Source organism: Anomaloglossus baeobatrachus, chromosome 6 (assembly GCF_048569485.1).
Source record: "Anomaloglossus baeobatrachus isolate aAnoBae1 chromosome 6, aAnoBae1.hap1, whole genome shotgun sequence".
NCBI lineage: Eukaryota > Metazoa > Chordata > Amphibia > Anura > Aromobatidae > Anomaloglossus > Anomaloglossus baeobatrachus.
The window spans coordinates 244,246,331-244,380,168 of NC_134358.1; the positions used below are offsets into that span (position 1 = coordinate 244,246,331).

The window sequence follows — 133,838 nt, forward strand, 5'->3', positions numbered from 1 at the left end:
AATCAAAGTGCAGTGCTTTTCTGCAACTTTGATTAAATATATTGCAGCAAGCAAGCATCCCATCTTAAATCCAATTACAGACCCCAGAACTGACGGTGGGTGGGGAAGCAGTGAATATGCATGAGGGTAATGAGCGGCCCCGAAAGTAGTGTTACGGCCATGCGAAGACTCGGTAAGTATAACGCTCCTGCTTATCTCTATTTTCTTTGTTTTTCCTTTATTTTTTTAATTATTCGGATGGTTGAATCTTGATAGTTACACAAAGTTCCCTGAGAACTCTGAAACAGGGACGGTGCACGGATACTAGGTATCCTGCACGGATACCGGATTTTACAGTCCGGGTTTGCCCATCACTAATTAGTGCCGGTTACTTTTCCAGTTTTTTGTTAGCCATGTCCCAACTTTTTTTCAAATGAAAAGGAAAAAAGTCTTTCAAATTGTGATGTGTTCTATATTCCGTTTTAAATAAAATATAGCTTTCCAAATAATTTCTTTTTTTTTTTTTTTTTTTACATTTTAGAGTGTCCCAAATTTTTTGGAAATGGGGCTGTAAATGGACTTTGTAATTTTGATATAATCATAGTTTCATAGCTTTTTTAGGTTGAAGGTAGACATAAGTCCACTGAGGTCAACTTATAGCCTAACAAGTTGATCCAGGGAAAGGCAAAACCCCCATGGGCAATGGGGCATACATTAAGCTCCATATTAGGGAAAATTTAATTTCCGACGCCACAAATGGCAAATCAGACTAGTTCCCTGGATCAATGTCCCATCACAAAATCTAGTGCTCATAACCTTTAATAATATATTTTTCAAGAAAGGCATCCAGGCCCTTCTTGAACTTTTATGTCATGTCACTGTGCCAGAAATCGTGCCCTGCAAGCACACATGTACGGGGTGGGAGTGCTTTACATATCCCGGAGATGACAACGCTCGCTGTCTTTCATCCCCATCTACAAGTAGCCTCTCAGCTCTGTCGTCTGCAGTCCATCGCAACCCCACCATCAAGCAGCTTCTTGGTCCCTCAGGTCTTGCCTCAGCCACGCCTCTACAGCATATGTTTATGTGGTTTAAAAATATATTTTGATTATTTTTGCTTTCCTTGGCAATGAGACTTTCTGTCTCAAGCTCTGCAGCCCTGATTTGTTTTTTTACATAATATTTTTTTTTCTCCATAATTCTTTCATGCCTCATCACTTGCTTTAATTTGATAATTGCTTTCTGTTTGTAATTTATTTCACCCCTTATAGCTCTATTTAGCCATATTGGTGTCCTCCTATTTACAGATTGTTTATTCCCAGAGGATATACAGTACAGACCAAACGTGTGGACACACCTTCTCATTCAAAGAGTTTTCTTTATTTTCAAGACTCTGAAAATTGTAGATTCACATTGAAGGCATCAAAACTATGGATTAAAACATGTGGAATGAAATACTTAAAAAAGTGTGAAACAACTGAAAATATGTCTTGTATTCTAGGTTCTTCAAAGTAGCTACCTTTTGCTTTCATTATTACTTTGCACACTCTTGGCATTTTCTTGATGAGCTTCAAGAGGTAGTCACCGGAAATGGTTTTCCAACAGTCTTAAAGGAGTTCCCAAAGATGCTTAGCATTTGTTGGTACTTTTGCCTTCACTCTGCGGTCCAGCTCACCCCAAACCATCTCGATTGAGTTCAGGTCTGGTGACTATGGAAGTCAGGTCATCTGGCGTAGCACCCCATCACTCTCCTTCTCAGTCAAATAGCCCTTACACAGCCTGGAGGTGTGTTTGGGGTCATTGTCCTGTTGAAAAATAAATGACGGTCCAACTAAACGCAAACCGATGGAATAGCATGCCGCTGCAAGATGCTGTGGTAGGCATGCTGGTTCTGTATGCCTTCAATTTTGAATAAATCCCCAACAGTGTCATCAGCAAAGCACCCCCACACCATCACACCTCCTCCTCCATGCTTCACGGTGGGAACCAGGCATGTCATGTAGAGTACATCTGTTTACATTTTCTACAAAGACACGGTGGTTGGATCCAAAGATCTCAAATTTGGACTCATCAGACCAAGGCACAGATTTCCACTGGTCTAATGTCCATTCCTTGTGTTCTTTAGCCCAAACAAGTCTTTTCTGCTTGTTGCCTGTCCTTAACATTGGTTTCCTAGCAGCTATTTTACCATGAAGGCCTAGTCTCCTCTTAATAGTTGTTCTAGAGATGAGAAGGTGTGTCCAAACTTTTGGTCTGTACTGTATATTGTGCACAGGTCCTATTCAAGTTGCTAGTAAAAGTCTCACATTTACTTTGTGTACTTCTATTTTCAAGGACAGCCCCAGACTATGGCGTTAAAATCATATTTTATAGTTGCTGGAATAGACAAAAAGGCACAAATAGGGTTTTATCCTGGGGATACCAGAATAAACTGATTTCAGGGAATCACTCACCTGGGGTAGTTGTGTAAGTCACAACTACTGTAGGGGCATAAATCAAACCACAATGGTTGCTACAGACCCCGTTGATAGATCGATGTGTGGAAAGAAGAAGAAAAGCGATTATCCCGCTCTGCCATGTGGGACAAGAAGATGATCAATTGAAGATAAAAGTGTGATTTATTGTTCTACGCATTTTGGAGTATTAAAACTCCTTCTTCAGGAACCAAAATCACTGATGGACATGAAGAAGGAGTTTTAATACTCCGAAACGAGTAGAGCAATCAATCACACTTTTATCTTCAATTGATTGTCCTCTTGTCCCACACAGCAGCGCTGGATAACTCCTTTCCTTCTTCCATCCACACTTCAAAACAATCATCTTTTAGCAGTTGGAAATATGCCTTCCTTAAGTCTCGTTTCCTTATAGCCCCTATAGTATCTTACTAAAGAATTTGTGAAAAGGTATTAATTGAAATACTATGTCCCAAGAATGACAAAAGTATTTTAGGAGTGATACCTTTATAGGCTAACCAGAAAAATCATATTAGCAAGCTTTCAGAGCACACAGGCTCCTTCTTCAGGCATATTACAAAAATGTAAAAAGGTATTAAAATGTGATCACTGTAACTCAAATGACCCCCCCAACCAGTACATTTGATATTCTTGTTGAGGAGGACCTTTACATCAAATACTTAATTGACCTTTTGATAAGGGATTGTGGGAAATATATCGATTTGCCTTACATAATTCAGGTTTCAGATCATATGCATGACACAGATATAGGGATGGCCACCATTTCCTGTTGTCCACACCTTGCTTGGAATGCAAGGAATGTCCAGATGAAAGAAGACCTCCATATAAGGGAAGACCCCTGGTCAAGCTACAAGACATCACAGACCAAACCATCAGCATGGATGCACCAGATGACGTCCCTCCCATCGTCATGGTTTCATCCACTGGAGTCAAACCTGCCCATCAACAGCAACACGGATCTCCCCATTCGCTAGCCCATGAACTGTCCCACTAAATGGGCATATCTGAACTTGTGTACGCCCCTAGCCTATATCAAGAGGACGCATGAGTCTCCTCAGTCTGTTTGGTGCCTTTTCTACTGTGACCAAGAAAAGATTACATATCCGACTGTGTCTGGTGTGAATTCTTTTATGCATGCACTTGGCCCATATCAATTCGGCCAGGCAGTAGGCAACTAGTGATCTCTGATTAAGAGTTCACCTTAACATTCTGTCTAGCTTATTAGTTACAATTAGGTCTAGATGTGCCTTCTCTCTTGTTTAGTCCTAAACTAGTTGTGGTAATTGTCTTTCATTGTTGTCAAAAATCTGTTTACTTTACTGAACTTGCAGGTTTCTGTGTCCCAATTTCTACCAGGCTAGTTGATGTTCCCCATAATAACTTCTCCATGATTTGCTGCCTCATCCATTTGCTTTCTGAGGATATTTTCTGCTGCTTCCATTATACTTGAAGACTGATACCAAACCTCTATCAGTATTTATTATCATTTCTCCCTCTCCTTTTCTCCATCCACAGGGGCTCGACATTTTCTTTGGCTTCATATATATTATCATGTAGGATGGGTGTTAGGGACGATTTCACATATAAACAACTGCTCTCGCTTATTTGTATGGTCATTCCTGAACAGAATGTTGTCCTGGAAAGTAACAGCTGTCATCCAATCTTGTTTCCGTTATCCCAACAGTATCATAATTTTCTTCTAACAATATTCTAATTCCTCAATCTTATTGGTGATGCTTTTAGCATTAGTGTACATGCAGTTTATGTATTTCTCTGTCTCTGTACCTCTATTCCTTATTAGAGCATTTACTGTTCTAAACCCGTCTTCAATGCCACCCCCACTTTCATTACTTGGGCCCAGTTCACTATCTATACTTTCTTCCCCTGTTGTACAGTTATTGCTCCCTCCCTAGTCCCTTCCCTGCATTCCTCCAACCTTCTAGCTATTATTTCCCCCAGCTGCAACCTCCATATTGAGGCGCAGCCCATTCCTAGCATAGAGTCTGTAAGCAACAGATCAGTCAACCCATTTCTCGAGAAACCCAAAGCCCTCCTTCCTACACCAATTCCTGACCTACTTATTCACCTATCTAATCTCCCACTGCCTCTCTGGTTTGAAACGTGGTACAGTCAGTATTCAGAAAAATACTACCTTTGAGGCTTTTCCTTTAAAAATTACAGCCTAATTCCCTGCAATCTTCTTAACACCTTAACACCCATCGATATGACTTTCTTGTCAGCCGTTAAGGGGCTTTATTCCTCAGTGCTGTTTTTTCATGGCGTGTAAGTGGTTAAAGGGAACCTGTCAGGTGCAATATGCACCCAGAACCACATGCAGTTCTGGGTGCATATTGCTAATTCCTGCCTAACAATCCCTGTATACACTAGCATAGATAAAGAGATCTTTAGAAAAAGTATTTCTATAAATCTTTTATCAGATGCTAATGAGCACGGGGACTTGTCCCAAGGGCGTTGCTTCCCTTGCTAGTCAGCCCAATGTGGGTGTGCTAACATGCTAATGAATGCGCAGCATCACTCACCTCTCTGCTGCCATCACCGCCCGACACTGGATTTCGGCTTAGTGCGCATGACCCTGGAGTTCTGGTCATGCGCACTATGAAAAAGGGTGCACGGCGTCCCGGGTTCAAACTAAAGTAGTGCACATGACTGAAAGTCTGGGATCATGCGCACTGAGCTGAAATTCAGCGTCGGGGGGCGATGGCAGCGGAGAGGGGAGTGAGTTCATCCTCTGACACTGCACATTCATTAGCATGTTAGCACACCCACAGGGGCGTGGTAGCATGCTAATGGGGCCAACTAGCAAGGGAAGCAATGCCCTTGGGACTAGTCCCCGCGCTAATTAGCATACGATAAAACATCTTTAGAAATACTTTTTCTAAAGATCTCTTTAGCTATGCTACTACATACAGGGATGGTTAGGCAGGGATTAGCAATATGCATCCAGAACTGCTCGTGGTTCTGGGTGCATATTGCACCTGACAGGTTCCTTTCAAAAAGTGGAAAGTACTCAAGAATCAACACTATTGGCACTCCGTGGATGTCGATAATTGCTATGGCACTTGTTAGATACTCCTTTAAGCAGGTATGACACCCTGGCCTATTAGGTCATCACAAGGGTGGCATGCAATCTGCCCTTCTGCATGGTACCTGCTCGTCCTTGGTTACAGTTCCTGTCAATTTGGTGTTGCTACCAACAGGTGTACATAAATCCTGAGGAACACTCTGTACCACATCCACCAACCACCAATTGGGCAGCCTGAGGGGAATAGGGCCACCCAGATGGGGGGATGGAAGAGGGAGGGCAGAGATGTCAGTAGTTGAGTTGAGTAGAGTTGAGCAGAGAGACAGCGGTGACAGTGCAGGTCACGCTGTGGAGCTGGGCTCCTGTACCCATCCCAGGTCCCACGTTGGCTTGGCCAGAAGGAGCTGGAACCCCGGTCGCAGGGGTTAGTGACAGGGGGTACGGTGCTGCTACAGAGAGCAGGCCGGCTGCCTTGTGCTACAACCGGGCAGGGGCCAGGGCACGACAGGGTACGCGGACCCTAGGCTGGGAAGTAGCTTCACACAGCCCAGTAATTCACCCGACGGGAACGGAGTCTTCAGGAACCGTTCCCCTGCCGCTCCAGAATTGGGATAGTAGCGCAACGAGGGGGATAGGACTTCCCAAAATCATCCAGAAAATCCCAAGCGTGAACCCTGAGAGCAGGCTCACCTTGCTTGCCACGCAGGTGAGCGGGACCCGAGTAGTCTTAGGCAAAAGAGATCCAGCAAGTTACATACAGTGCCAAGGGACAAGGCTTCAGACCAACCAGCAACACCAAATGGGCACGGACCCAGCGTGCTCAACCAAGAGAAACAGAGCATTCAAGAGTTTGGTTTACCTGGTGTCAGCGTCAGTGACTTTGGACTGTGTGAGTACCCGATATCCCTTCACCCCCGACGGGTTCCCCACTCCATCCATCACCGGGCCCCGGACACCGAGCCCCTACCAAAGGAGGGGTTAAACATCCTGCTGCTTCAACATCGTCACTGAGCTCCCCAACAGCAGCGGTGGTCTCTCACATTACCATGCACCGTGGGTGGCGTCACGAACATTATCCCATTCACCACCCAAAACACATTTCCCCCTTTTTATTTCCGAGGTAGCCGCGCGACCCCGCCTTGGATCCGGAGACCCCTCGAGTCACTGCGGATCCAGCTCCGAGCAGCCCGTCGGCTGTCATGGGGGCGGCACACAGGGTTTATAGGCTGTGTCATTGCAGAACTGACAGATCTCATCCACTATAGTACACAAGCACTGCAGTGTATGAAACCAGTGATCAAAGTAAAAAATATATTAATGTCCCACAGTTGGACTAAGTGAAACAGTTAAGTAAAATGAATAAAATGAAAATTTAACACCCCCCCATAAAAAAAGCACAAAAATCACAAAAGCTGTTTCGTGACTAAAAACACAGCTCTTGTGTAAAAGCAAAAACAAAGTAAACATAATTGGTATTGCTGCATCTGTCTAGAAAACTGTCATGTTATTTTTTTCACACAGTGAACAACAGAAAAAAAAATAAAAATAAAACACTCCAAAAATGTAGCTTTTTCATCATACTGATACACAAATTCAATAAATAGCAATACACAAATTACAGTAAGTGTTGAAGAAAAACGGTATAAATGAAAAAGCCAAATTATACTGCAAAAAAATAAATAAACCTAATAAGGCTTTGGCAAAAAAAAAAAAATGGTACAGCTCTTAGAACACAGTAATGCAAAAACAAATACATTTTTTTAAAATATTGTTTTTAGTGTGTAAAAGCAGTGAAACAAAACAAAAATATAAATGGGGCTTTGCAAATGTGGCATGGCATTTGTGCCACCCCAGCAGCGTATCGAACCGCTCGGATCCGGGGGTGGTGTCCGTTCGTGACTTAGGGGCCACACTCTAAAGTGAAAGGAGGGTGATGAAGTGGAGCAGCAAGGTGTCGTTGCCCTCCACAGGTAGGACAGGCCCCAGGACTCTGGATGATGCTACGGGGTGCCGTGAAGTTGGAGGTCACTCACTCAGCAAATAAGCAGACGCTGACAACCGGGTAAACCAAGTCTCTGGGTGCTGCTGCCTCTCAAAGGGGAGCTCGTCTGGGTCCCATCCCCTGCAGTGCTGCCTGGTGATCCGTGACCTGCCTCCTAGCACAAAGTTTAGATTCTCCGTAGTGGCCCGGTAGCTTGAAACTTGCCGGGCCCCGCTCCCCACTGTGGCTAAGTGAGGGAGCCTGCTCTCAGGGCTCATGCTTGGGATTTCAGTGGGCTGCTTATTTGGAAGGCCCTATCCCCCTCGTTGCGCTAGTGCCCCGATTTTGGAGCTAGTGGAAACAGCCCATAAAGGCTCTGTTCTCCGCAGGTTAATTGCCGGGTTGCCTGAAGCTTCTCCCCGACCTAGGGTCCGTGTACCATGCCGTGCCTTTGGTCCCGAACCGGTGATGGGACCAGGCTGCTAACCTTCCTCTTTGACAGGTCCCAGGCACCTAGCCTCAATCCCCTGCGACCCGAGGTCTGACTCCTCTAGGACCATACCACCGTCTGCAACCTAGTCAGATTCCCCTGGGAGCCAGTACTCCCAGCTTCCTCTGAGCTCCTCTCTGCTCGAGGGCTACCACATTTCTCTCTTCCCACTTCTCTTCTACACTCCTCACCTCCCCTACCTGACCCCTAGGTGGGCGACCCTATTCCACTTAAGCCGTCCACTGGTGTGCCTGGTGGGTGTGGTGCAGGGTGTATCTAGGATTTGATTTGCTGTTGGAGTTAATACTGCAAGATGGGGACCCAAAACCATGAGGAATTTGAATACTGCACGGGAAGGGCAGTTTGTGCCGTACCCTGTGACGACTCGAATAGTCCAGGGGCGTCACACATTCATAATCTATACCAGCCAAATTCACGCTCCAAAAATCAAATACCACTTTTTCCTTTCCCTGCCATGTGCCAACACAACAATTTTTGACCACATATGAGGTATCATCACGTTTGGGATAAATTGCATAACAAATTGTGGGGTCCATTTTCTCTTATTTGTCACACGGTGTTCAGCTCTAAACTCACCAGGTGTCATGACTAGAGATGAGCGATGTTCGATTCGAACCGTTCGCCAATTTCAAATTCGAGTGATTTTGGGCGGTGTTCGAGTCGTTCGACGAACTCGAACGATTTGCTTCAAGTTCGGCAGTTCGAGTTACCATTCGAGAACGGTTCGATCACCAAAAGCGTGGCTTTTCACAGTAAGGCTATGTGCGCACGTTGCGTATCTGCATGCGTCCTGCGTACCCAGCACAATACCTCTCTCTTTCCTACTCACCAATCATGGGCGCGGCGCTGCACGGCTGTCACAAAGCTACGGTGGCTTTTCCTCTTTTGTAAATGGCTGCCGCTCAATATTCAATCTGGTATTCCCTGCTTTTCCCGCTCACCGGCGCCCATGATTGGTTGCAGTCAGACACGCCCCCACGACGAGTGATAGCTGTCTCTTTGCAACCAATCACAGCCGCCGGTGGGCGTGTCTATATCGTGCAGAAAAATAAATAAATAAATAATTAAAAAAAAAACAAACCTGTGGTTCCCCCTAATTTTGATACCAGCCAAGATAAAGCCACACGGCTTAAGGCTGGTATTGCCAGGATGGGGAGCGCCACGTTATGGGGAGCCCACCACCCTAACAATATCAGCCAGCAGCCACCCGGAATTGCCGCATCCATTAGATTCGACAGTCCCGGGACTCTACCCAGCTCATCCCGAATTGCCCTGGTTCGGTGGCAATCGGGGTAATAAGGGGTTAATCATGGCAGGCGTCTCCCCGAGATACCTTCCATGATTAACGTATAAGTGAAAGTAAATAAACACACACAACGAAAAATCCTTTATTTGGAATAAAAGACAAAAAAAACCCCTCATTTACCTCTTTATTAATCCCCAAACAACAATCCAGGTCCGAAGTAATCCACACAACACTTTCAGCTCTGCTACATGAAGCTGACAGGAAGCACCGTACAACACGAGCACTCTGTGTCAGTGTCGCGGGCGGAGGAGGGGACGCCGCGCTCTCCCACTGCTGCTCGGGTCCGGCTGCCGCGGCTGCTGCGGACAGCCGCTGCTCGGTGGCTCGAGCGATGGGCCGGATCCCGGGGACTCGAGCGGCGCTCCTCGCCCGTGAGTGAAAGGGGTTTGGGTGTGGGGATTGTTTATTGTCTGTGACGCCACCCACGGTTGTGGTGATTTGTTGACACCACCGCTGCTCTGTATGGGGATCCCGGGAGTGATGGTATGGAGCAGCTAGATGTTAGTCCTCCCCTCCGTGGGTAGGGGGTTGGTTGTCCCGGGGCCCAGTGATGAAGTGGGTGATGCAGGCCTCGGTGGGGTGCAGGGGCGCGGGGGCAGCTCTGTGCCTTGCGGCACTGTGGTACTCACTCAGCCTGAGACGATGACACAGTTCTCGGTAAAACACACGGCTGGAAAGACGGTTCCCACGGACGGCTGCACTTGCTTTCCCCAGTAGGTGACGGTGACGTTCCCTTTTTCCTGCACCTAAGATGATGATGGTTGCGATGGGTTCCCACCGGTAACCCGCTCCCCGGCTTGGATATGGGCCGGAGGAGCCCTACTCTGCCCGCAGGCGCTGGCCCTGAGAAACTGGTGCCCTGGCGGTGGCGGTGTCTCTCCGTTACGGTTGGACTGTTGCCTTCAATCGGGACTTGGTTGTTAGGAGACCGACGTCCCCTTCACTGACGGATTTGGCAAATTATGGTGACTCCTAGCCTTGCCGGGATCCGAAAGGCCCCTGCCCTGGTGCTGACTGTTCTTCGTATACTGCTCCAGACCGCCGGGTCACCACCCGTCCACGGTCCTTCCAGCAACCTCCGAGCAGTCCCCCTGCAGACTATCACCGCCGTCTGCTGACCTTGCTGTCTCAGTCCGGGGCACACACCCGGACCAACTTCAGGCTTGCTTAAATGTTACTTTCTGTCGCCACTCTTACTGTCCTCCTTTACCACTTCCTTACTCAAGCTCTGCCTGAGCTAAACTTCACCTCCTTCTACTTCCTCCTCCTAAACTCATCTCCTTCCTCTCACTTTCACTTCCCTCACTTGACTGCCTGGTTTTCCCGCCTCCAGGGCTGTGAACTCCTCGGTGGGCGGAGCCAACCGCCTGGCCCACCCCTTGGTGTGGACACCAGCCCCTGGAGGAAGGCAACAAGGATTTTAGGTTAGCCTTGATGTTCCTAACTGGGGTGTAGGGTGTGGTGGTGTTGTGACCTGTGACCCCTGGCTTGCCCAGGGCGTCACATTCCCCCTTAGCAAAATGTAGACCGTCCGCGGGCTGCCCGTCCAACACCGGTTTTATTTTCTGTAAATATATAAAAGGTAAAACGGTAAACATAATATAAATTATAACATCATCCCACATCGGGAGGTTCGGTACTTAAACGTTGCTAACGGTTTACGGTTACGGTCTCCGCTCTCTCCCACCCAAGCAACTTGGCCCTGATGCTGCCCCTAAAGCCCAGGCAGCACCCCTTGACCCAGCCCAGCACAAGTTACCCGAGCGGGATCTGTCCTTCCCCTCCAGAGGGTAGCCACCGGTTCCTGTGGTGGCTGGGCCCCAGCCTGCTCTGCTGAGGGCCCTCCCTCCAACCTGCCTCTCCGGAGGCAGCAACTGCGGAAACGGTAACGGTAAAACAACTTATTTACAAGCCACTAGCGTCTGTGGTTGCCCTGCAAGTTCACGGGCTTGTCCATAAGGAGTTCCTTATGCAACATTTTTGAACGGTCCCCACGGGGACAACGGTGCCGGCAACGGCCGGTTTTCTCAATCACGGTTAATCAGATGAAGCTTCGGTTCCATTTTTGCTTATCATTCTGTAAAACTTTCAAAACAAACACAGTGGTGGTCCCAACGGGGACTGGACAACGGTGCTCCGCTGCCCTACTCCAAGTCGTCAGCTTCATCTGAGGGAGGGGGCGCGGCGCTCACACGGGACTCCTGGCTGCCCCTTAGCTTAGCGTCCAGCGCGAACCACCCCCTCTCCCCACAGTGCCGGGTATACTGCACGATGTCGCCCGGCATCAGGTTACGGCCGGGATGCTCCTCAGGCAGGTGGGCATTCACATCCCGCCGGGCTATAAACACTTCGGCCTCCAGGCCCGCTTCATAGATAAACCCATAGCCCCGGTGGACATCAAACCGCCTCACCTGCACTTCGTACAGCGGTCCCCGGACATGGAACGTTGCTTGACGGAGACTCTCTTTCTCCCGGATTGCACGGGCCACCAGCTCCGCTTTCTTCCTCTCCCTCTCACCGATCTCCAGGCCCAACGGTACCGGCTCCCTGTCCCAGTACGGCGCTGCTGCGAGCTCCGGCGCACGGGTCGGGCCCCGCAAGACCTGTTGGATATTGCCCACTGCTGGTACTCTGGGCGACAGGTCCCGCGGTGACGTGGCCTTAGACGCTGCCTTGCATCGGCAACCCGGCGCAACCTCAGCCGAGGTGTGGGGGATGGGCACAGGGGCTTTCCGCAGTTGGGCCTTCGGCACGGAGTGGGTCATCGGCTCCGGCTCGGGGACTTTCTCGGAAGACGCCTCCGGTTCGATTTTCGGAGCCTTCCAGGGCAGCACCTCCGGTCGACTACGGGCTCCGGCTACAGGTCGGCCCACCTGGGCGGGGATGCTGGGTATTGCTACCGGTTGCGGTGGTAGCAGGCCTAGTGGCGGGGTCACAGCTTTCGAGACGGGTGGCGAGGGAGGCAGCGGGGGGAGAGGGCTTGGACCGGGTCCCGCAGCCGCGATGACCGGCCCTTCAAGGGCATCGGGGCGTAGGTCACTCACCCTCCCTTCCTCCGCCTCCTCCTCGCGTCTCCGCACGGTTGCTATAACATCCGCCATGTCGGTCTCCCACTCCTCCATGAGGAGCTGCATCTTAACCTGCAGCCGTTGGTAGAGCTGCGCGGTCCGGATCTCCACCCACGCCGCGGTTCCAGGCGCGGGGGCTACGGTGTTGCGGGATGGCATCCACATGCTGCTGGCGGCTTCTCCCAGGAACAAGATGTCCGCAGAGTCCTGGCGTCCCTGCTTTTATAGCTGCGTTCACATGCAGCTAGCCGCCATTGCGTCCCCCTTAGCTTCTTTCCGGCCCCTCCTCTACTGGGGCGGAGTTTTGGCCTTCGCGCCTCTGCTACTCGAGAAGATGCTCGAGCGGGAACTTTTCGCGCCAAAGATGGCGACTTCTGAAATTTTTCAGCCGGATACCTCCGGCGGTCACAAGGCGCACCTCTACCCAACGGCAGAGCGGTAAGATCCTGTTCGTGACGCCAAGTTGTCGCGGGCGGAGGAGCGGACGCCGCACTCTCCCACTGCTGCTCGGGTCCGGCTGCCGCGGCTGCTGCGGCCAGCCGCTGCTCGGTGGCACGAGCGATGGGCCGGATCCCGGGGACTCGAGCGGCGCTCCTCGCCCGTGAGTGAAAGGGGTTTGGGTGTGGGGATTGTTTATTGTCCATGACGCCACCCACGGTTGTGGTGATTTGTTGACACCACCGCTGCTCTGTATGGGGATCCCGGGAGTGATGGTATGGAGCAGCTAGATGTTAGTCCTCCCCTCCGTGGGTAGGGGGTTGGTTGTCCCGGGGCCCAGTGATGAAGTGGGTGATGCAGGGCTCGGTGGGGTGCAGGGGCGCGGGGGCAGCTCTGTGCCTTGCGGCACTGTGGTACTCACTCAGCCTGAGACGATGACACAGTTCTCGGTAAAACACACGGCTGGAAAGACGGTTCCCACGGACGGCTGCACTTGCTTTCCCCAGTAGGTGACGGTGAGGGTCCCTTTTTCCTGCACCTAAGATGATGATGCTTGCGATGGGTTCCCACCGGTAAACCGCTCCCCGGCTTGGATATGGGCCGGAGGAGCCCTACTCTGCCCGCAGGCGCTGGCCCTGAGAAACTGGTGCCCTGGCGGTGGCGGTGTCTCTCCGTTACGGTTGGACTGTTGCCTTCAATCGGGACTTGGTTGTTAGGAGACCGACGTCCCCTTCACTGACAGATTTGGCAAATTATGGCGACTCCTAGCCTTGCCGGGATCCGAAAGGCCCCTGCCCTGGTGCTGACTGTTCTTCGTATACTGCTCCAGACCGCCGGATCACCACCCGTCCGCGGTCCTTCCAGCAACCTCCGAGCAGTCCCCCTGCAGACTGTCACCGCCGTCTGCTGACCTTGCTGTCTCAGTCCGGGGCACACACCCGGACCAACTTCAGGCTTGCTTAAATGTTACTTTCTGTCGCCACTCTTACTGTCCTCCTTTACCACTTCCTTACTCAAGCTCTGCCTGAGCTAAACTTCACCTCCTTCTACTTCCTCCTCCTAAACTCATCTCCTTCCTCTCACTTTCACTTCCCTCACTTGACTGCCTGGTTTTCCCGCCTCCAGGGCTGTGCACTCCTCGGTGGGCGGAGCCAACCGCCTGGCCCACCCCCTGGTGTGGACACCAGCCCCTGGAGGAAGGCAACAAGGATTTTAGGTTAGCCTTGATGTTCCTAACTGGGGTGTAGGGTGTGGTGGTGTTGTGACCTGTGACCCTTGGCTTGCCCAGGGCGTCACATCAGCTCCACGCAGCAACTGACGTGAGCCATGCTGTCACTGGAGACTTCACCCAGGTAATGCCTGCGTGTGATATCTCTCTACTGCAATGCAGAGGTCAAGATTACCAAATCTTCCTATGCTTTTTATTAGAGGCAGTGGCTCAATGGGTAGAGCTACTGCCTAAGCAGAATTAGTTCACGAGTTTGAGTCCCGGCCGTTCCGGTAAAGAATTTAGTTTAATTTATTTTTAATTATAATTATTATTTATTTATAATTATAATTTAATTTAATTATGCACTGAGGGGAGGAGCCGGACATCAGCTGTGAGCCGCGGGACACACCTCTAAAATCGGAGCAGTTCACGGAATGAGGCTGCATTGCTTTCTCCTCTCTCTCCTCTCTCTCTTCTCTCTCTCTTCTCTCTCTCTTTTCTCCTCTTCTCTCTTCTCTCTCTTCTCTCCCTCTCCTCTCTCCTCTCTCTCGTCTCTCTCTCTCCTCTCTTCTCTCTCTCCTGTCTTCTCTTTTCTCTCTCTCTTTTCTCTCTTTCTTTTCTGGCGATGACCAGCTGATGCGGTCACCTGACGGAATGAGCTGACACTATAAGTCGAGCGGCGAGGCCGGCTTTTTACCGCCCGGCCAGCTAAACTATCAGCTGCTGCTGTCAGCCAGGAGTCTGCACAGAAGTGTGTATTTTTTCTTTTTGCACTGATGCATCAGCTGATTGTATAAAAGCCGTTTATACAATCAGCTGCTGTGTCATGTGATTCAGGCTCTTGAACCTGACACATCATCTGATCGCTTTGCCTTCCAGCAAACCGATCTGATGATATTGGATCCGGATTAGACGGCACGGGACCCTTGACCCAGGATTACTGCGGAGGGGGGTTCTTTATTTCAATAAAGATGGAGTCACTAATTGTGTTGTGTTTTATTTCTAATAAAAATATTTTTCTGTGTGTTGTGTTTTTTTTTATCTGTAATAGAAATTCATGGTGGCCATGTCTAATATTGGCGTGACACCATGAATTTCGGGCTTAGGGCCAGTTGACAATATACAGCTAGCCCTAACCCCATTATTACCCAGCGAGCCACCCGTCACCAGGGCAACTGGAAGAGTTGGATACAGTGCCAGAAGATGACGCTTCTATGAAAGCGACATTTTCTGGGGCGGCTGCGGACTGCAATTTGCAGCAGGGGTGCCCAGAAAGCTTGGGCACCCTGAGCTGCGGATTCAATTCCCCAGTTGCCTAGTTGTACCTGGCTGGACACAAAAATTGGGCGAAGCCCACATCATTTTTTTTTTTTTTAATTATTTCATGAAATTCATGAAATAATTTAAAAAAAAGGGCTTCCCTATATTTTTAGTTAACAGCCGGGTACAAATAGGCAGCTGGGGGTTGGGGGCAGCCCGTAGCTGCCTGCTTTACCTGGCTAGCATACAAAAACATGGCGAAGCCCACGTAATTTTTTGGGGGGCAAAAAACTCCTGCATACAGTCCTGGATGGAGTATGCTGAGCCTTGTAGTTTTGCAGCTGCTGTCTGCTGTCTGTCTGTATGGAGGAGAGCAGACAGCAGCTGCAGAACTACAAGGCTCAGCATCCTCCATCCAGGACAGCTGGAGGGAGAGGCAGGGTGAGCAGAACTGCAAGGCTCAGCATACTTCATCCACTAGTGTAAGCAGGAGAGCAGACAGCAGCTGCAGAACTACAAGGCTCAGCATTCTGCATCCAGAACTGTATGCTGGAGGGAGAGACAGGGGGAGCAGAACTACAAGGCTCAGTATGCTCTATTCACTGGTGTATGCAGAATAGCAGACAGCAGCTGCAAAACTACAAGGCTCAGCATGCTTCATTCACTAGTGTATGCAGGAGAGCAGACAGCAGCTGCAGAACTACAAGGCTCAGCATACTCCATCCAGGACTGTATACAGGAGTTTTTTGCCCACCAAAAAAATGACGTGGGCTTCGCGATATTTTTGTATGCTAGCCGGGTACAGCAGGCAGGTACAGCTGCCCCCAACCCCAAGCTGTCTATTTGTACCCGGCTGGGAACTTAAAATATAGGGAAGCCCTTTTTTTAATTATTTCATGAATTTCATGAAATAATAAAAAAAAAACGACATGGGCTTCGCCCCATTTTTGTGTCCAGCCAGGTACAACTAGGCAGCTGGGGATTGGAATCCGCAGCACAGGTTGACCCGAGCTTTCTGGGCCCCTCTGCTGCGAATTGCAGTCCGCAGCCACCCCAGAAAATGGCGCTTTCATAGAAGCGCCATCATCTGACGCTGTATCCAACTCTTCCAGCTGCCCTGGTGACGGGTGGCTCGCTGGGTAATGGGTTAATACTAGCTTTGTTTTGCTAGCTAGTATTAAGCCAGATATTCTTAATGTCAGGCAAGTTTGACCCGGCCATTAAAAATCTCCAATAAAGGGTTAAAAAAAAGACACCACACAGAGAAAAAATACTTTAATCGAAATAAATACACAGACACACTTAGAGACTCCATGTTTATTACTCCCTCTCACCCCTCCACGATCTTGGTCTTCTGTCTTCTTTCTCCTTCAACCCATGCAGCTCTGCTACATCAGACAGCACTGCATGGGAGGAAGACGCTGCTATTCCCGTGCAGTCTAATCACTCAGTGAGTGAGCAGAGGCTTCAGGTTGTAAGCGGTGACATCACTGATGCCACCGTTGAAATAGTAATCTGACAGGCGGGTTACTATAGCAATGGTGATCTCCATTATTCACCGGCTGTGGCATCCAGTCCTTGCATGTGGGCTGACTCTGTAAAGAGCGCCCACATGCAGGAACGGGGAGCCAAGCATGTGCCCAAGCATCTCGCCGGTACACGGAGATGCTCAAACGAGCAACGCGTACCGGAGAGATGCACTGACAGGACCTAGCATGACGTCTAGCCATGTGACCAGTCTGTAGCCAATGAGATAATACACACATGACTGGTCACATGCTGTGACGACGTCACGGAAGGTCCTATCATCAGTGCTGGTTACCGGGAGGGCACAGCGATGATCGGAAGGAAAAGCGGCGGGTGACAGAGTGCAGGACGTGTCGCAGGGACCTGTAAGTGTAATGGCAATGTTTATTAACTGTATGTGTACATGTATAATGTGTTTGTATGTGTTTGTGTTTGACTGCCATTGTTTTCAATGGGGTTCGAAGCCGCCGTTCGACGAACCGAACTGAACTCGAACACTAGGGGGGTGGCTCAACACTAGTCATGACGACTTCTCGCCCTGTTCACAAAGCAGAGGCTGACATGCCAACTGGTGCTTTTTAGTTGCAGTCAGACTCGGGTTCACCAGTTGTGTGCTTCCAAGTGATCAGTCAGTCTATCAGGAGTTAATTTCTGCTTGCCTGTGGATTACTGCTAGGGTAACAGGCAGGGGTGGGATTGGGATTCAAATTTTTGACTACAGGTTCTGTGTTTGTGTGTAGGGAAGCCCTACCCATTGTTAAAACCACACCCATTTTAAGCCACACCCATTTCAAGACACACCTATTCATCAAACATATATGAATAAGGGTGCAGTCTGACGGCTGTTAAAAATTGGAGCGACATTGGAATGTTCTGGCTGGCGACTCTCCTGACCCGTGTGTGAAAGCTGCATGTATTTTCACTGTAAAGCTGCTGTTTAAGAAGTTAGCGCTGGTGGGTGTCACTGTCACAGCGCGTCCCTGCTGCAGCCAATAGCTCCTCCCAAAATTCAAATTACCACCCGTGCTGCTCCTCACTGATCTCTGCCATCACAACCGCGCTGTTTGCAGGGATGAGTGAGTGAAGAGCGTAGACGCCGCAGAGCAGACTTTGCGTGGGCCGCGGCCAGGGGCTGGATGGCACATTTTAGCCTGGGGGGCAATCATAAGGCAGTGGCCCTCAAGTTGCAGCGGCCCACTTTTGGTCTGTTTATCTCTTGCCTCTACATTAAAGCAGAAGTGGTAACAGGCTTTATGAACAGACTGGTACATATATAATTTGGAACAGAACCGCGCTTACTACTTACATAAATCTTGCTACAAAACCAGGATGACTACATAGATATGGGAACTGAAAGGAACTTACTATAGAGGTATGGGAGCAGAACCAAGCTTACTGCAGAGATATGGGAGCAGAACCAAGCATACTGCAGAGATATGGGAGCAGAACTGAGCTTACTGCAGAGATATGGGAGCAGAACTGAGCTTACTACAGCGATATAGGAGCAGAACTGAGCTTACTACAGAGATACGAGATCAGAACCGAGCTTACTACAGACATATGGGAGCAGAACTGAGCTTACTACAGAGATATGGGAGCAGAACTGAGCTTACTACAGAAATATGGGAGCAGAACTGAGCTTACTACAGAGATACGAGATCAGAACCGAGCTTACTACAGAGATATGGGAGCAGAACTGAGCTTACTACAGAGGTATGGGAGCAGAACCGAGCTTACTATAGAGATATGGGAGCAGAACCGAGCTTACTACAGAGATATGGGAGCAGAACCGAGCTTACTACAGAGAAATTTGAGCAGAACTGAGCTTACTACAGAGTTACAAGAGCAGAATCAAGCTTGCTATATAGCTACGGGAACAGAACCGAGCTTACTGTATCCATACAGGTACAAAATCATACTTACTCAGTCTCCTACATAGAAACAGCAACAGAACCAAGCCTCCTACATAGTTACGGGAACAGAACAAGCTTACTTTATACTCATAGTACTGGTACTGCATAGTACCAGAAGTAAGCTTACTGCTTAAATATGGTACCACACCTGAGCTTACTATGTAGCTATAGGAGCAAAACCATACTTACTACATAGATACAGTACCATAGTCCAGCTAACTACATGTACAACAATTACAAAGCTTCTCCTATATTTTCATTGTTAAAATCGTACGGAACACGGATGGCACACGGGCTGTACACTGATGCCATCTGTGTGCTGTACGTGTTTTTCATGGCCCCAAAGACTTCTATTGGCCCTTGTCATCTGTGCTGCTGGAAAAAAAACAGATGTCTCCATAAGAATCACACACGGACTGTGTAAACACACGGACATGCGAGTAGCACCATAGCTTATAATGGGTACATGTGGTAACAGGGAAAAAAACATACATCACGTACCAGATACAAAGACACGTGAAGGAGGAGATAAGGTGATGACATAGCTACATCACAGTGCAGGGGTTAATTTCACTTCTTTTCATAAACATGGAAAGACAAATTAAATTGTGTACCCACAATCAGTGTCAGAAACGTTTTGGACAGTGTTTTCATTGTGACCAAAATGCTGCGTTGTACAGTACAGGCACAGTGGATGGGATTTATAAAAATCTCCGGCCCCTTTGACTTCTTTTAGACGCTCCATAAACTGACCTGTGGCGCTGCTTTCCTATCCTCAGCATGTCAATTTATTCTAACAGCGATGCTAGTGCTGTGAGCCGGAGAATACAGCGAAAATCCGCTGAAAGTCACCCTGATGGCGTGCACCGACAGCGCGATCTCCCGCTCAGGAGACTAGCGTCTCCACCAGAGAAAGTATGCTGCATCCAGATGTGAAGACGCCTGATGATGGGCACTCACCCGTATAGATTTAGTGTTGTGCCCTAAAGATACAAATGTGTTACACATACACCACGATACACTATAAGGCAACGTGCCCACGGTCTGGACATGCCGTGTGTTATGATTCAGTGACCAAGGAGGATCAGAAAAAAGTCCAAAACTAGGAAACCCAGAATGTACCAAAGTTGTTGGAATCTCAGCAAACTGCAGACTTACCACTAACACACAACTAGAAGTAGCCGTCGGACATGCCTACGATGACCTGGTCGCCTCGAAACAGACGGAGCACTAATTATTCCTACAGAGAGAAATACAGGAAAGGCTAATCTGCCTCGGGGCAGTCCCCAAAGATATAGATAGCCCCCCACATATAAAGATTACGGTGATGTAGGAAAACACAATACACAGGTAGAAAACAGATTCAGCAAAGATGAGGCCCAAACTATCTAAATAGGAAAGGACAGAAAAGAGAACTGTCTGCAGCTGTGCAATACCCTAGAAAAAGAACCAACACGCTTGATATGGAAAAATACTGAGCCCACATGGACTCTCCCCCACTATATCAGTACTCTGGTGTTACTGGCATCCAAACAAAAGACTAATATAGTGGAGAGACTGAAATTAGTACCAAGCATGACACAACAAAATACATAGCAGAATATGGAGCAAGGTACACAGACATTCCCAGCAGGGAATGATCGAACTCCACCCAGAACTCCAGACAGGCAAAATAGGAATAAGCCTTAGTGTACCAAGCATGACAAAACAAAATACATAGCAGAATATGGAGCAAGGTACACAGACAATTCCCAGCAGGGAATGATCCAACTCCACCCAGAACTCCACACAGGTAAAACAGGAATATGCCTTAGTACCTAAACAGAAAAACAACAAAAAGGTGGAAGCCACCAGCGGAGGTACAAGGACCAACTTATCTGAAAGGAGTTCTGGTAGACACAGAAGGAAGGGCTAGCTTCAGAATGTTCTTAGCACACAGGAGACAACATTGAGCACTGGCCAGGAACAAGAGAACACTACTCAGTTATATAGGCCCAGTCAGAAGAACCTGATTGCCAATCATCTCCAGCGGTCTGGTTTCTATTGAGCAATCAAACTTCACTACCAGCACTGACCACAAGAGGGAGCCCCAACCTGAAACCTAGTCCAAATGTATTCACAACAGCCGTGGCCTGGACACAGCATATCCTCTCCTGCGGGGCCGCGAGTGCTCTCCGCAGGGACCACAACAGCCTGTGCCCACAGTCAGGTTTCGGGCCGCTGTGGTCTGTCTCTTCTGTTCTCTCTGTGGAGACACTTGTGGCTACATAGCAGTAAATTGACATGCCAGGGCTACTCAAGCTGCACCACGGGTCAGTTTTCACTGTGAGCCGCACACGCACTGTGGGCATAAGATTTCTAGAAATTCCATCCACTATACTATGCAGCGAAAACACTCTGAATCAAAAACGCTGTTAACACTGATGGTGGGCACGCAGCCTTACATACCGGCATCTTACAAACATACACAGCCCCAGAAGACGGACTGTAGACATACAGTACAGAGATGTGAACACATATACACACATGTACTCCCACACGGCATAGACGTGCACACACAGTATACAGACATATACACACACACATATACACAGACACCTATACACAGCGTACAGCCATGTACACATTCATATACATATAGACACCTACACGCAGCGTACAGCCGTATACACAAACACCTACACACAGCGTACAGCCGTATACACATATATATACACACAGACACCTACACACAGCATACAGCCGTATAGACACCTGCACACAGCATACAGCTGTATACACATACATATGCACACAGACACCTACACACAGCCTACAGCCATATACACATACATATACACAGACACCTACATGCAGCGTACAGCCGTATACACATACATATACACTCAGACACCTATACACAGCATACAGCCATACACATACAGTGCCTACAAGTAGTATTCAACCCCCTGCAGATTTAGCAGGTTTGATAAGATGCAAATAAGTTAGAGCCTGCAATCTTCAAACAAGAGCAGGATTTATTAACAGATGCATAAATCTTACAAACCAACAAGTTATGTTGCTCAGTTAAATTTTATTAAATTTTCAACATAAAAGTGTGGGTCAATTATTATTCAACCCCTAGGTTTAATATTTTGTGGAATAACACTTGTTTGCAATTACAGCTAATAATCGTCTTTTATAAGACCCGATCAGGCCAGCACAGGTCTCTGGAGTTATCTTGGCCCACTCCTCCATGCAGATCTTCTCCAAGTTATCTAGGTTCTTTGGGTGTCTCATGTGGACTTTAATCTTGAGCTCCTTCCACAAGTTTTCAATTGGGTTAAGGTCAGGAGACTGACTAGGCCACTGCAACACCTTGATTTTTTTCCCTCTTGAATCAGGCCTTGGTTTTCTTGGCTGTGTGCTTTGGGTCGTTGTCTTGTTGGAAGATGAAATGACGACCCATCTTAAGATCCTTGATGGAGGAGCGGAGGTTCTTGGCCAAAATCTCCAGGTAGGCTGTGCTATCCATCTTCCCATGGATGCAGACCGGATGGCCAGGCCCCTTGGCTGAGAAACAGCCCCACAGCATGATGCTGCCACCACCATGCTTGACTGTAGGTAGGTATGCAGACCGGCTTCTGTGAGTCTGAGAGTCAGTGAGTGGGCATTGTATTGTTTTTGCTTCCTGGGCATCCACAGGCTTGGGCATTTTGTTTGCTGAGAAATCCCCGGTTATCTACAATGAGCAGCAATAAGTATAATAAATGTTGAACCACATAAAGGAGCTAAACTGTATTATTCAAATAAGTGTCATATACAGTGCCTACAAGTAGTCTTCAACCCCCTGCAGATTTAGCAGGTTTGATAAGATGCAAATAAGTTAGAGCCTGCAAACTTCAAACAAGAGCAGGATTTATTAACAGATGCATAAATCTTACAAACCAACAAGTTATGTTGCTCAGTTAAATTTTAATAAATTTTCAACATAAAAGTGTGGGTCAATTATTATTCAACCCCTAGGTTTAATATTTTGTGGAATAACTCTTGTTTGCAATTACAGCTAATAATCGTCTTTTATAAGACCTGATCAGGCCGGCACATGTCTCTGGAGTTATCTTGGCCCACTCCTCCATGCAGATCTTCTCCAAGTTATCTAGGTTCTTTGGGTGTCTCATGTGGACTTTAATCTTGAGCTCCTTCCACAAGTTTTCAATTGGGTTAAGGTCAGGAGACTGACTAGGCCACTGCAACACCTTGATTTTTTCCCTCTTGAACCAGGCCTTGGTTTTCTTGGCTGTGTGCTTTGGGTCGTTGTCTTGTTGGAAGATGAAATGACGACCCATCTTAAGATCCTTGATGGAGGAGCGCAGGTTCTTGGCCAAAATCTCCAGGTAGGCTGTGCTATCCATCTTCCCATGGATGCGGACCAGATGGCCAGGCCCCTTGGCTGAGAAACAGCCCCACAGCATGATGCTGCCACCACCATGCTTGACTGTAGGGATGGTATTCTTGGGGTCGTATGCAGTGCCATCCAGTCTCCAAACGTCACGTGTGTGGTTGGCACCAAAGATCTCGATCTTGGTCTCATCAGACCAGAAACCCTTGAACCAGTCTGTCTCAGAGTCCTCCAAGTGATCATGAGCAAACTGTAGATGAGCCTTGACATGATGCTTTGAAAGTAAAGGTACCTTACGGGCTCCTCTGGAACGGAGACCATTGCGGTGGAGTACGTTACTTATGGTATTGACTGAAACCAATGTCCCCACTGCCAAGAGATCTTCCCGGAGCTCCTTCCTTGTTGTCCTTGGGTTAGCCTTGACTCTTCGGACAAGCCTGGCCTCGGCACGGGAGGAAACTTTCAAAGGCTGTCCAGGCCGTGGAAGGCTAACAGTAGTTCCATAAGCCTTCCACTTCCAGATGATGCTCCTAACAGTGGAGATAGGTAGGCCCAACTCCTTGGGAAGGGTTTTGTACCCCTTGCCAGCCTTGTGACCCTCCACGATCTTGTCTCTGATGGCCTTGGAATGCTCCTTTGTCTTTCCCATGTTGACCATGTATGAGTGCTGTTCACAAGTTTGGGGAGGGTCTTAATTAGTCAGAAAAGGCTGGAAAAAGAGATAATTAATCCAAACATGTGAAGCTCATTGTTCTTTGTGCCTGAAATACTTCTTAATACTTTAGGGGAACCAAACAGAATTCTTATGGTTTGAGGGGTTGAATAATAAATGACCCTCTGAATAAACTTTTCTCAATTTAAAAAATAAAAATAAAAAAGAAATAACATTCTTTTTTGCTGCAGTGCATTTCACACTTCCAGGCTGATCTACAGTCCAAATGTCACAATGCCAAGTTAATTCCGAATGTGTAAACCTGCTAAATCTGCAGGGGGTTGAATACTACTTGTAGGCACTGTATATAGACACCTACATACAGCGTACAGCTGTATACACATATATATATACACACCTACACACAGCGTACAGCTCTATACACATACATATAAACACCTACACACAGAGTACAGCCGTATACACAAACATATACACACAGACACCTTCACACAGCGTACAGCTGTATACATATACACACACAGACATCTGCACACAGCGTACAGCCGTATACATATACACAGATATATTCACATAGAAGCGTATACCTATTTGAAAACATTCACATACATATAATCATACACATAGACAGACACAATCCTATATACATACGGACATACTGGGGGGCTTTTACTGTTGATGATTCGGGGACACTTCTTCTCTTGTCTCCTGTGCGGCCCACAGACTTGTTTGATGGTAAATCCCACAAGCTAAAGGACCTGTGCTGATGTCATTCCCATGTGATCAGAAGGGGCGGAGCCTCAGCCAACACATTTGATGCCGGAAAGAAACTTCACGTGGTCCTGGAGTTGTTTATAATAGAAGTGGGGGTCTGAGGTAAGACCCCCAAATGAATGGGTGCAGGGAAGGCGCAGGGGGAGAGGGGGGTTGAAACCTGCATGAATATAGTGGACGGGAGGAACTATGGCCACACCCACTAATAAAGCCAGTCACGTCCACTACCCAGGCAAGTCCTTCTAGTCACTGGGATGTAGCTGCAACGTTTGTTTGATGCTCTTCGGCTGAATGAAGGCAGCGCGTGCTGCAGGAAGCCATTATAACACACATGGCTGCGCACTGTGAATTGCGCGTGGCCGTGTCTCCTGTACTATGCGGTCGATCAGCGCTGTCTGTGCCTGTAATGTGTCAGTGTGCCCGGCCACATCACAGTACAGGAGACGCAGCCGCGCACAATTCATTGTGCTAATCCATGTGTGTTATAATGATATTATGCAGCAGGTGGCCAGCCCAATACAGCAGCTGGGAGAGCAGCCCAGGGGGCAATTGCCTGCCTGTTTCCCGGCAAAAGAACTGCTGCTATTTTAACAATCGGTTCCACCGAACCGGGGAGAACCGGCTGAATCCAAGCCCTAGTCACAGGTTACTGGAAGCCTATCACTGCTTCTTCTGCACTTTGGAAGATGGTGGAGCCTGTTCCTCCATGGCAATTACAGCTCCACTTGCGAATACCAGTCCTTGTGCTGTGGTGATCTAGTTCTGGTGATCTCATGTGTGTTATTTGGAGTGTTGTGGAAATATCCTCATTGTTTGTTATTTCTTCCCTGATTCTTCCTTTCCTCCTGAGCACGTATTGTCTTGTTGTGTGTGTGCAGTGAGTTTGAGTTTTGTTCTTTCCCTGTCTGTCTATTTGTGTGGGATTAACCACTCCTGTCCCGACCCTCCGCGGGGGTGGGAGAGAGGGGGTATAGACCAGGGCTACTCAGGAGCTAGGGTTAAGCAGGTGGCCCAAACTTCACCATTAGACGTATCTTTTGGAACAAGGAAAGCTGGGGCCCCCCTAGCCCTAGGGCCAATGTAGGTGGGGGCAGGTTTTTAAGCTCTGCTTCTTTGCTAAAACTAAAATCTTTGTGTCAAAACGGCTGCACCCATTAATCTAAGTGATACATTGTTCGATTCAGGATCTTTTTGCCTAAATCATGCTGCTCTAAGATGAGGTAGCAAAAACCTGATGACAGGCTATGTCCGCACGCTGCGTTCTGGTTTGACAACAAAAATGCACCCTCTGGCAGACTCTTGACAAATGTAAACACTGTGTTTAAAAAAAAAACAAAACGCGGTAAAAACGCATGCGTTTTCGATACGTTTTCACTGCATTTTCCCTGTGTTTGGGCTGCGTTTTGGACAGTGCGTTTTTAAAGGAGAAATAAAATATGATAGGATAGGATTTGATAGATAGCTAGAATACATAGATAGATAAAGGGATAGATAGAAAAAAATAGACAGAAAGAATAGATAGCCTGCTGACAGCAGACAGAGCCATGCGAAGAAAATGAACTCGGGTGAACCTCTAATGTCAGTACCGCGGCACAGGCAGTAGTGTGGGGCCAACAGCTGTGACTTCAGAGTTTCACCTGAGTTCATTGTCATTGCATGGTTCTGTCTCTGTGTGCGGTCATGAACTCGGGTGAACCTCTGACGTCAGTGCTGCGACACAGGCAGTAGTCTCTGTGTCGTGGCCTGATTTGTGGTCACAAGTGGAAGACTCACTTGTGACCGCAAATCACCTGAGTGATGTGCCACTGATCGCGTGGCTCACTTCAATCACTTGGGTGATTTGCTGTCACAGGTGGAGGTCTCCAGCTGTGGCCGCAGGTAACCTGAGTGAAGTCCCCACTGATAGCATGACTCACTTCAGTTGCTGTATGGAGCTCACAGAGAGCGGTCGTACTCTATGTCCGCTCGCTGTGAGCTTCCGATGTAGCAGAGCTGAAAGCGTTGTGGGACCTCGTGTGGATTACGTCGGACCTGGAAGGATGTTTGGGGGTTAATAAAGTGGTGAAAGGATTTTTTTGTCTTTTATTCCAAATAAAGGATTTTTTGGGTGTATGTGTTTATTTACTTTCACTTACAAATTAATCATAATGGGTACCTCACAGATACCTGCCATGATTAACCTAGGGCTTAGTGGCAGCTATGGGCTGCCATTAACTCCTTATTACCCCGATTGCCACCGCACCAGGGTAATAGGGTTGAGCTGGGTAAGATCCCGGGATTGTCGCATCTAATGGATGTGGCAATTTTGGGCGGCTGCTGGCTGATATTTTTAGGCTGGGGGGCAACCTAAAAACAATAGGCCTCCCTAGCCTGAGAATACCAACCCTCAGCTGTGTGGCTTTATCTTGGCTGGGTATCAATTGTCAATTGGGAGGGGGTTAACCGCATGTCGTTTTTTTAAAATTATTTATTTATTTATTGTGCTGCATGATATAGACTCGCCCACTGGCAGCTGTGATTGGTTGCAGTCTGACAACTGTCACGCAGTGTGGGTATGTGTCTGACTGCAATCAATCATAGGCGCTGGTGGACGGGGGAAGCATTGAATATGAGATGAGCCTAATGAGCAGGTGAAGTGAATACGAGATGAGCCTAATGAGCAGCAGGCACTTCCAGAAGCAGGATTGCCTGCGGGAGCAATGTGACAGCCGCGCCGTGTCGGTGATCGGTGAGTATGAAGGAGAGAGGGGGAGAGGGAGAGACCGACTGAGTGAGAGAGACCGAGACCGACAGAGAGAGAGAGAGAGACCGGGAGACCTGCATTTTTGTTGACAAGAATGGATCCAAAATGCAACCAAAATGCAGTGCAAACGCACAGCTAAACCATTTTGGTTGTATTTTGACACACCTTATTCATTTCAATGGGTAAATGCAACCAAAACGCAATGAAGAAGTGACATGCTGCTTTTTTTTACGCAACGATTTTGACAAATATTTGTCAAACAAAACGCTGCCTAAAAAAAAAGCAACGTGCGGATGGAAATTTTGACTTCTTGGGGAAGCAAAACGCATGCATTTTGTCATTGAGACGGTGCAGTTTAAAACGCAACCAAAACGCAAGAAAAAAACGAAACTTGCGCAGATAGCCTAAGCCAGATCACGCTTAAAAACAAATATCATTCCCAATCTCTTTCACTTGCAATGCCGGATGCTTTAAATACAGTTGAACGCCAGTGCCGTGGATCAACAGAGTGGACTGGCATAAGACAATGCTTCAGAAGCCCTTGTTTAAACTAATTACATTATGCAGGGACTACAGACAATAGTGCTACCTGTGGAGATGTATTGTCCCTGAGCCACTCAGGGCACTACAGGGAACTGCATCCTCACAGGGATGCACAATCTACCCCCTGGGACCTGGAACACCAGTGCCAGAAACACCCACACACACACTAAAACCCTAGTTACCACTCCACACAAGGGGGCACTGCCTAGTCAGACAAGGTTGAGGGCAACCTAGAGGGTGGAGTCTGACCAGGGAACTAGACAGCCTGATGGGAGGGGACTGCAGGAAGACAATAGTAGTGAGTGAAAGTGGCCAGACGTGCTTGAGAGCTGGGTCGTGTAATGGTGACCCGGGGGCACAGGAGAGTGGTCGCTAGAGCAGGTACACCCGAGTACCGCTGGGACCAGAGCGTGCACGGGGCACAGGGGCCTAGGTCAGGCATCAGTTTCACATGGCCTGGCAAATACCTGCACAGTGAGGGGACTTTCACGGACCTCACTGACCCACAAATCCGGGGGCATCAGCAGTAAAGCAAGGATCAGGGTTCAGACACATACCTCCCTACAGGGTCCACACTGCCCGCTGTACGGAGGAGACTGCCACCGGAAAGGGACAGTCGGGCCCCAAACGCTCCATGCTACGGGGACCCAACCACACTGAGAGAACAACCGAGTCATCAACTGGCACTGGCAATACAGGGACCTGAACTAGCCATCCAAGGGTCCGGAGTGAGTAGAGACTGTTAATTACAACCCATGTTGTGGCCTCCCTTTTTACTCCATCACACATATCCCAGGCTCAGCCCTACCTGCGGAGGGCCTACCATTACAGCTGGCATTACCACCAGTCCTGGGGATAATCAACCCAGCAACGGAGGTTCCACAATCCTAACCGCAACCCGCACGTGGCGTCACACAAATGACTTTAGTCTCCCCTGTAAATACTCCCCATTAAAAAGCACCCAGGGCATGGGCCTGGGCAACGGCCACCAATGTGACATTCCCCAGTGATACATTGGCCGGAACCGAGTACCCCATTCCCTGGGCGACACAGAGACCCAAGGAGTTAACTTCTAGTAACATCAGTGCTTTTTTTGCGGTGGTACGCGCCGGTACGGCGTACCGGAAAATCTGAAGAGTGCTGTGGATAAGCACCTCTGGCTCTGTCCACATGGCTAATTTGTAAATTTGCTATATCATCAGCCATTGGCTGGAGCACGGTGACCTCTGTGTCTCCCTCCCCCTCTGATCTGATTGGAGCTAGCATCGATGTGACGCTATCCCTCCAATCAGATGTGGAGGGGCGGTTGGTGCCCGCTCTCTTCAAGATGTTCATGGACGCTGAAAATCGATGTCACGGCCGGTCACCCCGATCTGCCGCCATCCGGTAAGGTATTTGCTCCCCTCTGCTGTCTTCCACTCCCCCCCGACCTCCGTTGCCCCCCGTCGTCCGATTCAACCCCCCTCCACCGACCTCCGCTCCCTCCCACCTGCCCTGTAATCACTGTGCTGCTCCTGCCGTCGGCGATCGGGTCCCCCAGGACTGGGCCTGGGACGGGGCAGGGGTTAAATGTTACTCGTCGCCGGGCCGGTGATGTCGGGTCAGGGGGATGTCACAGGTGGCCCTGCCCGGCTTCGTGGCCTCGAGGTGTACAATAAAAGGGGATTTGGATGATGGTGGGGGAATGATGAGAATGATAGTCTTGTGACGCCACTTGTGGTACATGGCCAGGGATTAGCCGCCGCTGCTGTCGCTGTCCTTCGGGGCGGATGGTGTTGCAGCAAGGATGGTTCTGCTCCTCACAGGTGGATTGGGGCCCCGGGGAGGATGATGAGGAGAGTAGTGGCCTTTGGCGCCGAAGCGCGGGCCGACGGCAATCAAAAGGCTGAATCAGCTGCTGTGGTTCCAGCCGTGATGGGCCCCAGCCGATCCCAGATCCGTTGGAGGTTAGAACCAGTACAGTGGTCGATGGGCTCTTCCTTCTTGCGCCTTTAAAGATGGATCCCTGTAGCCTGAAGCTGCTTGGGGACCCTGGTTTGTGTAGTGTTAGCTCCTGTCCCGTGTGTAGGTGACACGGGGCCGCTGTGGGGCTTGACTGTAATCACGACTCGGGACCCTATGTGGCACTGTGCTCCGGGATCTCGTGGTGGTCAGAGGGACATGCAATCCCCCTGTCCTGCAGATTCTGGTGATACAACGTGAAGTCTGTTCCACCCTAAGGCTCTGTACCCTGAACCGCACCGGTCCCGCTCCTGTTCTCTACTGCTGGAGAACACCCTAACTGTTGTGTAAGCTCCTAACTCCCCCTGGTGGCTGCTCCTCCCCCGGTTCCCTGTCACTAGTGGGTGGATGCCCCCCATGTTTGGTGACTACCATAAGACCCGACCCTAGCCTGGTCCCCAATGGGGAGGGCAACCTGGTTGTTTATATGAGTTTGTGTTGTGGAACTGGTACAGACCTCCTCTGGATCCAGGATGAGTACTGCACCTTAAGTGAGGTGCAGTCCTTGTGGTGACTGAAGCCTCAGGGGCGCCAGATATCCATCTATCTATCTATGATTCTATCTATCTAGCCATCTATCTATGATTCTATCTATCTGCTGAAAGAGCCTTAAAGTGTATCTGTCAGCAGGTTTTTGCTCCCCCATCTGAGAGCAGCATAAAGTAGAAACAGATATCCTGATTCCAGCAGTGTCACTTACTGGGCTGTTTGCTTTCATTGTGATAAAATCAATGTTTTATCTGCTGCAGATCTAGCAATTATATAGAGCTCAGAGCTCATGAAGATGCTGGACTACCTCCAGCATGACGAGTAGCCCTGTAATGATAATCTCCTGCTGATTAACCAGTGATGTTATCAAACCTATACTAAGCAGCCCAATAAGTGACAATTGCTGGAATCAGGATCTCTTCCCCTATGTTATGCTGCGCTCAGATTAGGTGTTAATAACCTGGTGACAGATTCCCTTTGAAGGGGTTGTCAGGTCTAAATCCACAAATCTGCATTATCACAATTTGGTTTCAATTACTGTAAAAACTGTATGTGACACATTCCCTTAAAGAAAAAAAAATAGATATACCAAAAATAAATATATACCAAAGAAGTTAGATTTAAAAAGAAAAAAAAAAAAGTTAGACTAGGGCCCTGTCAAGAGTCTACCTTGTCATGGTGGCAGGCTTAAAAAATCTGTTGGCCAAAACAAAATCTGATGTCGGTGTGTGTGATACGGTGTTCAATGTAAAGGGTTAATGTGTGAATGGTGAGGTTGTAGTGCAGAAGTGAAGTTTTTCCAAGAGTGGCGGTGGGACTGTGGAAGATTCGCGGAGCTGGGGCAGAGGCGGAGCTGGGGCGGAGGAGGAGCTGGGGCGGAGCTTCAAGGGGGCCCCGAACCTTTGCCAGTATGGGGCCCTGAAATTCCTAGTGGCAGCCCTGTCCAAGGTAAGTAGAAGTACAGAAGATGGACGAGACTAAACACAGGTCTCTAGAGTCTAAAGGGGGCTTTACATGCTACGATATCGTTAATGTTTTGTCGTCGGGGTCACATTGTTAGTGACGCACATCCAGCGTCATTAACAATATCGCAGTGTGTAATACTTACCAGCGACCTTAGGCGACCTCAAAAATGGTGAAAATCGTTCACCATGGAGAGGTCGTCCCAAACTCAGAAATCGGTAAGGGTTGTTTAGCGTTGTGGTTCATCACTCATGCGGCAGCACACATCGCTATGTGTGACACCGCATGAGCGAGGACCGTCTCCTTACCTGCCGCCGGCCCCAATGCAGAAGGAAGAGGTGGGCGGGATGTTTACATCATGCTCAGCTCCGCCCCTCCGCTTTCATTGGCCGGCCGCTTAGTGACGTTGCGGTGATGTCGCTGTGATGCCGAACGTCCCTCCCCCTTGAAGGAGGGATTGTTCGGCAGTCACAGCGCCGCCGCCGACCAGGTATGTGTGACGCTGCGTAGCGATAATGTTCGCTACGGCAGCGATCACATTCACATGCGCGACGGGGGCGGATACTTACACGCTCGCTATCGCTAGAAATTGCTAGCGATATCGCTACCATGTAAAGCCCCCTTTAATCCTATACACACAGATATGTCTCAGTGGGCTTTAAGATGCCTAGGGTGCACAATCCAACGTGAAGCAAAACCTGATGTGGAGCACAAAACAGGGTGGCGGCCATAGGAGAAAGAAGTGGAGACTGTGATATCCAGGACAAGTGCATAACAATTAGAATTAAAAAATCCAGGTAATTAAGATAATTTAGGCGCTGTAGCGAAAAGATTTGCTGGATAATGACATTTTGAAACCCTTTGCAAAAATGATATTGCCATTCAAGTATCAGAATGTTTCCAGAGAAACCCACTGCTTCGTAAAGCACCAGGAAACCAGACCACTAAACATATGAGAATATATGCAAAGGTATAAAATAGAAAAAAATCAGTTAATTTTAGGTCCAAAGGTAAGTTTATGGGCCGAGCATGGTTCCTTTAAGGCCCCTTTCACACGTCAGTGATTCTGGTACGTTTGTGCTTTTTTTTTAACCCCTTAACGACCTTTGACGTACTGAGTACGTCATGGTGACATGGTGCTAAACGACCCATGACGTACTCAGTACGTCATGGCGAAATCGCGGTCCCGGAGCCCCGGGGAGTGAAATTTGTTTAATTAAACGGTAGATTCGGGAAGGAAGGGACCTCTGCCTGACCTCAGGAGGGGTGGTGCCTCCTCCCCGAACCTACAGAGGCTGTGATTGGCTGACGAACGCCGCTCAGCCAATTACAGCCACTGTAATGTTCCAGCCATTGAAAATGGCTGGAACATTGAAATCCAGCTCTGATCAGTGCTGCTGTAGCACTGGCCATTGGCTGGAGCTGGGTGATCGATGCTTCACCCGCCCCCAGCTCTGATTGAAGAGACCGGTCTTGTGACCGCTCTCTCCAATCAATGTGGATCTGCGGCCTGTGACCGTCCCTGGAAGCCGAGGAGAGCGGTAAGTTGCTGTCCCCGCCGCCCGCCCCTGTCCCCGATCGCCCCGCCGCTGCTCCCGATCCACCGCTGTCCCCGCCGCTGTCTCCGATCGCCCCGCCGCTGCTCCCCCTCCACCGCTGTCCCCGGCGCCATGCTCCCGCTCCACCGCTGTCCCCGGCGCCATGCTCCCGCTCCACCGCTGTCCCCGGCGCCATGCTCCCGCTCCACCGCTGTCCCCGCCGCTGCTCCTGATGCACCGCTGTCCCCGCCGCTGTCTCCAATCGCCCCGCCGCTGCACGCGCTCCACCGCTGTCCCCGCCGCTGCTCCCGATGCACCGCTGTCCCCGCCGCTGTCTCCGATCGCCCCGCCGCTGCTCCCGATCCACCGCTGTCCCCGCCGCTGTCTCCGATCGCCCCGCCGCTGCTCCCGATCCACCGCTGTCCCCGGCACCACGCTCCTGATCCACCGCTGTCCCCGGCGCCATGCTCCCGCTCCACCGCTGTCCCCGCCGCTGCTCCCGATGCACCGCTGTCTCCGATCGCCCCGCCGCTGCTCCCGTTCCACCGCTGTCCCCGCCGCTGCTCCCGATGCACCGCTGTCCCCGCCGCTGTCTCCGATCGCCCCGCCGCTGCTCCCGATCCACCGCTGTCCCCGGCGCCATGCTCCCGATCCACCGCTGTCCCCGGCGCCATGCTCCCGATCCACCGCTGTCCCCGCCGCCGCTCCCGATCCACCGCTGTCCCCGGCACCATGCTCCCGCTCCACCGCTGTCCCCGCCGCCGCTCCCGATCCACCGCTGTCCCCGGCGCCATGCTCCCGATCCACCGCTGTCCCCGCCGACGCTCCCGATCCACCGCTGTCCCCGCCGCCATGCTCGCCACTGTCCTCGCCGCCATCGCACCCACCTTTTTCAGCCGCTGCTGCCCCCGAATCGGCCCCCACTGTTCCCGATCGGCGGCCGCCGCCTCCTTCATCGGCTGCCCCTTCTCCATCGCCACACCTCCTATCCCTCCATGTGCTGCAAGCCACCCTCCCCCCACATGGGGGGAGGGTGGCTTGCAGCACATGTGGGGGGAGGGTGGCTGGCTTGCAGCACATGTGGGGGGAGGGTGGCTGGCTTGCAGCACATGTGGGGGGAGGGTGGCTGGCTTGCAGCACATGTGCTGCAAGCCACCCTCCCCCCACATGTGCTGCAAGCCACCCTCCCCCCACATGTGCTGCAAGCCACCCTCCCCCTACATGTGCTGCAAGCCACCCTCCCCCTACATGTGCTGCAAGCCACCCTCCCCCTACATGTGCTGCAAGCCACCCTCCCCCCACATGTGCTGCAAGCCACCCTCCCCCCGGGGGCCCCCCCTCCTCCATGTGCCATCTCTCTCTCCCATCAGACTCTTCCCCTCTCCCCGATCTGCTGCCTGCTCTCTCCCATTTTCCATCTACTGCCCCCTCTCACCCTCCTCGATCTGTTGCCTCCTTCATCTGCTGCCTCTTCTGTCTGCTGTGATCCTGCTGCCTAGATCCATCCTGTAAGGTAGGTATCCCCATCTCACCTCCCCCCCCATCCTCTGCCGCTCCTCCATCCGCTGCGCCCTTTCCCATCTTCCATCCGCTGCGCCCTTTCTCATCTGCCGCCCCGCCCTCTCGCATCACATTATCCAGCGCAGTTGCTCGCTTCCAGACTGCAGTGGATGATGCGATGCAAGACTCGTGCATTGCTCTCACATTTGGCACTGATCTTAGTGGCAGGCGCTCATTTTTTTTTTTTTTTTTTTTACTGATGTCTGTATTTTTTATTTCGCCAAACTAATTTTTTTTGTATGGGGGGGGTCTAGTTTCCAAAATGGGATCACATGTGGGGGAGCTCCATTGTTTAGGCACCTCAGGGGGTCTCCAAATGAAACATGGCGTCTGCTAATAATTCCAATCAATTTTACTGTGAAATGGCGCTCCTTCTCTTCTGAGCCCCGCCGTACGCCCAAACAATTGATTTCCACCACATATGAGGTATCGTCGTACTCAGGAGAAATTGCACAATACATTTTATGGTGCATTTTTTTCCTGATACCCTTGTGGGAAAAAAAGCTACCTGTTTGAAAAAACAATTTTGTGGTAAAAAAAAAAATAAAATATTTTCACGGCTGAACATTACAAACGTTTGTGAAGCCTCCAGGGGTTCAAAGTGCTCACTAAACAGCTAGATAAATTCCATGAGGGGTCTAGTTTCCAAAATGGGGTCAATTGTGGGGGAGCTCCATTGTTTAGGCACTTCAGGGGGGTCTCCAAACGCAACATGGCGTCCGCTAATAATTCCAACCAAGTTTGCTGTGAAATGGCGCTCCTTGCCTTCCGAGTCCTGCCATGCGCCCAAACATTTGATTTCCACCACATATGGGGTATCTGCGTACTCAGGAGAAAATGCACAATACATTTTATGGTGCATTTTTTCCTGATACCCTTGTGATAAAAAAAGCTACCTGGTTGAAGCAACAGTTTTGTGGTAAAAATTTTTTTTTTCTTTTCACGGCTCAACGTTATAAACTTCTGTGAAGCCCCCAGGGGTTCAAAGTGCACATCAAAGATCTAGAAAAAATATTTGAGGGCTCTAGTTTCCAAAATGGGGTCACTTATGGGGGAGCTCCATTGTTTAGGCACCTCGGGGAGTCTTCAAACCCGACATGGCGTCCGCTAATGAGTGCAGCTAATTTTGCACTCAAAAATTCAAATGGTGCTCCTTGCCTTCCGAGTCCTGCTGTGTGCCCAAACATTTGATTACCACCACATATGGGGTATCTGCGTACTCAGGAGAAAATGCACAATACATTTTATGGTGCATTTTTTCCTGATACCCTTGTGATAAAAAAATCTACCTGGTTGAAGCAACAGTTTTGTGGTAAAAAAATTTTTTTTTCTTTTCACGGCTCAACGTTATAAACTTCTGTGAAGCCCCCAGGGGTTCAAAGTGCACATCAAACATCTAGAAAAAATATTTGAGGGCTCTAGTTTCCAAAATGCGGTCACTTATGGGGGAGCTCCATTGTTTAGGCACCTCGGGGAGTCTTCAAACCCGACATGGCGTCCGCTAATGAGTGCAGCTAATTTTGCACTCAAAAATTCAAATGGTGCTCCTTGCCTTCCGAGTCCTGCTGTGTGCCCAAACATTTGATTACCACCACATATGGGGTATCTGCGTACTCAGGAGAAAATGCACAATACATTTTATGGTGCATTTTTTCCTGATACCCTTGTGATAAAAAAAGCTACCTGGTTGAAGCAACAGTTTTGTGGTAAAAAAAAATTTTTTTCTTTTCACGGCTCAACGTTATAAACTTCTGTGAAGCCCCCAGGGGTTCAAAGTGCACATCAAACATCTAGAAAAAATATTTGAGGGCTCTAGTTTCCAAAATGGGGTCACTTATGGGGGAGCTCCATTGTTTAGGCACCTCGGGGAGTCTTCAAACCCGACATGGCGTCCGCTAATGAGTGCAGCTAATTTTGCACTCAAAAATTCAAATGGTGCTCCTTGCCTTCCGAGTCCTGCTGTGTGCCCAAACATTTGATTACCACCACATATGGGGTATCTGCGTACTCAGGAGAAAATGCACGATACATTTTATGATGCAATTTTCCTGATACCCTTGTGAAAATACTAATTTTTATGGCTAAAGTAACATTTTTGTGTTAAAAAAGTAAAATTTTCATTTTTTCGTCTACATTGCTTTGGTTGCTGTGAAGCTCCTAAAGGGTTAATAAACTTCTTGGATGTGGTTTTGAGCAGAGTGAGGGGTGCAGATTTTAGAATTGGGTCACTTTTGGGTATTTTCTGTCGCCTAGGTTTCTCAAATCACTCCAAATGTGATGTGGTACCTAAAAAATTTTTTTTGTAAATTTTGTTGGAAAAATGAGAAATTGGTGATGAACTTTGAACCCTTCTAACTTCCTAACGGAAATTTTTTTTTTTTCAAAAATTGCGCTGGTGTAAAGTAGACATGTGGGAAATGTTATTTAGTAACTTTTTTGTGTGACATATCTCTCAGATTTATGGGCATAAAATTTCAAATTTTGAAAATTGCAAAATTTTCAAAATTTTCGCCAAATTTCCACAAATAAACGCAAAACATATCGGCCTAAATTTACCACTGACATGAAGTACAATATGTCACGAAAAAATAATCTCAGAATCGCCAGGATCCGTTGAAGTGTTCCAGAGTTATAACCTGTCAAAGTGACACTGGTCAAAATTGCAAAAAATGGCCGGGTCTTTAAGGTGAAAACAGGCTGGGGGCTGAAGGGGTTAAACATACCAGAATCACTGACATACGCAGACCCATTATAATGAATGGGTCTGCTCACACATCAGTGATTTTTCACTGCACGTGTCTCCGTGCGGCGTACCCGCGTGTCCGTGATTGCCGCACGGAGACATGTCCATTTTTTTCTGGCATCACTGATGTCCCATGAACCACGCAGTGGTGTGGTCCGTGAAACATGTGCCAGAAAAAAACGTGCTTTTAAAATAAAAATAATTTTTACTCACCCGGCGTCCAGCGATGTCCTCTGCAGCCCGTGCAGCTTGCTACTTCTGAGCCGGCTCATTACTGTCGCGCATATTCATGATGCACGACACAGCCGACCCGGAAGCAGCTGCTGCGGGGGTCAGCGCCGGCCGGATGCTGCACCGCGGGAGCGTTCAGCACCATGGAGAGTGGGAGCGGGCACAGGTGAGTTAGGGGTACTTTGCACGCTGCGACATCGCAGGCCGATGCTGCGATGCCGAGCGCGATAGTCCCCGCCCCCATCGCAGCAGCGATATCCTTGTGATAGCTGCCGTAGCGAACATTATCGCTACAGCAGCTTCACATGGACTCACCTGTCCTGCGACCGTCGCTCTGGCCGGCGACCCGCCTCCTTGTTAAGGGGGCGGGTCGTACGGCATCATAGCGACGTCACACGCCAGGCGGCCAATCGGAGCGGAGGGGCGGAGATGAGTGGGATGTAAACATCGCGCCCATCTCCTTCCTTCCGCATATTCTACGGAAGCCGCAGTGACGCCGGTAAGAGATGTTCGTCGCTCCTGCGGCTTCACACACAGCGATGTGTGCTGCCGCAGGAGCGAGGAACAACATCGGACTGTCGCGTCAGCGTAATTATGGATTACGCCGACGCTGCAGCGATGATACGATTACGACGCTTTTGCGCTCGTTAAGCGTATCATCGAGCCTTTACACACTACGATGTCGCATGCGATGCCGGAAGTGCGTCACTTTTAATTTGACCCCACCGACATCGCAGCTGCGATGTCGTAGTGAGCAAAGTACCCCTTAATCTCTAAGTGCAACCACGGGCCACAGAGAACGGAGCCCGGATTGCACTTAGACAACCCATGTGTGCCGTAATTCACGGCACACGGAGGGACATGTGCGTGTTTTACACGCCAGTGAAAAACGTCAGTGTTTTTCACTGACGTGTGAAACGGGCCTAAGGTAGTATTTTCTGAAATACTGCCTGCACCACATGCCATGTCAAACATACAGCGGGAGATTAGGGAGGTGAATAAGTGGCTCAGGACTTGGTGTAAGATGAAGGCCTTTGAGTTTCTGGAGAATTACGTCAACGTTTCTGTTGGCTACAGGCTCTACGCAGGGGTTGGGCTGCACATCAATGGGGAGGATGCAGCTGTGCTGGGGGAAAAATGGCTAGATGGTTGGAAGAGTATTTAAACTACTAGGTACTTGGGGGGGGGGCAATTATTGTACACGAGAGGAAAGTCACCTTTTCTGATTTGGCAAGATTTTTTTGCACATTATGGTGGAAAATAAGTATTTGGTCAATAACAAATGTTAATCTCAATATTTTGTTATATATCCTTCGTTGACATTGACAGACATCAAATGTTTTCTGTTAGTCTTCATAAGGTTGGCACATACTGTTGGTGGTATGTTAGCCCATCCCTCCATGCAGATCTCCTCTAGAGCAGTGATGTTTTGGGCCTGTCGCTAAGCAAAATGGGCTTTCAACTCCCTCCAAAGGTTTTCAATGGGATTGAGATCTGGAGACTGGCTAGGCCACTCTAGGACCTTCATATGCTTCTTACGAATCCACTCCTTCGTTGCCCTGGTGGTGTGCTTGGGATCATTATCATGCTGAAAGACCAACCCCGTTTCATCTTCAATGCCCTTGCTGATGGAAGGAGGTTTGCACTCAAAATGTCATGATACATGGCCCCATTCATTCTTTCATATACACAGATCAGTCGTCCTGGTCCCTTTGCAGAGAAACAGCCCCAAAGCATGATGTTGCCATCCCCATGCTTCACAGTAGGTATGGTGTTTTTTGGATGCAATTCAGCATTTTGTCTCCTCCAAACAAGACAAGTTGTGTTTCTACCAAACAGTTCTATTTTGGCTTCATCAGACCATATGACATTCTCCCAATACTCTTCTGGCTAATCCAAATGCTCTCTAGCAAACTTCAGACGGACCAAGAACATGTACTGGCTTAAGCAGGGGAACATGTCTGGCACTGCAGGATCCGTGTCCCTAGTGACATAGTGTGTTACTGATGGTAGCCTTTGTTACGGTGGTCCCAGCTCTATGCAGGTCATTCACTAGGTCCCCCTGTGTGGTTCTGGGATTTTTGTGCACCGTTCTTTTTATCATTTTGACCCCACGGGATGAGATCTTTTGTGGACCCCCAGATCGAGGGAGATGATCAGTGGTCTCGTATGTCTTCCATTTTCTTATTATTGCTCCCACAATTGATTTCATCACACCAAGCTGCTTGCCTTTTGCAGATTAATTCTCTCCAGCCTGGTCCAGGGCTACAATTTTGTTTATGGTGTCCTTCGACGGCTCTTTGGTCCTCACCATAGTGAAGTTTGGAGTGTGACTGTTTGAGGTTGTGGACAGGTGACTTCTACACTGATAACAAGGTCAAACAGGTGCCATTACTACAGGTAATGAGTGGAGGACAGAGAAGCCTCTTAAAGAAGAAGTTACAGGTCTGTGAGAGCCAGAAATCTTGCATATTTTTAGATGACTAAATATCAGGCAGCAGGAGAAAAGCAGGTTTAATACCGCGCCAAACCACAGGAATGCAGATGAAATTAATAGATCTCTTTTCTTTATTTTCACAGGTCTACGCGTTTCAAGGACATATCCGTCCTCTTCCTCAGGACAAATGCAGAGAATACTACTGATAGTATTCTCTGCATTTGTCCTGAGGAAGAGGACGGATATGTCCTTGAAACGCGTAGACCTGTGAAAATAAAGAAAAGAGATCTATTAATTTCATCTGCATTCCTGTGGTTTGGCGCGGTATTAAACCTGCTTTTCTCCTGCTGCCTGAAATTTACTCCATTTTGCGGGACTGCTGCCTTCCACGTCACTTTCATGCTGACAAAGGGGTTGTGACTGTCACAACCACACCAGGTGAGTGTTCCTTTTTACATTCACCCCACATTGTTATATCGGGTAAGACCCTATTTGCGCCTTTTTTTCCCACAGCCTTTTTGCTTAGATGACTAAATACTTATTTTCTACCGCAATTTGCAAAAAAAATCTTGCCAAATCAGACAAGGTGATTTTCTGGATTTGTTTTCTCATTTTGTCTCTCATAGTTGTGGTCTACCTATGATGTCAATTATAGGCCTCTCTCATCTTTTTAAGTGGGAGAACTTTTGGTGGCTGACTAAATACTTTTTTTCTCCATTGTATATGTTCCATTTTACTGCACTTCCTTGCTGGTTATGTCTCTAGATGGACTTGTGTCTAGGAGTTCCAGCCCTTCAGCTTAGGAGTTTACCTGAGGGTAAACACCAGTTATGCTACTGCTGTGAGTCGGTTTGTTTTCCTGCCCAGAACCTATTCCTTTCACCTTATATGAACATGTATTAGCTTTCTCACTCTGGGTATGTGTCTTATTACACACCTTCCTCTTCCCTTGTAGGCAGTGTGTTGCGGCCGCCCCTCTGGTCCTTCAGGAGCTGTAAGAAACCCCTTGATGGCCTTTTAAGGAATCAGGTCTGAGGTTGTGTTTTTAGTTGTGTGGCTAGGGTCTTTCTAATTTGTACAGGAACCAGTTGGGTGTGGGCGCATTGTCTCCTTGTAGAAGATCTTCTCCTTTTCCGTTATCCGTATGTGAGTGTTTATGTTCATAACATTATAGTGAGCCCTTAACGTGTTCAGCATGGATTCAGTAATGCCCTGGCTGCCCAACTACAAACGCTATCCTTGGAGGATGCAGATATCAAGTGTTAAAACACAGCTCTCATATTCGGCTGCTCCAAATGTCTCTGGTCAACAGAGGATTGCGCTTGAACCCAACGTAATGCTGACAGATTGCTTAGATGGGAACAGAAGTAAATTATCTTTTTTGCCTTGTGTAAATTATAATTTTTGCCTACGTCCTGGCTTCTGTGAGTCTGAGAGTCAGTGAGTGGGCATTGTATTGTTTTTGCTTCCTGGGCATCCACAGGCTTGGGCATTTTGTTTGCTGAGAAATCCCCGGTTATCTACAATGAGCAGCAATAAGTATAATAAATGTTGAACCACATAAAGGAGCTAAACTGTATTATTCAAATAAGTGTCATATACAGTGCCTACAAGTAGTCTTCAACCCCCTGCAGATTTAGCAGGTTTGATAAGATGCAAATAAGTTAGAGCCTGCAAACTTCAAACAAGAGCAGGATTTATTAACAGATGCATAAATCTTACAAACCAACAAGTTATGTTGCTCAGTTAAATTTTAATAAATTTTCAACATAAAAGTGTGGGTCAATTATTATTCAACCCCTAGGTTTAATATTTTGTGGAATAACTCTTGTTTGCAATTACAGCTAATAATCGTCTTTTATAAGACCTGATCAGGCCGGCACAGGTCTCTGGAGTTATCTTGGCCCACTCCTCCATGCAGATCTTCTCCAAGTTATCTAGGTTCTTTGGGTGTCTCATGTGGACTTTAATCTTGAGCTCCTTCCACAAGTTTTCAATTGGGTTAAGGTCAGGAGACTGACTAGGCCACTGCAACACCTTGATTTTTTCCCTCTTGAACCAGGCCTTGGTTTTCTTGGCTGTGTGCTTTGGGTCGTTGTCTTGTTGGAAGATGAAATGACGACCCATCTTAAGATCCTTGATGGAGGAGCGCAGGTTCTTGGCCAAAATCTCCAGGTAGGCTGTGCTATCCATCTTCCCATGGATGCAGACCGGATGGCCAGGCCCCTTGGCTGAGAAACAGCCCCACAGCATGATGCTGCCACCACCATGCTTGACTGTAGGGATGGTATTCTTGGGGTCGTATGCAGTGCCATCCAGTCTCCAAACGTCACGTGTGTGGTTGGCACCAAAGATCTCGATCTTGGTCTCATCAGACCAGAGAACCTTGAACCAGTCTGTCTCAGAGTCCTCCAAGTGATCATGAGCAAACTGTAGACGAGCCTTGACATGACGCTTTGAAAGTAAAGGTACCTTACGGGCTCGTCTGGAACGGAGACCATTGCGGTGGAGTACGTTACTTATGGTATTGACTGAAACCAATGTCCCCACTGCCATGAGATCTTCCCGGAGCTCCTTCCTTGTTGTCCTTGGGTTAGCCTTGACTCTTCGGACAAGCCTGGCCTCGGCACGGGTGGAAACTTTCAAAGGCTGTCCAGGCCGTGGAAGGCTAACAGTAGTTCCATAAGCCTTCCACTTCCGGATGATGCTCCCAACAGTGAAGACAGGTAGGCCCAACTCCTTGGAAAGGGTTTTGTACCCCTTGCCAGTCTTGTGACCCTCCACGATCTTGTCTCTGATGGCCTTGGAATGCTCCTTTGTCTTTCCCATGTTGACCAAGTATCAGTGCTGTTCACAAGTTTGGGGAGGGTCTTAATTAGTCAGAAAAGGCTGGAAAAAGAGATAATTAATCCAAACATGTGAAGCTCATTGTTCTTTGTGCCTGAAATACTTCTTAATACTTTAGGGGAACCAAACAGAATTCTTGTGGTTTGAGGGGTTGAATAATAAATGACCCTCTGAATAAACTTTTCACAATTTAAAAAAAAAATAAAAAAAAAAGAAATAACATTCTTTTTTGCTGCAGTGCATTTCACATTTCCAGGCTGATCTACAGTCCAAATATCACAATGCCAAGTTAATTCCGAATGTGTAAACCAGATAAATCTGCAGGGGGTTGAATACTACTTGTAGGCACTGTACACATATGGTTGTGATATACCTAAAACAATGCAGAAAATAAACTATGAATTATCTCAGCTATGCTGTAAGATTGAACTGCATATTGTATTTAAGATTTGTCTATTTTGAAATTAATGTTCCCCATAACAATAGCAATGCCACCTTGGATGCATAACAGTACCAGGGACCCAGCCTTATGTGTTTCGTCTGACTATTTGTCACTGCCTGTAGTCATCAGGGGCTGGCAGTTTATGTCATACCAGTAGTAGTTTGTTTAAGATAAGTGATATAGAGCATAATACCGCATTGGCATGATTGCATTGCTGCTCATTTTAGATACTGCTACCACTAAATCTCTGTTAAAAGTCTCATTGGGTTAGGCATATCCCAACTTTATATGCATATTAGGTTTATTTGAATTATATATATAGTTCAGCACCTACATATGGTTCAACAAAGTGCTACTTATTATAGATATTGCTATTAGTGATGGGCGAGTGTGCTCGCCACTGCTCGTTACTCTATCAATTATTGGGTTACTCCAATGCAACTTGAATTCTAAGTATAATACAACTAAATGGGAAATGCGAGCATTTTCAAACTCAGATGTTCGACGATCGATCGAGTAACAAGCTTTGTCGAGCACGCTGGTAACCTCTGCCCCCTGATGACAACTCATTTGCATATCTCAGCAATGAACTTTACTTTGATTGATGGGTGCAACAGGGGCTGGCCTTTGAGGGTCAGGTCCTCTATGTATATTCCTCCTCCTGTGACTAGTATTGCATGCCACCTTTTACTTATTTAAATATAGCGCCACAACGCCATTGCTGCCCTTGGTGTGCAATAGAAGACGCAGGAGGAAGAATATGCACAGAAAGGACCGCCCTTGTTGCACACGTCAATCAAAGTGCAGTGCATTTCTGCAACTTTGATTAAAGATATTTCAGCAAGAAGGCATCCTGTGATGTCAGTCACTACTTACGGATAGTATAGACGGAAGGGTAGTCAGACAAGATGGGGTCAGGAAAATGGAGGACATGACTGATTAGTTCTTTTGGTCTGCCCGTTGGTTTCCGGATGATAAGCCAAAGAAAACGATAAATCAATGCTTAGTCTTTTACAAAAAGCCCTCCAAAATATAGAAATAAATTGTACCCCCCTATTGGACACAATATTCAGGGGAATACCATACAATCTCACCACATGACTGCTGAACAATCTGGAAAGTGTCTCAGAATTGGGTACCCCAATAAAGGAACAAAGTTTGCTTGCTTACAAAATTGGTCAACTACTACCCAAATCACCGTCTTCCCACTAGACATAGGTAAGTCGATAATGAAATCCATGGACAGATGGGTCCACGGTCTTTCAGGAATTGGTAATGGAGCCAATTCGCCAGTCGTCCGATTACGACTTACCTTAGCACGTTTCACAAGCCAATACAAAATCCTTCACGTTATTATGCATAGAAGACCACCAGAAGATCCTGGAAATAGCCCTCAGGGTGGCCGTAACCCCAGGGTGACCACTTAACACAGTCATGAAATTTCTGCAACAAATGCAACCTCAGGTATACAGGAACAAATAAATTAGACTCAGGAATAGTGGAAGGAGCCGACGACTGAGCATCACGGATCTCTGCCTCCAACTCAGAGGACAACATGGCAATTACAATACCCTGGGGAAGAATGGCGGATGGAGGTTCTGGAGGAGATACAGAATCCAGACTGCGTGATAGAGTGTCAGCCTTTACGTTCTTAGACCCTGGCCTGATGGAAAAATGAAATCTCAAGAAAAATAATGAACACCTGGCCTGTCTAGGAGTCAACTGTTTAGCTGATTCAATATATGAGAAATTTTTATGGTCAGTAATAACCGTGATTTGATGGACAGCACCTTCCAAAAAATGCCTCCATTCCTCAAACGTAAGTTTAACAGCAAGCAGTTCACAATTCCTGACATAATTTTTCACTGCAGGCGAGAATTTATTTGAGAAAAAAGCACATGGCCATAAGTTGGTTAATGTTTTAGGACCCTGAGACAATACTGCTCCCACCCCTACCTCAGAGGAGTCCACCTCCACAATGAACGGCCTCGTGAGGTCTGGCTCAATGAGAACTGGCGTGAACATAAAACATCTTTTCAACTCTAGAAAGGTCCCAACAGCCTCCGATGACCAAACCTTCAGATCCGTCCCCTTGTGTGTGAGATCCGTCAAAGGTTTAACAATCTGAGAAAACCCCTTGATACATTTCCTGTAGCAATTGGCAAACCCCAGGAAATGTTGCAACGGTTTAAGGTCACTAGGTTGGACCCAATCAACTATGGCCTGCATCTTTCCAGGATCCATCTTGAACCCAACCGCTGACAAAATAAACCCTAGGAATGAGATTTCCTGAACAGCAAATGTACATTTTTCCAACTTAGCAAACAAGGAATTCTCTCTAAGTCTTTGTAACACAGAGTGAATATGTTCATAATGGAAATCCAAATCAGTCGAGAAAATTAAAATATCATCCAGATAAACCACAATAAATCTTCTCAATGTAATCTGAAAAGTATCATTCATAAAGTTTTGGAAAACAACAGGTGCATTAGTCAGTCCAAAAGGCATCACAAGATTCTTAAACAGACCCTCGGATCTTAAAAATGCCATCTTCCATTCTCCCAGATGCATATTAAATTCTAAGCCCCTCTAAGATCTAGCATAGAAAACCATTTCGCCCCAGTAAGCAGATTATAAAGGTCAGGGCTAAGTAAGTGGATAGGTATTTTTAATGGTTATTTCATTCAATTCCCGGAAATCGAGGCAGGGACGGAGTCGACCATCCTTCTTTTCAACAAAAAAACCCAGCAGTTACAGGAGAGGGGGAAGGATGGAAATGCCCCTTCCATAAACTTTCGCTTATGTATGCCTTCACAGCAATCCGTTCAGGGCCAGACAAATTATTCAGGCGAGCTTTGGGCAGTTTGGCATTATTGACAAGCATAATACAATAACAGGTGATCAAAACGTAGTATCTGTGCAAAAATGCTACCATTACAATGTCAGCTCAAGACGCAAACAATAAGCCATCACTGAGCCCCATATCTCGAAAAATGAGAACGCTATGGGCCACGGAAAATGGTGCGAAAAGTGCGCCACTTATTTTGGACAAATTTCTGAATTTTTCTTAACCCCTTAGGTAAAAGTAAACCTATACATCTTTGGTGTCTACGAACTTGTACCGACCTAAGGCATCATAGCGATACATCAGTTTTACCATATAGTGAAAATGGTGAATAAAATACCCTAAAATCACACTTTTTTTTTCAATTTTTCCGCACTTGGAATTATGGTTTCATTTAAAAGTACTAGTCCTGCAAAAAAAAAGCCCTCATATGGCAAGATTGATGGAAAAATAAAAATGTTACGGCTCTCGGAAGAAGGGGAGCAAAAAAAACCAAACAACAAAAATGGAAAATCCCCGGGGGTGAAGGGGTTAAGCCTATAATTCACTCTCACAGAACAGTATTCACCAATAATTAAAAAAAATTAAACCTCAGTCAAGTATGCATGTGTATGGCAAAGCCAGGAGGGATGGTTTTAAAGTGTTTGTCTCTAAAGCTAGCTAAGGCCTCCTTCACATGTGTGTATGAGACACGTACTTGAAAAACAGGTACCGATGTCATCAGTATTTTCAAACAGTGTGCAATCATCGATGTGTCATCCCAATCCCTGTTTTTCCAGTATGACTAAAGAAAAAAAGATATTACAAAGCTTCTCCTATACTTTCAATGTTAAACTAGTAGAGCACACGGAGGGCACGTAGACTATACATTACTGTCATCTGTGTGGTGCACATTTTTTTCACTGACCTATAGACTTGTATTAACCCTTTCATCCATGCTGATGGCAAAAAACGGACATGTGAACAGCACCACACATGCAGTTGAAACCAGAAGTTTACATACACTATCTAAAAAACACATGCATATTTTTCTCACTATCTGACATGAAATCAGAATAAACCTTTCCCGTTTTAGGTAAATTAGGAACCAAAATTATTTATATTTTCCAAATTCCAGAATAATGAGAGTAAAAATGTTTTAAGGTATTTTTATTGATGTCTGCAAAGTCAAAAGTTGCTTGGATTCAGCATCCTAGTGCCAGTATGGCACTGCCTTTACTTCATCTTCATAAAGCAAAATCCCAGTAGTTGATTCCCATGATGCTACACAAAGAAGCTGTGTGTTTCAGGTGTGCATTAAAATACATATATAGGTGTGTGTCTAATTAAGGCTGGAGTCATACTTGCGATTAACTCGCACGAGTGCTATGCGAGAAAATCTCGCATTGCACTCGGACCAATGTTAAGCCATGAGGCAGCTCCCATCTGCTATTTATTACTCACTCCAAATCGGACTGAGAAAAAAATCGCAGCATGCTGCGTTTTGGTGAGTTTCTTGCGAGTCTCTTCAATCCAAGTCTATGGGTGCGTGAAAAAAAAACGGATATCACAGGGAAGGCACACACACCATCCTAGTGACATTCGTTTTTCTCAATAGATTTCTAGCAAGTAGCAGAGAACACTGTAAATGCTCCTGTACATAACAGTACATGAATAGCAGCTGCTGAGGGTAAAAACTGATTGCACACTGACAGCACACTGATGAAATGTGTGAAGAAATCGTCTGACTTTCTAGCATGAGATTTGGTCCGATTTTACACTCGCAAGTGTGATTCCAGCCTTACTCAGATACTGCCAGAGGCTTTCAAAGACATTTATTTAACATGTTTATACCAGGCTAAACATAAACACCCTTTAGTGCCACATGATAACCACTAAAAGGTGCAGGTTTATAATATGTAGGGGATTTGGGGCATTATTTATCTGCAGGATATCTATTTATCTATGTTTATATTTGACTGCTTTATTGTTTTTGAAAACTAGCAAGAATTTACATACTAGGATGTAAATGTTTATGTTAAAAAGGCATTGCATGTGAATGGCATACCCATGTCATAAGGATGCTATGTGAGAAGAAAAACGCACAATCGCATTGCACAATTGGAAGTGTTAAAAAAATGTTCCTGTGCTGAGATAATCTAATATATTTGCCCCTGCTATGTACTATGTAATGGCCGTGTCCAGTGGCGTAACTACCGCGGTCGCAGCGGTCGCGATCGCGACCGGGCCCGGGAGGTTAGGGGCCCGGCGGCCACCAGGCAGATCAGCAGCCAGCTGCTGTCAGTGTGAGAGGAGCTGCGCTGTACTGTCACAGACCTCGCGGCCGCTATTTGACCCGCTGCCGCCGCCGACACCGGGCCCCCCTGCCTGATGTCAGCGGCGGCACCGGGGCCCCCTGCCTGGTGTCAGCGGCTGCGGCGTCTCCCCCGTCACCGCGCACAGTAATGATGAAGCATAGCGCGGCCGGTGCCGCGCTATGCATCACCATTCTCCCCCTGTGCGATGACGTCACTCCCGAGCGACTGCTGTGCTGAGTGCACAGAGTGCAGGACAGGAGGACGCTGACCGCAGCACCGGCAGAACGAGCAGCGGGGAAGACAGCAGCGGTGGAAGGAAGAGAGAAGGTGAGTACTTGTTTTTTTTTTTTTTTTAATATAAGTGAGTAAACGGTGGCCAGAGGCTTGGGAAGGCAGTTCTGGGGAAGCTGCATTATTGTACATGGAAGCCTGGAGAGGCTGCTTTACACATGGAGGTCTGAGGAGGCTGCATTATATGTGGAGGTCTGGGGTAGCTGCATTATTATACATGGAGGCCTGGAGAGGCTGCTTTATACATGGAGGTCTGAGGAGGCTGCATTATATATGGAGGCCTGGAGAGGCTGCTTTATACATGGAGGTCTGAGGAGGCTGCATTATATATGGAGGGCTGGAGAGGCTGCTTTATACATGGAGGCCTGAGGAGGCTGCATTATATATGGAGGCCTGGAGAGGCTGCTTTATACATGGAGGCCTGTAGATGCTGCTTCTTACATGGAGGTCTGGGGAGGCTGCATTATATATGGAGGTCTGGGGTGGCTGCATTATTATACCTGGAGGCCTGGAGATATTGCATTATACATGGAGGCCTGGAGATACTGCATTATACATGGAGGCCTGAGGAGGCTGGGTGCATTGTTATACATGGAGGCCTGGAGAGGCTGGCTGCTATATTATACATGGAGGCCTGAGGAGGCTGGGTGCATTGTTATACATGGAGGTGGTCTGGAGAGACTGGGTGCTATATTATACATGGAGGCCTGAGGAGGCTGGGTGCATTGTTATACATGGAGGCCTGGGGAAGATGGCTGCTACATTATACATGGAGGCCTGAGGAGGCTGGCTGCATTATTATACATGGAGGCCTGGAGAGGCTGGCTGCATTATTATATATGGAGGTCTGGGAGGGCTGCATAATACAAAATTAAGGACACCTTATACATGGAATATAGGGGTGACTTATGCATGGAGGAGTATGGGGCTGCATAATGCAATATGAAGTTTTATGGGGTTGCGTTATAATACATATAGGACTATGGGGGCTACATTATAATATATGGAGGACTATGGAGACTACCTTATACATGGACTATGGGGGTGCATTATAAAACATTGGGGACTATGTGGTGCAGTGTAATATATGGAGAACTATGGGGTGAATTATAATATATGGAGAACTATGAGAAATTCATTATAATAATTGGAGGGCTACTTTATACAAGGAGGACTATAGGGCTGTATTATAATATATGGAGGCCTATGTGGTGCAGTATAATACATGGAGAACTATGGGGTGAAATATAATGCATAGAGAACTATGAGAAATTCAAGATAATAATTGAAGGGCTACTTTATACATGGAGGATTATGGGGGTGCATTATAATATATGGAGGACTATGTGGTGCAGTATTATATATTGAGTACTATGGGGTGAATTATAATGCATGGAGAACTATGGGAAATGCATTATAATACATGGAGGACTATGGAAGTGTATTCTAATATATGAAGGGTTATGTGGGACCCTTTATACTATTTGGAAGGCTATGTGGGTGCCATTATTGTATTTGGAGAACTATATACAAGGGGGGACAAAGATACAAGCAGGGGATGGGAACGTTTTGTGCTGAGGGAAAAAGGCTCTTTTCCCTCAGCACCCAGCTTTCCCATGCTCTGCTATACATCTCTCAGCACCCAGCTTTCCCATGCTCTGCTATACATCATGTCTCAGCACCCAGCTTTCCCATGCTCTGATATGGGAAAGCTGGGTGCTGAGGGAAAGATGTATAGCAGAGCATGGGGAAGTAGTGTGCCGAGGAAAAGATGGATATCAGAAAATAGGAAAGCTGGGTGCTGATAGAGGGATTTCAGATCATGGGAAATCTGGGTGCTGTGGGTAAGAGCCAAGTGTCAGCATCATTATCCTGTACCCCGAGTGTCAGTGTCATTATCCTGTACCCTAAATGTCGATGTACGTGGAGGGGGGGCCCAGGTCTGAACTTTGCACCGGGGCCCATCAAACTCTAGTTACGCCCCTGGCCGTGTCTGATCATACAGGGACATGGTCTGATCATATCACATCTCCTGGGCAGGGGAGGACAGAAAAGAGTATATAGACAGTACAGCATGGGATCACAGCTGATTCTTTCTGTGAAGTAAAACATTTCCCTTCCTGTTTTTAAACAATGTTTTACCTCAAAAAAGGACATAGTTGTTTTCCTGTGCTCTCCTGTATTTCCTCCCCTGGCCAGGAGATGTGGTATGATCAGTCCATATTCCTGCATGGTCAGACACATCCATTACACAGCACATAGCAGGGGCAGAATTAAAAGATGATCTCACCTCAGGAACATTATTTTTAACACATCCAATTGTGAAACTTATCAGTAGTCCAAGATCTATTAATTAAAATGTACTTGGTCATTGGAGAACTCATTTAAAAACATCTGTTCACATTAAATATTCAACAGCATGGCAGGAAATACACATGATCGCCAATAATAGTAAAACAGTCTATGCAGTAATTAATTATTATTATTATTGTCCAGTGGGCCAAAAGTTGCCTAGCCCACTATACATTCTCAATCTCCCCTATCAGATGTACTGTATACAACCACCATCCCCCTCATGGTGCCATCTCTACGGATGCCCTCACACAGACTAGACATATAGTAATGATGCAGCATACTGATATTAGCCACGAGGTAAATATTGAGTGTACCTTTTGTAAATTATAACTGTTCTTTTAATTTTTATTTCATAAATCATAGTACACATGAAAATAAGCAACTTTGCGATTTGAACAAATTTGTTCCCAGCTCCACTACACTCAATTCTGAGATAAAGTCAGAATGGCTGCACCCTGTAATCTAAGGGTGCTTTCACAGCGTGTGCCTCTCCCCGTCCAGTGGTCCCGTTGGGAATTTCGTCCGAACCACCCACAAAACGGAATTCAAACATATGCACTGACGGGCCACTAACTATAATGGTGCAGACTGTCGTGCACCATTTTCTGGGTTATATGCCTATTGGAGGCGGACACCCAGACATATTAGATTGCGTCTCGGTGTCCACCTTCGGTAAGCGTATACTCCCGAAAATGGTGCACGACAGATCACACGGTGACTCCGTCTGCACCATTATAGTCAGTGACCTCGTTGGCGCATACATCTGAATCCCGTTTTGAAGGGGGTATGGCTGGAATCCTCGACGGGACCACTGAACGGGGAGAGTAACGCAGTGTTAAAGTGCCATAAGTTAAATGTGGTTAGTTTCAGAATCTCTTTGCCTACATTATGCTGCCCTCAGATGAAGTAGCAAAACCTGCTGACAGATTCTCTTTAAGTGCACTAAATTGTATCAAAGTATTGCTTGGTATATTTGGTGCGTCTTTTAATATAACAGTACACAGCTCTCTCTTTCACTGTTTTATTACATTAATTGATCCCATGCCAATCCACCTGTATTCCACCAAATCAGACTCAGAACATTATCCCAAAAAATAATAATAATTCTAATTGGAGCAGAATCTCCTCAGTATTGGTGTAGAAGGCCTCGGCTCTGCCTTCCTCATGGATACTGTAGCCTATGTTCTACTAGGTGGTCTCTGAGATGATCTCTGGAAACCCATCCACAACTCTTGGGCCATAAGACATGCCACGGCACGACAGGTCCTATGGGGAATAGCAAGTTTTTCCTATTCCGTGGCCACATTCAGAGTACCAGAACTTTATTTCCAAGTCAGATTAGCTGCTTGATAAATTGTTAAAAAAAGGGCCTGGTTTTCATGTTCAGAAAGCCACTAATGTCTTGTGCCTAATGGAAAATAAAACCAATGTGGATATGTGGCCTTTGTGTACTTGCCCCTATTGCAGGGGTCACATATCAAGTTGTTATTCACAAATCTGATGTAAGGTGGTCAGAAAATATGGCGGACAGATTGTGTACCATATTTACCACACAAAATGGGTCACTAACGTCTTGTGCCTAATGGAAATGAAAGTAATGTCGTCACTGCTGACGACGTGTGGCCTTTTAGGACTTGCTCCCTCGTCTTCGTTCTTTGTCGTATGGCTTTTTAGGACTTGTACCATCGTCTTCGCTCTTCGACGTGTGACCTTTTAGGACTTGCACCATCGTCTTCGCTCTTCAACGTGTGACCTTTTAGGACTTGCACCCTCGTCTTCGCTCTTCGACGTGTGGCCTTTTAGGACTTGCACCCTCGTCTTCGCTCTTCGACGTGTGGCTTTTTAGGACTTGCACCATCGTCTTCGCTCTTCGACGTTTGGCCTTTTAGGACTTGCAGCCTCGTTGTCGACGTGTGGCCTTTTAGGACTTGCACCCTCGTTGCCGCTCTTTGACGTGTGGCCTTGTCACATATCAAGTTGTAGGACATAAATCTGAAGTAAATTGGCGGCCGTTTTGTTAACCATACTTACCACACAGAACGGGTCACTAAGGTCTTGTGCCTAATGGAAACTAAACCAATGTCATCGTTGCTCTTAAACACGTGGCCTTTGTACTTGCACTTACTGCAGGGGTTACATATAAGACACAATTCTGAGGTAAATTGGTCAGAAAATATGGCGACCGGTTTGGGAACCATATTTACCACACAGAATGGGTCGCTGACATCTTGCGCCAAATGGAAATAAAACCAATGTCATCTCCGCTCTTCGACGTGTGGCCTTTATACTTCCACCCATTGCAGGGGTCACATATTAAGTTGTAGGACACAAATCTGAAGTAAATTTGGGAGAAAATATGGTGGCCGGATTGTAAACCAAATTTACCATACACAATGGGTTACTGACGTCTTGTGTCTAATGGAAATAAAACTAATGTCATTGTCGTTGCTCTTAGATGTGTGGCCTTTATACTTCCACCCATTGCAGGGGACACATATCAAGTTGTAGGACACAAATCTGAAGTAAATTGGTGAGAAAATATAGAGGCCGGCTTGTGAACCATATTGATACCACAGGACATAACATACATCTCTATATGCAGGACGGTTTGGAGTAGCTGTGGAAATGTGACAGGGCAATGGAGCAATTTCCCGTGTGAGATAACAGCCGCATTTCCTCAGGGCTCATTAGGGAAATGTCCTCACACTACTGAGAATGGAGAAGTTGGAGCTGTGCAGTACCTGGCCGGCAGAGCCGCCTCCTCCCTGATATAGGCCCTCCTTCCCGGCCTCGCTCTCCTCCCCTTGCACAGGACCAGGCCGCACGCTGCCCTCTCCTTCCCGGAAAGATGATCCGAGGCCGGTTCGTGGTTCTGCTATGGGCGCTGCTGGTCAGCGTGTCCGGGGAGATGGCGGAGCAGCAGCAGGAGGAGGAGGACCCGCACAGCAAGCACCTCTACTCCGCCGAGATGTTCAGCCATGCTGTCAGCGAGGCGCCGCACTTCATAATGTTCTTCGCTCCCTGGTAATGCCATGCTGTGTGCTGTAATGGCCTCACAGGCTGACTGGGGCTCGGGCAGTGACAGTAATGCTTGTGGTGGTAGTGACAGTAATGCTTGGGTTGCCCCATTTCCTCAGCACTCCCCTGCATTGTGCTCTCCTGCCTGCAGTCTGTGCTAATCTGTAGCATTTCGTATCTGTCAGGACAGTACAGGCAGTGATTGTGCCCCTGTCACCAGCCCATGCTGCAGCTTCCCATGTTTAACCCTTCCTGTTGTGCTGAGTCCAAAGTCTCTGGTGTGCGGCCATTGATGGTCCCATTGGCCTCGTAGTTGGACTCCGGCCATCACTAGTGGGTGTGTGGAGCTGCTGACGTGGCTGTGGATTTCTGGCATGAGGTTACGTGTGCTGGGGGTTGTACTGTCACTGGAGTGGGGTTTGTGTAGTAAGCGGAGGGCGTAGTGCTAGTAGTCTGTGTATGGGGTGTAGTAGCCTTCGTTACTTTTTATTTAGTACTTTTTTAGTTACGTTCTTCTATGTGGGACGTGAGAACACCAGGACCGTCTGTTCCCAATCTGTGTCCGCCATAGAGAAGTAACTCATCCCATACAGACTACGTGTCCAGATCTGCGTCACCCTGTCATGTTTTATAGGTCTTATACGCTGCAGTATCCTGTTTGATAGAAAGTGTCATGTAAATCAGTGTGACGTTACAATTGTCACTTCACGCTGATTGTTACATACATGGCAAATTTCCTGATCTAAACTTTGGATATGGGCCAGCCACTATACTGCTGTAAGGCGGTGTACGATTCCCAGAGGCTACCGTGTCTGTTTTTTTGCAGGATGCCTTTGAGCCATTTCACGGTCCGCTCTCCCTTTTATTTGGCTTAAAACTGTTATACCAATGTTTGCCAGATAGCCAGAGCCCTAACGGTACCCTTTTGGCCTCCGTCACGTAAGGCTAAGTTCACATGTCCAGTAATCATCTCTTAGAAAGGATCTAAGAGCAATCCGTTGGCAAAAAAGTTGTACAGAAACCACTTTCTTGTTTGTTTTTGAAAAAAATAATTTTTGCAGCATCTGTTTTTTTCTAAATGTGGCAGTCTATGGAAAACGGATCCCTTTAATGGAATCTGTTCTCAGGTTAGATGGCAAAAACCTGGTAACAGTATAATGTACGGGCAGAGACCCTGATTCCAGAAATGTCACTTACTGAGCTGCTTAGGACCGTTTCAAACATCCAGCTTTTCGCTAGTTTGCCGGATTCGGCGCACTTCAGTACAGTGTATACAGTACAATGGCAGCGCGACAAGCTCCGGTTACATGCTGTCATGTGACCGGAGCATGTGACCCGGAGGTTGCCGCGCTGCAATTGTACTGTATCACAGTGTACTTGAGTGTGCCCAATCCGGCGAAAAGCTGAATGTGTGAAACTAGCCTTAATGTAGTTTTGATAATCTGCTGCTGATTAAACAGTGATTTTATAATTAGAGGACTATTTGTTCTGCTGCCAGGTAGTCCACCATATTCATGAGCTCAGTATAACTGCTAGATCTGCAGCACAGAAAACATTGATTTTATCAAAATGACAGCAAACAGCTCAGTAACTGACACATCACTGAAATCTGGGTCTCTGTCTCTACATTATACTGGTTTCAGAAAGGGAGAAAAAAACCTGGTGATGGGTCCCTTTTAACTGATTGCTATTTATCTTACATTTTAAACTGATCCAGTAAGAAAAAATGGATCCTGCATAATGAAAGAAAAACAGGTGGCTAAGTAGCAATCAGTTAAAGGGAACCAAACATCAGGATTTTCTTGTATAAGGTGCAGCCAGTGCAGTACTGGCACGTTGTGTTTATAAAGTTTGAAAATTCATCATGTTTTTGATTGACGTGTGCACCTCGCTGCTAATGTCCGGGTGGGTTATGCACGTGGATTCCCGCCCCCCCCTCCCCCGCCGCCTGTTCCTCCCTTCCTCTGGCTGTATGTAAATTTCTAATCTTCTGTTACATGGCGTCGGAGTTAGCGCCTGCGCATAGAGCTCATCTCCGGCGCCGTGTTTCTGAAGCCCACAGTATTATTGTGCATGAGAGGGCGGCGCATGCTCCCTCGCTTCTTCATACCTGTTGGGAGCGCGCACAGTCACAACAGGACTGGAGAACAGCTGATCTTACCCCGATTAGCTGCAGCAGACGTCTGCTACGATATCGTCTGCTGCAGCTAATCGGGGTAAGATCAGCTGTTCTCCAGTCCTGTTGTGACACCGCACGCACTCCCGCGGTCACAACAGATCTGAAGAAGCGAGGGCGCATGCGCCGCCCTCTCATGCACAATAATACTGTGGGCTTCAGAAACACGGCGACGGAGATGAGCTCTATGCGCAGGCGCTAACTCCGACGCCATGTAACAGAAGAGTAGAAATTTACATACAGCCAGAGGAAGGGAGGAACAGGCGGCGGGGGGTGGGAATCCACGTGCATATCCCGCCCGGACATTAGCAGCGAGGTGCACACGTCAATCAAAAACATGATGAATTTTCAAACTTTATAAACACAATGTGCCAGTACTGCACTGGCTGCACATTATACAAGAAAATCCTGATGTTTGGTTCCCTTTAACTGATCTGTTTTCCGTAGACTCCCATGTTAAAAAAAAAAAAAAAAAAAAAAAAAAAAAAAAAATGGAGCCTGCAAAAATCAATTTTTTTTCAAATTGGACAAGAACATTGTGTTTGCACAACTATCTTTGCCTGCGTATTGCTGCTGCATCCATTGTAAGAAATGATTGCTGGAAATGCAAACTTAGCCTAAGATGGCTAATAGATCCTTTGGTAGCTGTCCTGCTAGAGCAGGAGAACTGTGTTAATTTAGCCTTAGGGGTACTTCACACACAGCGAGATCGCTACTGAGATCGCTGCTGAGTCACGTTGTTTGTGACCTCATTAGCGATCTCGCTGTGTGTGACACTGAGCAGCGATCTGGCCCCTGCTGTGAGATCGCTGCTCGTTACACACAGCCCTGGTTCGTTTTTTTATTGTTGCTCTCCCGCTGATAAGCACACATCGCTGTGTGTGACAGTGAGAGAGCAGCAATCCTGAATGTGCAGGGAGCAGGAGCCGGCGTCTGACAGCCTGCGGTAAGCTGTAACCAAGGTAAACATCGGGTAACCAAGGTGGTTACCCGATATTTACCTTTACCAGCCTCCGCAGCTCTCACGCTGCCAGTGCCGGCTCCTGCTCCCTGCACACGCTAAGCTAAGCGGTGTGCGCTGGTAACTAAGGTAAACATCGGGTAACCATACCCGATGTTTACCTTAGTTACCAGTGTCCGCAGCTTCCAGACGCCGGCTCCGTGCAAGCGCAGCGTCGCTTGCACGTCGCTGCTGGCTGGGGGCTGGCCACTGGTCGCTGGTGAGATCTGTCTATTTGACAGCTCACCAGCGACCATGTAGCGACGCAGCAGCGATCCTGACCAGGTCAGATCGCTGGTGGGATCGCTGCTGCGTCGCTAAAGTGTGACGGTACCCTTAGTCAATGTGGTCATTAAAGAAACCTTAACAGATAATGGATTTGTTATTTCTCTAGTCCCTTCCACGACAGCATAGGAGGTTGTCTCTCCACGCCCTAATTGGGACAGGAAGTTCAAGAGGTTTAAAAGGACCCTCCCACCTCCCATAGCCAGTGTCTTTCCTGTCCCCATGGGGCATGGAGAGGTTTTGTTTTTTCTCCTATGCTGTGGTGGCCGGCGAACTGCAGTATATTTTTTTTTTTTTTTCCCCCCTATTACCTTCAGCCGGACGGCATCGGTCGGGCCTTCACCGCTCCTCCCTTGCTGTTCCCTCACGCTGTGGGGGACCGCTGCTCCAGCCTTCCGGATCCTCCTGAGGGGTGATGCAGGCTGTTGAGCTCCCCGGCCGGCGTCCTCCCTGAGCCGCCGGCCGCCTCCCGCATGCACGCTGCCGGAGCGATCCGGAAGTGCTCCCGGAGGCGGGACTTCTGGTCTTGCGGACTTCCGGTCGAGCGCTTCCGGTTTGCGGAGGCAGCGTGGAGGCACGCCGACTGCGACTCGACCTGCCCAGGACCGGATGCGGGAGGCGGGGAAACGTGCACCGTCACTGGGGAGGCAGGCCCTTGTCCATAAGGGCTGCCACGAAGACATCAGATCATGGTAAGACCGTGCTCCCTGTCATGTCTTCCGCTGCAGCTGCCTCTGCAGAACCCAGTGTGCCCCCTGCTACTGTGAGTATGGAGGGGTCTGGTCCCTCGGACATAGGTCTCATCAGTGATTATGGCTCTCTGCTCTGTGTTTTCTAGGAGGACAAGGCCACCAAGAAAACTGACAGAAATGAGAAATCAGAGAAGCCTGAGAAGTCAGAAAAAACTGACAAGTCCGATAAGCCTGATAGACCTGACAGAGTGGACAAAATTAAAAAATGTCCCATCTGTATAAAGAAGCTCCCTGCAGTATGGGATAAAAAGCTTTGCCAGCAATGTACGGACCAGGTTATTAGGGCCGAACAACCATCTCTGATAGATGAGTTGCGGTCCATGATGAAACAGGAGATTAGGGCCTCACTGGCTTCTCTCCCTGTGCCTGGCCCTGTTCCTGGCCCTGTTCCTGGCCCTGTTCCTGGCCCTGTGCCTGGCCCTGTGCCTGGCCCTGCTCCTGGCCCTGCTCCTGGCCCTGCTCCTGGCCCTGCTACTGGACCCTCTCCTCCAAAAAAGAGGAGACTCCAGTCGACCCCTTCTGATCAGGAGGACGCTGATTCCACCTCTGAGGGTCCTGATGAAGGATTTCCATCTGGGGGGTCTGACCAGTCCTTTCTTTTTCACTCAGAAGAGTTGGGGGATCTTATTGAGGCAGTTCGGAGCACTATGGGTTTAGAGGAAGTGCAGTCTCTTCCTTCAATCCAGGACGAAATGTTTGCTGGCCTGAAGTCAGTCAAACAGTTGGGATTCCCAGTTCATGCCAATATATTGGATATTGTTTCTCAGGAATGGGAATGTCCTGAGAGGCGGGTACGGAGTGACCTTAGACGCCGGTTTCCTCTGGAACCTTCGGGACTACATTGGGAGATCCCAAGAGTAGACGTTCAGGTGGCTAGGGTAGCTAAGCAAACGGCTCTTCCCTTTGAGGATACTTCCCAACTGAAGGATCAAATGGATAGGAAGGTAGAGGGCCTGATGAAGCGGTCCTGGGAGGCATCGGATACCTCGGTGGAATCTGTCCGCCTGGCAGCCAGGACCTCGGTGCTTTCTAACTCTGCCCGACGTGCCCTCTGGCTTAAGGCCTGGAGTGGAGACTCCACCTCTAAAATGAGGCTTTGTTCCCTTCCTTTTAAAGGGGATTTGGTGTTTGGACCTGCCCTGGATGATATCCTGGACAAGGCGACTGATCGTAAGGCCTTGCCCGATCCTAGACCTACCAGGAAGCGGTCCTTTCGTCCCTCGATGCCTCAGGCCTCCCAGCCCAGAGGGAAAGGGAAGGCAGGCAGGTGGAGCTATCCCAAAGGTAGAGGGAGAAACATCCTCATCCCTCCACATCAGCAACGTCCTCAGCAGGACAAGCAGTGACTCGGCCCGGGTGGGGGGAAGACTCTCAGCGTTTCTTACCCAGTGGCAGTCCATAACCTCTTGCCAATGGGTTCTGAAGATCATCTCGGATGGTCTTCTCATAGAATTCCTTTCCCCCCCTCTTCCGGGTCTCCGAGTCACTGCGCTGGCATCGCCGGGTTCACAGACTCTGTTGTACACAAAGATTTTAGAGTTAGTGCACTCGGGGGTCGTTTCCCCAGTCCCGAGTCGGGAAGAAGGGATAGGACACTACTCCCGTCTCTTCCTGGTCAAGAAGCCATCCGGCGACGTCCGTATAATTATCAATTTAAAAAGTCTAAACCGTCAGGTCAGGTACCGGCGGTTCAAGATGGAGTCGGTGAGATCAGCTATTCCCCTGATAGGTCTACACCACCAGATGGCCTCTATCGATCTGAAAGATGCCTACTTCCATGTACCCGTCCATCCGGGACACAGACAATACCTCAGGTTTGCGGTGCTTCACGGGGAAGAAGTACTTCATTTCCAATTCAATGTACTTCCCTTCGGGATCTCCTCAGCTCCAAGGATCTTTTCCAAGATCATGGCAGAGGTGGTCGCCTTTATAAGATTGCAGGGTATCTGTCTAGTTCCGTATCTGGACGACTTTCTTCTCATGGCTCCGTCTGCTCCAACCCTCCGGAGCCATGTGGAGAAGTCTTTGGGAATCCTTCGGTCTCTGGGATGGATTCCCAATCTCAAAAAATCACAGTTAACCCCCTCCTCCACACGGCAGTTTCTCGGAGTGCTGCTGGACTCCGACGGACAGGCATCTTTTCTCCCAGAGGGCCACAGGATAGATCTGTTATCCAAAATCTCGAAGCTCCGCAGGCAGGCTCGCCCAACGCTTCGAGCGGCTATGTCGGCCCTGGGTTCCATGACATCCTGCATCCCCTCGGTCAGGTGGGCTCAGGCCCATTCTCGGTGTCTCCAGGATCATATCCTGACACACTGGGACAGACTCCCGTCATCCCTAAACAGAAGGTTTCGCCTCTCGGAGTCCGTCTCCTCATCCCTTCTCTGGTGGCTGAGTCCCGCCAACCTGCAGGTGGGGGTTGCCTGGACTCAGAAACCCCTGGTTACACTGACCACAGATGCCAGCCTACGTGGATGGGGGGCAATGGTGGCAAAGTCCCCATTTCAAGGGGTCTGGAGTCCTTACGTCAGCTCCCAATCCTCCAACTACCGGGAGCTCAGGGCAGTCAGGGAAGCCCTCCTTGCGGCTCAGGACCTCGTCCGGGACTCTCACGTCCTGGTATATTCAGACAATGTCACAACAGTGGCACATCTCCGCCATCAGGGCAGTACACGCTCCGGCGCCCTGAAGTCGGTATCCTCCCGAATCTTTCAATGGGCAGAACAATCTCTGCTCTCCCTTTCTGCGGTCCATCTGAAGGGCTCCCTCAATCTTCAGGCGGATTTCCTGAGTCGTCGGGATGTTCATCCAGGGGAATGGAGCCTGGATCAGGCAGTGTTCTGCTCTCTAGTGGCAAGGTGGGGTGCACCAGAGGTGGACCTCTTTGCCTCAGCAGAGAATCGCAAGGTCGCAACATATTTCTCCCTGAACCCAAGGGACGAGGCTTTAGGGGTAGACGCTTTCTGCCACAGTTGGTCCTTTCGCCTCGCTTACGCGTTTCCCCCCTCTTCCTCTTCTCGCACGGGCCCTGAGGAAGATCAGAGACGAGGGGGTCCCAACTATACTGGTAGCCCCTCTGTGGCCCCGGAGGAGTTGGTACAGCTTGGTCATGACGCTAGGAATCGACGGCCCAGTCCTCTTAGGTTCGGACCCCAGCTTACTGTCACAGGGTCCGATTTTCCATCCGGCTCCTCAGAAACTCAACTTGGCTGCCTGGCTTCTGAGGCCCGGGCACTGAAGGCTCAAGGGCTTTCTGACAAAGTTGTGGCTACGCTGCAGAAGAACCGTAAACCTGTGACTAATAGTATATACAACAAAATCTGGAAGAGATTTTCCTCCTGGTGTGGTTCTCGGCCTCCTGACCCTTTTCGGCCTAATATTGCGCAGATTCTGGACTTTCTCCAAAGTGGTTTAGACTTAGGTCTTAGGCCCAGCTCCCTGAAAGTTCAGGTGTCAGCACTCAGTGCAGTCTTTGACACGGCTCTGGCAGATCATCGTTGGATCCGTCGGTTCTTTGTGTCCGCTGGTAGACTCTGTCCACGTCGGAGGGTCCTGACGCCTCGCTGGGATCTCAATGTGGTCCTTACAGGACTATCTCAATCTCCGTTTGAACCTCTGTGCTCTTGTAACATTCGTTCCCTTTCTCACAAGACTGCTTTTCTTGTGGCTATTACATCTGCTCGCAGAGTCGGCGAACTTCAGGCTTTGTCTGTTAGGGAACCTTATCTGACCATCAGAGATGACAGCATTGTTTTTCAGCTGGACCCTTCCTTCCTTCCCAAGGTGGTTTCGGATTTTCACCGTTCGCAGTCCATCGTCCTGCCTTCATTCTGTCAGAATCCTCGGACTCCGGGTGAGGAAGTGTTTCATTCTTTGGATGTCCGTCGGATAGTGTTGCACTACCTAGAGGTTACTGCTTCTTGGCGCCTTGATTCTAACCTGTTCATCCAGCCCTTTGGCCGCAATAAGGGCAAGAAGGTGGCTAAGAGTACAGTCGCCAACTGGATTGTGCGAGCAATTAGAGATGCATACCTCGCTCAGCATCTCTCTCCGCCTACTGGATTCACGGCGCACTCCACCAGGGCTACCTCTGCCTCCTGGGCCGAACGGGCAGGGGCCTCCCCTGAGCAGATCTGCAAGGCGGCTACGTGGTCTTCGCTCCATACCTTCACGAAGCATTATCGTCTGGATCTGGATTCCAACAGGGATTTGGCCTTTGGCAGGAAAGTCCTGCAGGCTGTGGTCCCCCCCTAGGTATCAATTCTTTGGTATTCCTCCTATGCTGTCGTGGAAGGGACTAGAGAAATAAGAATTATTCTTACCGATAATTCGCTTTCTAGGACCTTCCACGACAGCAGGTAATTCCCTCCCCTATGTATTCATGTATTCCTGAATGTGTAGTACTTCTCATATGCTATGGATTCTTTGTAAGACACTGGCTATGGGAGGTGGGAGGGTCCTTTTAAACCTCTTGAACTTCCTGTCCCAATTAGGGCGTGGAGAGACAACCTCCTATGCTGTCGTGGAAGGTCCTAGAAAGCGAATTATCGGTAAGAATAATTCTTATTTCTGCCTCTGTACTTTACCCCAGTAGGAAACTGTACTCCGCCAAACTGCACTCACGGAAGCTGTGTCTAATATCTGATAATAAATAATAATAATAATAATAATAATAATATGCCGCATTTACAATGACCGACAACAGGCTTTAAATGACTGCTGATCTGCTACTGTGTTTTAAGACCTCCCCAAAAATAAGCCCTAGCAGGGATTTTCAGCATTTTCGGAGCAAGGCTTATATATAAACTCTCCCCCAAAAATAAGTCCTAGTCGCGGTTCAATAATGAAGTGTCCATGCAGCTAAAAAAGATATACTGTAGACACTTCATTATATACAGCAGGCACCCCGCAATCACACTCACCAGACGCCGAGCAGAGGACCTGCAGTGATCGCACACATCTGATCTCGTACACACACAATCAAATCACACACACAAACATCGGATCACACACACTCACCATATCCAGCGATACCGATTTTCTTCTGGCTGGCAGAATCCTGAGAGGCTGTGCAGTGGAGCGCAAGGACCTGCCGCAATGCTAGCTTACAGGACCTGCGGACACGTGACTTCCTCACATCATTCCCTGCGGCCGGAAGCATTCTGTAACGCTGGATTCTGTGTCTGTGTCTGTGTCTGTGTCTGTGTCTGTGTCTGTGTCTGTGTCTGTGTCTGTGTCTGTGTCTGTGTCTGTGTCTGTGTCTGTGTCTGTGTCTGTGTCTGTGTCTGTGTCTGTGTCTGTGTCTGTGTCTGTGTCTGTGTCTGTGTCTGTGTCTGTGTCTGTGTCTGTGTCTGTGTCTGTGTCTGTGTCTGTGTCTGTGTCTGTGTCTGTGTCTGTCAGAAGCAGGGGAGGACGGCGTGCAGCACCCACCAGAAACCACTGGGAGCCACACAGACGTCCAGGTCTGGTAAGTATGAGTCTCCTGGGAAGTGGGGGGTCTGCGTTTTTTGGGGGTAAACTTACTACCAACAATGTTTCTTCAAGAATAAGACCTCCTCCAAAAATAAGCCACAGTGCTTTTTTGGGGGGCAAAAAAGTATAAGACTTAAGACAGGTGTCTTATTTTTGGAAAAACATGGTATATGTGGTTCAGTAGCCTGTTTAGGCTGACTAGTCTTCCATGTGCGCAGAACAGTTATATCCTGATGACCAATCCATAGAATAGGTCAAAGGGGTCCGGCTCTCCCACTGATCAGTTATCATCTTCATATTGATTTGTGCACAATGTTTTAGGCTACATATGTCTGTTATACACAGGATGATGTGTTGCCGGGAACATTAAAGCATTTCACCCAGCGAACGAGCGGTTTGCTTGTTTATTGGGCAAATGGCATCATATTTAGACAGGCAGCTAATTGGGGAGTGGATCTTTCCTAGGATTACTTGTTCACAATAATCAACTATTGTTAGTGCATCCTGTGTCTTCTCATCCAGACAACCTCTTTACTAGAATCCAGGAGGTATGAAATGGGTGCATACAGGTGATGTCATTCTCTCTGGAGGAGAGCAAATTAGCATATTTGATGCTGTGAAACAAACTGCCATGCCAGTGTTAAAGGGAACCTGTCAGGTCCCCTATGCACCCAGAACCATGAGCATTTCTGGGTGCATATTCCTATTCCCTGCCCAACTGTCCCACCATATACTAGCATACATAAACAGATCTTTAGAAAAAGTATTTTTAAAGATCCTTTTGAGATGCAAATGAGCGCAGGGACTAGTCACAGGGGCGTTTTCCCCCGGATTCAGAGAGGTCTAGTGTACACTCGGCTTCATAGTGCGCCTAAACCCAGCATCTGAGGAGGTGACAACTGACAGGTATGCACCTCCATGCCAATGACTAACGTGCTAGCATGCTAAAGAGGGAAGACTAGTAAGGGGAAATAATGCCCTTGTGACTAGTCCTTGTGCGCATATCATTAAAAATCTTTTCTAAAGATCTCTTTATGTATGCTAGTAAATGCTGGGACAGTTAGCCAGGGATTAGCAATATGCAACCAGAAGTTCTCATGGTTCTGGGTGCATAGGGGTCCTGACAGGTTACCTTTTAAAAATGGCTTTAAGATGGGAAACATATTCTCCAGTTCCCTTAAAGTGGATGTCCACTATTTGGATAACCGCTTCTTATTCTCCGTGTGCGCATCCATAAAAATAAAAATCCTATACCTGGCTCTGGTGCTGGAGCGGTTCAAGCAGTGTCACAACTCGCATTCCTGGGCCTACATGACATTGACTGAGTGCCGACTTCCTTCTCCCTGCCTTCAGATGGTCAACTACTAGGTCAACCCCTTTTGATTCCACACATCCCCCAGGTAATAAAGACTATATTCACCTCCGTGGCTGGCGTGGATCCAGCGGTGCTGGGGCTTGTGTTATTGGGGCTCACATCTTGTGATCTCACTGGAGCCCCACTTCTAATCAGCGCCGGTTTCTGTCCCCTCGCCTTAGGATATGGGGGCAATCATAAGTGAGTGGCAGCCACAGTTCTCAATTCCTGTTGGTTTAACTCGTTTGTCCGAAGGTGGGGAGACAGAAGCTGATTGGACACGGGGCTCGCGTGACGTGAGTCACATCAGCCAAGGGAACACTAGCCCCATGACTGGAACAGCGCTGGCATGGGAGGAAACTATAGGCTTTTTTTTTTTTTTATTTACCTGGGGGAAACATGGAATCAGAAGGGATTATCCTAGTAGTAGACAACCCCTTATAAGCAATTAACAGGAAGTGAGTGGCAGCCGAAGCTCCCACACTCTAATAGCTTAAACGTCTGAAGGTGGCAAGAAGGGAGCAGGCGCTGATTGGTCACAGGGCTCGCTTGTCATAACAATGTCATGTAGGCGCTGGGAATGCCAGATAAGACATTGCTGGACGCGCGCCGATACCGGAGGTGAGTATAGATTTTATTTTTATGGGGTGCACATGGGAAACGAGAAGGGGTTGTACAAGTAGTGGACAGCCCCTTTCAAAAATCATTCGAAAGATTTGCAATGCTCGTTAGAATGTTCCGAATCATTTCATTATAGAATGAATAAAGTGTTTTTTTTTTTTCTGTAACCAGAGTATCCCTTTAAAGAAGACCTGTGACCACACCAGATCAAAAGTGGCCAGTTGTTGCCATTTTTTTTTTTTTTTTTTTTTTTTTTTTTTTTTCCCCGTTGCTCCCTTGAGTATTTTGTTATTTGTATTTTATAAATCCTAGAATGGTAGAGTTCCAAGAGACCTCAAGGGCCATTGGGCCCAACCCCCTGCGAGGTACTCAGATCCTCTCTGCGTCTCCTCGTATCCTGTGGTGGCCTGCTCCGCTCCTCTCATCTATTTCCTGCTGCAGGGCAGGATGGGAAGGAGGTGACATCGGGTCATCTTCCAGCGCTTGCGCAGAACGCTGGAGGCAGAGGGGAGATCGCGGTCATGAGATTATGGGCAGGCACTTGTGATGCAATCACAGCGCCGCCCATAATCTAGTGCCTGCGACCACGTCACCAGCGGTCCTCGCGTGCACGGGACCTCGGGCGCAGTGGGCGGCGTCCTGAGATATGAAATGGAGCAATGGGGGACGGCGTCAATCTGCAGGAGGGACAGCAACGAACGCGAGAGGCCGCCCCCATGGATAATTTACAAGAATTGCAGGCAAAAAGGTACAACTTTATAAAGTGTTTTAATTTGGTTTCAAAGGGGGCACAAAAAGTACAGGAGCCTTGCTAGAATGCAGCCCACGAGCTGCAGAGGGGGAAACTTTTAGGTTTAAAGCTAAATTTCTGATGACAGGTTCCCTTTAAACTGATCATTCCTAATCTGCTTGTTGCTAAAGTGAACAGGGTTATCTCTAGGACATGTCACCAATATCCATTCGCCCGGGGATCTGACCTCTGTAACCCTGCTGACTGCTAGAAGTTTCACCACCACTGTATATTTTGAAAATGGAGAAAACCAAAATAACCCGACTAGTTTTTAGCTAACACTGTCTCTTCATTGAAAGCATCGCTCACATAGGTCAAAATGATCACTTGTGTGGCCATATCTACCTTGAGTCAATTCTTTTAAAAGGGTTGTTATATAAAATACAGTATATACAGTGGAACCATGGTTAACGAGAACAATCTGTTCTGGGAGTGTGCTTGTTAACCAACTTGCTCGTCTAGCAAAGCAAGATTTCCCATAGGAATAATAGGAAAATAGGAAACGGAAGGTAAGGTGAGCATATGTGTTTGTGCGGACTGCAAGAGTGGGTCAGAGTGCGGTGGATGTACGGAACCGGAAGTGTGTGCGGTGAGTATTTTGCTCGTACAGCAAAGCTTGCTCGTACACTGATTTACAAATTTACAGCAAGCTTGGCTCGTTAAGCGGAATACTTGCTAACTGGGTTACTCGTTAACAGAAGTTCCACTGTATAAACCTATCCAAGGGATAGATGATGCATTGATTGCTTGAAGCCTGGCTGCTGAGACGACCTCTGATCCAGAGACCGGGGCCCCAAGGACTCTTGTATGAAACATTGGTTAGCAAGTGCAACAACTGCCTCATTAGCTGCCTCTAACTCCTCTAAAGTGTAGATAGCGTGGATAGAGCAATGATCGCACATGGTCCCTAACACTTTGCTAACACTTGGGCTTTTGGGACCACAGTTATCAAGATCAGTTTGGGCCTCAGCAGCTGGACTTCAAGCAATCATCGATCACTATCTATCTTATGGGTAATTGATATGTTTGAGGCAACCCCCTTTAAAAAAATAATTAATTATATTGATTATGGAGATTTGAACTGATGCCCTGGTAGTTTCTGAAGCTAACTATGGACACGAGTCATCCCCCTTGATTTGAGCTGTCAATGATGCATTACTTGGTCTTTAAACTTCTATATAGAGGGACCTTGGTAAAATATTAACTAGAATCTGCCACAATGTTGTTGCTATGTAAACTGAGACCAGCATGAGGTAGGGGTTAACACGAAGTCCCAGAAATTCCGAGCTCCCCCCTGAAGTCCCGAAAGAGGGTCAAATGACATACAATAAACTGAATAGAACTAACTACGGGGGAACACTATTCTCCTTAAGGAGACTTTGCAAGCCAGTCTGGCTGCCATGCCCCGCAAGGAAATATTCAAATTGTCTCTCCAGAAAAGGAGACAAACTCTAGCGCCACCTATTGGAAGTAGCGATCCTAAAAGTCAAATGTGGATTTTTAACAATCCTTTGCATGTGACTTAGGATCGCTACTTCCAATAGGTGGTGCTGCGCTAGAGTTTGTCTCCTTTCCTGGAGAGACAATTTGAATATTTTCCAGAAGGGCATGGCAGCTATAAGTCCCCTTACTGGCAGCCAGACTGGCTTGCAAAGTCTCCTTAAGGAGCATAGTGGTCCCCACAAAGCTTCTCATGAGCCAGATCAGACACCCCATACTTTGCACTGACGAGGGGCAAGCACCCCGAAACACCATGTCTGCAAATTGGGATTTTGATCTGGCATATATATCCTAAATTATATGCAAAGGTTTGTTAAAAATCCACATTTGACTTTTAGGATCGCTACTTCCAATAGGTGGCGCTGCGTTAGAGTTTGTCTCCTTTCCTAGAGAGACAATTAGAACTAACTAGAAACTAAATGGCTAAACTGAATGGAAAACAACAACCTCCTGTGGTGCGACAGTAATGGCCTTAATTACAGAACAAAAGACTGTGATTATAGGATGTTGGCTAAAATCCTTCAGGTCATTCGACCCGTCTCGGTTCCAAAGGTAGAAATGTTAAATGACCCCTCTCTGGGACTTCTAGTGTTAAAACACTGAATTTAGCGGATGCGTCACTGATCAGGCTGTGTGCTGTTTACTTATAATGAAGGTTTTATCACTAGGACAATCATTGTTGCGACTAGCTGCCCCATGCCGCTGTCATCCAACCACACCCGTCCTCTGATAAGCAGCTCACTGTCAATAGACAATATACATATAAAGGTGTGGGCGGGGTTAGCTTTTTGAGCTCTGGCACATCTAAGAACTGTCAAAACTGCTGCAGCCAGTAATGTAAGTGATACATTGTTGGAATCAGGCTCTCTTTGTCCTACATTATGGTATTCAGAAGAGGTGGGAAAACATGACTTTACTTATATTGTAAAGCTATATTGATATTTTGAAGACTTTCCAACGTTTTCATAGCTGCAAACATTGTGAAACAGAGCAAATTATTCACAGTAGTTGTATAACCTTTTTGCTGTCCAGAAATATGAAACCTACAAATCTATCTGCCGCTATTCATAATGTCGTGTAATTTCAGGTGCGGCCACTGCCAGCGTCTCCAGCCAACCTGGAATGATCTGGGAGATAAGTACAACAGTTTGGAAAAGTCTCCAGTTTATGTCGCGAAGGTGGATTGTACTGTGGATAACAAAATCTGTTCCGATAACAGTGTCCGTGGCTATCCCACGTAAGTTTCTTTCTTTCTTTCTCCCCTAGGAATCTCAATACTAGTTAGCCACTGTTAAGCTAGGGTCACACGTAGCAACGCAGCTGCGATCATGACTGGCGACTTGACCTTATCAGGATCGCTGCTGTGTCGTTACATGGTCGCTGGTGAGCTGTCAAACGGGCAGATCTCACCAGTGACCAGCCCCCAGCCAGCAGCGACACGTGGAAGCGATGCTGCGCTTGGTAACTAAGGTAAATATCGGATAACCAAGCAAAATGCTTCGCTGGTTACCCGATATTTCTTTGTCGCTCCATTGGGAGACCCAGACAATTGGGTGTATAGCTTCTGCCTCCGGAGGCCACACAAAGTATTACACTTTAAAAAGTGTAACCCCTCCCCTCTGCCTATACACCCTCCCGTGCATCACGGGCTCCTCAGTTTTATGCTTTGTGTGGAAGGAGGTACACATCCACTCATGCATTCTCATTTTAGTTATATCGGTTGGAAGAAAAGTGGGCCCCCACGGGGCCCCCGGCATGTTCCCTTCTCACCCCACTACGTCGGCGGTGCTGTTAAGGTTGAGGTACCCATTGCGGGTACAAAGGCCGGAGCCTCATGTCGTCTCCTTCACCATCCCTTAGCGGCTCTGGGAGAAGTGGGATCCTGAGCGGTCATCCATTCACTGGGACCGTGCTCCCTCCGCAGCCCCTGTGGGAATCTGTCGGACAGGAGTTTATTTATCCTCATGGACCGGGCCCTGCAACACTAAGGTACTCTGTATCCCCATGGGGGATGTGCATGGAGCGCCTTCATCCCGGACGCTGCAGCAGCTGCTTATTTGTGACGGCCGGCGGACTACCGCGCCTGTTTGTCGGCTGCGGTCTTAAATTTAGTCCCCGGCTTCAATTGCGGCCTAGTAGCAAAACTCCCGCCCCCGGGCCTGTCTATCAGGGGTAAGGGCGGGACTGCCGACCTGACGTCGGATGTGAGGGCCGGAGCATCCTGTATGTTTCCTCCCCCCTCACTGATCACTGTGGGGACTCCAGATTCCCGCACTTTTCCAACGCCGCCCACGGCCCCACTCCTCCCCAGAGAGCTCCGGCAGCCATTTCTTTGGCATTCTGCCTGTGGAGGATTTCCTGGAAGAGCTCTGCAACGCTGGGAGACCTAAGGCAGGGAATCTGGAGGACACACACTCCGCTTTTTAGCGGTCGGTAAGCCACACCGGTCACCCGGTGCTGGTCCCCTTAGGGTGCCGGAATAGATACTATATATATATTTATATATTTCTGTTCGGTCGGGCTGTATACATCCCCATATACCCTCAGTGATCACTCTCCTAGGAGACAACAGCATGCCGTCCACAAGGAGCAAGGGTGCCAAGGCACAGGGTTATTTTGCGACCTGTACCTCTTGTGCGGCTAAGTTACCTGCGGGTTCCACCTACCCACACTATGAGCAATGCTCAACCCCTGTTTTGCTTGCTCAGCCGGAGCCTCGGTCACTAGTGGGCCCCTCGGCTCAGGTAGAACCCCTTGCTCCCCCTGTCCAGGCGGCAGGGACAGAGTTTGCAGTTTTTGCTGAAAAACTCTGAGTCACTCTCACAATCCATGGCTCAGTCTATGGACAAATGGTCTGCCAAGCTGCTTGAAGCTTTGCAGTCCAGACCGGTCCTTTAACAGGCCCCGGGCCCTGTTGGATCTTCGCCTCCAGGCCCCTCTCTGTCCGCGCCGCAGCACGTTCCCAGGGGGGGGCCCTAGGTCTCACGTGGAGGACTCCGGCCCGGACCACAGTCCCAGACCGGCTAAGCGGGCTCGCTGGGAATCTTCCCCGACTTCTTCACGCTGCTCGGGTTCCCAGATTAAGGACTCTGGAGGACGAGGCGGACGTCGCAGCTCAGGGCTCTGACCCTGACGTTGCTCTCAATCTTGACACACCTGAAGGGGATGCCATAGTAAATGACCTTATCTCGTCCATCAACCAGGTGTTAGATATCTCTCCCCCGCCGCCACCTGTAGAGGAGTCGACTTCTCAGCAGGAGAAACACCAGTTTCGGTTCCCTAAACGTACACGGAGTGCGTTTTTCGATCACTCTAACTTCAGAGATGCTGTCCAGAAGCCCAGAGCGCTTCCGGACAAGCGCTTTACTAAGCGCCTTACTGACACACGTTACCCCTTCCCCTCTGACGTTGTTAAGGGTTGGGCTCAATGTCCCAAGGTGGATCCCCCAGTCTCTAGATTGGCGGCTAGATCTGTGGTATCGGTTGCAGATGGCTCATCGCTAAAGGATGCCACTGACAGGCAGAGAGAGCTCCTGGTGAAATCCATCTATGAAGCCACGGGCGCGTCTTTTGCCCCGGCTTTTGCAGCCGTGTGGGCACTCCAAGCTATTTCAGCTTGTCTGGCTGAGATTAATGCGGTCACACGTAATTCTGCTCCGCAGGTTGCGTCTTTGACTTCTCAGGCGTCAGCTTTTTCTTCCTATGCCATGAACGCAGTTCTAGACTCTGCTAGCCGTACAGCGGGGGCATCCGCTAACTCTGTGGCAGTCCGCAGGGCCATGTGGCTGCGCGAATGGAAGGCAGACTCTGCTTCCAAGAGGTTCTTAACCGGTTTGCCGTTTGCTGGCGACCGGCTGTTTGGTGAACGATTGGATGAGATTATTAAGGAATCCAAGGGAAAGGACTCCTCCTTACCCCAGTCCAAACCAAAGAAACCTCAGCAACGGAAAATACAATCGAGGTTTCGGTCCTTTCGTCCCTCCGCCAAGCCCCAATCCTCTTCATCCAGCAGGCCGGCGAAAGGCCAGAGGAACTCCTATGCGTGGCGGTCCAAGTCACGCCCCCAAAAGGCCGCAGGAGGCACTGCTTCCAAGGTGGCCTCCTCATGACTCTCGGCATCCCCGAACCGCATCCTCGGTCGGTGGCAGGCTCTCCCGCTTTTGCGACGCCTGGTGGCCACATGTTCAAGACCGATGGGTGAGAGACATTCTGTCTCACGGTTACAGGATAGAGTTCAGCTCTCGTCCCCCGACTCGTTTCTTCAGAACATCTCCGCCCCCCGAGCGAGCCGATGCACTTTTTCAGGCGGTGAACGCTCTGAAGACAGAAGGAGTTGTGATCCCTGTTCCCCTCCAGGAACATGGTCGCGGCTTTTACGCCAACTTGTTTGTGGTGCCAAAGAAGGACGGCTCGTTCCGTCCCGTTCTGGACCTCAAACTGCTCAACAGACATGTGAGCACCAGACGTTTTCGGATGGAATCTCTCCGCTCGGTCATCGCTTCGATGTCACAAGGAGACTTCCTAGCATCGATCGACATCAAGGATGCTTATCTCCATGTGCCGATCGCACCCGAACATCAACGCTTTTTGCGTTTCGCCATCGTGGACGAACACCTCCAGTTCGTGGCATTGCCTTTCGGCCTGGCGACAGCCCCACGGGTGTTCACCAAGGTCATGGCATCTGTTGTGGCGGTCCTACACTCTCAGGGCCACTCGGTGATTCCCTACTTAGACGATCTTCTGGTCAGGGCACCCTCTCAGATGGCGTGTCAAAACAGCCTTTCCGTCGCTCTGGCGACTCTCACCAGCAGTTCGGGTGGATCATCAACTTCCCAAAATCCAAGTTGACACCGACCCAATCACTGACGTACCTTGGGATGGAGTTTCATACTCAGTCAGCAGTAGTCATGCTACCGCTGGACAAGCAGCTTTAGCTGCAGGCAGGGGTGCAATCTCTTCTTCGGGGTCAGTCACACCCCTTGTGGCGCCTCATGCACTTCCTGGGGAAGATGGTGGCAGCGATGGAGGCAGTGCCCTTCGCGCAATTCCATCTGCGGCCACTCCAGTGGGACATTCTCCGCAAATGGGACAGGAGGTCGACTTCACTCGACAGGAACGTCTCTCTTTCCCTTGCAACCAAGACGTCACTTCAGTGGTGGCTCCTTCCCAACTCTCTGTCGCAGGGAAAATCCTTCCTACCCCCCCACCTGGGCTGTGGTCACCACAGACGCGAGCCTGTCAGGGTGGGGGGCGGTTTTTCTCCACCACAGAGCTCAGGGAACCTGGACTCCGATAGTCTTCCCTTCAGATCAATATTCTGGAGATAAGGGCAGTGTATCTAGCCCTATTGGCTTTCCATCGGTGGCTGGAGGGCAGGCAGATCCGGATCCAGTCGGACAACGCCACTGCCGTCGCATACATCAACCACCAAGGCGGCACTCGCAGTCGTCAAGCCTTCCAGGAAGTCCGACGGATTCTGCAGTGGGTGGAAGCCACAGCTTCCACCATCTCCGCAGTTCACATCCCGGGCGTAGTGTAGAAAACTGGGAAGCAGATTTTCTCAGTCGACAGGGCATGGACGCGGGGAAATGGTCTCTTCACCCAGACGTGTTTCGAGAGATCTGTCGCCGCTGGGGAACGCCGGACGTCGATCTCATGGCGTCACGGCACAACAACAAAGTCCCGGCATTCATGGCCTGGTCTCAGGATCACAGAGCTCTGGCGGCGGACGCATTAGTTCAGGATTGGTCACAGTTTCGACTGCCCTATGTATTTCCTCCTCTGGCGATGCTGCCCAGAGTGCTGCGCAAAATCAGGTCCGACTGTTGTCGCGCCATTCTCGTCGCCCCAGATTGGCCGAGGCGGTCGTGGTACCCGGATCTGTGGCATCTCACGGTGGGTCAACCGTGGGCGCTCCCAGACCGCCCAGACTTGCTGTCTCAAGGGCCGTTTTTCCATCTGAATTCTGCGGCCCTCAACCTGACTGTGGGTTTGTCTCTCGGCTCTCTCAAGGGACAAGTATCGGCGCTATCCGTATTTTTTCAAAAGCGCCTAGCCAGGCTTCCGCAGGTCCGCACGTTCCTGCAGGGAGTTTGCCACATAGTCCCACCTTACAAGCGTCTGCTGGAACCCTGGGATCTTAACAGGGTGCTATTGGCTCTTCAGAAACCACCTTTCGAGCCGCTGCGGGATGTCTCTTTATCACGTCTTTCACAGAAGGTGGCATTTCTAGTGGCAGTTACATCGCTCCGTAGAGTATCGGAGCTGGCAGCGCTGTCATGCAAAGCCCCCTTCCTGGTTTTTCACCAGGATAAGGTGGTTCTGCGTCCGGTCCCGGAATTTCTCCCTAAGGTGGTATCCCCTTTTCATCTCAATCAGGATATCTCCTTACCTTCATTTTGCCCTCATCCAGTTCACCAATGTGAAAAGGATTTGCACTCGTTAGATCTGGTGAGAGCACTCCGGCTCTGCGTGTCTCGCACGGCGCCCCTGCGGCGTTCAGATGCGCTCTTTGTCCTTGTCACTGGCCAGCGTAAGGGTTCGCAGGCTTCCAAGTCAACCTTGGCTCGGTGGATCAAGGAACCGATTCTTGAAGCCTACCGTTCTTCTGGGCTTCCGCTTCCTTTGGGGCTGAAAGCCCATTCTACCAGAGCCGTGGGTGCGTCTTGGGCATTGCGGCACCGGGCTACGGCTCAGCAGGTGTGTCAGGCAGCTACCTGGTCTAGTCTGCACACTTTCACGAAACACTATCAGGTGCATACCTATGCTTCGGCAGACGCCAGTCTAGGTAGGCGAGTCCTTCAGGCGGCGGTTGCCCACCTGTAAGAGGGGGTCGTTTTAGGCTCTTTTTTTATTGAGGTATTCTTTTACCCGCCCAGGGACTGCTTTTGGACGTCCCAATTGTCTGGGTCTCCCAATGGAACGACAAAGAAGAAGGGAATTTTGTTTACTTACCGTAAATTCCTTTTCTTCTAGCTCCTATTGGGAGACCCAGCACCCGCCCCTGTTCCCTTCGGGCTGTTTGTTCTTTTGTGTACACATGTTGTTCTTTTGGTTCATGGTTTTCAGTTCTCCGAACATCCTTCGGATTGAATTTACCTTAGACCAATTTATAAGTTTCCTCCTTCCTGCTTTTGCACCAAAACTGAGGAGCCCGTGATGCACGGGAGGGTGTATAGGCAGAGGGGAGGGGTTACACTTTTTAAAGTGTAATACTTTGTGTGGCCTCCGGAGGCAGAAGCTATACACCCAATTGTCTGGGTCTCCCAATAGGAGCTAGAAGAAAAGGAATTTACGTTAAGTAAACAAAATTCCCTTCTTACCTTTGTTACCAGTGCACACCACTTAGCGCTGGCTCCCTGCTCCCTGCACTCCTAGCCAGAGTACACATCAGGTTATTAAGCAAACCTTTGCTTATTTACCCGATGTGTACTCCCACTACGCGTGCAGGGAGCCAGCACTGGCAGACTGAGAGCGGCGGACGCTGGTAACCAAGGTAAATATCGGGTAACCAGCGAAGCACTTCGCTTGGTTACCCGATGTTTACCTTGGTTACAGCTTACCGCAGGCTGCCAGAAGCCGGCTCCCTGCTCGCTTCAGTTTGTCGCTCTCTCGCTGTCACACACAGCGATGTGTGCTTCACAGCGGTAGAGAAACGTCCAAAAAATGAAGCAGGACATTCAGCAACTACCGGCGAGCTCACAGCAGGGGCCAGGTCGTTGCTGGATGTCACACACAGCGACAGCGATGGGACGTCACTGCTACGTCACAGAAGATGGTAACTTTATCAGCGACGTCGTTGTTGCTGTGTGACACCACTTTTAAGGTACTGTCACACTAAGCGACGCTCCAGCGATCCCACCAGCAACCTGACCTCGCAGGGATCGCTGGAGCGTCGCTACACTGGTTGCTGGTGAGCTGTCACACAGGCAGATTTCACCAGCAACCAGTGACCAGCCCCGATGTGACTACCCGATGTGTAGTCTGGCTATGTGTGCAGGGAGCCAGCACTCGCCGCGTGAGAGCGGCAGACGCTGGTAACGAAGGTAAATATCGGGTAACCAAGGAAAGGGCTTCTTGGTTACCCGATATTTACATTTGTTACCAGCGTCCGCAGAAGCCGGCTCCCTGCACATTCAGTTGTTGCTCTCTCGCTGTCACACACAGCGATGTGTGCCTCACAGCGGGAGAGCAACAACTAAAAAATGGTCCAGGACATTTAGCAACAACCAACGACCTCACAGCAGGGGCCAGGTTGTTGCTGGATGTCACACACAGCAACATCGCTAGCAAGTTGTGCCTCAGCAGCGATGTTGCTAGCGATATTGCTTATTGAGACGTGGCCTTTAGTTTGCAACTCCTGAACCTTGCGAGGTTTCCCACGAGTTCTCTGGTTTCCAAACATTTCAAAAACATATTGATAAGGAATGCAGATTGCGAGCCCTAATGGGATCAATGATGATTTCTTAGACTGTGGAAGAACTTGGCGCCGTCCATCATTGCTGGTGGTAAAATGTAACAACTGAAGAGGGAAACTAGAATACAGTACTGTGATTTGTACTTTACTTTTCTTTCCCGAAAGAAGAGCTGCCTCTTGGGTCCTAGACTGTTATTGTAATTGGGTGTGAAACAATATCTGTTGGCCTCATTGTGTCCTCCCCAGAAGCACAGACTATTACTTTGTTAGCTATTCTTATTTTACTAACATCCTCCTACCCTGTGTTTACTATGTAGTTAATTACCTTGCAATGACTAGTAATGCTTCCTCTCATTGTTCTTCCCAGTCTAAAACTCTTTAAACCGGGCCAAGAAGCTGTGAAGTACCAGGGCGCGAGAGATATCCAGACCCTGGAGACCTGGATGCTCCAGACATTAAGTGAGGAGCAAGAAGAAGTGAGTGTTCAGGAAGCATATCCTTCCTAATGAGTTTAAAGTTGTAACCTTTCTTATGGATAGTGTCAGGGGTACCTGATAGGAGGTCCCTTACTATATTTTATTTACTTTGTACACGGAGTATCAATCCTCTTATTTAAAGCAAAACACTGCTTTTGTAGAGCGCTATTGGCTGCTTAATTTGCTGGTTGGCTGCTAGTCTTTTTAAATTTACTATCTTATTTTCTGTTATTTTGCCTTGCTCTGGACCTCTCCACTTTTTGTTCTTACCTCCTTTTTAACATAAAATATTTGTATATTGGCAATTCACCAAGTTAGTCATCTATAACGTTAGTTCTCAGTCTCCTCCCTTGGCAAGGTATGTGCTAGAAGACCCACGTATAAAATATTACTCTAATAATTCATATTGGAATCTCTGAAAATAAAAGAATATAAAGTTCCAGAACGCTTACAGGATCTGGGGTGAAGAGTAGTAATTTTCTTTTACATTTTCTTGGAGCATTAAAGGGGGTTGTCCAGGACTATTTTATATTTATACTATGGGCCAAAAGAACTAACAGTCAGACAATGCTAGCGGTCATAGGCCGCCCCTACTGGAAATTCTGCGGCTTCTGCTGGCGTCATGTTGACTTCTCTGCTCTTTTGACATGGCGTTACTGCCGATTGTCATGTATGTTATCCTGGACAACCCCTTTAACATTAGCAGCCAGTGAATACACTTGCCCATGTTTTCCGCAACAGAAAATTAAAAGAACCCAGTTGAAGGCTATGTGCGCACGTGTGCGCTCTGCACCGCACCGAAAATGTGTGCTTCAGAGCGCAGCTGAAAAGCTGCGTTCTGAAGCGCATGGTGCCGGCAGATTCGTGCGCTCTGCATGCTGCCTCTCCCTATAGACAGCATGCAAAGCGCACGAAAGAAGTGACATGTCACTTAGAACGCAGCGATTCGGCAAGCAGCCGAATCGCTGCGTTCTAACATGCCACGTGCGCACGTCCCCTGCACAATCTCCATAGATTGTGCAGGGGACGCATGCAGTTACGCTGCGGTGCAGAACGCAGCGTAACTGCATGTAATACGCACACGTGCGCACATACCCTAAGAGTTATTCGGTGTCTGGACTATATTTGGCTCTGGCTTCTTGGAGACTTTATAATGCTAAAGGGAACATGTAACCAAAATTATGCTGCCCTAACAGCAGGCATCGGAATTTAGCATTACTAATTAAAATTTAGTGTTACATTTTGTACAGATCTGGAACAGGGCTAATACATTTACATTTAAAAGGGTTGTCCAGGCTTTGGGTTCAAGCCTGCAGCCACTGTATGTGACTGTAGACTTGGCAATCCTCACAGCACGCACAGTGCATGCTGTCAGGAGTCTCTGGGAGCAGGAGGTCATGTGACCACACGTATACGATTTGCATACTTACGGTTACATTCTGGGTAGACTTGTCTGGTCTTGCTCAATTCATCTGTATTGAGCGAGGCTGCTCACGTCTAGTTAGCATGTGACCACATATATCCAGACAACGTAATTGTAGTCGCGTACCGGAGAATCCTGACAGTGCACACTAAAGGGGGCTTTACACGCTGCAACATCGCTAATGAGGAGTCGTTGGGGTCACGGAATTTCTGACGCACATCCGGCCGCATTAGCGATGTTGCTGCGTGTGACACAGATGAGCGATTTTGCATCGTTGCAAAAACGTGCAAAATCGCTCATCGGTGACATGGGGGTCCATTCTCGATTATCGTTACTGCAGCAGTAATAATGTAGTTCGTCGCTCCTGCGGCAGCACACATCGCTATGTGTGACGCCGCAGGAACGAGGAACCTCTCCTTACCTGCCTCCCGGCCGCTATGAGGAAGGAAGGAGGTGGGCGGGATGTTCCGGCCACTCATCTCCGCCCCTCCGCTTCTATTGGGCGGCCGCTCAGTGACGCCGCACGGACCGCCCCCTTAGAAAGGAGGCGGTTCGCTGGTCACAGCGACGTCGCCGGGCACGTTAGTATGTGTGACGGGTCTGCGCGATGTTGTGCGGCACGGGCAGCGATTTGCCCGTGTCGCACAACAGATGGGGGCGGGTACCCATGCTAGCGATATCGGGACCGATATCGCAGCATGTAAAGTAGCCTTAAGTCTTTAACCCCAAGCCGTGACAGCCCCTTTAATTCCTTTGTGACTGGCTGATTTTTCTATTTGGTTCTTTTATTGTTTTGTTTTTTTTTCCTCCAAGGGAGATAACTTATTTTATTTATTTGTGTGTGTGTTTTTGTTTTTTGTTTTTTTTTGTTTTTGGGCTGGGGGTGGTTGACTTGTTTTCTGGAAACATCATTCATTATACCATATGTTATTAATAAAAGTGGACAAATATTCCAAAATTGGGGTGCAATTGGGAAAAAAAAACTACAATTCCACCACAAGTCCTTAGTTTTGTTTTTACTGTTGCGCTGTAAGAATGACTTGACAACATGCTTCTCCAGGTAGGTACAAATAGTGACACCAACCTTGTCATTTGTTGCTATTTTCTTTGTCGCTCCATTGGGAGACCCAGACAATTGGGTGTATAGCTTCTGCCTCCGGAGGCCACACAAAGTATTACACTTTAAAAAGTGTAACCCCTCCCCTCTGCCTATACACCCTCCCGTGCATCACGGGCTCCTCAGTTTTATGCTTTGTGTGGAAGGAGGTACACATCCACTCATGCATTCTCATTTTAGTTATATCGGTTGGAAGAAAAGTGGGCCCCCACGGGGCCCCCGGCATGTTCCCTTCTCACCCCACTACGTCGGCGGTGCTGTTAAGGTTGAGGTACCCATTGCGGGTACAAAGGCCGGAGCCTCATGTCGTCTCCTTCACCATCCCTTAGCGGCTCTGGGAGAAGTGGGATCCTGAGCGGTCATCCATTCACTGGGACCGTGCTCCCTCCGCAGCCCCTGTGGGAATCTGTCGGACAGGAGTTTATTTATCCTCATGGACCGGGCCCTGCAACACTAAGGTACTCTGTATCCCCATGGGGGATGTGCATGGAGCGCCTTCATCCCGGACGCTGCAGCAGCTGCTTATTTGTGACGGCCGGCGGACTTCCGCGCCGACCGCGCCTGTTTGTTGGCCGCGGTCTTAAATTTAGTCCCCGGCTTCAATTGCGGCCTAGTAGCAAAACTCCCGCCCCCGGGCCTGTCTATCAGGGGTAAGGGCGGGACTGCCGACCTGACGTCGGATGTGAGGGCCGGAGCATCCTGTATGTTTCCTCCCCCCTCACTGATCACTGTGGGGACTCCAGATTCCCGCACTTTTCTAACGCCGCCCACGGCCCCACTCCTCCCCAGAGAGCTCCGGCAGCCATTTCTTTGGCATTCTGCCTGTGGAGGATTTCCTGGAAAGAGCTCTGCAACGCTGGGAGACCTAAGGCAGGGAATCTGGAGGACACACACTCCGCTTTTTAGCGGTCGGTAAGCCACACCGGTCACCCGGTGCTGGTCCCCTTAGGGTGCCGGAATAGATACTATATATATATTTATATATTTCTGTTCGGTCGGGCTGTATACCCTTCCCATATACCCTCAGTGATCACTCTCCTAGGAGACAACAGCATGTCGTCCACAAGGAGCAAGGGTGCCAAGGCACAGGGTTATTTTGCGACCTGTACCTCTTGTGCGGCTAAGTTACCTGCGGGTTCCACCTACCCTCACTGTGAGCAATGCTCAACCCCTGTTTTGCTTGCTCAGCCGGAGCCTCGGTCACTAGTGGGCCCCTCGGCTCAGGTAGAACCCCTTGCTCCCCCTGTCCAGGCGGCAGGGACAGAGTTTGCAGTTTTTGCTGAAAAACTCTGAGTCACTCTCACAATCCATGGCTCAGTCTATGGACAAATGGTCTGCCAAGCTGCTTGAAGATTTGCAGTCCAGACCGGTCCTTACACAGGCCCCGGGCCCTGTTGGATCTTCGCCTCCAGGCCCCTCTTCTGTCCGCGCCGTAGCGCGTTCCCAGGGGGGGCCCTAGGTCTCATGTGGAGGACTCCTGCCCGGACCACAGTCCCAGACCGGCTAAGCGGGCCCGCTGGGAATCTTCCCCGACTTCTTCACGCTGCTCGGGTTTCCAGCTTGAGGACTCTCTGGAGGACGAGGCGGACGTCGCAGCTCAGTGCTCTGACCCTAACGTTGCTCTCAATCTTGACACACCTGAAGGGGATGCCATAGTAAATGACCTTATCTCGTCCATCAACCAGGTGTTAGATATCTCTCCCCCGCCGCCACCTGTAGAGGAGTCGACTTCTCAGCAGGAGAAACACCAGTTTCGGTTCCCTAAACGTACACGGAGTGCGTTTTTCGATCACTCTAACTTCAGAGATGCTGTCCAGAAGCCCAGAGCGCTTCTGGACAAGCGCTTTACTAAGCGCCTTACTGACACACGTTACCCCTTCCCCTCTGACGTTGTTAAGGGTTGGGCTCAATGTCCCAAGGTGGATCCCCCAGTCTCTAGATTGGCGGCTAGATCTGTGGTATCGGTTGCAGATGGCTCATCGCTAAAGGATGCCACTGACAGGCAGAGCTCCTGGTGAAATGCATCTATGAAGCCACGGGCGCGTCTTTTGCCCCGGCTTTTGCAGCCGTGTGGGCACTCCAAGCTATTTCAGCTTGTCTGGCTGAGATTAATGCGGTCACACGTAATTCTGCTCCGCAGGTTGCGTCTTTGACTTCTCAGGCGTCAGCTTTTTCTTCCTACGCCATGAACGCAGTTCTAGACTCTGCTAGCCGTACAGCGGTGGCATCCGCTAACTCTGTGGCAGTCCGCAGGGCCATGTGGCTGCGCGAATGGAAGGCAGACTCGGCTTCCAAGAGGTTCTTAACCGGTTTGCCGTTTGCTGGCGACCGCTTGTTTGGTGAACGATTGGATGAGATTATTAAGGAATCCAAGGGAAAGGACTCCTCCTTACCCCAGTCCAAACCAAAGAGACCTCAGCAACGGAAAATACAATCGAGGTTTCGGTCCTTTCGTCCCTCCGCCAAGCCCCAATCCTCTTCGTCCAGGAGGCCGGAGAAAGGCCAGAGGAACTCCTATGCGTGGCGGTCCAAGTCACGCCCCCAAAAGGCCGCAGGAGGCACTGCTTCCAAGGCGGCCTCCTCATGACTCTCGGCATCCCCGAACCGCATCCTCGGTCGGTGGCAGGCTCTCCCGCTTTTGCGACGCCTGGTGGCCACATGTTCAAGACCGATGGGTGAGAGACATTCTGTCTCACGGTTACAGGATAGAGTTCAGCTCTCGTCCCCCGACTCGTTTCTTCAGAACCTCTCCTTCCCCCGCGCGGGCCGATGCACTTTTTCAGGCGGTGGACGCTCTGAAGACAGAAGGAGTTGTGATCCCTGTTCCCCCCCCCCCCCCCAGGAACATGGTCGCGGCTTTTACTCCAACTTGTTTGTGGTGCCAAAGAAGGACGGTTCGTTCCGTCCCGTTCTGGACCTCAAACTACTCAACAGACATGTGAGCACCAGACGGTTTCGGATGGAATCTCTCCGCTCGGTCATCGCTTCGATGTCACAAGGAGACTTCCTAGCATCGATCGACATCAAGGATGCTTATCTCCATGTGCCGATCGCACCCGAACATCAACGCTTTTTGCGTTTCGCCATCGGGGACGAACACCTTCAGTTCGTGGCATTGCCTTTCGGCCTGGCGACAGCCCCACGGGTGTTCACCAAGGTCATGGCATCCGTTGTGGCGGTCCTACACTCTCAGGGCCACTCGGTGATTCCCTACTTAGACGATCTTCTAGTCAGGGCACCTTCTCAGATGGCGTGTCAAAATAGCCTTACCGTCGCTCTGGCGACGCTCCAGCAGTTCGGGTGGATCATCAACTTCCCAAAATCCAAGTTGACACCGACCCAATCACTGACTTACCTCGGGATGGAGTTTCATACTCAGTCAGCAGTAGTCATGCTACCGCTGGACAAACAGCTTTCTCTGCAGGCAGGGGTGCAATCTCTTCTTCGGGGTCAGTCACACCCCTTGAGGCGCCTCATGCACTTCCTGGGGAAGATGGTGGCAGCGATGGAGGCAGTGCCCTTCACGCAATTCCATCTGCGGCCACTCCAGTGGGACATTCTCTGCAAATGGGACAGGAGGTCGACTTCCCTCGACAGGAACGTCTCTCTTTCCCTTGCAACCAAGACGTCACTTCAGTGGTAGCTCCTTCCCAACTCTCTGTCGCAGGGAAAATCCTTCCTACCCCCAACCTGGGCTGTGGTCACCACGGACGCGAGCCTGTCAGGGTGGGGGGCGGTTTTTCTCCACCACAGGGCTCAGGGAACCTGGACTCCGATAGTCTTCCCTTCAGATCAATATTCTGGAGATAAGGGCAGTGTATCTAGCCCTATTGGCCTTTCATCGGTGGCTGGAGGGCAGGCAGATCCGTATCCAGTCGGACAACGCCACTGCCGTCGCATACATCAACCACCAAGGCGGCACTCGCCGTCGCCAAGCCTTCCAGGAAGTCCGACGGATTCTGCAGTGAGTGGAAGCCACAGCTTCCACCATCTCCGCAGTTCACATCCCGGGCGTAGAAAACTGGGAAGCAGATTTTCTCAGTCTTCAGGGCATGGACGCGGGGGAATGGTCTCTTCACCCAGACGTGTTTCGAGAGATCTGTCGCCGCTGGGGAACGCCGGACGTCGATCTCATGGCGTCACGGCACAACAACAAAGTCCCGGCATTCATGGCCTGGTCTCAGGATCACAGAGCTCTGGCGGCGGACGCATTTGTTCAGGATTGGTCGCAGTTTCGACTGCCTTATGTATTTCCTCCTCTGGCGATGCTGCCCAGAGTGCTGTGCAAAATCAGGTCCGACTGTCGTCGCGCCATTCTCGTCGCTCCAGATTGGCCGAGGCGGTCGTGGTACCCGGATCTGTGGCATCTCACGGTGGGTCAACCGTGGGCGCTCCCAGACCGCCCAGACTTGCTGTCACAAGGGCCGTTTTTCCATCTGAATTCTGCGGCCCTCAACCTGACTGTGTGGCCATTGAGTCCTGGCTCCTTGCGTCCTCAGGGTTATCTCAAGATGTCATTGCCACCATGAGACAGGCCAGGAAACCAACGTCCGCCAAGATCTATCACAGGTCTTGGAGGATCTTCTTATCCTGGTGCTCTGATAATAGTTTTACTCCCTGGCCTTTTGCCTTACCCACTTTTCTTTCATTCCTTCAATCCGGAGTGGACAAGGGTTTGTCTCTCGGCTCCCTCAAGGGACAAGTATCGGCGCTATCCGTATTTTTTCAAAAGCGTCTAGCCAGGCTTCCGCAGGTCCGCACGTTCCTGCAGGGAGTTTGCCACATAGTTCCACCTTACAAGCGTCCGCTGGAACCCTGGGACCTTAACAGGGTGCTAACGGCTCTTCAGAAACCACCTTTCGAGTCGCTGCGGGATGTCTCTTTATCACGTCTTTCGCAGAAGGTGGCATTTCTAGTGGCAGTTACATCGCTCCGTAGAGTGTCGGAGCTGGCAGCGCTGTCATGCAAAGCCCCCTTCCTGGTTTTTCACCAGGATAAGGCGGTTCTACGTGTCTCGCACGGCGCCCCTGCGCCGTTCAGATGCGCTCTTTGTCCTTGTCGCTGGCCAGCGTAAGGGTTCGCAGGCTTCCAAGTCAACCTTGGCTCGGTGGATCAAGGAACCGATTCTTGAAGCCTACCGTTCTTCTGGGCTTCCGCTTCCTTTGGGGCTGAAAGCCCATTCTACCAGAGCCGTGGGTGCGTCCTGGGCATTGCGGCACCGGGCTACGGCTCAGCAGGTGTGTCAGGCAGCTACCTGGCCTAGTCTGCACACTTTCACGAAACACTATCAGGTGCATACCTATGCTTCGGCAGACGCCAGTCTAGGTAGGCGAGTCCTTCAGGCGACGGTTGCCCACCTGTAAGGGGGGGGTCGTCTTCGGCTCTTTTTATCGAGGTATTCTTTTACCCACCCAGGGACTGCTTTTGGACGTCCCAATTGTCTGGGTCTCCCAATGGAGCGACAAAGAAGAAGGGAATTTTGTTTACTTACCGTAAATTCCTTTTCTTCTAGCTCCTATTGGGAGACCCAGCACCCGCCCCTGTTCCCTTCGGGCTGTTTGTTCTTTTGTGTACACATGTTGTTCATGTTGAATTGTTCTTTTGGTTCATGGTTTTCAGTTCTCCGAACATCCTTCGGATTGAATTTACCTTAGACCAATTTATAAGTTTCCTCCTTCCTGCTTTTGCAACAAAACTGAGGAGCCCGTGATGCACGGGAGGGTGTATAGGCAGAGGGGAGGGGTTACACTTTTTAAAGTGTAATACTTTGTGTGGCCTCCGGAGGCAGAAGCTATACACCCAATTGTCTGGGTCTCCCAATAGGAGCTAGAAGAAAAGGAATTTACGGTAAGTAAACAAAATTCCCTTCTTTTTGTTTTGTTTTCAGGAACACTGGTCCTGAAACTTGAAATCCAGCTTTATTTACTTATTTTTTGTATTTAAGAGTCTAAGTTTTATTTTTCCACAAATATAGTTTTACATTATTTTATGTCTTTCTCCCCTTGAGGGACTTGTGTTCTTTTGACCACTTATACTATATACTGCAATACAATTGTGCTATTTTAAATTATATTGTCAGAGATTGACAACTGTATTTAAACTGTGGTGATCGCGGCTGTTATGGACAGATATCTGTTATTTACTGCAGACAACCTCTTCCCTGTATGGAGCAGGCATAGTTTCTGAGCTTGCTCCATATCTACACAACTTTACTGGGATGTACACGTACAGTAGGTTGCGCAAAAGGGTTACTGACTGCACTAAAAAGTATAAGCTCATCCCAGAAATAGATTAAAAAAAGCTAAAGTGGTGAAACAAAAAGTTGCTTCATGCTTGGCGGTCTAAACTACCGTATTTTTCAGACTATAAGACGCACTTTTTTTTCCCCCAAATGTTGGAGGAAAGTGGGGGGGGGGTGCGTCTTATAGTCTGAATGTGGCTGTGGTGAATGAGGGTGCTGCGATGGAGTGGGTCATCGGCGGCACGAGCAGGCTGTAGAAGCCTGCCGTGACAACGTGGGTCCGCTCATTTCATATGCACGCCCATCCTCCCGCCCATCATCTCTCAGCGCTGAAGCCGGCGCTGAGGTGGGAGGGATGATCGGCGGGCGGTGCGCGCAGAATTAACAGCTGGCCTGCATGATCACTCCAGGCTGTAGTTGCCAGGGGTGATCATGTGCGGCTGTATTCACTGCCCCCGCGCATCATCATCAGCGCGGGGGGGCATTGAATATGTATACTCACCCGTCACCGTTGTCTGCAGCATCGCGATCTCCTGTCTGTGAGTATAAACTTTTTTTTTTTTTTTTTGTGTGCCACAGGATACAGGCCATAGAGCAGGATGTGGCCATATTCCAGGATGGATGGGGCTATATACCAGGATGGCGCTTTGTAGCAGGATGGGGGCTATACCATGATGGGGGTATATAGCAGGATGGGGTACATATACAAGGCAGGAGGATCATTACCAGGATGGGGTACCTTAGTAGAGAATTTGGGGACATTACCCCTTAACAGTGTCAGCAGCAGATCCTCGCTCTATAACAGTGTGTCATGACCACATGTTATGCTTAAAATTTTATTTTCCCATTTTTCTTCCTCCTAAAAACCAGGGTGCGTCTTATAGTCCGAAAAATACGGTAATTCTAATTTTTATAACTTTTTTTTTTTTTCTCTTTTAAGGAACCAAAAGTTGAGCAGGAAGCTCCCAAAGTTCCGGAAGCTAAACAGGGTCTATATGAGCTCGCCTCCTCCAATTTCAAGGATCACATATCTCAAGGTACTTTATTGTGTTTTTGTATCAATTCAGTATAGAGAAACTGAAAATAAGAGGTCTTGCTGCTTCCCTATATATTTTATAGCTAAAATGATTTCTGACCATGAACAGCTCTGTCATGTGGAACACAGTGAGAGGAGAAAGGGGAAAAAAACATACTGTAAAGCAACTGTGTCCAGATTTCTCCGTACAAATTGCATACATTATTAAATGTCTTTTCACCTGACAAGACAGGTGTAATTCCTGTGATTAATATATAATGCATATTGGCTATATAAACCCTTTTAAGAAAGCCAGTGTCTAATATATTAAAATTGAGTCAACTGAGAATTTATCTTAGGATTATGCAGCTATACGTTCAGATTTTAATGGCAAGTACACCAACATCTTCAAGTCCAAACAATCACATTAATGATGCTTGCAGTTTGTACAGTGAGATATGACAGAGCTGCTTTGAGAGATCACTGGTGTAGTGCATACTGTTTTATTACAATATGTTTGTTTATAGTATACTATCCTGGCAAACTAGTGCAGTATTTGCAGAATATTTTCAAATGGAACGAAATAGATCTTCTTTTGAGGGGGAAAAAACCACCTAGTGATACAGACTTTTGACTGACCAGACTTTTTAGTGCAGCTGCCATCTTTGATGCCGGATAACTGTAGTCCTGCCCTTAGTGGAAGAGGATAAAAAAATAAAATAAAGGGTTTCTTTACTCCCCCACCCTCCACCCCACATAATTGTACATATTGTGTTGCTAATGTGTGGTATTTGGGGAAATGACAGTGAAACTGTTTGATTTGTAGGGAATCATTTCATCAAATTCTTTGCTCCTTGGTGTGGACACTGCAAATCCTTGGCTCCTGCGTGGGAACAGTTGGCGGCATCTTATCAAAGTTCAGATGAAGTAAAGATCGCGAAGGTATGGACAGGATATCACTAGGGAGCAATCCTTTATCACTGGGTCCTTGAAGTGCTTGTTATGTATGCAGTCTATTGTTCTTGCTTGAATATAATATGCTTCAGATCACGGTCTTGATTTTATATTATAACCTTGCCGAACTGAAAGGGTTAACCACTTTTATTTATCTTCAAATATGTGCTGGAAACAGAATAATAAGTCCTCATAATACAGTATAAGATATCAGATTTGTTTCAGTTCCACCCCTTAAAGGAAACCTGTCACCAAGTTTCTGACACCTAATCTGAGAGCAGCAGAATCTAGAGACAGAGACCCTGATTGCAGCGATGTATCACTTACTGGGCTGTTTGGTATAATTTTGATAAAATCACTGTTTAATCAGCAGTAGATTATCATTAGAGGACTACTTGGCATGCTACCAGGTTGTCCAGCATATTCATGAGCTCTGTATACCCCGCCCCCACTACTGATCGGCTGCTTTCTATGTACACTGTATATGGGAAGGAAGCTGCCAATCAGTGTTGTGGGTAGGGTTTTAGAGCTCCACCTTCAAATAACTGCTAGAGCTGAAGCAGAGAAACAGTGATTTTCTTTATCGTTCCTATGGGAGACCCAGACATTGGGTGTATAGCTTCTGCCTCCGGAGGACACACAAATTACTACACTAAAAAGTGTAGCTTCTCCCTCTGAGCATATACACCCCCTGGATAACCAGATCTAGCCAGTTCATTGCTTTGTGTTCAGGAGGCATACATCCACACATGCAGTCTCATCTGATTTTTCATTTTTGGAAAGTTTTTGAAGAAAAGCGGGTCCAAGCCTGGACTCCCGGCATGTCCCTTCTCACCCCACTGTGTCGGCGGTGTTGTTAAGGTTGATTCCAAGGCTGGAGCCTTACATGCCGCGCTCCTTCACCATCCCTCGGGCTCTGGCTTGAAGTGGGAGCCAGCACGGTTCTCATTGCTTTGCAGGAGGCCGGTCTCCATCCGCAGCCCTTCAGGATCCTGCTGGACGGAGCACTCATCCCCAGGAACCCTGCGTCTCAGCAAGCTAAGTATCTGAGACGTTTATATTCGGGGGGTCCCTTGTACTTTATTGTTGGGGAGAGTGTGCTGTGTAACTGTTCTGACATTTCCGGCAGGTTCTCTGGTTGTCGCCTGAGAACCGCGCCGATGGGGCCTGCGCGCCGGCCGCATCGCTTAAATTTAGGCCCCGGCTTTGCCAGAGGCCAACTTTCGATTTCACTACCCTTGCATGTCAATCATGCAGAGGGACAGTGCGGCTCCGCCCAGCGGCCGTTCGGCACAGGGGAGGGACACTCCTCTCTGAGAACATGTCCCCTCCCCTGTAAATCTCCTTGGCCCTCCAGATCCCGCTCTCAGAGCAGGTCCCGCCCCCTCTCCTCGCTCCGGCGCCATTTTATCAGCGTTTCTCTCTGCGATCGGCGCTGGCTGCAGCATCCCTGCTAAGCTGCTTGGGGGTCCGGGCTGTGGGATCTGGAGGGCACACAAACGGTCTGGTAAGCCACAACCTCCGGTTGTGGACCTGCTTATATACTCTCTGGGGGTCATTCTGGCTCAGAGCCCCCACTTCAGCAGCATGTCTCACACGAGGAGCAAGGCTGTACTCTATATGCATTGCATGTAAACTCGTGCTGCCTGAACCGAGCACATATCCACATTGTGATGCCTGCTCTAACCTGACAATGCCTCAGCCTGGAATCGCACCCACAGTGGTCCCTCCGGCTGCTCCGGCTCCGGTGGCTGAACCCCCGGCTTGGGTAGAATCCTTCTCTAGGTCAATCTCCCAGTCTTTTGCCGACTCCATGGGACAGCTGTCCCGGACTTTGCTGAACATGCATCAGCCCCCTTCTCAGGGCGCCTCTGCTGCTAGGGCTCTCTCAGTGGAGCTCACAGAGAATTCTTCTTCTGGTCCTAGACCCCGTCCTCCTAAGAGGAGACGCAGGGCTCCCTCTCCTTCCTCGTCCCGTGGCTCTGATTCAAGAGCTGACTCGCAGGACGAGGAGGATGCCGTTACTGGGGGCTCGGAGGCTACCTCCATGTGCCCAATTGATCTGTCCGAAAGTGACTCAGATGTTAGTGATTTGATTGCGTCCATTAATTCTGTACTGGACCTCAATCCGCTAGTATCAGAGGAGCAACCCTCTCTGGCAGAAAAGCACCAGTTTACCTTGCCTAAGAGGACAAGGAGTGTGTTCTTTTAACCACTCCAGTTTTCAGGCCACTGTGACCAAGCCTAGGGCCTGTCCTGACAAACGCTTCCCAAAGCGTGGTTCTGATGACCGTTTTCCCTTTCCACCTGAGGTGGTCAAGGAGTGGGCTCATTCACCAAAAGCCTAGACACCGGAGGGTCTACCATCAGCCCGGACCGTTGTGTCAGTGGCTGATGGCACCTCTCTTAAGGATTCCACTGACTGCCAGGTTGACCTTCTGGCCAAATCTGTATATGAGGCGGCAGAGGCCTCGTTCTCCCCATCTTTTGCAGTGTGGTCTCTCAAAGCCATCTCTGCTTCTCTAGAGGAGATGCATTCCCTCACCAGGGAATCTATGCCCGAAATGGTTGCCTTAACTTCCCAAGCTTCAGCGTTTTCATCCTATGCCATGTCTGCCATGCTGGAGGCTTCTCACCGCACTGTGGTGGCTTCGGCTAATTCCCTCGCTATCCGCAGGATCTTGTGGCTTCGAGAGTGGAAGGCAGATGCTCTTCCCCCCCCCCCCCTCTGCTCTCCCCCCCCCCTCCTCTGCGCTCCCCCCCCCCTCCTCTGCGCTCCCCCCCCCCCCTCCTCTGCTCTCCCCACCCTCCTCTGCTCTCCCCCCTCCTCTGCTCTCCCCCCTCCTCTGCTCTCCCCCCTCCTCCGCTCTCCCCCCCTCCTCCGCTCTCCCCCCCTCCTCCGCTCTCCCCCCCTCCTCCGCTCTCCCCCCCTCCTCCGCTCTCCCCCCCTCCTCCGCTCTCCCCCCCTCCTCCGCTCTCCCCCCCTCCTCCGCTCTCCCCCCCTCCTCCGCTCTCCCCCCCTCCTCCGCTCTCCCCACCCTCCTCCGCTCTCCCCACCCTCCTCCGCTCTCCCCACCCTCCTCCGCTCTCCCCACCCTCCTCCGCTCTCCCCACCCTCCTCCGCTCTCCCCACCCTCCTCCGCTCTCCCCACCCTCCTCCGCTCTCCCCACCCTCCTCCGCTCTCCCCACCCTCCTCCGCTCTCCCCACCCTCCTCCGCTCTCCCCCCCTCCTCCGCTCTCCCCCCCTCCTCCGCTCTCCCCACCCTCCTCCGCTCTCCCCACCCTCCTCTGCTCTCCCCACCCTCCTCTGCTCTCCCCACCCTCCCCTGCTCTCCCCACCCTCCTCTGCTCTCCCCACCCTCCTCTGCTCTCCCCACCCTCCTCTGCTCTCCCCACCCTCCTCTGCTCTCCCCACCCTCCTCTGCTCTCCCCACCCTCCTCTGCTCTCCCCACCCTCCTCTGCTCTCCCCACCCTCCTCTGCTCTCCCCACCCTCCTCTGCTCTCCCCACCCTCCTCTGCTCTCCCCACCCTCCTCTGCTCTCCCCACCCTCCTCTGCTCTCCCCCCCCTCCTCTGCTCTCCCCCCCCCCTCCTCTGCTCTCCCCCCCCCCCTCCTCTGCTCTCCCCCCCCCTCCTCTGCTCTCCCCCCCCCTCCTCTGCTCTCCCCCCCCCTCCTCCGCTCACCCCCCCCCTCCTCCGCTCACCCCCCCTCCTCCGCTCACCCCCCCTCCTCCGCTCACCCCCCCTCCTCCGCTCACCCCCCCTCCTCTGCTCACCCCCCCTCCTCTGCTCACCCCCCCTCCTCTGCTCACCCCCCCTCCTCTGCTCACCCCCCCTCCTCTGCTCACCCCCCCTCCTCTGCTCACCCCCCCTCCTCTGCTCACCCCCCCTCCTCTGCTCACCCCCCCTCCTCTGCTCACCCCCCCTCCTCTGCTCACCCCCCCTCCTCTGCTCACCCCCCCTCCTCTGCTCACCCCCCCTCCTCTGCTCACCCCCCCTCCTCTGCTCTCCCCCCCTCCTCCTCTGCGCTCCCCCCCTCCTCCTCTGCTCTCCCCCCCTCCTCCTCTGCTCTTCCCCACCCCCCCTCTGCTCTCCCCCCCCCCTCTGCTCTCCCCCCCCCTCTGCTCTCCCCCCCCCCCCTCTGCTCTCCCCCCTCCCCCCTCTGCTCTCCCCCTCCCCCCTCTGCTCTCCCCCCCCCCCCTCTGCTCTCCCCCCCCCCCCCTCTGCTCTTCCCCCCCCCCCCTCTGCTCTTCCCCCCCCCCCCTCTGCTCTTCCCCCCCCCCCCCTCTGCACTTCCCCCCCCCCCTCTGCTCTTCCCCCCCCTCTGCTCTTCCCCCCCCCCCCTCTGCTCTTCCCCACCCCCTCTGCTCTTCCCCCCCCCCCCCCCTCTGCTCTTCCCCACCCCCTCTGCTCTTCCCCCCCCCCCCCCTCTGCTCTTCCCCCCCCCCCCTCTGCTCTTCCCCCCCCCCCCTCTGCTCTTCCCCCCCCCCCTCTCCCCCCCCCTCTGCTCTTCCCCCCCCCCCCTCTGCTCTTCCCCCCCCCCCTCTGCTCTTCCCCCCCCCCCCCTCTGCTCTTCCCCCCCCCCCCCTCTGCTCTTCCCCCCCCCCCCCCTCTGCTCTTCCCCCCCCCCCCCCCCCTCTGCTCTTCCCCCCCCCCCCCCCCCTCTGCTCTTCCCCCCCCCCCCCCCTCTGCTCTTCCCCCCCCCCCCCCCCTCTGCTCTTCCCCCCCCCCCCCCTCTGCTCTCCCCCCCCCCCCCCCCCCTCTGCTCTTCCCCCCCCCCCCTCCCTGCTCTCCACACCCCCCTCTGCTCTCACCCGACGTCCTCTTACCTGTCTTCAGCGGCCCGATCACATCTGCCTCCATCGCTGGGTCCTTCCTGGGCATTCTGCTGATCTGCCTGCTGCTCCTGTAAAGCTGTCCATCTCTCTGCCATCTGTTCCTCTGCAACTCTTCTGGTCAGTAATCCTCTGGGTACTGTGAGTATAACTTTTTTTTTTTTTTTTTCTGTATCCCCTGTCCATTTTTACACCTCATCCGTCCGTGCGTCCCACCAAGCGCTGATCAGGGATGCACATAACGGATCGGCATCCCTGCTCAATTTTTGGCGTGACTTTTTTCCGTTTCTGCAACGCTTTTTGTATCCCATCCGTCCGTGCGTCCCGCCAAGGGCTGATCAGGGATGCACATAACGTATCTGCATCCATGGTCAATTTTTGGCGTGACTTTTTTTTTTTACATATCCCCGACGCTTTTTTTTATCGCATCCGACCGTGCGTCCTGCAGCGGCCGATCAGTGCACTGCGTCTGTGCGTTTGAAAAGTCAAATGGCGCTCCTTCTCTTTTGAGCCCCGCCATTTGCCCAAAAAATTACTTTCCACCACATATGAGGTATCTGCGTACTCAGGAAAAATTGCACAATACATTTTATGGTGCATTTTTTCCTGATAGCCTTGTGAAAAAAAAAGCTACCTAGTTGAAGCAACCGTTTTGTGGTAATAAAAATTTTTTTTCTTTTCACGGCTCAACGCTATAAACTTCTGTGAAGCCCCCAGGGGTTCAAACTGCTCACCAGAAAAATTATTTGAGGGCTCTAGTTTCCAAAATGGGGTCACTTGTGGGGGAGCTCCATTGGTTAGGCACCTCAGGGGGTCTTCAAACCCGACATGGCGTCCGCTAATGAGTGCAGCTAATTTTGCGTTCAAAAATTCAAATGGCGCTCCTTCCCTTCCGAGCTCTGTCGTGCGCCCAAACAATTGATTTTTACCACATATGGGGTACCAGCGTACTCAGGAGAAAATGCACAATAAATTGTAGTGCACTTTCTCTTTTCTCCCTAAGAATAATGAAAATTTTATGGCTAAAGTAACATTTTTGTGTTTAAAAAAGTAAAATTTTCATTTTTTCCTTCCACATTGCTTTGGTTCCTGTGAAGCACCTAAAGGGTTAATAAACTTATTGGATGTGGTTTTGAGCAGTGTGAGGGGTGCAGTTTTTAGAATGGGGTCACTTTTGGGTATTTTCTGTCACCTCGGCCTCTCAAAGTCACCTCAAATGTAATGTGGTCCCTAAAAAAAATTATTTTGTAAATTTTGTTGTAAAAATGAGAAATTGCTGATGACCTTTGACCCCTTCTAACTTCCTAACGGAAAAAAAATTTGTTTCGAAAATTGCGCTGATGGAAAGTAGACAAGTGGGAAATGTTATTTAGTAACTATTTTGTGTGACATATCTCTCAGATTTATGGGCATAAATTTTCAAAGTTTGAAAATTGCGAAATTTTCAAAATTTCCGCAAAATTTCCTAAATTTTCACAAACGCAAAAAATATCGGCCTAAATTTACCACTGACATGAAGTACAATATGTCACGAAAAACCAATCTCAGAATCGCCAGGATCCGTTGAAGCGTTCCAGAGTTATAACCTGTCAAAGTGACACTGGTCAGAATTGCAAAAAATGGCCCGGTCATTAGGGTGTTTTAGTGGCCGGGGGTGAAGGGGTTAAACTGATCCAGAGAGAAAAAATTGATCCTTTTACAAATGAAAGCAAAATGGATGGCTAATTGGCAATCTGTTAACTGATCCATTTTCCATAGACTCACAGGTTAAAAAAAGGATCCTGCAAAAATCAATATTTACAAAAAGGACAGTTTTATGTTGCACAATATTTTTTTATTTTTTTTTTTTTTTTTATTTTGCCAACAGATTCATTCTAAGGCTATGTGCGCACTAGGCGTTTTTGCCGCGTTTTTAGCGGCGTTTTTTACCGCGTTTTTGTGCTGAAAACGCAGTGACATTGCTTCCCCAGCAATGTCAATGGGTTTTCATAAGTGCTGTCCGCACACAGCGTTTTTTTTTAGCTGCGTTTTTGTGGTGACCACAAAAACGCAGCATGTCAATTATTTCTGCGTTTTCCACTGCGTTTTTCACTCATTGAATTCAATGAGATGTTAAAAACGCAATGAATAACGCATATAGCCGCGTTTCTATGACTAAAAACGCAGCTATACACGCAAGGGGTGGGTACTACAGTGACGTGTACAGGAAGAGGATTCCTTCTGTTGGTAAACACAGAAGCATGAATCCTCCCGGTACCGTCACCGCTGCCTCCACCTCCCGTCCGGTGCCATGTCAGCTCCGTGCGGCGCCATGTCTGGGCGGGAGGTGGAGGCAGCGGCGAAAACAAAAGTGAACAGTAGAAAAAAAAAAATGTCATATACTCACCTGTCTGCAGGGTCCGGTGCCATGCCCGCTCCCAGCTCCTCCCGGTCCCGCCGCTCTGGCTGTGTGCAGTCTCCCCGGGGCAGGACCTTGCTTGCAGGACCTGGCGCTGATCACCTGATGCAGTCACCTGACGCATCAGCTGATCGTAGTCTCGCCGGCTTTTTCCTGCCCGGCCGGCTATCAGCTGATCCTGCCGTCAGGGGACTTCATCAGCTGATTACCGGCAGTTCCGGCAGCGATCGGACGGGATCAGACTCCTGTCCAATCGATCGCTCCAGGAGCTGCCGGTAATCAGCACAGCACATAAGTGAGTATTATTTTTTTTTTTTTTTTTTTTTTTCTACTGATGCATCAGCTGATTGTATAACCGGCTTTTATACAATCAGCTGATGTGTGATGTGATTCAGGCACTTGATCCTGACACATCATCTGATCGCTTTGCCTTCCAGCAAACCGATCAGATGATATTGGATCCGGATTGGACGGCGCGGGACCCTAACCCAGGATTACTGCGGAGGGGGGTTTATTTCAATAAAGATGGTGTCACTAATTGTGTTGTGTTTTATTTCTAATAAAAATATTTTTCTCTGTGTTGTGTTTTTTTTTTTATCTTTACTAGAAATTCATGGTGGCCATGTCTAATATTGGCGTGACACCATGAATTTCGGGCTTAGGGCCAGCTGATAATATACAGCTAGCCCTAATTCCATTATTACCTAGCTAGCCACCCGTCACCAGGGCAGCTAGAAGAGTTGGATATAGCGCCAGAAGATGGCGCTTCTATGAAAGCGCCATTTTCTGGGGTGGCTGCGGGACTGCAATTCACAGCGGGGGTGCCCAGAAAGCATGGGCACCCTGCACTGTGGATTCCAATCCCCAGCTGCCTAGTTGTACCCGGCTGGACTCAAAAATTGGGCGAAGCTCACGTCATTTTTTTTTAAAATTATTTCATGAAATTCATGAAATAATTTAAAAAAAAAAGGGCTTCCCTATATTTTTGGTTCCCAGCCGGGTACAAATAGGCAGCTGGGGGTTGGGGGCAGCCCGTACCTGCCTGCTGTACCCGGCTAGCATACAACAATATGGCGAAGCCCATGTCATTTTTTTTTTCTTTTTGGGCAAAAAACTGCATACAGTCCTGGATGGAGGATGCTGAGACTTGTAGTTCTGCAGCTGCTGTCTGCTCTCCTGCATACACTAGTGAATGGAGGATGCTGAGACTTGTAGTTCTGCAGCTGCTGTCTGCTCTCCTGCATACACTAGTGAATGGAGGATGCTGAGACTTGTAGTTCTGCAGCTGCTGTCTGCTCTCCTGCATACACTAGTTCTGCAGCTGTCTGCTCTCCTGCATACAATGAACATTTTGAAGAAGGAAATGACATCAGACCTTTTTTTTTTTTTTTTTTCATCAACAATCTTTAATGGCATTGTGCACTGATTAAAAACGCAGTGAGCAAAAACGCAGCAAAAAACGCACCAAATCGCGGCAAAAACGCATGCGTTTTTGCCGCGTTTTTTTAGCCGCGGGTGCGTTTTTTAGACAAAAACGCAGCGTGAAAAAAACGCCTAGTGCGCACATAGCCTTACAGATGACTACTGGACATGTGAACTCTGCCTTATTTGCCTTCAGTCCTCAGCTGCTCCCGTGACACTTCTCACTCTTTCTGCTGATCTTTGCCTGGTTTCCCAGAGCTTTACTAAGCAGAAGTGTCAGGAGGGAGCCCTTGTCAGCATGGTCACGTGAGACATGCTCTTTCAGATGCATATAATTAACAGGTCTGGTACAAATAGAGCTCATTCTCTCTGTACAGTACAATGCAAACATTATGTATGTTCAAAAAACTGGCCAGCAAATTGGTGACCAGTTTCCTTTGACAATTTGCCCTATACGTGTACAGATCTTGCATTATCAGAGTTCCCCATGTCTGTTGATTTCATTATGAAATTCTATATTGAAATAGCAAGTCACCGAAATCTGAATATCTTGGAATGGACTTCTCTGCTACTGTTTATCGTTTAGTTGCAGTTGTCAGACCTGGCATATGTAATGCTTGATAGGGGTGTTCTCTTCTATCCCTGGCATTGCCGGGGCATGGTGGCTGTCAGTTACAGGCGTTCTCCTTCTGATGTGTTCACAGGCACAAGTCCTTTGTGTGCCTGGAAGCCAACCATCACATTCACACACCATGATGCAGCCAGGCGTTAATGCTTTTTTACACAGACTGCATTACATTTCTATAGTGTGACATATTTTCCTTTATGATCACTCGTGTTCACAGCTCACCACCAACCCTTGCCAGATGTTCTCTAAACTGTAGAATAGAATATGACCACACATTTGCATATTTCAGTCTGTTTTCCTTTGTTTTTGTAGCTTAAACATTTCCAAAGGATTTTTTTTTAATTAAACAATTTTGTTCTGTTTTTAGTTGCATTAAGTAACAACTTACAAATTATTAATCTATCCACATAGTTTATTGTATGCCTTTTACATTATTCATTTAGGTTGATTGTACGCAGCATAATGATCTGTGTTCTGAAAATCAAGTTCGTGGTTATCCAAGTTTGCTGTGGTTTAGAAATGGTGAAAAAGTGGGTAACACAATTTTATTTCTTTTGTCTTGAAGTGCAATTTTCCAGGTTGCTGATTAAACAGCGACATGTGTGACACAAGGGTAGACAATTGTGCCTTCTTGCACCTAATGACATCCTATAGTGTCACATTGTGACAGTAACAAATGCTTCCAAACATTTTCTTTTCTGTTGATGGACACAAGTTGCAGGTGACTCAAATGCCTTAAGGCCCTGTCACACACAGAGATAAATCTGTGGCAGATCTGTGGTTGCAGTGAAATTGTGGACAATCAGTGCCAGGTTTGTGGCTGTGTACAAATGGAACAATATGTCCACAATTTCACTGCAACCACAGATCTGCCAAAGATTTATCTGTGTGTGTGACGGGGCCTTTAGGCTTCAATGCAAGTCACATGAGTGTGCAACTTTTGTGATTTTGTTCATTTTTTATATAGATTAACAGCAAAATTACAGCTCTAAAATAGTCACGAGACAACAAGATACAGACACATTTCAGAAATGTTTGTTTTTGCAACTTGTCTGATCTTTTATATGTGAAGTATCAGTTTTTAAATGTATTGTCTTAGCAGTAATGCATGTTTATAGTCCTAGATTTATTGTTGACATATCTCAGCATTTTAGCGTGCAACTATCTTTGTGTTATAGCTCATGTTCAGTATGCACCTATTCACACTTGCGTGTTAGGAAGTGCCATCAGTCTTTATATGTTGATCCACAAATTGGACCTAAATACAACATGTCTAAGGCTGCTTTCACACATCCGTTTTTTGCCGTGCGGCACAATACGGCGCCCTGCAGAAAAAAGCAACAGTTTTGGGTTTTTTTGCCACCGGTTGCATTTTTTCCCGCATAGACTTGCATTAGCGCCGTATTGTGCCGCATGGCCTTGCGTTGCGTCCATTTTTTGCCGGATGCGGCATATTTAGCCCATGCGGCAGCCGGATGGAACGTTGTCTGGCATGTTTTTTTGTGCGAAAAAAGCGTCGCGATTCACAATGCAAGCCTATGGACGCCGGATGCGGTTTTTTTGTACTGTGCATGCTCAGTATCAAGCCGCATCCGTCAAAAACCGGACGGGCCACATGGAAAAACTTATGCAACGGATCCGTTTTTTTTCGCCGCATCCGTTGCATAGGTTTTTGAGCCGGATTGTGCCGCTCAGCACAAACCGGATGTGTGAAAGCAGCCTAATTTTATTTATTTTTTCATGTGGATTATTGAAGAAGTGTAAACCCTATAGAATGTCAGTGTACAATCAGTAAAAACAACCTGTCACCACATGTATTTGAAAATTGTACATGTGAGTGGAGCCTGTGTCAGTAGAACTGCTTTAGATTCTTTAACAAGGCCTGATCTTATAATTAAGGGACTGTTGTTACCTACCTATTTTCATGTAGTGGTTTTAGGCTGTATCCTATGTGTCTGCCATTCACCTCACTATTACAGGTGGACCAATACAAGGGAAAGAGAGACTTGGATTCCTTGAAAGAATATGCCGAAAATCAATTGAAAAGTGCAGATGACAAGGAAGCTGATGTTCCAGCTCAAGCTGAAGAGCCGGCAGCAGTAGAGGTGCGTGGCAGAATTCTCGTGAATGATTGAGATATCCCTAGATTTTCTGAAAGTCAAAAAATATACCGTACTTTCTTTGTCGCTCCATTGGGAGACCCAGACAATTGGGTGTATAGCTTCTGCCTCCGGAGGCCACACAAAGTACTACACTTTAAAAGTGTAACCCCTCCCCTCTGCCTATACACCCTCCCGTGCATCACGGGCTCCTCAGTTTTATGCTTTGTGTGGAAGGAGGCACACATCCACTCATGCATTCTCAGATTAGTTATATCGGTTGGAAGAAAAGAGGACCCCCACGGGGCCCCCGGCATGTTCCCTTCTCACCCCACTATGTCGGCGGTGCTGTTAAGGTTGAGGTACCCATTGCGGGTACAAAGGCCGGAGCCTCATGCCGTTTTCCTTCACCATCCCTTAGTGGCTCTGGGAGAAGTGGGATCCTGACCGGTCATCCATTCACTGGGACCGGGCTCCCTCCGCAGCCCCTGTGGGAATCTGCTGGACAGGAGTCTATTTATCCTCAGGGACCGGGCCCTGCATCTATAAGGTACTCTGTGTCCCCATGGGGACTGTGCATGGAGCACCTGCTTCCCGGACGCTGCAGCAGCTGCTGATTTGTGAAGACCGGGGGACTTCCGCGCCTGCTTGTCGGCCGCGGTTTTAAATTTAGTCCCCGGCTTCATCGCGGCCTAGTAGCAAAAATCCCGCCCGGACCTGCCTGTCTAAGGGCGGGACGGCCGGCCTGATGTCGGCTGTGAGGGCAGGAACATCCTCGATGTGTCCTCCCCCCTCACTGATCACTGTGGGGACCCCAGATTCCCGCACTTTTCTAGCACCGCCCACGGCTCCACTCCTCCCCTGAGAGCTCCGGCAGCCATGTTTTTTGGCATTCTGCCGGTGGAGGATTATCTGAGAAGAGCTCTGCAGCTCTGGGAGACCTAAGGCAAGGGAATCTGGAGGACACACACCCCGCTTTTTAGCGGTCGGTAAGCCACACCGGTCACCCGGTGCTGGTCCCCCCCCAGGGTGCCGGAATAGATACGTGTTTTATATGCATATTTCTGTTCGGTCGGGCTGTATACCCCTTCCCATATACCCTCAGTGATCACTCTCCTAGGACACAACAGCATGTCGTCCACAAGGAGCAAAGGTGCTAAGGCACAGGGTTTCTTTGCGACCTGTACCTCTTGTAGGGCTATGTTACCTGCGGGTTCCACCTACCCTCACTGTGAGCAATGCTCGACCCCTGTTTCGCTTGCTCAGCCGGAGCCTAGGTCACTAGTGGACCCCTCGGCTCATGTAGACCCACCTGCTCCCCCTGTCCAGGCGGCAGGGACAGAGTTTGCTACGTTTGCTGAGAAACTCTGAGTCACTTTCACAATCCATGGCTCAGTCTATGGACAAATGGTCTGCCAGGCTGCTGGAAGCTTTGCAGTCCAGACCGGTCCTTACACAGGCCCCGGGCCTCGTTAGCTCGTCGCCTCCAGGCCCCTCTTGCTCCGCGCTGCAGCGCGCTCCCAGGTTGGGCCCTAGGTCCCACGCGGAGGAATCCTGCCCGGAACACAGTCCCAGACAGACTAAGCGGGCCCGCTGGGAATCTTCCCCGACCTCTTCACGCTGCTCGGGTTCCCAGCTCGAGGACTCTCTGGAGGACGAGGCAGACGTCGCAGCTCAGGGCTCTGAACCTGACGTTGCACTCAATCTTGATACACCTGAAGGGGACGCCTTAGTAAATGATCTTATCTCGTCCATCAACCAGGTGTTAGATCTGTCTCCCCCGCCTCCACCTGTAGAGGAGTCAGCTTCTCAGCAGGAGAAACACCAGTTTCGGTTCCCCAAACGTACACGCAGTGCGTTTTTCGATCACTCTAACTTCAGAGATGCTGTCCAGAAGCCTAGAGCGGTTCCGGACAAGCGCTTTACTAAGCGCCTTACTGACACACGTTACCCCTTCCCCCTCTGACGTAGTTAAGGGTTGGGCTCAGTGTCCCAAGGTGGATCCTCCAGTCTCTAGATTAGCGGCTAGATCTGTGTTATCGGTTGCAGATGGCTCATCGCTAAAGGATGCCACTGACAGGCAGAGCTCCAGGTGAAATCCATCTATGAAGCCACGGGCGCGTCTTTTGCCCCGGCCTTTGCAGCTGTGTGGGCACTACAAGCTATCTCAGCTTGTCTGACTGAGATTAATGCTGTCACACGTAATTCTGCTCCGCAAGTTGCGTCTCTGACTTCTCAAGCGTCAGCTTTTTCTTCCTACGCCATGAACGCAGTCCTAGACTCTGCTAGCCGTACAGCGGTGGCATCTGCTAATTCTGTGGCAGTCCGCAGGGCCATGTGGCTGCGCGAATGGAAGGCAGACTCTGAAGACAGAGGGAGTTGTGATCCCTGTTCCCCCTCAGGAACAAGGTCGCGGCTTTTACTCCAACTTGTTCGTGGTGCCAAAGAAGGACGGATCTTTCCGCCCCGTCCTGGACCTCAAATTGCTCAACAGACATGTGAGCACCAGACGGTTTCGGATGGAATCTCTCCGCTCGGTCATCGCCTCGATGTCACAAGGAGACTTCCTAGCATCGATCGACATCAAGGATGCTTATCTCCATGTGCCGATCGCACCCGAACATCAACGCTTCTTGCGTTTCGCCATCGGGGACGAACACCTTCAGTTCGTGGCATTGCCATTCGGCCTGGCGACAGCCCCACGGGTGTTCACCAAAGTTATGGCATCCGTTGTGGCGGTCCTTCACTCTCAGGGCCACTCGGTGATTCCCTACTTAGACGATCTCCTAATCAGGGCACCTTCTCGGGTGGCGTGTCAAGACAGCCTTACAGTCGCTCTGGCGACTCTCCAGCGGTTCGGGTGGATAATCAACTTCCCCAAATCCCAGTTGACACCGACCCAATCACTGACTTACCTCGGGATGGAGTTTCATACTCAGTCAGCGGTAGTCAAGCTACCGCGGGACAAACAGCTTTCACTACAAGCAGGGGTGCAATCTCTCCTTCGGAGTCACTCATACCCCTTGAGGCGCCTCATGCACTTCCTGGGGAAGATGGTGGCAGCGATGGAGGCAGTGCCGTTCGCGCAATTCCATCTGCGGCCACTCCAATGGGACATTCTCCACAAATGGGACAGGAGGTCGACTTCCCTAGACAGGAACGTCTCTCTGTCCCTTGCAACCAAGACGTCTCTTCAGTGGTGGCTCCTTCCCAATTCTCTATCGCAAGGAAAATCCTTCCTACCCCCAACCTGGGCTGTGGTCACCACGGACGCGAGCCTGTCAGGGTGGGGAGCTGTTTTCCTCCACCACAGGGCTCAGGGAACCTGGACTCCGGTAGAGTCCTCCCTTCAGATCAATGTTCTGGAGATAAGGGCAGTGTATCTAGCCTTATTGGCCTTCCATCGGTGGCTGGAGGGCAGACAGATCCGTATACAGTCGGACAACGCCACTGCCGTCGCATACATCAACCATCAGGGCGGCACGCGAAGTCGTCAGGCCTTCCAGGAAGTTCGGCGGATTCTGCAATGGGTGGAAGCCACAGCCTCTACGATCTCCGCAGTTTACATCCCGGGCGTGGAATATTGGGAAGCAGATTTTCTCAGTCGTCAGGGCATGGACGCGGGGGAATGGTCTCTTCACCCAGAGGTGTTTCGAGAGATCTGTCGCCGCTGGGGAACGCCGGACGTCGATCTCATGGCGTCACGGCACAACAACAAAGTCCCGGCTTTCATGGCTCGGTCTCTGGATCACAGAGCTCTGGCGGCGGACGCATTAGTTCAGGATTGGTCGCAGTTTCGACTGCCTTATGTATTTCCTCCTCTGGCGATGCTGCCCAGAGTGTTACGCAAGATCAGGTCCGACTGTCGTCGCGCCATTCTCGTCGCTCCAGATTGGCCGAGGCGATCGTGGTACCCGGATCTTTGGCATCTCACGGTGGGTCAACCGTGGGCGCTTCCAGACCGCCCAGACTTGCTGTCACAAGGGCCGTTTTTCCATCTGAATTCCGTGGCCCTCAACCTGACTGTGTGGCCATTGAGTCCTGGCTCCTAGCGTCTTCAGGATTATCTCAGGATGTCATTGCCACTATGAGACAGGCCAGGAAACAAACGTCAGCCAAGATCTATTACAGATCTTGGCGGATCTTCTTATCCTGGTGCTCTGATAATGGTTTTTCTCCCTGGCCGTTTGCCTTACCCACTTTTCTTTCCTTCCTCCAATCCGGAATGGACAAGGGTTTGTCACTCGGATCTCTCAAGGGACAAGTATCGGCGCTCTCCGTATTTTTTCAAAAGCGCCTGGCCAGGCTTCCGCAGGTCCGCACGTTCCTGCAGGGAGTTTGCCACATAGTTCCACCCTACAAACGTCCGCTGGAACCCTGGGACCTTAACAGGGTGTTAATGGCTCTTCAAAAACCACCTTTCGAGCCGCTGAGGGATGTCTCTTTATCACGTCTTTCGCAGAAGGTGGCATTTCTTGTGGCAATTACCTCACTCCGAAGAGTGTCGGAGCTTGCAGCACTGTCATGCAAAGCCCCCTTCCTGGTTTTTCACCAGGATAAGGTGGTTCTGCGTCCTGTCCCGGAATTTCTCCCTAAGGTGGTATCCCCTTTTCATCTCAATCAGGATATCTTCTTACCTTCCTTTTGCCCTAATCCAATTCACCAATGTGAAAAGGATTTGCACTCTTTGGATCTGGTGAGAGCACTCCGTTTCTACGTGTCTCGCACGGCGCCCCTGCGTCGTTCAGATGCGCTCTTTGTCCTTGTCGCTGGCCAGCGTAAGGGTTCCCAGGCTTCCAAGTCAACCTTGGCTCGGTGGATCAAGGAACCGATTCTTGAAGCCTACCGTTCTTCTGGGCTTCCGCTTCCTTCAGGGCTGAAAGCCCATTCTACCAGAGCCGTGGGTGCGTCCTGGGCATTGCGGCACCGGGCTACGGCTCAGCAGGTGTGTCAGGCAGCTACCTGGTCTAGTCTGCACACTTTCACGAAACACTATCGGGTGCATACCTATGCTTCGGCAGATGCCAGTCTAGGTAGGCGAGTCCTGCAGGCGACGGTTGCCCACCTGTAAGAGGGGGCCGTTTCAGCTCTTTTTATCGAGGTATTCTTTTACCCACCCAGGGACTGCTTTTGGACGTCCCAATTGTCTGGGTCTCCCAATGGAGCGACAAAGAAGAAGGGAATTTTGTTTACTTACCGTAAATTCCTTTTCTTCTAGCTCCTATTGGGAGACCCAGCACCCGCCCCTGTGCCCTTCGGGCTGGTTGTTCTTTTGTGTACACATGTTGTTCATGTTGAATTGTTCTTTTGGTTCATGTTTCAGTTCTCCGAACATCCTTCGGATTGAATTTACCTTAGACCAATTTATAAGTTTTTCCTCCTTCCTGCTTTTGCACCAAAACTGAGGAGCCCGTGATGCACGGGAGGGTGTATAGGCAGAGGGGAGGGGTTACACTTTTAAAGTGTAGTACTTTGTGTGGCCTCCGGAGGCAGAAGCTATACACCCAATTGTCTGGGTCTCCCAATAGGAGCTAGAAGAAAAGGAATTTACGGTAAGTAAACAAAATTCCCTTCTTTCAGATTATAAGACGCAGTTTTCCTTCTAAAAATTTGGGAGGAAAATGAGGGGTGCGTCTTAAAATCCAAATATAGCTTACCGGGGGGGGCTTTCTGTGCTGCGTGTGGGCGGCCGGGTGCTTGTGGCTGCGTGCGGGCGTCTGTAGGTGCAGGCTGGCTCTCTGTTCTGGAGGCCGGCTGCCTCTCTGTGCGGGAGAACGGGCGGCCTGCTGGCTGCCACTCTGTGCGGGTGGCTGTGCGGCAGGTGTCCCAGTGTGTCCGCGGTACCAGTTTCAAATGGTGGCGCCGGGAGTCGGCGTGTGCGCAGATGGAGCTCTTGGATGAGAGCTCCATCAGCGCATGCGCTGCTCCAGGCGCCATCATTTGAACCGGGAACGCGGACAGACGAACACTCACCGCACCGGCCTGCTCCACTTCTGGCCCAACGCTACGGGCCCGCTGCTGCCGCCGCCACGAACCCGCAGCTGCCACCATGGACCCGCCGCAGCTGCCAGCACAACCTCTGCCTCCTGTGACCCCGCTTCACAACCACTGCTGCCCCGCTCCGGTAAGACAACACTGAAGTATAAGACTGACCCCATTTTTATTTTTTTTACTTTTAAATTTGGGATGAGTCTTATCCGGTGCGTCTTATAAAACGAAAAATCCGGTACATGCCACCGTAAAACATTGCAGATCAGTAGTGGTAGGTTTGCTAGATTTAATTTAAGTTTGGTTAATAAATGGATACTGAGCACTAAATGTTAAAATTTTGTCAAAATTGAAAAATGTTAAATTTTGTGAAGTTAGTGTACTTTTCAAGCTGTAACAAACTATTACTAATCTGAGATATATAAAGATTTTGTTGATTCATATGTTATTCTTTAGGATCGAAGATTTAAGTGATGAAACAATCTAGTTGAGCTTAGAAATTACACAGCAGTGAATTAAAAGGCACAATTTAGGCCTCCTTCACATGTCCGTATAAAACACGTATGTGAAAAAAACGGTAGTGATGTCATCAGTGTTTTGGATCAGTGTGACATCAATTTGCCCGTTTTTACAATCTCCTTGTCAACAGGTTTTTCCATGAATGGATCATTAAATAAATTATGAAGCTACTTTTATAATTTTACATGTTAAACACGTACAGCACATAGATGCCATCCGTGTGCTGTACGTGTTTTTTCACGGACCCATAGACTTGCTAAGGAGGTTTTGGGGGGAATACTTGATATAGTTCATTAAATCATGAAATAATGTGTGAATTTCATTACTCATGAAAAAACACCTTTTGTTTTTCTCTTCCAGTCCAAAGTTCTGACTCTAACCGAAAGTAACTTTGATCAGACCGTGGCCACCGGTGTTAGTTTCATTAAGTTCTATGCACCATGGTGAGTATTTTAGCTGTAGATGTTGAGACTTTAATTCACAAAAGGCAAGTCTATTTTTCAATTCTACATATATTTTTTTTTTTTTTTTTTTGCCACTTTATGATTTAGCAATTATAACTTTAGTTATATTTAGGTATCATTCATTATTTTATTTTTTTTTTTGTTTGCTGTATGAGATTTTATTTGGGAGAAATTAAGGTTTTGGTTTTTTTTTCAGTGTCTTGGTGTGCATTAAATTAAAATGTATGTGTGTGTGTGTATATATAATATACGCACAGAAATATTTTGACTCAAGTTTGGCATTTTTGTTAACTATTTCCCAAAACTTTTTCAAGATAGTAATATAATAAATATTGACTTAATGTGCAGACTCCCAGCTTTATTTTGAGGGTATTCTCATCATCATTGGAGTAATTTTTAGGAATCACAGTTTAATTTGTAGCCTCTTTTTCAAGGGACCAAAAGTAATTGGACAGCTAACTCAAAAGCTCCTTATTGGCAGCATGGGCACTTCCCTTGTTAATCAATCATTAATTAGGCAGGTAAAAGGACTGGAGCGGATTCCAGGTGTGGCATTTGCATTGGAAGCTATTGCTGTGATCTCACAACATGCAGTCAAAGGAGCTCACTATGGAAGAGAAACGGACCCATCATAAGGCTTAAGGAAAGAGCATAAATGTTAGTGGCCAAATCAACACTTTGGTACATTCTGAAAAAAAAAATGAGCAAACTGGTGAGCTTAGGAACTCTAAAAGGCCTGTACGTCCATGAAAGACAGCAGTGGTAGATGATCGCAGAATGTTTTTCACGATGAAGATAAACCCCTTCACAACATCCACCCAAGTGAAGAAAACTCTCCAGGAAATGGGTGATTCAGTACATGTCTCCCATAAAGAGCAGAATTCATAAGGGCAAATACAGAGTGATCACCACAAGGTGCAAACCATTAATCGGCCTTAAAAGTAGAAAGACCAGATTAGACTTTGCCAAAAAAAGCATCTAAAGGAGGCAGCTCAGTTCTGGAAAAACATTCTGTGGATAGATGAAACTAAGATCAACCTGTACCAGAATGATGGGGAGAAGGCATGGAATGACTCCTGATACAAAGCATACCACATCCTCTAAAGCATGGTGGAGACAGTGTGATGGCAGGAGCATGCATGGCTTCCAATGGCCATGGGTCACTAGTGTTTATTGATGATGTGACTGAAGACAGAAGCAGCAGGATGTACAGGACTATATTTTCTGCTCAGATTCCACCAAATGCAGCAGATGGACAATGACTAAAACAAACTAAGAGCAACACAGGCGTTTAACACACAAAAGTGGAATATTCTGCATTGGTCTAGTCAATCACCAGATTTCAACCCCATTAAGCATGCAATTCACATGCTTTTGAGAAATATTAAAACTGAAAGACCCACAAACGAGCAACAACTGAAATCAACTTCAGAAAAGGCCTGGCAAAACATCCCAAAGGAGGAAACCCAACAGTTGGTGACATATTTGGCTTCCAGACTTCAAGCAGTCATTGCCTGCAAAGGATTCTCTACAAAGTATTAAATATTTTTATTTATGGTAAATTGGTCCAATCATTTTGAGCCCCTGAAATGAGGAGGATTTGTAGAAAACTGTTGCAACTCTTAAACATTTAACAGATATACATTTAGATGTTCGAGTACATTTTATTTGAAAAAGTGTTTTGGGGTTGGTGTTTTTTTTTTTTTTTTGTAATACTCCATTTTTCTTTTACATGGAAACAATTTGTTTCTAGTGGCTTTTCACTAAAAGTTCCCCTTTTTTTAATTAAAAAAAATTCTTAGTTTTTAGAGACACATACATACACACATACAGCTCTGGTTTGCTGGACAGATCATGAGTTCGCCAGGTCAAGTAGAAGCATTGACAATGCCTTTTACTCAGTACCTGGAGCTACACATCTAGCAAAATAGGTAGAAGCCCTAATTGACCGTTGCTTTGTTCTCTTCAAAGTCCCTATCCATGTCTGACAGCAACTGACCAGACCTGCTTCTGCCAGATTACAGTTTTAATCCCATGCTGTAAATTTACAATGGCATTGGATTAAAACCCACCACCAAGCATGGCGAGTTTTCAGAGGACCTGAAATCGGGTCAAGGGTCCAGTTTTTGTTCTTATTCGCTCTGCTTCCCTGAGTATTCTATGATGTGCGTGTTTTTGTTTTTTTTGTTTTTTTAATTTCGTGCTAATTTCATGGTCTTTACCAAGAGGCATTCCTCACAATGCTGAGCAACCTAGGGAAGCTCGCACAGATTCCTATGAGCCACATCCTCTTGGTACATAACAGATCTTGATTACTTAAAAAAGCCAATATCAGTATGGCAGAGAAAAAAAACTAAAGCTGGAATACTCAGGAGCAGCAGGAATCAAAAATTAAAAACTGGCCACTGCTGACTAAGTCCTCTTATTTTTAAAGGGGTTTTCCTGGCTCGGCATGAAAATCTGCAATCCATCTGGAGAATTCTGCAGTGCCGGATGCAGCCTTGCTCCATTCACGTTTATTGAATGAGGCCGCACACGTCTAGTCAGAATCTGACCGGAAATATGCAGAATTGCGGTCACATGACCACTTAATTCTGCTACCGAGATCAGAAAACTCTTTCTACAGTCAGTGACTGCACACTTTTGGGTCAAGGCTGAACTACCCCTTTACAAGGCTGATTTATGTACTTTTTAATCTTATTAAAGAGCCAATTACATAACTCCCTTATTTATTTTTTTTTTTCTTCCTGCTCATATGATTTTAAAGGTGTGGACACTGTAAACATCTCGCCCCTACATGGGAGGATCTTTCTAAAAAGGACTTTGCTGGTTTGAGTGAAATGAAAATTGCCAAAGTTGACTGCACTGCGGAGAGATCCCTGTGTAACAGATTCTCAGTAAGTCTATACCTTCATTAACATAGAATGTGGGCTGCCTGACGGTTTGATTTAATTGTGGAGGGCCAATATAATTACATATTTTATTGTATACATGAGCCACGTTTAAAACATTATCACATATAATAATTTTAAGGCTATATTGACACACAGCATCTTTTTTTCCTGAGTGGCTCTTGACTGCATCTTTTTCCTGTGGTGTCAGAAAATGTAGCTTGTGGCCCAAAAAATGCATGAGTTTTTGCTGTTTTTTTAAAAGGAGAAACAAAACATGATAGGATAGGATAATAGCGAGAATAGATAGCTAATAGATAATAGAACCTATAGAATAGATACAAGTAACAGAATAGCTTGATAGAGGGATAGCTAGCTTGGCCAGCTAATTTTTAATTTTTTTTTTGTTAAATTATGCATTTCCCCCCCCCCCCCCCCCTTTTTTTTTTTTTTTTTTTTTTTTTTTTTTTTTTTTTTTTAAAACCAGCCAAGGTACAGCAGACAGCTGGGGGCTGATATTATTAGGGTGGGAATGGCCATCGTTATTTGGCCCTTTCCAGCTTAACAGCCGCCCACAGCCGCCCCGGAAGTGGCGCATCAATAAGATGTGCCAATTCTGGTGCTGGGCCTGGCTCTTCCCGTTGCCCTGGTGCGGTGGCAATCAGGGTAAAGAGGAGTTAATAACAGCCCACAGCTGCTACTAAGCCCTAGCTTAGTGATGGCAGGCGTCTGAGACCCCTCCCCACTAATCTGTAAGTGAAAGTAAATAAACAAACACCCAATAAATCCTTTATTTGAAAGAAGACAAAAATGCACCCTCTTTCACCTCTTTATTAAGCCCCCAAACACCCCTCCAGGTCCGACGTAAACCACACAAGGTCCCACAACGCTTCCAGCTCTGCTACATTTGACAGTCGCAGCGAGTGGCCATGGAAAAAACTGCCTGCTGTGAGCTCCACCCAGCAATCGAAGTGAGCCGCGCGATAAGTGGTTAACCGCGGCCACAGCTGGAGTCACGAGTGTCTGAAGTGAGCCGCGCGATCTGAGGGACGTCACTCAGGTGATTTGCTGTCACAGGTGCAGGCCGTGGCCAAGGCTAACCTAAGTGACATTACCGCTGAGCACGCTGCTCACTTCAGTTGTGGCCTGAACTTCACAGCAGGCAGTCTTGTTTTATAAAAAAGAATCTCTAGCTTCCATATGAATAAAAAAATAATTCTTCTACTTTCAAAACTTTGCATCTTGTCCGGTGTACTTGGATTTTAAGTTTTGAAAATAAGAGAATTTTTTTTTTGCATATGGAAGCTGGAGATTCTTTTTTTAGTTCCTAAATCAGCAATGCTGCTATCCGTGCTTCCAAGTGGGGAGTTGATCCTATACAGGTGAGCTGGTCATCCTTCTTAAACTCAGTCTTGTTCTATGGCTCTCGCTGTGAGCTTCAGATATGGAGCACTGCTGGAAGTGTCTTGGGATCTGGAGGGGTTGTGTTTTTGGGTTAATAAAGTGGTGAGAGGATGCTTTTTTGTCTTCCAAATCATTATTTCGGTGTTTATTTCATTTCACTTACAGATTAGTGATGGATGGGGTCTCGGGTAGATAACTGCCATTACTAATCTAGGACTTAGTTTCAGCTATGGGCTGCCATTAACTCCTTATGACCCCGATTGCCACCACATTAGGGCAATCGTGATGAGCTAGACAAAATACTGGGAATGTTGCATATAATGGATGCGGCAATTCCAGGAGGCTGCTGGCTGATATTTTTAGGCTCAGTGGCTCCCAATAACATGGGTCTCCCCAGCCTGAGAATACCAGCCCTCAGCTGTGTTGCTTTATCTTCGCTAGGTATCAAAATTGAGGGGGTGGGACCGCACAAGGAGAAGGAAACACACACACATTTAGGTGCATCTTTGTGACGTCAAAAATGCACCAAAAACACAGTAAAGATGCAGAGTGTGACCATAGCCTAAGTGTAGTTTAGTCTTCAGTTTTTATAGTTGTCCTTTTTAACCACTTTTCAATGTACAAGGTAATGGTATGCCATATTTCTATTCAGCAAGCTCAGGAGCTGTACCTCCACCATACCCATCACATGTCAGTTACCGACAATCACCAAATTTAAATGTCCATAGAGAATCAGAACTATGCAATAAAATGATTGTGGGATCCAGTCCACTAAGAGGGCTAAAAACTGAGGCATAGGATCTGGCTAATGTAAAGCATCAATATGAGGGCCTGAGGTTATTGACCAAGATGCACAGATGACTAGTCAAAAAAAGCAGGTTCTCAGTGGCTTTTCACCATCCACTACCCTTGAGTGCAGGTCTCTCTCTGCGTGCGTGTATAGGGAGAGACCTGGCAGCGGTCAGATTAGTCTACCATGCATCTCTGTCCTTGGTTGGCTATTTAAAGTATGTATTTCTCTGAAATGCCGCAGCTTTGTGGAGTCCAATGTAACTTGCTGAAATCACAGCCAGTTCCTGATACTTGGTGCCCATGGATCTTGATCATCTGCTAGGCTCCCTTTTAAGAGTCAGAAAGAACCTAAAGTATGGCAGTTTGCATTGAACCACTGCTCAGTGTCTTGTTCCTGATAACAAGGAGTTGCAAGGGAAGACTTTTTTCCCCTTTCTCTAACTTCTGGTCGTGTTAACACTAAGGAGTTTGTTTTATACATATTTTTTTTTTTTTGTTAGAAATGGTGATGAGGGAATATTCTATAATATTCGTTACTTGCAAGAATATTAAGGTATTCGGGTTATTTGTTACTCCTCAAGTATTTTGGTATTCACCTTGCGTTTTGAGTCCCCTCCCCACGTTTGGCGCCTGAGTCTTCAGCCGCTAGACATGCGGGGTTTGCCTTCCAATCACAGTAATGCTGTACCCATCTTTGCTACTGGCATTACTGTGATTGTCAGGTACAGTGGAAGAAAAAAGACGTGTGGTCTCTTGCCTATTTCTTTTTCGCTCCTAATTGGGAGACCCAGACAGTGGGTGTATAGCTACTGCCTCTGGAGGCCGCACAAAGAACTACACTTAAAAGTGTAAGGCCCCTCCCCTTCTGGCTATACACCCTCCCGTAGGAGTACAGATTCCTCAGTTTTAGCTTTGTGCGCAAGGAGGTCAGACACGCACGCATAGCTCCATTGTTCTTAGTCAGCAGCAGCTGCTGACTATGTCGGATGGAAGAAAAGAGGGTCTATACAGACTCCCAGCATGCTCCCTTCTCACCCCACTTATGTCGGAGGTGTTTGTAAGGTTGAGGTACCCATTGCGGGTACGGCGGCAGGAGCCCACATGCTGATTCCTTCCCCATCCCTTTTTACAGGGCTCTGGGTGAAGTGGGATTTACCGGTCTCCAGGCACAGAGACCGTGCTCCATCTACAGCCCCTGGAGAAGATGCTGGATGGAGCGGAGTACATCAGGGACATGGCCCTGCTTCCTCAAGGTACTCTGTGTCCCCGTGTATCTGGCGCTCACACCGCAGCATGCTGGGTGTTGTAGTGCGCCGGGGGACATCAGCGCTGCGGCGCCTGTGCCATGGCCTCATTCAGCTTTGCTGAAGCAGGCACATTTATGGAAATAGTCCGCGCCGGCCGCTGGGACTGCGGCGCGGCTGGCACTTGTAGTGCGCCGGGGACTTCAGCGCGGCCTGCGCTTTTACGGCGGCCGCGCTGATAACTACAGTCCCCGGCTTTTGCGGCCTGCTTCCTTTCGTTCCCGCCCCCAGACCTGCCAGTCAGGAGAGGGGCGGGACGCTGCCCACGCTAGAACTCGGTCGCGCCGGCCGCTTGAACAGCGGCGCGGCTGGCACTTGCGGTGCGCCGGGGACTTCAGCGCGGCCCGCGCTTTTACGGCGGCCGCGCTGATAACTCGAGTCCCCGGCTTTTGCGGCCTGCGTTCGTTCGTTCCCGCCCACAGACCTGCCAGTCAGGAGAGGGGCGGGACGCTGGCCAGTGCATCAGCGCTGAGGGCTGGAGTCGTTTTTACATACTCCAGCCCTCACAGTCAGCACAGAGGGGACACTGTTCCCGCACTTTTGTTTGGGAACTCCCACGGACCGCCCCTCTCCACAGAAGCCTGCAGCCATTCTTGCTGACACGCTGAGCTGCAGAGGGGAGCCGGGGAGACCCAGACAAGGCATTCTGCAGCCTCTTACCCGCTGTTCAGCGGGCGGTAAGCAGCCCAGTGGGCTCACCCCCTCTTGTGCTCGTAGTATCCTTAGTATTTTGTGGCTACAAATACTTGGTATTGCATAGCGCTGGTCGCCCTTTGGCTATAGACTCTCTCACATGCAGAGAGCCAGCAGCATGTCGCCCGTAAAACGCAAGGGTGCCAAGGCACAGACATTGTATGCTTCCTGCACCGCATGTGGGACTTTTCTACCGGCAGGCTCCACGGACCCCCATTGTGTGCAGTGCTCGGCCCCTGCGGCGCTTGCACAGTCGGGACCTCTGCTGGACGTGTCCCAGGGTGTACTACCTGTGAATGCTGTCCAGGTGACAGGGACTGAGTTTGCAGCTTTTGCTGACAGAATGTCTCTCACTATGTCACAAATTCTTGACACATTGCGAGCTAGGCCTGTACTTCAGACCACGGACACTGTGCATGTATTGCCCCCTGGTCCCCCTCAGCTCCTAGCTCCGGGACGGGCATCTACACCTCAGGGTGAAGACTCTGACTCGGACGATGGCCCCGGGCAGCCTAAGCGGGCTCGTTATGACGGGCCTTCACATTCATCTCAATGGTCTGGATCCCAGCGGGATGAATCTATGGGTGATGAGGCGGACTTAACTGATCAGGATTCTGATCCTGGGACCGCTCTCAATCTAGATACACCAGATGGTGACGCCATAGTTAATGATCTTATATTTAACATCAATAAGATGTTGAATATTTCCCCACCAGCTCCTCCTGTAGAGGAGTCAGCTTCGCAGCACGAGAGAATCCATTTCAGATACCCTAAGCGTACATTAAGCACTTTTCTGGACCACGCTGACTTCAGAGACGCAATCCAGAAACCCCACGCTTATCCTGAAAGGCGTTTTCCTAAACGACTTAAAGATACACGCTACCCTTTTCCCTCTGAAGTGGTCAAGGGTTGGACCCAGTGTCCAAAAGTGGATCCTCCAATTTCCAGGCTTGCAGCCAGATCCTTGGTTGCTGTTGAAGATGGAGCGGCACTTAAAGATGCCACTGACAGGCAGATGGAGCTCTGGCTGAAATCCATCTATGAAGCGATTGGAGCGTCATTAGCGCCTTCTTTTGCGGCCGTATGGGCACTCCAAGCTATCACGGCCGGGCTTGCGCGAGTCGACTCAGTCACACGTGCATTTGCCCCGCAGGTAGCACCATTGACCTCGCAAATGGCGGCATTCGCGTCGTACGCGATTAATGCTGTTCTTGACGCTACAAGCCGCACGGCAGTGGCGTCAGCCAACTCAGTTGTTTTGCGTAGGGCTCTGTGGTTGAGACATTGGAAAGCAGATTCTCATTCCAAGAAGTGCTTAACCAATTTGCCTTTTTCTCGTGACCGATTGTTTGGAGAGCGTTTGGATGAAATCATCAAACACTCCAAGGGTAAGGACTCTTCCTTACCGCAACACAGACAAAACAAGCCCCAACAGAGGAGGGGTCAGTCTGGTTATCGGTCCTTTCGAGGACAGGGCAGGTCCCAATTCGCCTCGTCAAAAAAGACTCAAAAGGACCAGAGACGTTCAAATTCTTGGAGGTCTCAGTCACGCCCAAAAAGACCAGCCGGAGGAACCGTTGCCAAAACGACGTCCTCCTGACTTGCGGTCTCCGATGCCCACACCCGCGGTCGGTGGGAGGCTGTCCCACTTTGGCGACATTTGGCTAGCAAATGTCAAAGACCGTTGGGTGAGAGATATTCTATCTCACGGGTACAGGATAGAGTTCGGTTCTCGTCCGCCAACTCGTTTCTTCAGAACTTCTCCACCACCAGACCGAGCCGATGCTCTGTTGCAGGCGGTGGCCGCTCTAAAGGCGGAAGGAGTGGTGACCTCCGTCCCTCTTCAGGAACAGGGTCACGGTTTTTACTCCAATCTGTTTGTGGTCCCAAAAAAGGACGGATCGTATCGTCCCGTCCTGGATCTGAAGTTGCTCAACAGACACGTAAAAGTCAGGAGGTTCCGGATGGAATCCCTACGCTCCGTCATAGCCTCAATGTCTCAGGGAGATTTTCTAGCATCAATAGACATCAAAGATGCGTATCTCCACGTGCCGATTGCACCAGAGCATCAGCGTTTCCTACGCTTCGTCATACACGACGAGCACCTACAGTTCGTAGCGTTACCCTTCGGTCTGGCAACAGCCCCCCGGGTCTTCACCAAAGTCATGGCAGCAGTAGTAGCTGTTCTGCACTCGCAGGGTCACTCGGTCATCCCGTACCTAGACGACCTGCTTATAAAGGCATCCTCTCAAGAAGCATGCCAACACAGTCTGAAGGTGGCGCTAGACACTCTCCAGACTTTCGGGTGGATTATCAACTTTCCAAAGTCTCATCTAACCCCGACCCAATCTCTGACTTATCTTGGCATGGAGTTTCATACTCTATCAGCGATAGTGAGGCTTCCACTGGACAAGCAGTGCTCGCTACGGACTGGAGTGCAATCTCTTCTTCAGAGCCAGTCGCATTCACTGAGGCGCCTCATGCATTTCCTAGGAAAGATGGTAGCAGCAATGGAGGCAGTCCCGTTCGCGCAGTTTCATCTGCGCCCTCTCCAATGGGACATTCTGCGCCAATGGGATGGGAATTCGACGTCCCTCGACAGGACTGTCTCCCTCTCTCAGACTGCCAAGGACTCTCTACGTTGGTGGCTTCTCCCCAACTCATTGTCACAGGGAAAGTCGTTCCTTCCCCCGTCCTGGGCAGTGGTCACGACAGATGCGAGCCTATCAGGGTGGGGAGCGGTGTTTCTCCACCACAGGGCTCAGGGGACGTGGACTCAGGAAGAGTCCACCTTGCAGATCAATGTTCTGGAAATCAGAGCAATCTATCTTGCCCTGCGTGCCTTCCAACAATGGCTGGAAGGCAAGCAGATTCGGATTCAGTCGGACAATTCCACGGCGGTGGCGTACATCAACCACCAAGGGGGAACACGCAGTCGCCAAGCTTTTCAAGAAGTCCAGCGGATTTTGACGTGGGTGGAAAGCAGAGCGTCCACCATATCTGCAGTTCACATCCCAGGCGTGGAAAACTGGGAAGCAGACTTTCTCAGTCGCCAGGGCATGGACGCAGGAGAATGGTCCCTTCACCCGGACGTGTTTCAACAGATCTGTTGCCGCTGGGGGTCGCCGGACGTCGATCTGATGGCGTCACGGCACAACAACAAGGTCCCAGTTTTCATGGCACGGTCTCACGATCACCGAGCGCTGGCGGCAGACGCGTTGGTTCAGGATTGGTCGCAATTCCGACTCCCCTATGTGTTCCCACCTCTAGCATTGTTACCCAGAGTTCTCCGGAAAATCAAGTCCGACTGCCAGCGAGCCATACTCGTCGCTCCAAATTGGCCAAGAAGGTCGTGGTACCCGGATCTGTGGCATCTCACGGTAGGCCAACCGTGGGCACTACCAGACCGTCCAGATCTGCTGTCTCAAGGGCCGTTTTTCCATCTGAATTCTGCGGCCCTGAACCTGACTGTGTGGCCATTGAGTCCTGGATCCTAGCGGCCTCAGGTTTATCTCAGGGAGTTGTTGCCACAATGAGACAGGCTAGAAAACCATCCTCAGCTAAGATCTATCACAGGACGTGGAAGATATTCTTAGCGTGGTGCTTGGCTCAAGGGTTTTCTCCCTGGCCATTTGCATTGCCAATTTTTCTTTCCTTCCTGCAGTCTGGGTTGGAAAAAGGTTTGTCCCTTAGCTCGCTTAAGGGTCAAGTCTCTGCGTTATCCGTATTCTTTCAGAAGCGCTTGGCACAGCTTTCTAAAGTACGCACGTTTCTCCAAGGAGTTTGTCATATCGTTCCTCCTTACAGACGGCCATTGGAACCCTGGGATCTGAACAAGGTTCTCCTTGCTCTTCAAAAGCCGCCTTTCGAGCCTTTGAAAGAGGTTCCCCTTTCTCGGCTTTCACAAAAGGTAGTTTTTCTTGTAGCGGTCACGTCTCTTCGAAGAGTGTCCGAGCTGGCGGCGTTATCTTGCAAATCTCCCTTCCTGGTATTTCACCAAGACAAGGTAGTACTGCGTCCAATTCCAGAGTTTTCTCCCAAGGTGGTTTCTTCCTTTCATCTCAATCAGGATATCACTTTGCCATCTTTGTGTCCGCATCCAGTTCACCAATTTGAAAAGGGTTTACATCTGTTGGACCTGGTGAGAGCACTCAGGATTTACATTTCTCGCACGGCGCCTCTACGCCGTTCGGATGCGCTCTTTGTCCTAGTCGCTGGTCAGCATAAGGGATCGCAAGCTTCCAAATCCACCCTGGCGCGGTGGATCAAGGAACCAATTCTTCACACATACCGTTCTGCTGGGCTTCAGATTCCATCTGGACTGAAGGCCCATTCTACCAGAGCCGTTGGTGCGTCCTGGGCGTTGAGGCATCAGGCTACGGCTCAGCAAGTGTGCCAGGCGGCTACCTGGTCGAGTCTGCACACGTTTACCAAACACTATCAAGTGCATACCTACGCTTCGGCAGACGCCAGCCTAGGTAGACAGGTCCTCCAGGCGGCGGTGGCCCACCTGTAGGAAGAGGCTGTATGACAGCCCGTTCATGTGGTATCTTTTTACCCACCCAGGGACTGCTTTTGGACGTCCCACTGTCTGGGTCTCCCAATTAGGAGCGAAAAAGAAGAAGGGAATTTTGTTTACTTACCGTAAATTCCTTTTCTTCTAGCTCCAATTGGGAGACCCAGCACCCGCCCTATCTGTTTTTAGGGTTTCGTTTTTTTCGGGTGCACATGTTGTTCACGTTGTTTCTTAAGTTCTCCGATCTAGTTATCGGGTTGAATTTGTTTTTGAAACTGTTATTGGCTTTCCTCCTTCTTGCTTTGGTACTAAAACTGAGGAATCTGTACTCCTACGGGAGGGTGTATAGCCAGAAGGGGAGGGGCCTTACACTTTTAAGTGTAGTTCTTTGTGCGGCCTCCAGAGGCAGTAGCTATACACCCACTGTCTGGGTCTCCCAATTGGAGCTAGAAGAAAAGGAATTTACGGTAAGTAAACAAAATTCCCTTCTTTGTGATAACCAGCGCAGGTACAGGAGACAGCTGGGGATTGCTATTCTCAGGCTGGGAAGGTCCATGGTTTTTGGGCCCTCCCCAGCCTAAAAATAGTAGCCCGCAGCCGTCCCACAAATTGCACTTCCATTAGATGTCAGCTGTGATTTGTCAATGATGATGGGTTCCCCTTTCAATTTCAGCACTTTTCCATCCATTTCAGCATTTTTACAGCCTTTCCAGACATCCTGGGAGGGTCCCCAGGCACAAAATTATTTGAGTTACCCATTGACTTGCATTTGATTGTGTATTCATCACAAATAAAACAGCACAAAATATTTGATACAAATAATCTGAACCCGTCAAACTCTCCAATTTACATTTGTGGTTTTTGAACTGCTTGTGATATTGAGAAATTCTGCATCTAAAACAGCAAAAAAATTGTGAACACGCACTCTGGGGTGTAGTTGCTCAGGGCAGCCAGATGGATTTCACATCTAGTTATTTTCAGATACCTTTTTGAAAAATAAAAACCCAGACTTGATTGGTTGTCCTGGAAACTTAGACTCCATGTGCACCAATTTTGGTACATGTTCCCTTTTTGTTTTCCTGTCCCATGCTCTTTGTGTAGAACAATACTGATGAGGGATGAGGAGTTTTTGGCAATGATCTGTCTAAATGGAAAAGCAGATTTCTACTGTACTATGAAAACAAATGACAAGATATCTTAAAATCTGGATTGCTTTTCAGCCGCTTTACATGCATATAGTGCTTTACATAGATGCATGTTCCAATATGAACCACTAGTAGATGCTTTGTTTGTCCACTTTGACTAAATTTTATTTGAATTTTTCTTCAATAGGTACGGGGGTATCCATCTCTATTACTCTTCCGTGGTGGGGAAAAAATTGGCGAACATGAAGGAGCCAGAGATCTGGACACATTGCAGAACTTTGTCCTGCGCCACTCCAGAGATGAACTATAAATCTGTACTAAACCCTATGGGTTTGTGCTACCTGTATGGGCCAACCAATTACAGAATTCTTTAAATGCAGTACTATATGACTAGGGCTTCATGGTGGCATAGAATGGCCTGCAACTCCAACATGGATATTATGTTTTTTGTTTGTTTTTTTACACCTGACACCATGTAGCCCTATCCTTTTTTTGATTATCATCTGAGTGTTCTGTGCAACAAGATTTATCATGAAAAAGTAGGCCCAGTAACAATTTATATCAGAAGTTCCTAAGAAACCTCTTTGAAAACACCTCAGGATGTGCGTTATACCACTATAAGTGTAGTTGTTGGTTTATAAAACTTTTAGTGCACCAATTTTTACCATTTTGAAAATGTGTTCCTATTGTTAAATCAGATGTGAAGTGCCTTACTTCTTAGTGGGTGAGGGATGATGGCTTGCGTCTTTTATTTTTTACTTTGTCCCTTTTACTATTTTGTGGGGAAATCAAATGCAGTATGGTCTCTATTATAGATGAATGCTTGTTACAAATTGTTGCCACATGTTTTTGTGTTTTGTTTTTTTTTCTGTTCCCCTTTCTGTCTTTTTATGTGGGGTGGGGGTGGATTAAACAGGGTCATCCTATGTGCTTTTAGGCCCAGGCCTAGGAGTTTTGTTGAATAGGCCCAGCTACACCAATAAACGTGGCTATAACCAACAAACAAGATTCATTGTGTTTTGTATTTAATAGTTTTCAGATCTGGTCTAATGTAATATCACATTCTTGTATATAAAGACCTTTTAAATATAAAGTGCATTTTTGTTCTCTGAAAAAAAACAGAAGTATCTCCAGGATTGCAGTGGCGGTGGTCAGTAACTGATGCACCTTCAATTCAGAGCCCTGGCCTTTGGTATCTCTATGGCACCAAGGGTGTTCACCAAAGTTATAGCTGAAATGATTGCTCATGTGTAGGACCAAAACACTCTTATTGTACCATACTTAGATGACTTCCTGGTGGTAGGGCGGTCAGAAGAACATTGTCATACCCAGGCCCTAAGAATAAGATTCATCTTGACCCAGTTAGATTGGGTTCTAAATGTGGAGAAGTCAAAATTGCAGCTGGATCGGAGACAGTCCTTCCTAGGTGTCTACTTCTGGACTCCATGTCCTAATCATGTCTCCTTCTAGGGGAGAAGAAATAGAAAATAATGACCTTGGTAACTGCAGCTTTGGGCAATCCAGCCTTGTCCCTCAGGAAGGCTATGTCCCTGCTAGGATCTTTCACCTCATGCATTCCTGCGGTCCTATGGGCTCAGCTCCACTCCCATTACCTTCAGTTGGAAGTTTTAAGAGCGCAGAGGTGACTAGGGGATTATCTAGTAGGGGAGCTAGTGCTATCCTCACTAACCTTGCAGTCCCACTGAGGGTGGCTGCAGTGGGAGAACCTGTCAGCAGAGACTGCTTGGGTGGTCCCGATAACAGACACCATTACCACAGATGAAAGCACATTAGTTTGAGGAACACACCTAAGGGATCACATAGTTCAGGGCGTTTGGAACTCTTGGGAAAGAAGTTCCTCCAATTTAACTGAACTCTGGGCAATAGAGAGGCCTAAAAGAGTTGCTTCAAGTTCTGCAAGGTCGCCACATTCAGGTACTTTGAGACAACATGTCAGTAGCCTATGTAAACCACCAGGGGGCACAAGGTTAGAATTGGGTTTAGCTGTTGGTACCCTAAAGGGCTAGATACCTGCCCTTGGGGCCTTGTACAATTATAACCTTGCCGACAATACCTGGATCAAAAGATTTGTTACATCTTTTAGCAGGTTCACCCGGGTGCCTCGTCCACTGGGTTTCCCCCTCCCCAAGATTTAAATTTTAGTATTTGAGGCATTAATCAACAGTCCCTTTTCAACCCCTTCAAGACATTTGGTCAAAAATATAACATTTATGGGGCACCTCTTTTCTTAAGGTCCATGATGTTGCTTATTTGCACTATTTGTCTAGGCAGCAGGACCTATTCATTGCTGTGACTTGTTGGCTCCTGCGATGTTGTCGGGCACATCCCCTCCTCTGATTGGCACCTCACTGTCAATGTACAGTGTCTGTTGAAGCCCTGGTGTGGACCGGGACAGCTCTCTCGGATCCGCTGCATTGCTAAATCTAAACATTATGCTTGTCAGAACTGCTGCACCCAGTAATCTAAGTGATACATCTTTGGATTCAGAGTCTCTCTGCCTACATCATGCTGCTCTCAGATGAGATGGCAAAAACCTGTTGACAGATTCCCTTTAGTGTAATTCAAAATGTTCACTATACTATCTGCTTCAAGTCCATTATGGTAAGTACCTATTTCCACACTTTTCTGACTTTCAGGTCAGTTTAGTCTGATCCAATTGGCAATTGGAACCTCCTTAGCAAAACCATTTCTGGGTTGCAATACACAACTTAACTTCTTGAAGGCCACACATGGATAATATAGTGTAAACATCTAATAGGGAAGTATCCCAATGTCACAAGGAATTTGCATTTTTTTTTTTATTTATTTATTTTTATTTAGGCTAGTCTTCTCTTGCCATTTAACTAGAGGTATGTTGAGCTAAGTGGAAAGGTAAGGATGGACATGTAAATGCACACTTCAAACTCTTGTACAGAAGTCACATGATTATAACTAGTGAGGAGTGAACCTGAACTGTAAAGTTCGGCATCCGTACTGAATAGCAGACCCCCTAGGCTACAAACAATTGCCGGATCCATTAGATGCGACAATCCTGATGCTTTACCCGTCCTTTCCCAATTGCCCTGGCGTGATGGCAATCTGGTTACTAGGGGTTAATGACAGCGCACAGCTGTCACTAAGCCCCCTCATCACTAATCCTAGAAGTCAAAAGAAATAAAGGATTTTTCTCAGTGTTTGTATTTCAAATAAAATACAGCACCCTCTTTATTAACTCCAAAAAGACCCTTGAAGTTTCGCCGTAATCGACAGTGTCCCACGATGGTCCTGGCTCTGTTACATCAGAGCCTGGAGAGACCCGAAACATGTCCAATCTCTCCAGTCTCCGGGAAACAGTGACCAGGGGGACCTGGCTGGCAGCAGTGACGTCTCTCAGTTCACCAGAGATCATACCCCGCATTTCCACAAAATGACTTCTGGTGATCTGAGCACCGTACTCTGTCTTAAAATACAGGGCCGTGCTCTGAACCCTGCCAGCCGGGGGTCTGGGAGTGTTACCCCGATGCAGTGGCAAAAGAGGTAATATCGAGAAGAGACAGGTAAACTGCCAGGATTGTCACTTCTAAGGCTGGAATCACACTTGCGAGTGTAAAATCGGTCCGAGTCTCATGCTAGAAAGTAGCATGAGCTCTGTTAAAGTCTTGATCTGTGCGCAATGCAACAGCAATGCGATTATGTGATTTTTCAATTGATTTGTAGTCCGTGTGCAATCAGTGTTTGATGCGTATGTTATCTGTTTTTATTCTCAGCAGCTATGTCATCTGCCATTCAGCTCTGCTACATGGCTGCTGACAGCAGACACAGAGCCATGTAGCAGAGCTTAATAGCCGCTGACAGCAGATACACAGAGCCGGGGATCAGAATGAAGTCGGATGAACTTCACCCAACTTCATTGTCATCCTGCGGCTTTGTCTGTGTGTCATGGCCTGATTTTCTGTCACTGGTGAAGGTCATACCGGTGACCGCAAATCCCCTGAGTGACTGAAGTGATCTCCGTTATAAGCGGTGCTGTCACTGAGGTTACCTGCGGCCACAGCTGCAGTCCTCCAGCTGAGATCTGTGGCCGCGGGTAACGTGAGTGACGGCACCGCTGATAGCGTGACTCACTTAAGTCGCTGCGGGGAGCTCACAGAGAGCGGTTGTGGTCTGTGACCGCTCTGTCAGCTTCTGATGTAGCAGAGCTGAAAGCGTCGTGGGACCTCTGTGGATTACGTCGGACCTGGAGGGGTATTTGGGGGACTTGAATAAAAGTGGTGAAAGAGGGTGTTTTTTGTTTTTTTGTTATTTATTTCAAATAAAGGACTTTTGGGTGTATGTATGTCTTTATTTTCTTTAACTTACAGGTTAATCATGGAAGGTATTTCGGGGAGACTCCTGCCATGATTAACCTAGGACTTACTGCCATTAACTTATTACCCCGATTGCCAATGCACCAGGGTAATTCGGAATGAGCCGGGTACAGTCCCGGGACTGTCGCATCTAATGGATGCGGCAATTCTGGGCGGCTGCTGGCTGATATTTTTATGGTATGGGGCTCCCCATAACGTGGTGCTCCCCATCCTGACAATACCAGCCTCCAGCTGTATGGCTTTACCCTGGCTGGTATGAAAATTGGGGGTGGGTGGACCACACGCCATTTTATTTCATTTACTGCACGATATAGACCCACCCACCGGCGGCTGCGGTTGGTTGCAGTGAGACAGCTATCACTCAACGTGGGGGTGTCTCTCACTGCAACCAATCATAGGCACTGGTGGGCGGGGAAAGCGGTGAATACTAGATGGAATAATGAGCGGCCGGCTTTTTCAAAAGAGGAAAAGCCGCCGGAGCTTTGTGACAGCTGTGCAGCGCCGCACTGGTGATCGGTGAGTTTGAGGGGGGGGGGGGGGGGAGGAATAGACAGAGAAATAGAGACAGACGACAGGGAGACGGAGAGAGAAATAGACCAACTGACAGAGAAATTAACTGACCGACAGACCTCACTCATTTCCAGTGTTTTCTGCAACATGCGATAAAATGTAGTTAGAAAAAAAAAATGCATGTCCCTAGGATGGTGTGTGTGACTTTTTTTTTTTTTTTTTTTTTTTTTTTTTTTTTTTTACACGTACTCCAGTTTCATTGGGGAGACACACGCGCGATTAATTCACCAAAACGCAGCATGCTGCAAATTTTTTTTTTTTTTTTCTCAGTCCGATTTGGACAGAGAAAAAAATAGCAGATGATGGGAGCTGCCTCATTGATTAACATTGGTCCAAGTGGAATGCGAGATTTTCTCGCATTGCACTTGTGTGAGTTAATCACAAGTGTGAAGCTGGCCTAATGGATACAATTCCGGGGCAGCTGCAGGCTGCTATTCTTAGGCTGGGGGCTCCAAATCATGGGCTTTTCCAACCTGAGAATACCAGATCCTATAAATGAATACAATTAGTTGTCAGCTTTATCTTGGCTGGGTATCAAAATTGGGAGGACTGCACTGGGTTTTTTTTTTTTGGTTTTTTTTTAAAGCAGCATGCGGTTCCTCTTATTTTGATTCAAAGCCAAGATAAGCCAATGGCTGAGACCGGCAGCCTGTAGCCGTGGCTTTTCTGTGCTGGTATCACTATAGGGGGGACCTTTTACACCATTTTTATTTACTTATTTTACCCTCTACTATAAGCACGCAGACAAGCGCTTGTGATTCCAACCAATCACAGGTACTGTTAGTGAGGGTGAAGGCGTGGCTTACTGGCAACCAATCAGAGCCACCGGTGGGCAGGGAAAGCGGTAAATATGTAGGACAACTGATGAGCAGGACCCGGAAGTAGCGTTACAGCCGCGCAGGAGGTTCGGTAAGTGTATTGTCCCTATTTTACAGGTAATATTTGGGTTCCCATAGACTTATATGGGTTTTTGGCATCCGGGCAGATGTTCGGGTTTAAGTCCCATCCAGAACTAGACTTTTTTTTTTTTTTTTTTTATTATACAGTCCGACCGGACCCGAACATCTGCAGGTTCGCTCATCTCTAATTATAACTATTTGATCTTGCAGCAAAAATCACAATTCAATGTCCCTGGTGCACATGTTTTTTATTTATTTTTTTTTCTGTCAAGTAAATGAATAAGGGCTAATTTATCCCATATTGACAGCTCAAATGGGGGATCCGGTATTGTCTTCTATAGGGGGTCGGCTCGGCTCAACCATCATAAATCAGGTGCTCAGAGTAAAGCGACTGTATACAGAAAAGAAACTCCAGCACTCAAAGGACAACATCAGACAGAGGGGCTCAAATTACTGGTTGTGTTTTTTTTTGTTTTTTTTTTTTTTTTTAGTTTCTGCAAAAAAAGTGTAAACCAAAAGCAAAGCCAACGTTTCAGCTTTCTGCAAGCCTTAATTGAGGTTTTGCCTAAAATAACAAAAATTAGGAAAATACACAATTAGTGGATGCATATATAAACCGTTATATCATTATACACAAATTGTGAGTACACGTACGTAGTAAAATGGTTGAGGGGGGCAGAAAAGGACAGGTTCGGCGGCTCATGCGGTGTTTTTACACAAGGCAGAGGTACCTGTAAATGCAGAAAAAATAGTGAAAAATACAGTATTATTACCGTATTGAAGAAATGCATATAGGGGTGACCTAAACACATGTTGAGGATAATGGCTTAACCCCTTAACACCGCAGGCAGTAAAATTACATCCCTGCGGTCAGTGTTAATCCCCACCTGATGCTGCGGGCGGGGATTTGCACGTCGGCTGATTTGTACAGCTGATGTGTGCCTCACAGGTACGAGTGGAATCGCTATCCACCCGTACCTGTTAACCCCTTAAATGATGTCAAGATGTGATCGCGCCGGTTTTAATGTCGATCGCGGTAATCTCATATTCACAGGCAACCACCGGATGTCACGTGACATGATCACGTGGATCCATTTGTTGTCATGGTAGCACAGGGTCATGTGATGACTCCTGTAGCTCACATGACTCAGGTCCTGTAATCAGCTGAGTACTGCATGTTACAAGAGCTGATAATTTCTTCCGATCTCAGCTGTGCTGCTCTGGTCAGAAGAAATAAATGAGCGATCAGTCTGCTGATCCTTATAGCCCCCTAGGGGAACTAGTAAAAAAAAAAAAAAAATTTAAAATTTTGAGAAATTAAAAAAAAGTTCAAATCACCCCCCCTTTTGCCCCATTGAAAATTAAAGGGTTAAAAAAAAAAAAATATACAGACATTTGGTATCGCCACATTCAGAAATGCCCGATCTATCAAAATATAAAATTAATTAATCTGATTGATAAACGGCGTAGCGGAAAAAAAATTCCAAAAGCCAAAATTATGGCGTTTTTTTGGTCACCGCATATGTTGAGCAAAATGCACTAACAGGCGATCAAAATGTAGTATCGGCGTAAAAAATGGTAGTGATAAAAAGTCAGCCCGTGACACAAAAAAATAAGCAATCACTGAGCCATAGATACCGAAAAATGATAACGCTACGGATCGTGGAAAATGGTGCAAAACGTGCGCCACTTTTTTCGGACAAACTTCTGATTTTTATTTTTAACCCCTTAGATAAAAGTAAACATATTCATGTTTAGTATCTACAAATTTGCACCGACCTCCGGCATCACACTGACACATTAGTTGTACCATATAGTGAACACAGTGAATAAAAAAGTTTCAAAAACTATAGTGCAATCTCATTTTTTTTTTTTTTGCAATTTTTCTGCATTTGGATTTTTTTTTTTTGCAGTTTTTGGTAAAACTCATGCTTTCATTCAAAAGTACAACTCGTTCCACAAAAAACGAGCCCTCACATGAAAAGATTGACTGACTGAAAAATAAAGAGTTACAGCTCTCTGAAGAAGGAAGGCGAAAAAAATCCGAAAAGCGCAAAATCGGCCAGTCGCGAAAGTGTTAAAACAAGGATACAGATAACATAATGACAATAGAGAAATATAGCAACTTACTTTCAGGGGGGATTGTGTTATCCTGGTATAAAAGGTGTGCTGCGCACACATGTCCAAGGGGGCCACAAATATCAAAGCTTTGATATCTGTGGCCCCCTTAGACATGTGTGCGCAGCGCACCTTTTATACCAGGATAACACAATCCCCCGCTGAAAGTAAGTTGCTATATTTCTCTATTGTCATTATGTAAGCTGTATCTTCGTTTAAAGCCAATATCATACTTTAAAATGTGTTTAGGTCACCCCTATATCCATTTCTCCAATAATAATATATTGCATTTTTCAGCATTTTTTCTGCATTTATGCGTACCTCTGCCTTGTGTAAAAACACCGTCTGAGATGCCAAAACTGTCCTTTTCTGCCTCCCCTCAATCATTTTGAACATTTTGAGAAGTACGTGTACTCATGATTTGTGTATAATGATATAACTTTGTTTATATATGCATTCAGTAATTTGATGTATTATTTTGTATTTTTATAATTTTTGTTATTTTAGGCAAAACCTTGAAAAAGGCTTGCAGAAAGCCGAAACAATGGCTTTGATTTTTGGTTGTGGTAAACTTTTTTGCAGAAATAAAAAAATAAAACATTCATTTGAGCCCCTCTGTCTTACGTTGTCCTTTGTTTTCTACAGGGACTGTAAGACGCAAAGTTTCTAAGACCCTCTCTACCACATTCTAGTAGTCTCAACCCAACAGAGTTGGGGTTTCTTCCCCTCTACTTCTGTATTTTGGTCTTTTTCTTATTTAATACTGGCTTACAGTATAAAGGAGCATACATGGTATATCTAGATTAAACTTTATGGTTGATACTGAATCTTCACTTCTTGCTCTCCCCGGCTTTTCTGGTAGCCTAGCTCCCTTTTCGGGTTCATGTTAGCATCAGTATTTCCCAGGCGCTTTTTTTTTTTGCAAGGGCATACCTCTGCATCCCGTGAACATGCTGGATATAGAATGCTGCCCAAAAATATATAAGGGCTCGTGCGCACGTTGCATAATTGCATGCATTTACGCTGTGAATTGCACTGCAGTGTAAATGCATGCGTCCTGCGTCCCTAGCACAATCCATGCAGATTGTGCATGATACGTGCGCACGTTGCTTTTTTAAACGCAGCGATTTGAATGCCAAAATTTTGACCCAAATCAGTGCGTACAAAAAAGCAGCATGTCAATTAATTTGTGCGCTTTGGATGCTGCTCCCACTCTGCCTATGGTGGAGGCAGCATCCCGAGTGCATGAAATCGGCATTTATTCTGCTGAAACATTGCATCCATTACGCAGTGTTTCTGCAGCGATTTGAAGCGCACATGAGCTGTCAAATCACAGCAGAATTTTCAGCATTTACGTGCACACAAAGCCTAAGTGCCACAGTGACAGCAGATAGTAAAGGGAACATAATCTGCTTTAGAGAAGGTCCTTTATTATGGGAAATTTAGAGAACTCTGCCTTCATTTAGATTAGAATAGAACAGGATGATCCAGGATCCGGATTATTTACAACACACAGGTGAATTTGGGGCAGCCCCCACTTGTAAGTGATGGCAGATGGGTGAGAAGTCTATTTTGCTACTCCAGCTTCTATGCATGTGTTTCTATTTCAAGGGCAAATTAACATCTAAGGGAAAAAAAATCTAAACCTGATGCTAAAAAGCATGAGACATTGTGCTATATGGTTTGTTTGTTTACAAAATAAGACCGGTTCAAGGAAGGTTGCTTCTCCATATTCAATAGCAGCCTTGATTGATACACAGGCACCAGGACCAAAGGATGCAGGCGAAAGTATAATGTCTCACAAGGGGACTATATATATATATATATATATATATATATATATATATATATATATATATATATATATATATATATATATATATATATATATATATATATATTTATATATTATATATATATATATATTTATATATTATATATTTATATATTATATATTTATATATTATATATTTATATATTATATATTTATATATTATATATTTATATATTATATATATATATATTATATATATATATATTATATATTATATATATATATATTATATATATATATATATATATTATATATTATATATATATATATTATATATATATATATTATATATATATATATTATATATATATATATTATATATATATATATTATATATTATATATATATATATTATATATATATATTATATATATATATATTATATATATATATATTATATATATATATATTATATATATTATATATATATATATATTATATATATATATATATTATATATATATATATATTATATATATTATATATATATATATTATATTATATATATATATATTATATTATATATTATATTATATATATATATATATATATATTATATATATATATATATATATATTAAATATATATAGTCAATTCCTTTTTTCTCAGAATGTACCCGACTGTTGATTTTGCTACTCCAAGCATGTCTGCTATCTCTCTGATGGATTTTTTCAGCCTCATGGTGTTCTGCTTCACCTCAATTGAGAGTTCCTTAGACCGCATGTTGTCTGGTCACAGCAACAGCTTCCAAATGCAAAACCACACACCTGTAATCAACCCCAGACCTTTTAACTACTTCATTAATTACAGGTTAACGAGGGAGACGCCTTCAGAGTTAATTGCAGCCCTTAGAGTCCCTTGTCCAATTACTTTTGGTCCCTTGAAAAAGAGGAGGCTATGCATTACAGAGCTATGATTCCTAAACCCTTTCTCCGATTTGGATGTGAAAACTCTCATATTGCAGCTGGGAGTGTGCACTTTCAGCCCATATTATATATATATAATTGTATTTCTGAACATGTTTTTGTAAACAGCTAAAATAACAAAACTTGTGTCACTGTATATATATATATAATTTATTTAATATAATAAAAAAAAATGTGGTATCATAATAATGTTGAAGTTATGAAGTACTATACTCTAAACGTTTTATGACTGAATAATATGTAGGTGTGCTTTACAGATTTCTCTGGGGTCTTTAGGCTGCTCTGCAAAGCTGGCTTATAAGCAACGCCTCCTTTGTAAAGACCATAAATAATAAACACTACATAAAGCCATATCTCTGGGTCTGTAAGACAGATTTGAAATAAAAAAACAACAAAGTTGAATACTCGGGAGTAGCTGGCATAAGTGTAAAAAAATAACAACTTTTTACATCATGGGTGTTCTTTAACATAAATCTTTTTCAGCTGATGCACCCTGCCCATGGTTTCTGCAGCGATCACAGCCAGGTATGTTTCACTAAGATGCTTATCATAGCCGCCGAAGACCAAACCGCATTGTAGATGGGTGGCTTCTCCCTGCCCGCTGACAGTGAATGACAAATCTCTGCTTATGAGCGCATATAGGCAGAAACCGGTCAGTCCAGGACAGCAGACAGGGAGAAGCCACCAGGTACCTGCCTGTATTAGTGCACAGCACTGCTTGGTCCCCGGCGGCTATGTTTTAGAGTGAAACATACCTGTCTGTAATCATATAGCCAGTGACTGATTCATGCTGCTCATATTGTGGTCAGCATGTATCAGCTGACCTGTTCCCTTTGAAGACTCACGTTCTGTACTCCATTGCTAATGAAGAGAGAATTGGAGTAAGGGTATGACCGCACTTTGCGTTTCCACCTGCGTTTCAGCTGCTTTTTAGGTCCGTTTTGAACTGCAGCATTTTCATGCCAAAAGGCTTGCGTTTTGATTTTCCATGATAGTTTATGGAAAATGAAGATTTCCTGACCGCACTTTGCGTTTTAAAACGTTGCGTTTAATTTGCATAATTTGTGGCAAAAACCATGCGTTCAAAGAAGCAGCATGTCAATTGTTTTTGCCATTTCTGCAGCGTTTTGCTAACATTGAAGTCAATGAGAAGTTTAAAAAAGCAACAAACCTCAAACTTCCTGCGTTTTACCTGCTTTTTAGGTGCAGAAACACTGCGTTTTTTACTTCAAAAACACATGCTTTTCAGACATTAAAATAATGGAATAATATGTCCCTTTACACACAGACATAGTCCGGCAATTAAATTATTGAAAATTATGATTTTATTGCTATTTTAGCAATAAATATTATAAAACCGCTATAATTTCATGAAATATAACTATTTTCTTAAATAATTCAAAACTTATATGTTTTGCTTTTTTTTCCTTTTTTTTTCATTCTGTTTGACTATTTTATCTTTATTTAGCCGTGTCTTGATGTTCAAAACGCATCTGTGAAAACGCAAGGGAAAAAGCATGTAAATCATCTAAAAAAAAAGCATCTAAATTTCTGAAAAAGGCAACTTTTGCTAAATCAATTCCAAAACGTGCGTTTAGAAATGCAACTAGGACGACGCAAAGTGCAGACATAGCCTAAGATACGCCAAATTCATTAAGAGGTGTGCACCTGTCAACCATTGCGTCCAACCTCTTGAAACCTAGTCTATGCCACTTTTACGGCGTAAATTGATGCATTTCTCTTGGAAGGAAGCTATATTTGCTGTTTTCACTGATGCTAATTTTGGTTGCATACTAGGGAATGTGCAAATTACATTTTTGGAGGACAGATCCCACCATGAAATACACTATGAAAAATACTCAAATGAACATTCGCATTTATATAAAAAAAACTACTTGCTATGTGCAGGTTCAGGCTTTAGAGCATCTTTCAACCACTGTAGGTTTCTAAAACCACCAAGCAGTTAAAAGAAGTGACCGGTCAAGTCTTCTGGTGTTTTCCACCTGGAAGATGCTCCTTACTTACCATGCAGGACCAAAGGAAGTCTTGGAAAATGTTCGAACATCTTTTGTTACATTTGACCTTTGCTTTTTTTTTTAAAAGCGCAATAACACATATGACATAAACAATGGGGAAACACAAAAAAATGGCCAAAAAAACATAGAAGAAATGCCCAGGATGCTTCTGTAAAACTACACATAAGACGGTTCAGGAAAAAATTGCCTTGGCTTTTACCATCTTCTCAAAAACTTGGCAGTTTTGCTTGAGTTTAAAATACCTTCTCTGCACATATCCCTAAAGTGGTTTTTCGATATTGGAAATGCACGCCCTGGATTGTTTGTTTGGGGAAAAAAAAAAAAAAGAAAACTTCTTCATTCAGTCTCCTCAGGTCTGCTATTGTCTGCAGAGCTGATGTCATATCACAATGACAGTGCTGCAACCAATCAAGAAGCTCAGCAGCTAACTGATTGACATCACATCAACAGTGCTGAAGCCAGAGATGCAGACCATTATAGACATCAGACATAATAGCAGTTCGTATTTTTTTTTTTTTATAAGGAAAAGGATTCATTCAACATCAAAAGGATGTGAGTAGCCAGAATCATGTAAGTTGTATTTGTGTATATATACATCACCAGAACCACCATAAGTACATGTCACTAGAATCAGGTTTTGAATATTTGAGGAGAATTTGACAAGGTTCTGCTCAGTTTCTGCATACAAAAATGCTAATTTACACTGTTTTTGGAGAAGAAACTGAGTAGAATCTTGCCAAATTCTCCTCATAGTGTCAAAACAAAATTTTGAGGTTTTTTAAGTTTTCACATAGCCATGAAGCTTTTTTTAGATTGTTAAATGTGTACAAGGTCAGAATCACTGTCGGCACATGAATGCAGCGCCAGGACCACAGTCAGCGCATGAATAAATCATCATGCTTAGCCTGATGCACAATTGTATCACAAGAACCTACAACTCCCAGTTTGTGTTTAATAATGGTAAGGAGATGCTGTGAGTTATTGTGAAAAGACACAGGCAGTATCACAAATAAAAATTTACATCCAGGTACCTTTTATAGATGGCATCTTCTTTGATCAGAGTCGTTCCCATCCCTTTTTTGTCTCCACGTAGTACGGGCGCCATGATGATATTTGATGCCCACAAATCTTCTCTGCAGACCTCCTCTTGTTCGGTCTTCACCAGCACTTCCCAACATGGTGACTTTAAAAATAAGATTTTCATTATACTGACCCATAAATATAATCTCTCATGCTGCACCCCTAAATAAATTGCTCTGCTTCCTTCACAAAATATCTCCACACTGACTGCCCTACTCCAAAATATCGTTCCATACTGCCCCTCTTCATGACATACCCACAACACAGTCGCTCTTCAAAATATCTTTTCACACTGCCCCGCTCCATAATAGTCATATGAAAAAGTTTGGGCACCCCAATTAATGTTAACCTTTTTTCTTTATAACAATTTGGGTTTTTGCAACGGCTATTTCAGTTTCATATATCTAATAACTGATGGACTGAGTAATATTTCTGGATTGAAATGAGGTTTATTGTACTAACAGAAAATGTGCAATCTGCATTTAAACAAAATTTGATCGGTGCAAAAGTATGGGCACCTCAATATAAAAGTGACATTAATATTTTGTAGATCCTCCTTTTGCAAAAATAACAGCCTCTAGTCGCTTCCTGTAGCTTTTAATGAGTTTCTGGATTCTGGATGAAGGTATATTTGACCATTCCTGTTTACAAAACAATTCCAGTTCCACAGATGTTCAATGATATTCAGGTCTTGAGACTGGGATGGCCATTCAAGAACATTGTAATTGTTCCTCTGCATGAATGCCTGAGTAGATTTGGAGCGGGTTTTGGATCATTGTCTTGCTGAAATATCCATCCACAGGACCTTCTTCCAAAATGTAACTGGCTTGTCCAAATGTGCTTTTGCATACCTCAGGTGACTCTGTTTGTGGCGTGCTTGCAGAAACGGCTTCTTTCGCATCACTCTCCCATACAGCTTCTCCTTGTGCAACGTGCGCTGTATTGTTGACCGATGCACATTGACACCATCTGCAGCAAGATGATGCTGCAGGTCTTTGGAGGTGGTCTGTGGATTGTCCTTGACTGTTCTCACCATTCTTCTTCTCTGCCTTTCTGATATTTTTCTTGGCCTGCCACTTCTGGGCTTAACAAGAACTGTACCTGTGTTCTTCCATTTCCTTACTATGTTCCTCACAGTGGAAACTGACAGTTTAAATCTCTGAGACAACTTTTTGTATCCTTCCCCTGAACAACTATGTTGAATAATCTTTGTTTTCAGATCATTTGAGAGTTGTTTTCAGGAGCCCATGATGCCACTCTTCATAGGAGATTCAAATAGGAGAACAACTTGCAAGTGGCCACCTTAAATACCTTTTCTCATGATTGGATACACCTGCCTATGAAGTTCAAAGCTCAATGAGGTTACAAAACCAATTTAGTGCTTTAGTAAGTCAGTAAAAAAGTAGTTAGGAATGTTCAAATCAAGAAATTGATAA

At 47.9% G+C, this 133,838-nt stretch overlaps 1 protein-coding gene across 1 annotated transcript; it reads left to right on the forward strand.

Moving 5' to 3' along the window:
* Positions 1 to 53,646: 53,646 nt before the first annotated feature.
* TXNDC5 (thioredoxin domain containing 5) lies at positions 53,647 to 119,578 on the forward strand. The gene is made up of 10 exons (XM_075314780.1): positions 53,647 to 53,887; positions 68,919 to 69,068; positions 76,615 to 76,723; positions 86,445 to 86,541; positions 87,346 to 87,461; positions 97,201 to 97,287; positions 98,737 to 98,862; positions 105,724 to 105,806; positions 108,595 to 108,724; positions 118,760 to 119,578. Exons 1-10 carry the CDS (start codon positions 53,712 to 53,714, stop codon positions 118,880 to 118,882), a joined length of 1,197 nt encoding a protein of 398 aa, XP_075170895.1. The 5' UTR covers positions 53,647 to 53,711; the 3' UTR covers positions 118,883 to 119,578.
* Positions 119,579 to 133,838: the final 14,260 nt, after the last annotated feature.

Coding starts and splice junctions, on each gene's coding strand:
- TXNDC5 (XM_075314780.1), top strand. CDS start 53,712: ATGATCCGAGGCCGGTTCGTGGTTCTGCTATGGGCGCTGCTGGTCAGC. Junction 53,888..68,918: donor ATAATGTTCTTCGCTCCCTG/GTAATGCCATGC, acceptor GTGTAATTTCAG/GTGCGGCCACTGCCAGCGTC. Junction 76,724..86,444: donor TAAGTGAGGAGCAAGAAGAA/GTGAGTGTTCAG, acceptor TTCTCTTTTAAG/GAACCAAAAGTTGAGCAGGA.